The 121,896-nt window shown below is 41.8% G+C and overlaps 2 protein-coding genes across 3 annotated transcripts; one reads left to right on the top strand and one right to left on the bottom strand.

The window, feature by feature from the left end:
• Positions 1–55,559: 55,559 nt before the first annotated feature.
• Positions 55,560–88,035, bottom strand: LOC124795066. The gene is made up of 4 exons (XM_047258877.1): positions 87,893–88,035; positions 78,993–79,112; positions 59,267–59,445; positions 55,560–59,178 (listed from the first exon to the last, which is right to left on the bottom strand). The coding sequence occupies exons 1-4, from the start codon at positions 87,951–87,953 to the stop codon at positions 59,092–59,094; spliced, it is 447 nt and encodes a 148-aa protein (XP_047114833.1). The 5' UTR covers positions 87,954–88,035; the 3' UTR covers positions 55,560–59,091.
• Positions 88,036–88,197: 162 nt separating this feature from the next.
• On the top strand, positions 88,198–117,530 carry LOC124795055 (pleckstrin homology domain-containing family A member 3-like). 2 transcript variants are annotated; one of them, XM_047258864.1, is made up of 8 exons: positions 88,198–88,407; positions 88,456–88,519; positions 88,591–88,707; positions 88,782–88,934; positions 91,848–91,972; positions 115,828–115,992; positions 117,163–117,209; positions 117,289–117,530. In XM_047258864.1, the coding sequence occupies exons 2-8, from the start codon at positions 88,480–88,482 to the stop codon at positions 117,296–117,298; spliced, it is 657 nt and encodes a 218-aa protein (XP_047114820.1). In that variant the 5' UTR covers positions 88,198–88,407; positions 88,456–88,479; the 3' UTR covers positions 117,299–117,530. The 2 variants fall into 2 exon arrangements, with proteins under 2 accessions (XP_047114820.1, XP_047114811.1); XM_047258855.1 differs by having other exon boundaries at positions 88,217–88,519; positions 117,289–117,529.
• The last annotated feature ends 4,366 nt before the right edge of the window (positions 117,531–121,896 follow it).

The raw sequence follows: 121,896 nt of genomic DNA on the forward strand, positions 1-121,896 counted from the left end.
ACTGTGAGAATTTCACTTTGCCACACCTACAGAGCGCGTTTCCCTGGAAATGTAATTTATGGATGAACAGTTAGCAAGTTATGTATGCGACCACAACCATCCACCACTAACAACTCTACACACGTACAACTGTGCATGCATATTACCTATCGCGAAATCTCGGTTTCAACCACTTGAATGTTATTTTCCATAGTGTTACAGCACCACAAAGAACGAAAAAATCTTCGCAAAACGCTTCTGTTGGAGATGTAAGCACATTTAAATTCATCTTGCTAAAGAGCATGACATTTTTGATGCAAGCTATATTACCAATATTTTGTAGCAATATTGTCTAGATTCTACAGTAATAATTACAAACCATGGCATCCTGCTGCGTCTATCATGTCTCCTTTTATATGGAAATCGGCAGATGACTGTAATGTACAATGTCATTCTAAAGGCGCTCTTTGTTGGGAGTCAACTATGAGCAATAGATTCGTTTTGAAAAGCTAACGTTTTCCCCCACGTCTGTGTCCTAACGAAAACAATAACATATATTTCGAAGGATGCAGCTGGCATTGGGCGTGCCAGACTATCTGTCTGCCACATAATGAACAAAGGGTGTTTTGCTAAAGTTATTAGATACATCCAGTTTTCCAGCTACTTGCAACCAAACAAAGGGTGTTTGTCTCAATTTTTTTTTCTCCGCCACAGCTGCGATCTGGCTTTCAAACACCTGCACCAAGCCTGATTAATGTGTTGTTCTGTAGCATACGTAAGAATAATGCTCATGAAGGACTGTCTCCATCCTTCTGACGGACATCTAGCACACGAAATAGCGGTATTCGGGTGAGTATGTGCTGTCACCATGGGTCTTTGAGAGTATAAAAGGTGGCGTGATAGGTGCAGCAGGACGCCATGGTTTGTTGTAGTTACTGGAGAATCTAGACAATATTGTTACGAAACTTCGGTAATATAACTTACGCTCTTTAGCAGAATGAATTCAAATATGCTTACATCCCACGCAGAAGCGTTTTGCGAAAAGTTTTTCGCTCTTTACTGGGCTGGAGCACTATCGAAAGTAACGTACAAGCGATTGAAATGAAGACTGCGATGGGTGATATGCATGCATAGTTGTATATGTGTAGAGCTGTCTGCAGCGGACGATTGCAGTTCGCATGCTTAACTTTCCTATTGTTCGTTTATAAATTACGTTGCCGGTGCTCACTTCCTAGGAATGGCGAGGGGAAACTCTCATATAGATTCGAAAAGAGACTTTCAACTACCTAGTTTCAACTACTTCGCAAGATCACCCGACTACCTACTTTCCAAATCCGAAATACATTCACATAGTTCATTGTATATAGGAATTGTCTTAGGATTTTTGGTAGATTAGCGAATAAGACAAGCAAATATTCTAGTACCAAATCTTTATTAACTTTTGCATGTACATTTACATACAGAAAACAGTTCTTTCCTTATTCTTGTTAGGTGTAGTTTTAATAACGTGCATTTTAAGTTTTAACTTATATCCACATCTGAATCACCCGTTTCTTTCTCCAGCCAGTAATCTGACAAATACAGAGAAGGTATGTTCTCGAATTCCAGTATATATCTAATTGTTTTCCTGTAAACTACCTCTTTTATGCCTTAAACAATTAGTTCAGTTCCTTCTGGTAGTTTTTCTAGATGAATGCATTGGGGGATGCAAATTTTTCCTCTTATTTCCTGCACCACTCTGTTGTTATAACACTCCACATCTTCCTGGGTGTACGCTAACAGTTCTTCTGCCGCACATACTTGTCGAATTTCGGTACAGAACTTTAAGTTTACAACTTTTGCAAAGGAATTGCCGTTAAAGATTGTTCTGTTGCTAAGTGTACGACTTCAAGCCCATACAACGAGGAATGGAGCTTGATAAACAGATTTTTCGTGTGTCCTTTAACATAATAAACATGCTCCAGTCCGCCGTTTTCGGCCAGGAATCCAACTTATGGCCACTTACCACTGCTCTTTACAGTAAATGCTATTACCTTCTATTCCTCAGTCGTAGCCAGATTTCTCCATACACTGTGTTTAAAGTCACATGTAAACCTGGCCTGCACATCCGCAATAGCCTCTTCCTTTTCCATTTGCAGCTTATATTCTTCCTTCATATCAGTTGTTTTCTCAGTATACTCCAATTTTCTTTTCTTTACTTCGATGTCCTCCATTTCCAGTTTCCTTTTCCATGCACATAACACATTAACTGTACTTAAAGGTGTAATTTCTTTAGTGGGGAACTGTTTAAGTCTGCGTGATATACTTACTCTTTTTCTTAGATCTTGTGGAATAACGTTGATAGTGTCAACCAATCCTTCTACAATATTTATATTGGACGGTATTGTGGAGGACAATGTTCTAGACTGAGAAAAACATGTTTCTTCTGCTTTAACGTAACACTTCTCCATAATACTTGCATTGTTTTTATTGGGGTAAGAGTTAAGAATATCCGCGTAGTTTACAGGTAGATAATTAAAACTGTATGCAGACAGAACGTAGCTGATAATCTTTTCTCATTTTGTAGTATCTGGTGGATTTGTACACCTGTCAATGTTCGAGGGTTCTTATTACCCCATTACACAAACTGCGGAGCGTTATTAAACACACACACACCAGTTGTTCTGTACGTTAGCCGTTAACTGACGCCACACGGAAGCAAGTAGCACAGAGTAAAGTGGACCACATTGTAAATACTGTTTGTTGGTGTCTAATACACGTAAACACTCGTGCAGAGGTTCGAATAAACGATCCATTCTGTAGTTGTATATTGTAGCCTCCAAGATGGTAATGCCATGATGCTTAGCCAGCCAAGGAAGTCCAAAAGTTTCTCGCACTCGCATGTCTGGACGCTTTAAAAGATTTATAATGTGGCTATCAATATATTTGTTCACACCCGGATTTGTGATTCCACATATAAATTTCTTATGTATGTTTACTCTACAGCTGGAGCTTAACCACGTTAGACAGTCTATTCCAATTGTCCTACCGTTGTCCACTATCACACTGCTGTTTCCCTGGGGGTCTCCTTCCAGACAGAAGTCGTGGGTTGGTATTAAGTAGTTGCACATTTCATTTTGTTAAAAATTCCGAGAAAGTCTTGCGTCATGTCCAAATCCGAAAGGTAATAGCCGTAAATACGAAGCTGTTGCAATATTCCAAGCAGCTCTTTCATTAGTACACCCATTTTACCGTCAGCTAATTCCACTTTATATGGTATAACCACAGAATTTTTATATTTTCTCGAAATAGTTTGCAGTGCTTCCCTGCCGAGTTTTTTTCATATCCCTCTTGCTGTCACATTCTCGTTCCCGTTTAGGAGAAAAGGCAACTTCGCCTTGACGCCATGCCTCGCAGTAACGAAATTGGAGAATTTACTACGTAGATAATAGTTACATGAGCTACACATCTCCTTCTTTAAAATTACAAGCCGTACTCTTTCTAATTGTTCTTGACAGTCCATTTGAAAAAAGATTTTAACCACCACAATGTTCTTTAATAGGTGTAAGCACATTTACATTCTTCTCGCTAAGTAGCGTACCATTGTCGGTGCCGCGCGGGGTATGCGTGTGGTTTGAGGCGTCCTGCACGGTTCGCGCAGCTCCCTCCGTCGGAGGTTCGAGTCCTCCCTCGGGGATGGGTGTGTGTGTGTTGTCCTTAGCGTAAGTTAGTTTAAGTTAGATTAAGTAATGTGTAAGCTTATGGACCGATGACCTCAGCAGTCTGGTCCCGTAAGATCTTACCACAAATTTCCATTTTCGGTATAATTTATGTTGCCAATATCAGTAGCTAGATTATCTAAGGCTCTGCTGTAATAACCACAAAGCGAAGTGTCCTTCTGTTGCTCTTGCCTCCCTCTTTAATAGCTGACGCATGCTTAGCACTTTGGAGTAATTTACATTGACACTTCCACCTGTCACGCAAGACTGATGAGTTGCGGCTCTCAGGCCTCCTTTTATACTCTAAAGATCAAAGATGGTAGTATTTTCGGTAACGTGATTTCCAGTCAGGTACTCTACATAACTCCTTGCCCAGTTGCTCTATTTTGTGTACTAGTAGTCCGTGACAGGGACGGAGACTGCCCCTCGCGTGTACCATCTTTATGTATGGTATAGAGCCGGCATATTAACCGGAATGTGTAGTACAGCCCTTGCTTGGACGCCTTTGTTCGGACGGGGTGCTACACCGCAATACTCGTACAGTCCCTTCCAGATACTACAGACCGAGAAAAGCGTATCAGCTATGTTCTGTCTGCATACAGTTTTAATTATGTACCTATAAACTATACCTAGATTCTTAACTCTGACTCCAATAAAGACGATATAAGTATTATACAGAAGTGTTATGTTAAAGCAGGAGAAACTTATTTTTCTCAGTCTAGAACACTGTTCTCCACAATACCGTCCTATAATAGATATTGTAGAAGGCTTGGTTGACACGATCAACGTTATTCCACAAGATCTAAGAAAAAGAGTAAGTATATCACAGAGACTTAAACAATTCCCCATTAAAGAAATTACACATTTAAGTACAGTTAATGTGTTATGTGCATGGAAAAGGAAACTGGAAATGGAGGACATCGAAATAAAGAAAAGAAAATTGGAGTATACTGAGAAAACAACTGATATGAAGGAAGAATATAAGCTGCAAATGGAAAAGGAAGAGGCTATTGCGGATGTGCAGGCCAGGTTTACATGTGGCTTTAAACACAGTGTATGGAGAAATCTGGCTACGACTGAGGAATAGAAGATAATAGCATCTGCTTTAAAGAGCAGTGGTAAGTGGCCATATGTTGGAGCCCTGGCCGAAAACGGCGGACTGGAGCCCGTTTACTATGTTAAAGGACACACGAAAAATCTGTTTATCAAGCTCCATTCCTTCTTGGATGTGCTTGAAGTCGTACACTTAGCAACAGAACAATCATTAACGGCAATTCGTTTGCAAAAGTTGTAAACTTAAAGTTCTATAACGAAATTCGACAAGAATGCGCGGCAGGGGAACTGTCAGCCTACACCCAGGAAGATGTGGAGTGTTATAACAACAGAGCCATGCAGGAAATAAGAGGAAAAATTAACCTCAAATGCTTTCGTCTAGAAGAACTGCCGTAAGGAACTGCACTAATTGTTAAAGGCATAAAAGAGGCAGTTTACAGGAAAACAATTAGATATATACTGGAATTCGAGAACATATCTTTTCTGTATTTGTCAAATTAGTGGCTGGAGAAGTAGATGATTCAGATGTGTATTTAAGTTATAAGTTAAAACTTAAATTGGACATTATTAAAACTACACCTAACAGAAATAAGGAAAATGCTGCTTTCTGTATGTAAATGTATATGCAAAATTTAATAAAGATTTGTTATTAGAATATTTCCTTGTCTTATTCGCTAATCTACCAGTCTACCAATCTTCTACTTTCTGTATGTAAATGTATATGCAAAATCTAATAAAGATTTGTTATTAGAATGTTTCCTTGTCTTATTCGCTAATCTACCAGTCTACGAATCTTCTGTTTTCTGTATATGCAAAAGTTAATGAAGATTTGTTATAAGAATATTTCCTTGTCTTATTCGCTAATCTACCAAAAATCCTAAGAAATTTACTATACAGGTTGGAGATAAATTATGGCACGAAATTTTAACCATGGATAGCTGATGCCGGTAGGTACGAAAATTACTGATGTTGTGTAGGTCGACAACGCACCATTTTTAAACTAGGGAAACTTGGGGCCACGCCGTCCAATTGGCCGTGGGATTACCCTGTTGCCGTTCTTCGGTTGACGTGCAGCGCTATGGTTGTCGGTTCACTCATATAAACGTCCTTCGCCCCATCACTGCCCCAACGTGAAACGCACACGTGTCGAGTAGGTCTTGCTGTTTATCTCCATCTCACGTAAGAGGCATTCACATGTAAGTATGGCGGCACAGTATTCGTTTGAAGAACAACGAGATATGGTTTTTGTTTATGAACTAGCCGACAGTGATGGACATGAAGCTTGACGGTTGTATGAGGAATGGTACCCAGCAATGCACCCACACCCACACCCGTAAACGTTTACAGCAATGCACCGGACACTTGGCGAAAAAGGCTCGTTAGCGGGATATGTGGTAATGCTGGAAGACCTCGAACACGACGGGATGCTGCATTTGAAGAGACTGTTCTCGATCGCTTCGAGCTGTCTATAGCGAAGTCTCTCTGCGTTTTCCTCCTCGTCCTTGAATAACTCTGCCATCTTTAAGTGGGCTTCTGTTCTTCTTACTCATTTGTGTCTTGTTTTCGCTTCATCGTGGATGAAGCATATTGTGGGCCAACAACGACCAGATATCGAAACACTTCGCGCATGCTTTTGGTTTGATCACACTGTAGAGGGTTTGTGAAGTGGCGTGTGCGTCTTGTAGCGATATTACATTTGTCCGCCAGGATTCGCCGATAAATATTGCTGCAATTCATTATTCCATTTTATTTTCAGTGTTTCCATAGAACGAATCGACTACGTTGCTGTCCTGTACGTAATAGCATAGTCAGCAGATAGTCTGGTTATACTGCTCACGAAGATGGCAGTACAGATTAAGTCAAATGAAACATTCTGTGTAACATATGTCCAAGTTGTATTGGTTACGGAGCTACACCTATTAGAACGCAACAGAAACAAATACTTACAGAAGGTATTAAGCAAATGCAAACGGTTGAGTTCAAAGTTGAAGCAACCCAAACAGATAATTACAGAAAGTGTTAAGCAAAGCCAAATTCTTACGTTCAAAGTTGATTTTCTAAAATCCGCCTCGGACATCAATTCGCTTTAGGATTATCGTGATATCACGTGTAGCTCTTCTTTGTAGACTTCACCTTTGAACCATCCTCACAAGTAAAAATCTAAAGGGATGGGGTCTGGGAAGCCTGACGGCGAAGAAACATGACCATTTGTGCCTAGTCGTCTTCCAGGGAATATTGGGTTTAGATTACGTGCCATCTGACGACTAGACTCTGCAGGGGCTCCGTCATGAAAGAAAAAATTATCCACTCTTGTAATCAAGTGAACCCCTTCCAATAATCCTGGAAGAAAGTCTAGATAAAAAGGCCCTGTAAGACGATGAGGTAACTTTTACATCTACATCTGCGTCTGCGTGGATACCCTGCAAATCACATTTAAGTGCCTGGCAGAGGGTTCATTGAACCACCTTCACAATAATTCTCTATTATTCCGCTTCTAAAGAGCGAACAGGAAAAAGCAAAGGCCTAAATCCTTCCGTGGGAGCTCCGATTTCCCTTATTTTATTCTGATGATTGTTTCTTCCTATGTAGGTTGGCGTTAACAATATATTTTTGCATTCGGAGGAGAAAGTTGTTGACTGAAATTTCGTGAGGAGATCCTGCGTCTTTGTCTTAATGATGTCCACCTCAGATCCTGTATCATGTCCGTAACACTCTCTCCCCTATTTCTCGACAAGATAAAAAGTGTTGCCTTTCTTTGAACTTTCTCGATGCACTCCGTTAATCCTATCTCGCGCCGGCCGCTGGTGGCCGAGTGGTTCTGGCGCTACAGTCTGGAACCGCGCGACCGCCACGGTCGCAGGTTCGAATCCTGCCTCGGGCATGGATGTGTGTGTTGTCCTTAGGTTAGTTAGGTTTAAGTAGTTCTAAGTTCTAGGGGACTTATGACCTCAGCAGTTGAGACCCATAGTGCTCAGAGCCATTTGAACCATTTGAAATGCTATCTCGTAAGAATCCCAAACCGCGCAGCAGCACTGCAAAAGAGGACGGACAAACGTCGTGCAGGCAGTTTCTTTAGTACATCTGCTGCATCTACTAAGCGTTCTGCCAAAAAGACGCAGTCTTTGACTCGTCTTCCCCACAACATTTTCTATGTGTTCTTTCCAATTGAAGTTGTTCGTAATTGCAATTCCTACGTATTTAGCACAACTTACGACCTTTATATTAGACTGAATTATCGCGCAACGTAAGTTTAAGGATTCCTTTCATGACTCATGTGGATGTCCTTACACTTTTCATGAATTAGGGTCAATTGCCTATTTTCGTACCATAAGGAATCTCATCTAAATAGCTTTGCAAATGGTTTTGATCTTCTAATGACTTTAGTAGATGATAAACGACAGCATCGTTTGCAACAGCCCTGCTCAGATTGTCTCCTAATTCGTTTATAGAGATAAGAAACAGCAGAGGGCCTATAACACTAAGTTGGGGAACGCCAGAAATCACTTCTATTTTACTCGATGACTTTCCGCTAGTTACTGCGAACTGTGTCAGGAATCAGTTTGAAATCCCTTGTCAATAGCACCCAACACTTCGTGTGAGTAAAGAGCTACTGTGTTTCTTGAGAACGCTGTTTTCTAAATCTGTGTTGACTGTGTGTCAATAGACAGGTCTATTCGAGGCAATTCGTAATCCTTGAAGAAAATGTATGTTCCAAAATATTTATTAAACGATTTAAGTTGCTTCACTACTCCACCCACCAGGTACAGGCCGCTGGTTATCTGTTGTGCATTTATGTAAACGAGCACAAGCTGACAACGTCAGCTTCAAAACGAAAATGACAGTCGATAAATAAACACACAGCAACAGGAGTATCAACACGTGAAATGCAAACTTATCTTTGGAAGCAGCTTTAAAAACAACAAAAATTGGGCACGTCATATGGAATGTTTTATTCGAATTTATCTGTACCATCACCTCCTAATTTCGCCTCCGTATCCGAGTGATCAGCTCGCAGATCCTCCTGCGAAGGGAACCGGGTTCGATTCCTGGTACTACAAGGTATTCTTTCTGCATGTGAGGACTGGGCTGTGGTGCACTCTGCCTCACGATGTCAACTGAAGACCTGTCATATTGAGAGGTAGCGGCTCCAACACCGAAACGTTGACAACGGCTGGAAGGGCTATATGCTGACCCTGTGCCCATCCATAGCGCGTCCGATGATGAATAGCTGAGGATGACACGCCGGCCGATCGACTATCGCTTGGTCTTCAGGACCTGATCGCGGGGTTTTCATTTTTTCCCTTTTTACGGCTCCTAAAACGCTTACTATTCCTCCTCAAACACCTTGTCTAAAGAGAAGCAACGGCTTAATCACACTCCCTAAGTTTATGAAGAGCACTCGTCCCCCAGCATGATGTCCTGGGATATATTAGTTAGTGCTTCTTGGATCCAGCGAAATATTTGTGAACTTACCACTTCTATTATACCATGCATTAATTTGTCTCCCCATGCTGTCTTCACGATGTTGCAATTTCTGCGCTCAGCATTGTTTTTGAAGGCAACATTTGAACGTGACCGTTGGTTAAAATTAAGACCGAGATCGCCTTTGCCAAGAGTAGCCTTCTTTTTCTAGAGACGTCACTGATTTTACAGTTTAGTTTTCTTCTTATCTTTTTCAGAACGAGAAAAGATGAAGCATAGAAGAGAATGATGTGCCGTCTGTCGCGAAACAATGAAGAACCAACGTGGCTTTTTTCGGAGGAAGCGTCCGTTGTACCCCGGAAACTCCACGCAGCCTCTTTTGGTATAACAGAGAACGGTCTCTACTTTTTTTAAAAAAAAAAATTCTTTATTATCAAAACCATTATAATTATACAAATTAACCCACTACCTTACTAGATTAGTGGGTCCTAACATTTATACATTTGTATTGAAATGTTGCAGCTAGTTTAGTATTAGTTGGTGAGCTACAGTTAATATTAATATTAATAACAATGGGCATCTAATATCTACATATACTATTTATTTCCTATTCCTATGACTAATTTAATTTGTATGTGTATTCTGCAGCGTCACATGTGTGCCAGTAAAGATATAAACCTACTTGCATTTGCCTTGCTCTTCGAGCTAACCCCGAAGAGCATGCCCCTGGCACTGGGCAGGCCTCGATGTTAATTCGCTGCAGTCCCTATCTTAATTTCCTATAACTAAGTCTTACAAACTAACTTATCCTACGTCAAATCCGGTGTGTGTCACGATCGGTGGTTGTTCCCTACTCCCCCTTAGTCCTGCACGTGGCGGATTCCAACTTAGATGTAGTCGGCCAGTCCACGCACAGGCGGCATGGGAATAGGGCTTTTGGACGCAATTGGTGGTTATTGTATCTCGCCTAAATAGTCAATGAGAACTTTTCGAGATACCTCGTTAGCCAAGGTGTTTAAGGTCTGAAATGTTCCCTCTTGTCTGAGTAGTTGGTATGTGTCGCGGTTGGGTAGTCTGTCTCGTAGTGTGTTGGCAACATCATTGCAGAGGGGACATTCGTAAACTACATGCTCGGGTGTACCCTCCGGATCACCACAGTCACACGCTGGTGTTGCCCTCTTCCCAAATCGACATAAATAAGTCGGGTAGGGTCCATGGCCAGTGAGAAAGTGGATCAACCCTCGCGTAGGCTCGAAGTACTTCAGTCCAAGTCGTTCCCTGACATCAGGTAGGAACTGGAAGGTTCTTCGTCCCGTCTCTTCTGCCTCCCAAGTCTCCTGCCAGAGCTCCTCCCCTCTTTTCCTTATCTCTCTCTTATCCCCCACTCTAATACCCATAATATCAGCAATCTTTTCATAATTTCCCTTCTTGGCCCAATACCATGCCGCCTGCTCTCTTTATGTCTAGGGGGCAGAGCCCCATTATGGCTAATAGGCTCCCCCCCCCCCCCCGGAGACGTTCTATAGGCGCCTACTGCTCTTAGCACCATGCTTCTCTGGACCCTTCTCACGGCCACGGCGGACACAACCCTCGTGAGCCTGTGCGCCCAGACTCCCGAGCCATAGCCCACAACTGAGGTTAAAATACTATTGTGATAGAGTCTGATTAAGTGTGGAGGAAGATGAAATCTTTTGTGACCTATTGAAATGAGATTATTTAATATCTGAAGGGCTCTTTGGGTGACAGTATCAATGTGTTTTCCGAAGTTCCACCTCTCATCAATGATAACTCCCAGGTAGCGTTTCTCTCGTCATCGGAGAACTGGTGAACCGTCTATTCTTACTGTCGGGTTTCTGATGAGTTGTCCTTTTAGTAGTAAGTAGGTGGATTTACTGGGTGAAATCGTCATTTTAGTCGTGTGGCACCACTGTTGGAGTTTGTCTAATGCTGTCTCTATTTTCGGTTCAATGTCTTCACGGCTACGGCCACCGACCAACCGAAGGAGGTCATCCGCGTAGGCTATCACCTCTAGCACCTCATTACTTTGTTGCAATCTATCTAGTAAAGGCTCCATATGGATGTCCCAAGAAAGGGGTCCTAAGACAGAAACTTGGGGACATCCTTTGGTAATTACCTTCCCAACTCTTTCGCTAGACGATGATAACCAGACCTCCCGATCCTTACAATAGCTCCTCAGGCAACCATATAGCGGTCCTGGACACTCTTTCTCCAGCAAGCAGGAGAAGAGCGAAGGCCACCACAGGTTGTCAAAGGCGCCGCTGATATCCACCATGATGCCAACCACGTATTTGTGCGGGGTCGAGTCACAGACCTCGGCCGCCAGGGCAATTGCATCAGATGCCGATCGCCCCGGCCTGAACCCGAACTGCCTGTCACTCATCCCACACAACACTCGGTGTGCTGTCAATCTGTCAGCCAATAATTTCTCTAATATTTTACCAAATACGTCCAACAGGCAAATCGGCCTGTAGGATTTTACTTCTGCAGGGTCCTTGTCTAGTCCTTTCTTTAAAATAACTACGTTCGCCATTTTCCATTTCTTCGGGAATCTTCTCTGTCTGAGGCATTCGTTATATAGATGTGTTAGTGGCGCAATTAGCTGAGGCGCCAGAAACTGCACCACCTCCACCACAACGCCGTCTGGCCCAGGTGCTTTTCCTTTTTTCAGTGGTCTTATATGGGTTGCCACCTCCTCCTCTGAGAAGGGGTAGACAGCCGTTTCATTGACATATTCTTCGTGATCTTCGTCTCTTAGTTGCTTCTGCCCCTCTGTCTCCCCATCCGCATTATCGTCAGGCAACAGGGACCGGAGGATGACCCCTGCAGTCTCCTGCCAGGACTCCGTCATCCCGTCCCCGTGCCTGACTGTTGATAGTTCCAGAGGAAAGCGGATTTTTTCCCTTACCAATTTGTACGGAAGCCCCCATGGGTCAGTGACTAGCTGGTTAAGCACAAAGTTTTCCCAGCTTCTCATCCTGACTTCGCGCAGTTCCTTTTGGAACTTCCGCTTTTCCTCTCTATATAGCATCTGCCACCTTTGTCGTTCCTGCCAGACGACACTGCGCTGGTAGTGCTTCCTCAGCCTTCTGACAGATTGACGCAGTTCTCCCAGTTCAGCAGTCCATGGTGACGGAGAGGCCGCTCTGGCCCTCCTCCTTGTCGGTACAGCTGCCTTCACCGCTCTTGTCACTGCATTCACCAGTTCCTCTGCTCTCTGATCTACGTCTATGTCCAGTTGCATGTCACCTTCTGGTAATGGAGGAATGTCACACTCCCTCGCTAGACGTTCCCAATTTGCTCTCCTGTAGTCCAGTTGCACCTCCCACCCCGTAGCCCAGCGGCAGTCTCTTTCTCCCAAGATGAAACATATTAGATTGTGGTCACTTGTGGTGGCGTTCTCTATGACTTTCCAATTTTGGATAATGTTTGCCATATTTGGAGTTACAAGGGTGACATCAATATTTGTGCCCTGTCCTCCCCCTGCAGCGTAGGTAGGAGGATTGCCGGCCCTATTTGCTACCACAAGTTGTGATGCCATTATGAATTCTTCAACTTTTTCGCCGTTAGCGTCTGTTGTGCCACTGTACCACAGGGGGATTTGGCATTGATATCAGCTGTTATCACGATCTTTCTTCCCTGTAACGCCGTGGTAACTCTCGCTAGGTGGTCTATGTGATGTTCTATGCTATCCCCGTACTGGAAGTACATATTTATGAGAGATATGGTCCCTATAGGGGTTTGAAGCTCCACGACGTTACAGTGGCTCGTTGTGAATTGTGAGAGCGTGGTGACTCTCAAGAGTCTATTTGCAATTATAATTGCTGCCTTCGGGTCGTCCCCTCTGCTGACTATTTGCCAGCTCGCAGCAGCAAAAGCTATTTTTCCGGCCAGGGAGTATGGCTCCTGTAGACAGAGTACATCTAGTCTCCTCTCCTCCACCTCCCTTCGGAGCTCTTGCATAACAAGTCTGCTGTTGTGAGTGTTAAGCTGTCCAATAGTTATTTTCGTCATTAGGGGAAGTACGTATGTATTCGGTCATGTGGCCAAGTCTTACTCCAGTCGAATGCAATCCGTCCGTGTGCTATTACTGATTGTTCGTAAATGTCGTTAAGATCAAATTTCTCACCTCGTCTTTCAAAAACTTTCTCGAGCAGATCTCGCAAGGCTCCGAAGTCGGTGGGAAGATTCACTGATTTTAACTGGATTCTGTCAACAGCCTCCATAACTGAGAAGGTTATCTTTCTGCCGTCTTCATGTCCTACGCGGACCACATGTCGTAAGGCAGTGGTCAGGGTAGCCGACTGCTCCAATCTGGATAGTTGCATGGTGTACTCCAAGTTGGGGTACACCCTGACTGGATCAACTGGTGGCAGTCTGACTATTGGTGAACTTTGTACAGTGGGGCTCGTACTTGAGCTTGTTACTGTATTTTCTTGTATGGGTTGTTGATTTGTTTGGTTGATATGATTGTCTTTAAGCGTTGCCACAGCCACAGGATGCCCTTGCCGTTGCTGGTGTAATTCTGGCTTTGTTCCCCGGCTTCCAGAGGAGAGAGTTTCGGCCATGAGGGGGAGATCGGTTTGTGTGCCAATGTCCATAGTTGGAAATTCAGTCTGTATAGCTTTATCTTTTGTTTCAGTTTTAGTGGCGCCCGAGAGCGACCTCAAGAAATCCTTGAATCTGTTTGCCCTCATGGCGTCCCTCCTCCTTTTGCTCGGGGACTTTCGCTTTGGCATCCTGTTCGATGCCGGGCTCAGCCATAGTCGGTTCTAGAAATTAACCTTTGCTCCAACATTTTGTATGTCGGGCAATTCCTGCCTGTGGCTCCGCAAGACTTCTTCCCGCGATTCTTGCATGGTATGCAGACTGCTGCCGCCTTGCAGTCTTTGTGGCCGTGACCGTGCTCCCCACACCTGGTGCATGCCGGCTCCCTGGTGCACAGCCTTAAGACGTGATCCAAGTCACCACAGTTGTGGCAACGAGGTACCACGACATAATCTCTTGTGTTTATGGCGTGAAAGCCAACATATATTCTGCCCATTGTTATTATTTTTCTCCACATCTGCGCTGATACCTCGGCGACGTGATGTACAACATCACGACCCGTTGGCCCAGTCTTGAATTTTAATTTGAAACAGTTCTTGAATTCCTCTTCGTCTATTTCGTCAAAGTTTTGCATTCTAATTGTATTTAAGAGTTCGTCATTGGTCATTATTGTTGGAACGTCATATAGTATGACGAGAAGATTTCTTTTCCTCGGTGGTTCGCATTTGACCACCGAGTTCAGTTTTTGGTTGTTCAGCAATTTATTTTTATCTTCCTCAGAGGCTACTTCTACGATAACAGAGTTTCTGCTCGGTTTTACTTTTTTGATTCTGATTTTGTCTTTTACAGGGTCTATGCTTTTTGTAAATAATTCTTGAATCTCTTTCACACTTGTGTCTTGCCCAGACAGTGTCCTGAGGAAGACTGCTGTGTCTGTTCTCTTTGTCATTCTTTCAATAGTGTCTTTTGTCGTGTTTTGTGGGCGCTTAGTGGGCGCTTGCGCGGTCACGGCCGCCCACGTCTTTGTCGGTTGACTCCTTAATCTATTGTTCTCCTTTTCAAGTTCCTCTACCCTACCTTCTAGTTTAGCGTGGGCAATAGCCCAAGCTGCCAGCTCGTTCTTGATAATGGCAAGTCCTGCTTGGCTTATCTTTCCGTTTTTGATTTGCTGCTCCATGAGCGACATGATTCTCGTATACCTTTCCATGATTGTTTCATTCTCTGCCTGTCCCTGCTCGTCCTGGGGACAGGGATCAGGCGCAAAGGAAGCTCGTTGAGGCGCACACGAATCACTCGTTTTGTTTGTAGCCATGATTTAACGAGTGATAAAAAGGGGGTGGGAGCCCGTCTCTTGCCCCGGACCGGCTCCTCTGGCATGGGGGGGAGGGGGGGGGGGGACTTCTGCAGCTCGCCCACCGACCTCGCCCCTAGGTCAAGGGCACTTCCGAGCTGCCAGGTTCAGCGCACTGTCACCAGTGCACTGGTCCTCCTCGGTGTCCCCGTCATCGACGATTTCACGCGACGCTCCTCGGCAACTGCACCCCGCACTCCGGAGAGGCGGATGCACCTCTCGTCCTCCGCCGCCTACTTGCCCGAGTTTCCACCTCCTGGCCAAGGACCCACTCCTACTCAGGTGGCGGGCCGGTCCCCCAGACGTTCGGCGGTCTGGACCCATCTAACCTGGCCCAGGCGATGTCACCACCACCTGGGTTTGGCAGAACACGCCCCGGTTACCCAGGGGCGCGGGGAAGCGCCCTTGCCGACTCGCGCCGCGATCCCACGCCGACAAACGAGATCGCCGGCATGCAGGGCACGTGATGGTCTGTACCCTGCGAACAAACAAACGGTCTCTACTTTACCTTGGTTTACTATAACGAGCCGGGCCAGCGTCCAGCACAGCTGGCGCTCAGAAACTCCGAAATTATGTAAAATCTGGCACACGCGGACCGTGCGCATGTCGTTGCTTCTGTAGCGAACGTCGAGAAAAAATCTTTGGGTAACATCGATACGGCTGAAAATATTAGAGGCTTTATTGGTTTGATCGCCATTATTCCAACAGCTAAGACTGAAGTGCATAATTAGAATGCAATGTTATCTTTGGTTCAATTTGCCGAAGGAACAGTACCAAATGAATATCAAATGTCTCGTAATGATTTTCATTTGTCCTACATGAAAAAGTAAGGACAAAAGCTACATTATTTTTCTTCTGAATATACTTCGCATTTGAAATAAATCTAGATTTCCTGTTTTATTTATTTTTTCTTGTATATCTGTTTCCATAAGTTGTATTACTTGCAGACTGGATAACAATTCTTTAGCGTGCTCATCTACCGATATCATCTTCATATTTAGCATTCCTTTTTCGACTATTTTGCAGTGCAGTGGAATCTACTAAACGGAATCAAGTCTGAGGTTTCCTCCCAAAGGAAACAGAAACAATCTTGTTTACTTACGTTTTGGCATCCTGTTGACATCGAGGTGATTGGAAACGAAACTAGAAGGTGGTTGGAGAATGATGGAGAAAGGATCTAGTCGTTTTCTTCCAGGAACCATCCCAATATTCATTTAAAATAATTACGAAAACGTAACAAACTTAAGTAATAGTAAACTTCGCTCGTTGTTAGTTCCGTTTAGTTACTTGTCCACTCCGTCAGAACTAAAGAGAGTGGACTATTCCGCCTGCGGTAAGAATGGTCAAGTTAAAATACTGAAATTTTATCTCTTTTAAGAGCGTTAAGATGTAGTACTATGATCCGAGCGAATAATAATGTAATGACTCTTAAAGTCTTTTCTAGCAAATGGCTAACATCCTTCATCGAACGTAAAAACTCCAATACGTGCCCGTGAGTTTTTATGCTGCATTGATACTCTGTTTCTCCGAAATCTTTCATGTAAGATGAATGACATCTTTAATGAAGAGAAAAAGGGCTTTGCATTTAGTGTTAAGCTGTATATTTCTGTGACCTCTCGGTGATGATCACAATACCTCTCGGATGTCCGAGTACGGGCAGGCACTCTTTAACAAGCCGCACGGGGTAGCAGTACGGTCTCAGGCGCCTTGCCACGATTCGTGCGGCTCTTCACGGCGAGGTTCGAGTCCTCCCTCGGACATGGGTGTGTGTGTTGTCGTTAGTTTAAGTTACCGGGTGATCAAAAAGTCAGTATAAATTTGGGAACTTAATAAACCACGGAATAATGTAGATAGAGAGGTAAAAATTGACACACATGCTTGGAATGACATGGGGTTTTATTAGTACAAAAAAAACGAAGTTCACAAAATGTCCGACAGACGGCGCCGGACAGCAAAACGTCAGTGACTGCGCATGACAATCGTGTATAAAAGGAGCTGTAATGAGAGAGAGAATCAGATGAGCCAGCAGTCGCAGCATGTTGACGTTACCTGAAAAGGCGCTTTTAGTGAAGCTGTATTATCAGAATGGGGTAAGTGCTAGTTCAGCGTTACGATCCTATCGCCATAGGAAGGGGATTCGAACGGGTAAAGGTCCATTGACAAATGCAGCTGTGGCGAGAATGATTTCGAAGTTCGAAGCCACGGGTTGTTTAGACGATAGACCTCGTAGTGGCCGACCGAGCACAAGGCGTAATGCTGCTGAGACAGTTCAGGAAGGAATGGAGACTGTAGCGGGTTCGTCTATGCACGGGGAAGTCAGCGCTCGTGCAGTCGCACGTCGCACCGGCATTCCATACACTACTGTTTGGTTGGCACTTAGGCGTACCCTCCGATGCTATCAGTACAAAATCCATCGGCATCATGAACTGTTACCTGGCGATTTAGTGAAGCGGAGGGCATTTGCGGTGTGGGCTTTTCAAAAGATGGCGGAAGATGACGATTGGTTGAGTAACGTGTTGTGGACAGACGAAGCTCATTTCACGCTCCGAGGGTCTGTCTACGCCCACAACTGCAGAATTTGGGCTTCCGAAAATCCTAGAACTGTCGTGGAAACTCCATTGCACGACGAGAAAGTCACGGTATGGGTTGGGTTTACCACATCTACCGTTATCGGGCCTTTTTTCTTCGAGGAAATGCGTGATTCTGGTTTTGTAACTGCTACCGTGACGGGTGAGAGGTACGCCGATATGTTACAGAATCGCATCATCCCCAGCCTGGCTGATAAACACCTGCTGAAACGTACAATGTTTATGCAGGATGGCGCTCCACACCATATTGCTAGATGCGTGAAAGATGTCTTGCACGCATCGTTTGGTGATGATCGTGTGCTCAGCCGCCACTTTCGTCATGCTTGGCCTCCCAGGTGCCCAGACCTCACTCCGTGCGACTATTGGCTTTGGGGTTTCCTGAAGTTCCAAGTGTATCGTGATCGACCGACATCTCTAGGGGTGCTGAAAGACAACATCCGACGCCAATGCCTCACCATAACTCTGGACATGCTTTACAGTGCTGTTCATAACATTATTCCTCGACTACAGCTATCGTTGAGGAATGATGGTGGACAGATCGAGCATTTCCTGTTAAGAACTTCATCTTTGCTTTGTCTTACTTTGTTATGCTAATTATTGCTATTCTGGTCAGATGAAGCGCCATCTGTTGGACATTTTTTGAACTTTTGTATTTTTTTGGTTCTAGTAAAACCCCATGTCATTCCAAGCACGTGTGTGAATTTGTACCTATCTATCTACATTATTCCGTGATTTATTTAGTTTTCAAATTTATACTGACTTTTTGATCACCCGGTAGATTAAGTAGTGTGTTAGCCTAGGGAGCGATGACCTCAGCAGTTTGGTCCCACAGGAGCTTACCACAAATTTCCAAATTTTCCAAATTCTTTAACAAAGCTTTGATGAAATATTCAGTTTCTTTTTCGTGCTACTGTAGGTTCAGATTTTTCTCTGTCCGTTAAAGCTTTTATAATCTCGCGCTTCTGTCGCGGATGGTAATTTGAATTCCGATATAAGGAAAGATCTCTGTGTTTTTGAAATTTTTCGATACACTTTGTGCCCAAAGCTACGAAGCTTTTCTTAGGAACTCAGATCCAAAAAATGTACTTTTGCGTTTACCTTCCTCTCTGTGGTGAACTGAATATTCAGGTTAGCTTCGTCGGCGAAAAAGGCTTCATTCCTGTCTTTTCCATTGTGCAAACGTATTCTCCATATTAAGGAAATAGATATGCAGCTTTTCAATGATGCTTCCGTTTCATGTCTTTCATATTTTCCTACGAAGAAATTTCCCACCATAGGTCTCAAGAGGCTCTGCGTCATAACGCCATCGTCTGTTCATATAAATGGAAGCTGCATTGAAAACATGTAGTAGTGAGATAACAGTTAAACAACTCCACCATGTTGCAAGCGAAAATGCGATATACAGGGTGTTACAAAAAGGTACGGCCAAACTTTCAGGAAACATTCCTCACACACAAATAAAGAAAAGATGTTATGTGGACATGTGTCCGGAAACGCTTAATTTCCATGTTAGAGCTCATTTTAGTTTCGTCAGTATGTACTGTACTTCCTCGATTCACCGCCAGTTGGCCCAATTGAAGGAAAGTAATGTTGACTTCGGTGCTTGTGTTGACATGCGACTCATTGCTCCACAGTACTAGCATCAAGCACATAAGTACGTAGCATCAACAGGTTAGTGTTCATCACGAACTTGGTTTTGCAGTGAGTGCAATGTTTACAAATGCGGAGTTGGCAGATGCCCATTTGATGTATGGATTAGCACGGGGCAATAGCCGTGGCGCGGTACGTTGGTATCGAGACAGATTTCCAGAACGAAGGTGTCCCGACAGGAAGACGTTCGAAGCAATTGATCGGCGTCTTAGGGAGCACGGAACATTCCAGCCTATGACTCGCGACTGGGGAAGACCTAGAACGACGAGGACACCTGCAATGGACGGGGCAATTCTTCGTGCAGTTGACGATAGCCCTAATGTCAGCGTCAGAGAAGTTGCTGCTGTACAAGGTAACGTTGACCACGTCATTGTATGGAGAGTGCTACGGGAGAACCAGTTGTTTCCGTACCATGTACAGCGTGTGCAGGCACTATCAGCAGCTGATTGACCTCCACGGGTACACTTCTGCGAGTGGTTCATCCAACAATGTGTCAATCCTCATTTCAGTGCAAATGTTCTCTTTACGGATGAGGGTTCATTCCAACGTGATCAAATTGTAAATTTTCACAATCAACATGTGTGGGTTGACGAGAATCCGCACGCAATTGTGCAATCACGTCATCAACACAGATTTTCTGTGAATGTTTGGGCAGGCATTGTTGGTGATGTCTTGATTGGGCCCCATGTTCTTCCACCTACGCTCAATGGAGCACGTTATCGTGATTTCATACGGGATACTCTACCTGTGCTGCTAGAACATGTGCCTTTACAAGTACGACACAACATGTGGTTCATGCACGATGGAGCTCCTGCACATTTCAGTCGAAGTGTTCGTACGTTTCTCAACAACAGATTCGGTGACCAATGGATTGGTAGAGGCGGACCAATTCCATGGCCTCCACGCTCTCCTGACGTCAACCCTCTTGACTTTCATTTATGGGGGCATTTGAAAGCTCTTGTCTACGCAACCCCGGTACCAAATGTAGAGACTCTTCGTGCTCGTATTGTGGATGGCTGTGATACGATACGCCATTCTCCAGGGCTGCATCAGCGCATCAGGGATTCCATGCGACGGAGGGTGGATGCATGTATCCTCGCTAACGGAGGACATTTTGAACATTTCCTGTAACAAAGTGTTTGAAGTCACGCTGGTACGTTCTGTTGCTGTGTGTTTCCATTCCATGATTAATGTGATTTGAAGAGAAGTAATAAAATGAGCTCTAACATGGAAAGTAAGCGTTTCCAGACACATGTCCACATAACATATTTTCTTTCTTTGTGTGTGAGGAATGTTTCCTGAAAGTTTGGCCGTACCTTTTTGTAACACCCTGTAGATTTCTGTGAGCGGAACCACTGTAAAAAGTGACAGCGAAGAATTATTAAGCATTTATAGACTAAATTATTAAGTATTAACCTCAGTAAGTGCTATTATTAGGAGGAGATGATCATTTAAAGCTCAAAAATCTGTTGAAAAATCGTGGTTGCACACAGCCTTGTGACACGACAGTTGATAATTTGGTTTTCAGAAAGGCTTTGCAACAGAAAATGCTATATACGCTTTCACTGATCAAATATTAAATGCACTGAATAACCGAACATCACCCACTGGAATATTTTGTGATTTATCAAAGGCTTTTATTGAATGACTCATGAAATTCTTCTATGAGTAGATAATATTAAGGATTGTGATATGAGTCGGACAGTGGAAAAATGGATTAATTCATATTTAACTGGAAGAATGCAGAGGGTTGAAATTATTACTACAAATAGTCTGCAAAAATCAGCAGAGTCCTCTAACTGGGGAGGTATCAAGAATGGTGTCCCACAGGGTTCAGTCTTGGGTCCCTTATTCTTCTTAATACACATGCATCAAAAAAGTTTTGCATCACCTCAGTTCCGGGAGTTCCGGAACCTGTACAGAAAATTACATCATTTCCAATCTTTTTACTGCTCATGGAAATCACACATTCCATGTTGTACCACCATACAGTGAGACGTTCGGAGGAGGTGGTCCTGTTTGCTGTACACACCGGTACCTCTAACACCCAGTAGTACTTCCTCTTGCACTGATGCATGCCTATGTTCGTCGTGGCATACTATCTACAACTTCATCAAGGCACTGTTGGTCCAGATTGTCCCACTCCTCAATGGAGATTCGGCTTAGATCCCTCAGAGTAGTTGGTGGATCACGTCGACCATAAACAGCCATTTTCAATCCATCCCAGGCATGTTCGATAGGGTTCATGTCTGGAGAACATGCTGGCCACTCTAATCGAACGTCGTTGTTATTCTGAACGAAGTTATCCTCAAGATGTGCACGATGAGGGCGCGAATTGTCGTCCATGAACACGAATGCTTCGCCAATATGTTGCCGATAAGGTTGCACTATCAGTCGGAGGATGGCATTCAGATATCGTACAGTTGTTATGGCGCCTTCCATGACCACCAGCGGCGTACGTCGGCCCCACATAATGCCACCCGAAAGCAACAGTGAACCTCCACCTTGATGCACTCGCTGGACCGTATGTGTAAGGCGTTCAGCCTGATCGGGTTGCCTCCAAACACGTCTCCGACGTTTGTATGGTTGAAGGCATATGCGACACTCGTCGGTGAAAAGAACGTTATGCCAATCCTGAGAGGTCCATTCGGCATGTTGATGGGCCCACTGCATTATGTCGTGGTTGCAAAGATGGACCACACCATGGACGTCGGGGGTGAAGTTGCGCATCATGGAGCCTATTCTGCACAGTTTGAATCGTAACACGACGTCCTGTCGCTGCACGAAAAATATTATTCAACATGGTAGCGATGCTGTCTGGATTACTTCGAGCCATAATCCGTAGATAGCGGTCATCCACTGCAGTAGTATCCCTTGGGCGGCCTGAGCAAGGCATGTCATCGACAGTTCCTGTCTCTCTGTATCTTCTCGATGTCCGAACAACATCACTTTGGGTCACTTCGAGACACCTGGCCACTTCCCTTGTGAGGTCCCTTCGTGGCACAAAATAAGAATGTGGACGCTATCTAACCGTGGTACTGACCGTCTAGGCATGGTTGAACTAGAGACAACACGAGCCGTGTACCTCCTTCCTGGTGGAATGACTGGAACTGAGCGGCTGTCTGTCTCCCTCCGTCTAATAGGCGCTGCTCATGCGTGGTTGTTTACATCTTTGGGCGGGTTTAGTGACATCTCTGAACAGTCAAAGGGACTGTGTCTATGATACAATATCCACAGTCAACGTCTATCTTCAGGATTTCTGGGAACCGGGGTGATGCAAAACTTTATTTTATGTGTGTATATTAATGACTTGCCACTCTATATTCCTGAAGATTCAGATCTAGTTCTTTTGCTGATGTTACATGTATAGTAATCACACCCAACAAACAAGAATCAGATGAGGAAATTGTAAATAACGTCTTTCACTAAATCATTAAGTGGTTCTCTGCAAATGGACTCTCACTAAATTTTGAGAAACCACAATACAATTCTGTACAGCAAGTGGCATAACACCACTGATAAATATAGACTATAATCAGAAGTCTGTTGCTAAGGCAGAATATTCAAAATTTCTGGGTGTGTGCATTGATGAGAAATTGAATTGGAAGAAACATATCGATAATCTGCTGAAACGGTTATTTTCAGCTACTTATGGTATTAGAGTTTTTGCAGAGTTTGGTGATAAAATATATTTATCAGGAAATTAGCATACTATGCCCATATTCATTCACTTCTTTCATATGGCATCATATCTTGGGGCAATTCGTCATTAAGAGAGAAAGTATTCATTGCACAACAGCGTGTAACCAGAATAATAGCTGGAGACCACCCAAGATCATCTTGCAGACATTTATTTAAGGAGCTCAGGATATTCACAGTACCTTCACAAAACGTATTTGTTATTAATAACCCATCCCAACTCAGAAATAACTGTGAAGTGCATAGCTACAACACTAGAAGAAAGGATGACCTTCACTGTTCTGGATTAAATCGACCTTTGGCACAGAAAGGGGTGAATCATGTTGCAAAAAAAATTTTTGGTCATTTGCCAACATTTAAAAGCGAATTAAAAGAATGTCTCAATGACAACTCCTTCTCAATTACTGAATTTTTAGATGTGAAGTAGTTACTGAAAAAATTAAGTGGTTTGTGTAAAGAAAATTTATGTTAAAGTGACATGTTCCACATCATTACGAAATGTCGCATCCATGCTCTATGGAACAAGTATTAATGTACGTATGTATGTATGCATGTATAATGGTTACACATCTGATTCGATGTCACAACACACCTGAAGATGGTCTGTTTATGATTGAAAATGGTTATGTAATAAACTGATTAATACAGATGTGTGCACCTGTCATCTGTAAGTGCTGTAGCTGTGCTGCTAAAGGTTCAAAATTCTCATTTAAAAATACATGTAGAGGTATTTGTGCAATACATTTTAAGCGTTACATATTCGCTACAGTTGCAATTTAGGATAAGAATGAATTACTTGTTAGTTCGTGAATAGTTTGACATGTGCTTTCCTTACATGTGAAAATACATAAGAATGTGACTTTTGACCTCTGCAGTTCTTATTCATTGTGGAAGTCCAGAAAAGCGTTTCTTTTTCCTTCGAAGCACAAATTAATATTACACTTCTCGGCTGATGGATTTGACATGCATTTCGACATTTTTCACCTGTCTCTTATCTCACACACTATTGGCTGAAGTCTCACCATTCTCCTAGTGAACAACTTGGCACTGAAAGTTACAGAAGTCTACAGATTAATGTCTTTTGAGAACTACTAATGCGCCACCAGTTCCAACCAGCGCTACAGCACAGACCAAGACGTAAACGCTAACACTGCCATCTTCAGAACCGCATGCTGTATTTGTCGGTATATCATCATCACCATCACAACCAGAATTACTGGGAGAGACATTCAGGGAACCGCAATGAACCACTTTATCTGCTCCACCTGCCACAGGAAGGATTACACTCCCAATCTTTCCATAAAATACTGCAGGACAAATTTCTATAAAAATAACAGTTTTATTATGAATGCCTAATTTTAAAAAAAGCGTTTTACAAATTTTTGGAATAATGACTACCCATAAAATTTTCTATACGGATATATCTCATAATTACCTATATCATAGCATTTTTGAAATGTTCGTAACAGCCTTTCTAAGATAAGTCATAATAAATATGAATGCTTGAATGAAATGCATCCACAATATGCAGTACTCCCACCATGCAGCTGTTCAGGTGGTTCAATAAATTGTCTCAGCATGCTGCCACGTCCTGTATTTGTTATCTGAAGTGTGACAATTTTGAGGCATGTGGCAACTGCGAGAATACTTTTCTCGTTGTACAGATACAACAATGTGCTGGAAGCGTTACAAATGTGTTGAGGTCGTCCATAGAGGGTTAATAAAATCTCTGGACCTTGATATAAGACTCTGATGGACGAATAATGAGGTCGAAATCTTTATAATCGAGTAGATTCGAAGCGATAACAGTTATTGTGGGACCTAGCGGAAGTGTAATAAGCGACTTTCGAGTAAGATGCCACTTTCCCATTACAACAAAGTAGCTTATTAGAACTGCCATAAAATTCGGATTTGCTAAACATGTCCTCTTTTGGCCATCCGCGATCTCTTCGTTCTCAAAACGTATTTCTACAACATTTTAGCACAATCATGTAAGCAACAGCGTACGCAAAGCTTAAGCGCCGATGATTCTATTGTGACTCTCTACTGCAGTAGTACCTCTAAATTTTGCACAACATGGGAACGAACCTTCTCCAATTGGCTGCTTCTAGTGATGGCCATCGACAATTGTTCTCATATAACTAAGAAAATACTCTAACTGACAGCACATAACTTTAAAATGGAAGTTATGTTTTTAGCCAAAATATTATTTCCAAAATGCGAAATGAGCTTCGAATATCAATATGGTGTTCACTCATTTATGAATTGGTGTAACTATATTGATTCTCCTATATAACTACAGACTGTTGTCAAATTTTTCGTTTCACTCAGTGTATGGGACTCCTACTGTTGCATAACGTTATTTCACACGCTCAGACATTCTTAATTGCTCACAAATTCAAGATTCGTTCTTCATTTAATAATATGCAAGCTGTAATTTGTTTCTACCTATTGAAAATTTTGTGTTTTAAGCAAATTTTTATACTTCTATGACTATGGAAGCTCCTGACTCCATGGAAGCTCACAGACAACTAAATGGACTGATGGAAGACTGACTAGGTCCCTCATCCAGGCTGGTTGGCTGTAGACTAAGGCACTTCTACTGGAGCCGAACAATATTTATTCAAGGCTGTCCCGCGCTCGTTATCTGCCATGAGGCAAAGGCGACATCGTGTAGCGTGCTTTTCTCTACCTGCAGCCCACCTTGAAGCCATGTGATGTACCAACTGTACACTTCAGGCACTCCGACTACTGCATTTTGCAGCGCCAGTGTACTGAATAATTTCTAGCAGCCGACTTATGCTTTCTCCGTTAATCATGTGTGGTCACCATAATGACGATACCTCTCTCCGTATGACATAGATTTGCTGTGGTGCTGTCTCAGACCGCCCAGCTCATAAGGTGCGTATTAATCGGCATGGTAGTGTGACTAATATTTCTGCAATATCTGCGAAATCTTCTTGTTGATACTCCACCTGGTTGTTATGCTTTCACTGACTTTCCTCCATTTCTTGCGTTCCCTGGGAAGGTGTCCGAATTTTTACTTCGCTCCACCAGTACATACTCTAAAAAAAAAAAAAAACGACGCACCACGAAGGAATTAACAGAACGTGACGGAAATCGATAGATGGGATGTACGATGTACATGTAACACGAACAAATGAAGACAATTTCAGAAAAATTGGATGATTTATTTGAGGGAAAGAACTTCCAACTGAACGTGTCAATAACACTTTTGTTAGTCTCTGGCCCGAACACGCAGTTATTCGGCTAGGCACAGATTGATAGAATCGTTGAATGTCGTGCCAAATTCTGCCGAACTGACGCGTTAGATCATCAAAATTCGGAGCGGATTGGAGAGCCCTGCCTGTAATGCTCCAAAAGCCCTCAATGGAAGAGGGATCTGTCGACCTTACTGCCCAAGGCAGAGTTTGACAAGCATGGGGACAAGAAGTAGAAACTGTCGCCATGTGTGGGCGGGCATTACCTTACTGCACTGCAGGCCCAGGATGGCTTGCCATGAAGGGAAACAAAACGGAGTGTAGAATATCGCCGACTTACCGCTGCGTTATAAAGATGCCGTGGATGAGAAAGAAAGTGATCCTGCTATGAAATGGAATGGCACCACAGACCGTCACTCCTGGTCGGCGGACCGTATGATTACAGTATTACAAGGACAGACACGAATTAAACAGGTAGAGAAGACGGAAGGAAAAATACTCAGGAAAATATTCGGGGCGACGCAAAAAGACGGGGTATGGATTAAGAGGCCAGCTGAAGAACTATACGAACACACAGAGAAAATAACAGACCAAATCAGGAAATGAGGACTACAGTTTTACGGACACCTCAGCAGAATGGCACCACATAGGATAACGAGACAGATCTTGGACTGGGTTAGCACAAGGGAAAAAAAAATGGATGAACGAAGTAAGAAATGACATGGAACCACTCAACATCACACAGGAAACAATACAAAAGAAAACATTCCTTAGGGACCTGATCAGAAGAAACAAACTACAAGATATACCATACTACAAACGAACACAATGGACCGAACAGAGACGACAAGAACACAGCTAGAGGATGAAGGAACACTGGGCGAACAGGAAAAAAGAGAAGCCGAAGAGAACACAGGACCTAAAGTGGACCGAAGAACGGAAGCAGACACACAGGACACGAATGAGGGAAGTTTGGGCAGAACGTGTATGTATGCGTGTGTGTTTGTGTGTGTGTGCGTGTGCGTGTAGGATGATCGGAAACATTGATTGGGCCATTGCGTGCACAAATTCAAACGGCCCGCTGGGGGTGGTGTCACCAAACGTGTTCTTCGTTTGGTTTTCTAAAACCGAAGATATCACAGACTCATGTGAGTACAGCGTTATCAACACCTGACAGAGTTTGAATAAACCCTCCTTGCAGGTATTCTTTTGGCCAGTTGGTCGAAATATCAAGATCTAGATTAGTGGGGCATTCGGATGTGATAGTGACCCGATGCTGGACTGCATGGGAACTTGAGAGTAGGTATACATTGAAACATCCCCTTAGGAAAATTTGTGAATTACTGTGCTGGTAACCCCCTTACGTTATTTGATTTTCAAACAGCTGGGCAGAACTGAAGGTACTCAGACATTTCGCTCTTTACTTATTCTGATCAACACTAAACTGACACTCAATATTTTTAGCGCAACGCAACCTGACTTTCAATAATCCCTACAAAAGAATGGCCCTGACTAACAATAACCTATACCTTTCATGAATCACTTACCTCACAAAAATCTTCGTTATTCGAACTACTGCAATACAGCGAGCGCCAATACTGCCAGCTAAATAAAAGATTCTAACTACTGAAGGCACTAGTTAGCAAATGAAAGATTTTGGTAGAGAACAAACAATGTATTTACTTTAATAATGTTCAAAAGTCAACATACATATATATATATATATATATATATATATATATATATATATATATCAGTTCATGATATCCACTATTACAAATTTACTCTTTCTGACGGACACACGTCAAGATCATCCGCTCTCAAAATTCTGCCATCTCTCTCCCCACATCCAACACTGCTGGCGGCTCACCTCCAGCTGCACAACGCTACGCGCTGTTCACATCCAACTGCCCAATACTACAATAGCAAATATTCCAACAATGCAAACCAGCCACAGACTTCACACAGCACAGTCAGTGATTTTCATATAGAGCGCTACGTGGCGTTACGAACATAAAAACCTAAACAGCCTACTTGCAACATTTCGTCAAGGTTCTGGTCGACCACGTGTGGCCACAACAAGGGATGATAGCTGTATTATGCACAAATCACATCGCAGACCCTTCGCACCTGCGTCTTGTAATGGAAAAGTTTAGGGGCAGCGTACCAGGCCACCAGTATCTTCAAGCCAAATGCAGGGCGAAGTCATGTGATAGAGGATCTAGGGTACTTACGTAACGAGTTTACAAAAGAGGACCATGTAGTGGGTGGGGCAGGAAACAGTTTGGACAGGGATGGGACACATGACATAGGTGGTGACCTGGACAAGATGGCTTCCCTGACTCATGGCACCAACGTACACTTTGTTGAGCTGTTCCAGCGTCATGATCGACCACACCTTGATGGAGCTGTGAGACGAATCAGTGTGGGGTTAGGGATGGCTCTGAGGACAGCCAATTTAGCTTGTGTTTCTCTGGTGCCCGTCGGGATTATCAACAGATGGGGTTTCACTAGGCATGGCCTACACCTAAACAGGACTGGGAAGGGAAGATTGGTACATCTGTTTCATGAGAGTGTAGGGGGTGGATCTCGGACCACCCATGGTCAGATACCTGTCGTCATAGATAGGAAAAGTAGGTCTTTTTTAGGATACATCCAGACAACAGGTTCCCCTGCCGAAAGAGTATCTCCAGCAGTTTAAGAAATACTGAAACAAACACTCACAAAACAGATTTTAACGCTTCAAATATCACATATACCAGATGTCACAAAGAAAAACAAACCATTGGAAATAGTAACATGGGGCATTTCACAGACTTAACAATCCTCCATCAACAGATGCAATCAATAAAAAAATAGGCCTAAAATACAACTATTAGAAGTTGAGCTCCAATCTTTGAACTGCACAGTAGTTTGTATTATTGAGGACTGGTGTAGCGACACAGAAATCCAGCATGTAGTACTATCATTGTATGAAAAGGCAAACTCTTAGTGCAGAACTACTTCAAGGGGTGGAGGATCATGCATTTATATCAGAAAAGGAACACAGTTCAAATCAAGACCATGACCTCAGTGGTAGTGTGCACACTTTTTTCAATAAATTAACAGAAGTTCTAGATAACGTCTCAAGTACAAAGGTCAACATACTTCTGTGTGGGGACATTAACATCAACACTAATATCATAAATGAATCCAGCAACACCTTCATAAACTTCATTCAAAGTTTTGGCATATCCCTATTGGTCAATAGTGAAACAAGGGTTACTATAATGACTGCATCAGTAATTGACCATGTGGCCACAAATATGGACAGGGAAAAATGTGATGTAGCTGTAAAAAATCTCGTACTATCAGACCATCTCTGTCAAATAACAACAATAAAATCAGGCATCGAATCATTCTCTAAACTACAAGCCTACAAATGACATCTATCAGAAATCAAAATACAAGACTTTTCAAAAGAACTAGAAAAACAAAGCTGGGATAAAGTATATAAGGAAACCAATGTAAATATGAAATTCTCTAAATTCTCTACATTGTTTAAATTGAACTTTGAAAAGGCATTTCCAGAAATATGCATGTCTGTATCAACATCTCACAAAAACAAGTATTAAGAAGTACTCCCAAACACTTGAACACTGTAGCACCTAGAACCACTTGGCCACCCCGGCCGGCAAAGCAGTCTGGGATGTTATAAAAAAGGAAATGGGGAGAGGCAAACAAACGCAGAATAACATACTGCTAAGGGAGGGGGCTAAGGTAATAAATGATCCACAACATTAGAAAACTATGTAAATGAGCATTTTTCAAGTATTGCAGAGAAGTTACAGCAAAAATTCCCCAAAACAAATATAACACTTGTACATAATGTTGCACTAAATGCAATGATGTTACTTCCAACCACAGAGAAAGAAGTCAATAAAACTGTTCAAAAACTAAAAAATAAAAAGTCAGTAGGCTTAGATGAAGTACCAATGTGTGCACTTCAGCAATGCATAGGGATTATACAGGGCCCTTTAACAAATATAATAAATGAATCCTTCACATCGGGGAAATTTGCAGAGCAGTTACAACAGGCAAGAGTTGTACCTTTGCTTAAGAAAGCTAATGCAGAAGACATAGAAAATTACCAGCCCATTTGCCTGCTGTCAGCATTCTCACAAATAATAGAAGCAATTACGAAAGACAGATTAATGAATTAGCTGAATAAATACAATCTTTTAAGCGAATCACAGTTTGATTTCCGAAGTGGCAAAAATACAGAGTCAGCCATAGTAGAATTCACAAAAGTTGTACTTGATGCTCTTGAAAAGATGAGTGCGTCACAGGCATCTTTTTGGATCTTTCTAAGGAGTCTGATACTGTTGACCAGAAGATGCTATTAAATAAATTAGAAGCATTAGGAATAAGAGGGGTAGCTAATGACTGGTTTCGATCATACCTAACAGGTAGGGTACAAAGAGTAGAGATAACATATACTTCAAATAGACCTAAACATATAGTAAAACACTTATCAGAGTCAAAATACGTTAACATAGGGGTTCCGCAAGGTAGTATATTAGGACCAATACTGTTTGTAATATATGTCAATGACTTTCCCAGTAGTGTTGCACATGGTGAAAAAATTATCTTCGCTGTTGACAGCAATATTATAGTCACTAAGAAAACGAGAGAACTCCTTGCGAAGAAAGCAAATGAAACTCTCAAGGAAGTTTATGATTGGTCAATAAGCAATAAAGTGACATTGAACATAAAAAACTAGTGCCATGAATTTTCAATTTGAAAAGGAAATATGACAATGTTAAATTAAATATAGATGACACATCTATAGACTGTGTAACAGAACGCGAAATTTTTAGGTATGAATATTGATTCTCAGTTGAAGTGGTGTGAACACACAAAGGTTCTTGCAGACAGAATATCATCAGCGTGTTATGCCCTTAGAATCCTGTCATCAGTGTATAACATGCAGTGTCTTTTACTTACATATTATTCATATGTACACTCAATTCTTAGCTATGGCATTCTTTCTTGGGGAACAAGCACACAAAATATGAACACAATTTTCAAACTCCAGAAAAGAGTCATAAGAATAATAACCAAAAATACTAGTTTATCTCATTGTAAAGATGTGTTCAAAACATTTGGGATTTTAACTGCGCCATGTGAATACATTTACCAGTCAGTTGTACAAATCAAAAATAACATTGGTAATTACTGCACAAACAGCTCTGTCCATGACCATGCAACAAGAGATAGACTCAACTTACATTTACCAAGAAAAAATAAACATAAAACTCAAAACAATATTTTGTACCAAGGAATAAAACTGTACAATAAATTACCAAAAGAGATTAAAGAAACTGCAAAAATACGCTTATTTTAAAAAAAAGCAACTAAAAAGTACCTGTTATGCAATACATTTTATACATTGGAGGATTACTTAGATAAAGCAGAGTAGGGGCTTGATAAAAAATGTTATACAAATAAATAACAATAATAATGATTATAAACATTCAACATTCCACATAACACCTTCACTTTCTGTTTTTCCCTCCTTTTTTCCTTTCTAGAAATACTTAGATAGCACAATACTAACACCTCTTCCTCTTTCTGAGCTCAACATCTCACTCATTATGGAGGGATGCTGACTCAGTTTTTCAGGGTAGCAAATGGGAAGTTGCAGTACAGAAAATAGTCCAGAGATCGCCAGTGTGTGTGTGTGTGTGTGTGTGTGTGTGTGTGTTTGTGTGTGTGTGTGTAGTGAGTGAAGTGTTATGAAACAACGTGTGTATAGTGCGTGCAGTGACTGATAGTGAGACATGAGTGAACAGTGTGGCATTACATTATTTAATAAGTTATTTGTGATAAAAGTATTGTATACCAGGAGTAAATCTAATGATTGTCTCTAACTAGAAGTCTGTAAATATATGTGTATATGAATTAGCTCATTTTAAATTGATCTAAACTTGTAAATACTTTGACATGTCCTACATCCTTGCAAAAAGAGATCTACGGATGAATAAAGCTACTACTACTAGAGCGAGCTTGTTTGCTAAAATCGCGAATTACGGAATCCATGTCGATTACTACAGAAGCGATTCTCGTTCTGCTAACCATCTTAATGTATACCAAGCATGAAACATGTTCCATAATTCTACAGCAAATTGGGCTCAGCACCACAGGTCTATAATTAAATGCGTCTTTTCAACGAATCTTTTCGAAAACGGAAGTGATCTGTGCTTCTTTGCAATCGCTTAGTATCTTGCGTTACTCCATTCCTGCTAGTGACAGGTGACATGGTTCTGCAAACAGCCATTATGTCACTTGGGTTCCACCACCGATGAGCCTACTGTTGGTTCTCAGTCCTCTCCCGTGGACTTGATGGGTTCCAGCTGGTGGGCAACCTCCTAGTTCACTTCGGCCACAGCCAGCCTTCTCTCCTGAAGAGCAGTCGTTCATGACTAAGGCGGTGCAGCCTGCACTTGTGCAGGCAAACTCACACTGTACACATCTGCTTGCAAAGGTGGACGCCACCACTGGGGGCTGGCTTCCTCTAGAAGAATCACAGCAGGCACCCACTTCTGCCGGCATGCTGTGGCCTGATTTACAGATTCACACCAAGGTGGCTCATGTGCCGCAATGGAAGTCATGTGTCAGTATTCCGCTGCTGGCTACCTGTTTCATCAGTATCGTCAGGCGTACTGCTCTCAGCACACGCCAAGGGGGCGCTGCCACTGTAATATGATGCTATGAGTGCTGTAGCTCGTTTTCTAATTAATGTTAATGATGTTTTCTTGAGCCATCATCGGTCATTATCCTGAAGACGACACACACCCTCAGCTCATCACTGCACCACTGTAGAGGCCACACACCCCAGGTCTCTACAGACATCCGCAAGTGGACCCAGCATCAAGTCGTAGCCACAGCGATTAGCTTCGAGAGTTACAGTGGGGTGACTGAACGAAATGTTTTTGAGTTCAAGGCGATGACAACTTGTGAGTAGCATTTGCAAAGCCAGAGGAACCAGCTGCTTTGTAGCAATTCTGCGCCAGTGCCACGGAACGGTATTTGCAACCAGTAAGGTGCTCGCAGTGCAACCTATTAGGGCACAATGCGCTACGTGCTGAGTCAGTATCAGTGGAGTGTTCTACATGCCACTGTAATATCCATACTACTAACCAATGTACTGAGTCAAAGTAGATCATGATTAGATGTAAGAAGGAAGTAGTATTCTATGATTCTGTTTATTGTCCCGATATTGTTGTTTTAGTGTACTTGATTGTGCATTGGGGATAAAGGTTCTACAGTGACTGAGTCTGGGGTCCATGGTGTTTCCAGAGAGGAGGAGATTCAGTCATTAATCAATCAGGTAGTGCAGTTATCGGCGGGTAAGGCAGAGATGCAAGGCAAATGTTTGCTATGTACGAGGGTAGGGAATTACCCAGCAGGGTGAAGATCTGCAGATGGTACCGATGCCTTGACCAACGACAGAAGAAGCAAGGGCGATTGGTGTCCTCTCTCTCCTTTCTGTCGTGGTGCCGGAATGAAGAAGCCACACCAAAGTTCTTGAACTGTACGCTACTGGCCACCACTGCACAAATACACAGTATCTACAATAGAATGGAATGTGCTTTCCTTCATATGCAAATACATGCAACACGGAGATACTGGGAAAGATCGGATGAGGAACTTTTGGACAGGGACAAGGTTGGCAGCATAGCTCACATGTGCAAGCAGAACGAACTCGACTGCTGCACTGAACGACAGAAGAAAAAGTTTGCAAGCTGCGGGAAGCAGATTGATAAGACGATTCCTGGTATGTCACGCATAGTGGTTGCTAGTACCGAAGCGGCCATTTGAACCCTTCCTTGTGAAAGAACTGAGGAAATACGCACTGAAATAGCTAGAATACTGTGTCGAGCAAAACCACCAATTTGCAAGCTGAAGAAAGATGAGTTACAAATTATCAAGAGTCTCAGCACCGACAAGGGTAAATTGGTACTGCCTGCCGATAAGGGAAATCCGACCTTCGAAATGATACCGAAATTGATGAGCAGAAAATCCGGAACCTATAAGATTCAACAACGCACCGAAAACTACGCGCTGATCCGACGCAGCGGATCACACAGAATTCAAATCCGTTAATCAAGGCGTCACGCACTTGCTCAGTTGAGATGCATAAAGTTGCAGCAATGTCGTAAATTTTTATTCGACGGTTTTGCATTACTATATCATTGTCAGTAGTTTCATTTGTGGTGACCTGAATTGGGCGTCGGAGTGCGCTTCGCCCTTGGTGGTTGTCCACCCACATTTCAGTTTATTAACCCAAAGAAAATGGTGTTCAGTGATCGTGCACAATCTACATGACTTTCATCCAGTTCTCTTTTGATTTGTGTGGCAGTCCGAGTCTTCAAACGAAAATGTTTAATAACAGCACGAAACTCAGTTTTCTCCATTTTCGATCGCAGTGGACACACTGACCAATTCAGAGGGCTATCTACAATGAACTGCACGCTTTATATTGTTGAAATTCTTTATAAGATACTTGGAATAATCAAGCTTACCAATCATGGAGACGCAACAAAAATGTTCCATTCTTTCATGGACATTTACCGGACTTACCAAACAACCCTCACGTATTACTATATTAGCAAAAATCTTCTGTAAAAATTAATTATATACAACGCTTGTAACTTACTTCAACTGAATGTGAGGCACTGTTATAACCAATCAATGGAAAATAATGTACTGTTCTTTACTAAATGAAAATTGTGTGCCTACCCTACCCAGTCGTAACCTTCGAAACGTAAAAGTTACACAAAATGCTTTATCTTTGGTATTAATGATTGTAATTGAAAAAATAGGAAATTCGTACGCAAAGGGTATCAGGATCAATAAATAGCACAAATGAGCCACACTTCAGGTATTTATGAAACACTGCTTCAAAATAAGTGGAAGCACCATTATTTTGTAATTGGTGATGACGTTCATTTTGAAGAGTTATGAAAGACTGTCATCTGAAGATGGAACGTAGACCCCTAAAACTGGTCGTGAGTAATATATCGAAATCTTAAATGATTAGCCACAAAGTATTTTGTAGTTTCCATGAATTATCATATAACAGGAGCTTTACAAATTATGTAGGTGTGTAAAAAAGAATTAAGGTCTATTCACATTTTAAACTCGTCAAATATGAGAAAGCAGCAGTAATGTATTACTGGACAAAGTTTGTATGTTAACAGTAGATTGTTACATCTACCTGAAAAAGAGAAAATATCTAAACACGGAGCTCCACAGCAATAGTTACTTAAATAACTTTTATGACATATGAGACATCGTGGTTTATTACAGTTTACTAATGAATGAAAACAGAAATATAATCATATCTTGCAATACTAAAAGAAGTCAGAACAAAAGCAATATCAGAACAATTAGTCATTTGTACAGTGATGTCAAATATACTGCCTGACAAAAAAGTATAGTGCTTAGAAGGGGAAGGGGGAACAAAACAAAACTTCACTGATTGAGAGGGTATGTGAAACTATTGCAGTTATTAAAAATCTAGTTAGATTCATAAAGAACTTGGCAGTTTGAGCCCACTTATCAGTATGGAGTTGCATCCACTCTGGCTTGGGTACATGCATTGATTCATTTAGGATTGGTGTCCACTCCTGAGGTAAACTGGTCTATAACTGTTGTAATTCGTTCTTGATATCATAGATATTGGCATTGTGACAGAGCAGATCTAGGAATCTTGCCGGCCACAGGAGTACCTCAACGTCGCACAGAAGTTCGTAGAGACATGTGTCACGTGTGCACGATCACCAGCTTCCTGAAATTTGGTACCATGATAATGTCGCATGAGAAGTAACACACGGGGACACAGGACGTCCGTGATATACGTTATATCGTCAGAGTTCCCTCATTCACTACCAACTATGACCTTAAGTCATACCCAGCGGCTCCCCACACGATGACGCCAGGAGTATCTATGCGGTGCCTCTCCAAGAGAATGAGACCTCTCTCTAGGTCATTGCCATATTCATCGACGATGATCATTTCAGGTAGTACAGAAACACGATTCGACGCTGAACGCAATGTGACACTGTTCAACAACGATCCGCATTTTCCAGTCGTAGGACCACTCCAAACACGACCAACTGTGTTGTGGTGTTAATGGAAACCTACACAGTGGACGGTAATTTCCTAGCCCAGCTACTGTTTGTATCCAGCCAATGGTGTTTAATGATTCAGAACGACATTGGGAGTCCATTACTTGTTCTCAGATGGCAGGCATGGATATGAAGGGGTTACGATGTGAGTGGTGCACACTATGGTGATCCACCCTTGTGGTGGCCAAACTGGTCGGTCGGAACCTGCCCTCACATTCCAATGGAGTCCACCATCAGGCCATTGCCACATCCAAATGGTCCACAAATCTGGATCTTGTATAACAAGACCAGTTGGCCTGCTGGAGACCCGCAATGATGCCCCTTTTAGATTATGCCAGGTGCAGATAACACCATCTTATACAAGTACACGGCATCTCTGCGTCCTTCACAGTGATAGCTCAACATCTGGTGCTGTTCACGCCCCACTATACCCTACCAGGTCTGGTAACATCGTTAAACACGAATGACGCTAATACAGTCTGGTGGTCATTCTACCTATCACAGACAGTTCAATCCTAATCATTTGGATATCTGCCGATGGTGTGTATGTGTACAAAGTTACATTGACACATAACCATGGCTTCTGGGTGCTTCCCTTTTTTGTCAGGCAGTGCATAATCACCCACAAATTGTTCTGATAGGTACTTCTCGACATTCATTTGATTTAGAGGTGCTGTATAACACCTAACTCATGATGGCAGGAAGGAGATTTCAAATCACTTCCTCCTGACTACAGATACAGTATCTTAACAACTCTGTAACCTTCAGCTCAGCCCAGCCCCGTGTGCTGGCACATAAGGTGTCGAGTCCTTCGGATCTCTCAAGTGATATCCGCTGGCCTGCTCTCCTACTACAGATTTATCATCACTTATAAAATTTCCTCTTCTTAAATTCATTTCTTCTATACTATGCGAAATCTTCAATTCCTGTTACGATCTTCATTAATCTGTTTCCAGAAAACTACTTTATTCTTTGTAGCGTAGTCGTTGGGGTTAAGTCTGCAACAAAATAAATGTGAACTCTATCCACAGATCCTGACGGGTCCATTGGTACCGACCGACGGCCGTACCATTCTCCTCCAATGACATTATTGGATACGGTATGGAGGGGCGTGAGGCCAACACACGGTGTCAGTTTTTGTTTACCTGGAGCCGCTACGAACTGGTCAAGTAGTTTCTCTATTGGGATCATGAGCTTAGGTTCACTCTATTCCAGTCCTCCCACCAAGGAAAAGTTCTTGACAGCTCAAAGAATTGAACCTGAGACCTCCACACAGCAACCAGCAGCTCTGACCACTCAGATATGTAGGCTGATCTATAACAGAAGTGTTGTGTAGGTATTTAAAGAGAGTTATTTTGAAATATAATTGGATCTTCCCCCAAAATGTAAACAGTTAATCTCACCCAATGTTTAGTCTATAGCCTGGTCATTAGAAGCTCACTGTAGAAACATTTGCATGTGAACATGAGAGGAATTATGTAGTGTTTCCCACAACTTCATTACATTACAAGTAGACCAGTTAAAAAGAAAAGTTGATCCACTGCATGTGCAAGATAGGCTGTCCACAGAAAATTGAACCCTAGCCACGAGACTAGATGCTTCGTCACCTGAAGTACACTCCGGATTTGCCAACCTGCCCATGAGTTCATCTTTTCTGCTTGCTGTTTACGCAGATGGCACCCATTAAAAGTGCGTTCGTATGTGGATATGCCTCGCATTATATCCAGAGCGATGGCTCTGAGCACTATGGGACGTAACATCTGAGGTCATCAGTCCCCTAGAACTTAGAACTACTTAAACCTAATTAACCTAAGGACATCACACACATCCATGCCCGAGGCGGGATTCGAACTTGCGACCGTAGCAATCGCGCGGTTGCGGACTGAAGCGCCTAGAACCGCTCGGCCACCGCGGCCGGCTCCCAGAGCGATGTTCAGAGAAGGATCCACCACGAATCACATCTGGGATAGTTCTCGAAGGTGGACCAACCACGCGTTACGTCCGAAGATGTGTTCTATGATGGAAGTTTGGTCCACCAGCGAGAGGACCAGGTCCTGGGAGCCATCTGCGACACATGCATACATACAGAAAACAGAGCAAACGCACTGCAAATGTAGGATATGTGGGTGGAGGGGACTGCATGCAATCGACTACAGTGCTATATGCCGCCCGACCAGAAAAAATAGTGCATTTATGCTAAGTGTTGGCTGCTGTACTACATTTACAAGCAATTTTAGAACACGGAACGGCTACTGATGTCATGATCGCATGGGTAGACGTGACATAAAATCGACAGAATTACGAAAAATGACGGAAAATACGTATAAATTGAGGGAAAATACGCCGAAATGCGGGGAAATTGAGGAAGTACTTGTGTGTCTTCTGTTTGGCGCAAACAATACTTGTACATGGGAATGAGTATACGACAGCAAGAGGAATCCGAGAAAACATTGGTATGGAAGTGCCGGGAACCAGGGAAACAGTCACTTTTTTTAACCGTCGAGGCAGCATTCTACTATATATCTATTGAGGTAACAATGATACATGCGAGTCGACTACTGTATTTGACGCTTTCCACGGAAACAGAAAACCATCTGCCTCTAAACTTACATGCATCTGCATTAAAGGATGACAGAGAGTGGTTGGAGTGATCAGTTGAGATGGAGCTGTAACGAGGTATGATTTAATGGCAGACTGATGATGCGTTATAGAGAGGGAGGGAGATGTTGCTGCAGGTCAAATGGTTCAAATGGCTCTGAGCACTATGGGACTTAACATCTATGGTCATCAGTCCCCTATAACTTAGAACTACTTAAACCTAACTAACCTAAGGACATCACACAACACCCAGTCATCACGAGGCAGAGAAAATCCCTGACCCCGCCGGGAATCGAACCCGGGAACCCGGGCGCGGGAAGCGCGAACGCTACCGCACAACCACGAGCTGCGGACGCTGCAGGTCATTTGACCATTTTTTCCGTTGTTCTGTCAGGATGCATCAGCTGTGAGACTCATATACAACCACGTGTTCTGTGTGTGACTTAGAGAACTGTCTACTTGCGATCTTTAGCAGCAAACCTCTCGGTAATCAGGGGACTTCCATCTCATGTGTGATGAAACATGACTATCCTGTTTCGACACATTCATCTACACAAATGAAGATTTATGTGACGTAATCCATTCCAGTGCCGCATCTTGGATATACAATCGAGACTTCAGTTTCATAACTAAGGTAATTCTAAGTTAGTAACAAGTGTTTGTAAGGCACTGCAATCCCCGTGTATATATCTGCTTGAGTTAGTGGCGATATGACGTGTAATTTCACATATCAAACGCCACTGCCATGCGTTTATCCGTTTCCTTGTAAGACGTATTCTCCATTACAAATGATCATTTTATAAAGGACTGATGCAGGCATAGTATAATATCTTAACAGTGATTGGAAGTGAAAAGTGGACGCTATACATCTCTAGAAAGCTATATTGTGCATGTATCACAAGGAATCGATGTTTTAAGGAAATAGTTTATCACAGTTTGCAGTTTGTTACCATAGATTAAAGCAAAGAAACCTGCAAGAAGGATGTATGTCATGCGCTGGAGATATATTTCTTACACTGGAACATTGACAGCGTTGCATTACACACGACTAATAGGTCAGGAACTGCAGCGACCTAACAATATAGCCCATTTTAAATGCAGAACCATGTAGCCTTTGGAATGCGTGTGTTTATGATCTCTCTTACAGATACCTTCCTGGTACTGATCTCCGGCACTAGAACAATACTTTAGAATTGCTAGCGTATTTGATTTACGTAAAATGCTTCGAACCCCATCCGTCTGGAGCTCCATCATGCATAAAACCCACCCGTTTCTTTTTCTTCTTAACTGTCTCCTATTACATCACAACACTTTCAAATCTACTGCTATACACCGATAAGGGGTGCTAACCTCCTCGACATGCGGGTTGGTCAAAGACAGTGCAAGGGGATCTTTCAGTCTCTAACTATGTACTACACTACTGGCCATTAAAATTGCTACACCATGAAGATGACGTGCTACAGACGCGAAATTTAGCCGACAGGAAGAAGATGCTGAGATATGCAAATGATTAGCTTTTCAGAGCATTCACACAAGGTTGGCTCTGGTGGCGACACCTACAACGTTCTGACATGAAGAACGTTTCCAACCGATTTCTCATACACAAACAGCAGTTGACCGGCGTTGCCTGGTGAACTGTTGTTGTGATGCCTCGTGTAAGGAGGAGAAATGCGTACCATCACGTTTCCGACTTTGATAAAGGTCGGATTGTAGCCTATCGCGATTGCGGTTTATCTTATACCGACATTGCTGCTCGCGTTGGTCGAGATCCAATGACTGTTAGCAGAATATGGAATCGGTGGGTTCAGGTCGCTAATACGGAACGCCGTGCTGGATCCCAACGGCCTCGTATCACTACCAGTCGAGATGACAGGCATCTTATCCGCATGGCTGTAACGGATCGTGCAGCCACGTCTCGATCCCTGAGTCAACAGATGGGGATGTTTGCAAGACAACAACCATCTGCACGAACAGTTCGACGACGTTTGCAGCAGCATGGACTATCAGCTCGGAGACCATGGCTGCGGTTACCCTTGACGCTGCATCACAGACAAGAGCGCCTGCGATGGTGTACTCAACGATGAATCTGGGTGCACGAATGGCAAAACGTCATTTTTTCGGATGAATTCAGGTTCTGTTTACAGCATCATGATGGTCGCATCCCTGTTTGGCGACATCGCGGTGAGCGCACATTGGAAGCATGTATTCGTCATCGCCATACTGGCGTATCACCCGGCGAGATGGTATGGGGTGCCATTGGTTACACGTCTCGGTCAGCTCTTGTTCGCATTGACGGCACTTTGAACAGTGGACGTTCCATTTCAGATGTGTTACAACCCGTGGCTCTACCCTTCATTCGATCCCTGCGAAACCCTACATTTCAGCAGGATAATGCACGACCGCATGCTGCAGGTCCTGTACGGGCCTTTCTGGATACAGAAAATGTTCGACTGCTGCCCCGGCCAGCACATTCTCCAGATCTCTCACCAATTGAAAACGTCTGGTCAATGGTGGCCGAGCAACTGGCTCGTCACAATACACCAGTCACTACTCTTGTTGAACTGTGGTATCGTGTTGAAGCGGCATGGGCAGCTGTACCTGTACACGCTATCCAAGCTCTGTTTGACTCAATGCCCAGGTGTATCAAGGCCGTTATTATGGCCAGAGGTGGTTGTTCTGGGTACTGATTTCTCAGGATCTATGCACCCAAATTGCGTGAAAATGTAATCACTTGTCAGTTCAAGTATAATATAGTTGTCCAATGAATACCGGTTTATCGTCTTCATTTCTTCTTGGTGTAGCAATTTTAATGGCCAGTAGTGTAAGAGAATGCCCTGTGACTCCCATCCACATAGAGAAAGATCGTAAATTACGCACTTTGCTCGAGGTGCCAGAAATATGTAGATTGCTGTCTGGTATACTTTGTTGATGTATATTTTCGAGAATTAACAACGAATAAACTTACTGCATAGTCATCCATCCACATTCGCGATGGTACTCGCAAAGTAGAGGATGGGCGGTTTAGCGATGATACTGAAATTGGAAAGCATACTGTAGCATCCCTCCCCCCATGAACCATGGGCCTTGCCGTTGGTGAGGAGGCTTGCGTGCCTCAGCAATACAGATGGCCGTACCGTAGGTGCAACCACAACGGAGAGGTATCTGTTGAGAGGCCAGACAAACGTGTGGTTCCAGAAGAGGGGCAGCAGCCTTTTCAGTAGTTGCAGGGGCAACAGTATGGATGATTGACTGATCTGGCCTTGCAACACTAACCAAAACGGCCTTGCTGTGCTGGTACTGCGAACGGCTGAAAGCAAGGGGAAACTACAGCCGTAATTTTTCTCGACGGCATACAGCTTTACTGTATGATTAAATGATGGTGGCATCCTCTTGGGTAAAATATTCCGGAGGTAAAATAGTCCCTCATTCGGATCTCCAGGCGGGGACTACTCAAGACGACGTCGTTACCAGGAGAAAGAAAACTGGCGTTCTACGGATTGGGGTGTGGAAAGTCCGATCCCTTAATCGGCCAGGTAGGTTGGAAAATTTAAAAAGGGAAATGCATGGGTTAAAGTTATATATAGTGGGAATTAGTGAAGTTCGGTGGCAGGAGGAACAAGACGTTTGGTACAAGTGGACTTTTAGTACAAGTTTATATGCCAACTAGCTCTGCAGATGATGAAGAAATTGAAGAAATGTGTGATGAGATAAAAGAAATTATTCAAATAGTGAAGGGAGACGAAAATTTAATAGTCATGGGTGACTGAAATTCGGTAGTAGGAAAAGGAAGAGAAGGAAACGTAGTAGGTGATTATGGATTGGGGCGGAAGAAATGAAAGAGCAAGCCGTTTGGTAGATCTTTGCACAAAGCATAACTTAATCATAGCTAACACCTGGTTCAAGAATCACAAAAGAAGGTTGTATACATGGAAGAAGCCTGGAGATACTGACAGGTTTCAGCTAGATTATATAATGGTAAGACAGAGATTTAGGAACCAGGTTTTAAATTGTAAGACATGTCCAGGGGCAGATGTGGACTCTGACCACAATCTATTGCTTATGACCTGCAGATTAAAACTGAAGAAACTGCAAAAATGTGGGAATTTAAGGAGATGGGACTTGGATGAACTGACTAAACCAGAGGTTGTACAGAGATTCAGGGAGAGTATAATGGAAAAATTGACAGGAATGGGGGAAAGAAATACAGTAGAAGAAGAATGGGTAGGTTTGAGGGATGAAGTAGTGAAGGCAGCAGAGGATCAAGTAGGTAAAAAGACAAGGACTAGTAGAAAACCTGGGGTAACAGAAGAAATATTGAATTTAATTATTGAAAGGAGAAAATATAAACATGCAGTAAATGAAGCAGGCGAAAGTAAATACAGACGCCTCAAAAATGAGAGCGACAGGAAGTGCAAAATGGCTAAGCAGGGTTGGCTAGAGGACAAATGTAAGGATGTAGAGGCTTATCTCACTAGGGGTAAGATAGATACTGCCTACAGGAAAATTAAAGAGACCTTTGGAGAAAAGAGAACCACCTGTATGAATATCAAGAGCTCAGATGGAAATCCAGTTCTAAGCAAAGACGGGAAAGCAGAAAGGTGGAAGTAGTATATAGAGGGTCTATACAAGGGTGATGTACTTGAGGACAGTATTATGGAAATGGAAGAGGATGTAGATGAAAATGAAATGGGAGATACGATACTGCGTGAAGAGTTTAACAGAGCACTGAAAGACCTGAGTCGAAACAAGGCTCCAGGAGTAGACAATATTCCATTAGAACTACTGACAGCCTTGGGAGAGCCAGTCCTGACAAAACTCTACCATCTGGTGAGCAAGATGTATGAGACCAGCGAAATACCCTCGGACTTCAAGAAGAATATAATAATTCCAATCCCAAAGAAATCAGATGTTGACAGATGCGAAAATTACCGAACTGTCAGCTTAATGAGTCACAGCTGCAAAATACTAACGCGAATTCTTTACAGACAAATGGAAAAACTGGTAGAAGCGGACCTCGGGGAAGATCAGTTTGGATTCCGCAGAAATATTGGAACAAGCGAGGCAATACTGACCTTACGACTCACCTTAGAAGAAAGATTAAGGAAAGACAAACCTACGTTCCTAGCATTTGTAGGCTTAGAGAAAGCTTTTGACAATGTTGACTGGAATACTCTAAAATTCTAAAGGTGGCAGGGGTAAAATACAGGGAGCGAAAGGCTATTTACAATTTGTACAGAAACCAGATGGCAGTTATAAGAGTCGAGGGACATGAAAGGGAAGCTGTGGTTGGGAAGGGAGTAAGACAGGGTTGTAGCCTCTCCCCGATGTTATTCAATCTGTATATTGAGCAAGCAGTAAAGGAAACAAAAGAAAATTTCGGAGTAGGTATTAAAATCCATGGAGAAGAAATAAAAACTTTGAGGTTCGCCGATGACATTGTAATTCTGTCAGAGACAGCAAAGGACTTGGAAGAGCAGTTGAACGGAATGTACAGTGTCTTGAAAGGAGGATATAAGATGAACATCAACAAAAACAAAACGAGGATAATTGAATGTAGTCAAGTTAACTCGGATGATGCTGAGGGAATTAGATTAGGAAGTGAGACACTTAAAGTAGTAAAGGAGTTTTGCTATTTGGGGAGCAAAATAACTGATGATGGTCGAAGTAGAGAGGATATAAAATGTAGACTGGCAATGGCAAGGAAAGCGTTTCTGAAGAAGATAAATTTTTTAACCTCGAGTACAGATTTAAGTGTCAGGAAGTCGTTTCTGAAATGGATGTAGCCATGTATGGAAGTGAAACGTGGACGATAAATAGTTTGGGCAAGAAGAGAATAGAAGCTTTTGAAATGTGGTGCTGTAGAAGAATGCTGAAGATTAGATGGGTAGATCACATAACTAATGAGGAGGTATTGAATAGGATTGGGGAGAAGAGGAGTTTGTGGCACAACTTGACTAGAAGAAGGGATCGGTTGGTAGAACACGTTCGAAGGCATCAAGGTATCACCAATTTAGTATTGGAGGGCAGTGTGGAGGGTAAAAATCATAGAAGGAGGCCAAGAGATGAATACACTAAGCAGATTCAGAAGGATGTAGGTTGCCGTAGGTACTGGGAGATGAAGAAGCTTGCACAGGATAGAGTGCATGGAGAGCTGCATCAAACCAGTCTCGGGACTGGAGACCAGAACAACTGTAGCTGGTCGGTGTTGAAATTACTCTAAAATTCCTAAAATTGTTCGCACTATCAACTGTGATGCTTATTATTACAGTACATCGATGGTGTCTTTTCCATAAAATCCATTCACTGGCACACTGTTGATCCTCACATAATGATTGAGTGACATCGCTTGTTTTGAGATGGAGAAAGAGTTTTGGTGGAGGGGTAACACCTTTTGGGGATGGCTAGCACTGAAATAGTGATCATTTACATGACTGCAATATGAGGAATCGAAACAAAACACTGAGCCATCAGCTACAGCGTCCTGTGACAGATGAGTTTAAGTGAAGAGGCCATCAATCACCTTCGGACAGCAGTTTGGAAACGCTTCACAATACCGCAAAACTCTTCCAGTTTGCTTATGTTGTGACTCTCTTTTATTTAAAAGCATCCAGTGTGTGTGTGTGTGTGTGTGTGTGTGTGTGTGTGTGTGTGTGTGTGCGTGTGTGTCTTTGTGTGTGTGTTATGGTAGCAGCAGCAACAACATGATTTACACTGTGCGACCTCTAGTTTTCTGTGAGAGGCAATGGATCAGAATGTGTTAATGTCATTGTAGAACCTGACACAGACCTCAAAGTCATGGCAGAAAAAACAAAATGTACGGCAATGTACAGACTGTCTTGCGACCGATAGTATCGTCTGTGGGGTACAGTCATCCTCCTACAGTACAGGCGATGAAACTTTACACTGGTCTGTGGACTGGAGCAATATCTATAAATTTAATAGGATTGTCACATGTGCACGATGATGGCATGCAGACGGTATTTGTTTTCGATATATGGGAAGAGGGAGATGCGGTAAAACTCTTATCGCGTCCTCTATCAGATGAAATTAGCGGAGCTTTTATAGCTCATAATTTTTTTTCTGTTGGATGGTACAGAGTAACGATGATAGAATGTTGGAGTGATAGGCGTGAATGAACCCTGAGGGATGCAGATCTGCTTCGAACTGCAGTACCTGTGTGATGTTGAGTCTTCCAGATTTTCCTGATAAGAAACACCATCATAATTGTTCGTACTGTCATTATACTACTTTGTGTTGCAAGAGCGGACTTCGTTTGCCGCCAACCTTACACACTGTGCGTGGTTCGCAGAGCTACAACATGTTCCCATTTCCACCAAATGGTCAAACCACTAACTCAGCTTAGCCTGTTTCTATACAGACTGCAGAATGTGGTAGATGTAGCTTTCTCCGACTTTTACTCAGTGTAATGATCACATGCGTAAAGCTGCAGAGATGGTAGAGCAGCGTCTGAGGAGCAGTTGCAAGATGCATAAGGACTATCTAAAACCACGTTGGAATTTTACTATATCAGATAGGTTCGAAAACGGTGACCCGTTTCGAGATATGAGAATGACAGAAATATGATTCACTAGTGACTTCTCTATAGGATCCAACGCAGATATGTGGCTGAAAGGAAAGACTTGATTCCAAATCGCAGATAGCATTTCTACCGGAAAGTGTAGCACTAGTGATCCGAAAAGCCGTTGTACATTCCTATTCCTTACAACCTCAATCAGCACGCCATCAGCTGTTTGTGATCATTCTCAATCAACCATTGCCTGTAACCCAGAGGATATATCGCAGAACCTCGGACATGGCATAGAGACAGAATGCATTACAAATACTGGAGGAGTATCTGGTGGCGGTATGAGGGAACTGCAAATACTGGCTTCAAACTGTGTCCTTTAGCTGAATCACTTTCTGAATTCAGTGATTTTATTACGAGCTTACACCATCAGCGACGTGTTACCGCACTTTCATTCTGTTAATAAACACTCCGGCGATCACCATCTTTATTCAGTATCATAGTATTCGTGTAGAAAAACCACTTCATTTGGACGTAATGCCATACCACGATTTTTAAGACTGTATGGTTCTTAACATGGTTATCGTTAGTAATGCTTGTGAGCACCTGTAGAAACAAGACCGCTTGTGACAGTAACATAGTCGTTGTGATCGTGTTTTTAACATCTGACGGATTGTAAGACGACTACGTCTCTCTTTCTAAGACACTGTGGTACCACTCGCAAGAAAAACTTATGGGACATGTCCACCCATCGCTGATTTTTGCTCAGTATTTTTTCGTATCGCCAGCAATCAGTTATTGTTAAAGTATTATACTTAGTAGTAGGGGATGCATGATAGGTTCGCCTTGAGCATTAGGCTCATAAAGTATGTACGTGTGTTCTGTCATGTGCAAAGAAAATGATTATGTCCTCCTGTCAATGAGGGAAGGCAGGCTATGGATTTGAAGTGGAATACTGCCATAGCTGCAAAGGGAATGAAGGTTTTTTTTTTTTTTTTTTTTACTTAGATGAGTATGTCAAGTCATAAGAATGGTACAGATATTTCCATTTCCTGAGCCACAGCTGTCAGCAGGGGTTATTTCCCATACTTTGCTCACTGTCGAATGTTGTCCAATTGAGACCACAATCGTAATATTTAATTGTAAGCATATCGATCAGATATTTATGTCGCCGGTTTCCTAGGACGATTGTGTCTGGGGGCATGTGGCACGCAGCAGTAGTGGCCTGTGGCAAGAATGATACACGTTACCGGCTAATGGCAGGAGCTGTCTGAATGGAAAGGCCTGTTGGGGTATAGGAATATACCTGACCTAACCGTGTCGTCCTCTAGACAGCTGAATACCGAACTAATACACTCCTGGAAATGGAAAAAAGAACACATTGACACCGGTGTGTCAGACCCACCATACTTGCTCCGGACACTGCGAGAGGGCTGTACAAGCAATGATCACACGCACGGCACAGCGGACACACCAGGAACCGCGGTGTTGGCCGTCGAATGGCGCTAGCTGCGCAGCATTTGTGCACCGCCACCGTCAGTGTCAGCCAGTTTGCCGTGGCATACGGAGCTCCATCGCAGTCTTTAACACTGGTAGCATGCCGCGACAGCGTGGACGTGAACCGTATGTGCAGTTGATGGACTTTGAGCGAGGGCATATAGTGGGCATGCGGGAGGCCGGGTGGACGTACCGCCGAATTGCTCAACACGTGGGGCGTGAGGTCTCCACAGTACATCATTGTTGTCGCCAGTGGTCGGCGGAAGGTGCACGTGCCCGTCGACCTGGGACCGGACCGCAGCGACGCACGGATGCACGCCAAGACCGTAGGATCCTACGCAGTGCCGTAGGGGACCGCACCGCCACTTCCCAGCAAATTAGGGACACTGTTGCTCCCGGGGTATCGGCGAGGACCATTCGCAACCGTCTCCATGAAGCTGGGCTACGGTCCCGCACACCGTTAGGCCGTCTTCCGCTCACGCCCCAACATCGTGCAGCTCGCCTCCAGTGGTGTCGCGACAGGCGTGAATGGAGGGACGAATGGAGACGTTTCGTCTTCAGCGATGAGAGTCGCTTCTGTCTTGGTGCCAATGATGGTCGTATGCGTGTTTGGCGCCGTGCAGGTGAGCGCCACAATCAGGACTGCATACGACCGAGGCACACAGGGCCAACACCCCGCACCATGGTGTGGGGAGCGATCTCCTACACTGGCCGTACACCACTGGTGATCGTCGAGGGGACACTGAATAGTGCACGGTACACCCAAACCGTCATCGAACCCATCGTTCTACCATTCCTAGACCGGGAAGGGAACTTGCTGTTCCAACAGGACAATGCACGTCCGCATGTATCCCGTGCCACCCAACGTGCTCTAGAATGTGTAAGTCAACTACCCTGGCCAGCAAGATCTCCGGATCTGTCCCCCATTGAGCATGTTTGGGACTGGATGAAGCGTCGTCTCACGCGGTCTGCACGTCCAGCACGAACGCTGGTCCAACTGAGGCGCCAGATGGAAATGGCATGGCAAGCCGTTCCACAGGACTACATCCAGCATCTCTACGATAGTCTCCATGGGAGAATAGCAGCCTGCATTGCTGCGAAAGGTGGATATACACTGTACTAGTGCCGACATTGTGCATGCTCTGTTGCCTGTGTCTATGTGCCTGTGGTTCTGTCAGTGTGATCATGTGATGTATCTGACCCCAGGAATGTGTCAATAAAGTTTCCTCTTCCTGGGACAATGAATTCACGGTGTTCTTATTTCAATTTCCAGGAGTGTAGTATGTTTTGGGCAGCCTTCATGATTACATGCGTTCTCTGTGAAAATTTGAGAAAATTCAATATGGACGTGTGTTTGTGCTGGACCATTATTCCCTCCCATGTAAATTGTCCGGTTGACTGCTTCTGCATATTTCCCGTCTTTATTTGGTTGAGAGAACATCGATTGTGGTGTGTGTTGTGTACATCTAGCAGGTGAAAGACGGGTGAAAGACACATTTGCTGGCTCCCTAGACATGAGAAACACCTTAGTTGAGTTTGTAAACTATAAGGATTATTTGGAATCTGTTATATCACCAGCACTGGTATCCGTGAGTGAAAATATCAATTTCCTCTGATTTTTTTTTTTTTTTTTTTTTTTTTTTTTTGAGTTTTCACGTACAGGTCTTTGCAGACAAGATAAGTTTCTAGTTACTCAGTGACGGCCGCTGTGGCCGAGCGGTTGCAGGCACTTTGGTCTGGAACCGAACGACCGCTATGGTCGCAGGTTCGAATCCTGCCACGGGCATGGATGTGTGTGATGTCCTTAGGTTAGTTAGGTTTAAGTAGTTCTAAGTTCTAGGGGACTGATGACCTCAGATGTTAAGACGCATAGTGCTCAGAGCCATTTGAACCATGTAGTTACTCAGTGGTTTACAGGACACTCCATACTGCTTAAAGTTTCGGGTTTCTAGAGAAATAATTTCCAGTCTATATCTTCGGAATTATAGTGTGCAAGCATACTGCTAAGTGCTTGATATCGAGAAGTATTGCGAAAATGGTATGATATTCCGGTAAACCATGTGAGAATACATATGTTCTTGTAATCCCAGAGTCTGGAGATGGGTGTAGAAAGCAAGCAAGCATGCAGGTGGGGCCAGAAACAGTGACGCCTTTGTGCCTTTGTACAACAGTTTGGAGAGTGACCTCGGTCTGCTGAGGGCACTCAGGTCACGCTTCGGGCCAGTTTGTGTGTGGAGCGAATGACTTGTGTGATCATCGGCTCCTTTGGATGACCGCCCGACCTCGCGGGAAATATCTAGTACTGCGAGGAATATAGATGGTGCAGGTGCTTATGCTGTCTGTCTTTGCGGTATATGTTCGAGTGTCTGGTGCTCGATAGTTATATGCAGGATGCAGAAGTGGCGATTTTGTATGGCGCAGGATATGAATTGTGTGTTTATTACATCGATATGGTATGTGGAGACCAGTTTCACACTGACAGAGTCAGTGACAGAGCAGTGTAATTGAGGAAGTATCTTTCCGTATTTGACGATCTGTAGACCACTTTGGCAGGGTTCAACTGTCAGTGCAGTATGGCGATCTGTACAAAATAGTTTTGCTGCTGGAAGTCTCATCTGCAGAAAAAAAATGGACAGTGCTCCCACACTAGCAGCAACAGCAGTTTCGCAGGTAAATTCAGTAAGAGCCAATCAGAATGCTCCATTCATTCACAAGAAATCATTTGTGCTGTAACATAGGAGCCTCTTCAGACTGGTTCGAACAAGATGGGGGCAAGGTATCTATGGAAAGTTCAGAGAGTAAGGTGATGTATTCTTTGTTCAAGTGACCAAAGACAAGTTGAAGCAGACCATCCACCTCTGGCGTGATGCTGTCCCTTATCCAACATTGTGGCATTAGGACATCTCCAGACCAGTAGCTGTAGGACACTGAAAATTCCAGCCACGTTACGCAAACATCTCGCGTCTATGTGTCAGCCACACTGGGCAGGTAAACACTTGCACATGGCTGATGTGTCTCACATGTTTATGACTTATGAATGATTCACTACTTGATCCAGTCGTTTTCCTATACCACTAAAAACAATTTTTGTGAATATCCTTATATTATGAAGCTTTTTGTATCATGTTTGTCTCCGTTCTTGTGAAGAATAACAGTTACAGTACTATTCCAATTTGGAGTGAGTGGATACTTTAGCTGAATTTTCTGAAAAAAATTATTGAAGTTCCCTTTCTGTTATCTTTTGTTTGAGGTATTTTTCCTATTGATGCATCAGTATCTCAAGAAGACATTCCTCTCATTGTATCTTGATTAGTTTTACACAAACTTGTCATGATGTTCATTGTTAATGTATCTGTAATTCAGATTCATTTGTTGCACTTTACAATAATTTTCTTTAATGAAGGACATTCTACCATGTGTATACTCCTCTTTGCTTGAAACATGCCACCATTTTGCAACCTCCCCCCCCCCCTCTCTCTCTCTCTCTCTCTCTCTCTCTCTCTCTCTCTCTCTCTCTCTCTTACCCTATACATATTTTGCCATTTGGCTGAGTATCTTTGTTAAATGTTGATCCTTTCATCTGTTGTTGTTGTTGTTGTTGTTGTTGTTGAAGTGTTCAGTCCCTGCTAGCCTATCCTGTGCAAGACTCTTCTACTCTCTATAAGTACTGCACCCCAAATTCATTTGAATCTGATTATAGCCTTGGTCTCCCCTTACACTTCCCTCCATTTCCAAACTGACAGTTTCTTGAGGCCCGAGCATGTCCCCCATCAAATTGATCTGTCTTTTAGTGAAGTTGTGCCAGAAATTTCTTTTATTCCCAGTTCAAACCAGTAACTTACCATTAGTTACCGATCCTACTTTCAGTGAAGTTATGCCATAAATTTATTTTGCCTCAATTAGAATCAGTACTTTACCATTAGCTATCCAATCTACCAGTTTGATCTTCAGCATGCTCCTGTAGCATCCTTTCATCAATCAGTGTATTATTTCTGTTTTCTTAGATTCTCTACTTTTCATAGAGTAAACCTGAAAATTTAAGATGAACTGGAAATCTCTGCATGCATGGCAGTCTATTATAGTCCTTTCCATGGGACGTATTTACATATTTTACATGAATATAAATAAGAACTGAATCCAGTCAGTCTCTTGAGGTGTCAAAAATTTGTGATCAGAGATTTCTACTCACTAAATGGAATCCCTAACACTTGCTCATTGTCCTACAGCCAGGCATGATACAAAATTTATTTAATCAAAATGTAAATGGATACAAACAACACATCACAGTGACAAGTGAACAATCCTCTGTTGTAGCAGTAAGTAATGGTAGTGTGGTATAAACCCACTGTTTTCTATTGGCGGGCTCTTTTTTTATCAGAAAATTCACCGCTGTAAATTCCATATGCTTCCTGACTGTTATATAACACTTTTAAGTCAAAGCAGTTATAGCATTGTTCCCTCTTTCCAAGAGAACCAAACTCCCTTTGTACAACATTATTCATGCCAGATGGGGTACCTCCATAGGTCAAGCTTCCTTTTTTGTAAATGTAACAATCAATACTTGACGATAATTGTAATTTCTGTCATTCATCCTCCTATGTATAGCCTCAAAGGTCTCAAACCCTTACACAATCAGAATTTTTGTTATGGCTTTCTGATGTTGTAGATGTAATAAAACTTGCCAAAATAATTATCTAAAAATAATATATTCTTCATCATGTTATGGTGTTTCAAGGTATAGCAAATCCCCTTCAATACTTTACACCATTGCCTAACTAATTAATTCATCAGAGTGAGATAAAAAGTGTTCCTACCATGATAAATTACTGTGTTGGACATGCTAACAACACAAGTTGTTCCTCACGAATTGACCAACTCGTAAATGGTCCAGCATACCTGCAAGTTCCCTACTCCACCGTTAAGATGTCTGGTAACCTCGTGTCTTGTAAAGCTGTCTGCCAGTCATGTGTCCAAACATGTATCCAATCAACTATGAATGATGGACAGGCAAGTGGAAAATTAACAGAACTACTTCGATATAAATCTATAAATAAAAGGATGCCACCATGTTTTTAATAAGAAGTAAGGAAAAACCAGTTTTTATAATCAATCTAACACTAATATTTGAACTTAAGTTTGTGGATTCTAACCTTCACTCACCGAGCACCATTTCAAGTTCATAAATTACTTCCACATGACTTTAATGTCAGTGTAAACTTACAAATTTGCATGAGCTACCTTCAGTGTTTCACATCTGCCAGCACAGGGCATGTTACTGATTTGTTAGTTTACTCATTCAATGACTGACAATATTAAATAAATTCTAATTAAAATGTGAGGTTGACTTTGGAGTTACTGCAATCATGACGTTCTAGTTAATCATATATAAACATTTAAACAGTTAATATTAATAAACAAGGTTATGTTGTTGCCAAGACACACAAGACGGATCAGTGTATTCTCTGTTTACTCCAGTACAACACAGTTCATACACGCATCTCCATTCTCATGCTCAGTGACCATCTATTGGTCTATAGGATGAGGATTCCTTCCTGTCATAACTGCTTGTTGGCAGATAGCAGCATAAGCTTTTCTACTCTGTATCATGAAATCTAATGAGATATGTGTTGGCATGGGACATATATGTCATATCCCCTCCCCCTCCCACCACCAACTAAAATGTTTAAGATTTTCTATTTTTATTTAACAAAAGGAAAATTTAAAAATATAAAGAAAACTCTAACCCTCTTGGGGATTTACCCATTATGACATCTGTGTCTGACATTAATTCTTCTGAATCTCATCTTTCCCCATTTCATAATATTGATGTACTTGAGTTTCATTACCAATAACCTCTCCTAACATCTCCTTTCTGGTACTTATTTTGTCATTTTCAGTATCTGCATTCTTAGCAATTAACAGTTTTCATACCTGTTAATTCATCTTCACTACTTTGAGTCTTCAAAAACTTTATTTAAATGAACAAGTTGTTCAGTAGTTGCAATTTATTTCATTCAGTCTCTTCACTCGAATCCTCATAACCCTGTTTCATCTGCCTGTCCAAACTCTTCAATTCTCGTAATAATAAAATGTATACAGCCTGCATCAATCCATATTCTTTTTATCATCGACTATACCTGTTTTACTTAAGCCATTATTTTCATTTTGTTTCCTGGCCATCTTCACTGTGATATCAACCTTCAACCCCTGAGACTGTATTAGCTTCAGAAATCACAGTACATTTATTATTAGTTAACATATTAACATTTCCCTTCATGGGTGTCTCATTACCCATATTCTCCCTAACAGTGCTCATTTTGCCTTAGTTATTCTATAGCAACAGCCCACAAATCGTAAGTCCTAAAACAGCACAGTAAATTACCACAAAAATCTCATTCAAAGTCCTTATCTTGAATAAAATGCCACTTACCTTCGTAAACAAAGTTGTCATACTCTACAACCTGATAGTAACTTAATGAAATAAATACCAGTCTCACTGCTAGTTAACTTACGAATATTGTTCACATTATTAACATTACTTCCTTGGATCGTAAACTCCTTCCCATATCTTCACTAACATTCATCTTGCCTGCTTTAAAATAGGATTTAAAAACTCATTACTATTATCGTTATTATTAACACTTCCTTGGAGGAGAATCTCATTACCTTTTCATTAACTGAAATCATCTTGCCTGAATTGCAACAGCAATTATTTACAAAACACAAAATTTGTAGGACCTAAAGTTGCAAGATTAAATCTCATATAACTTAAAAACTTCCCCTCTTTAATGATTTTGTAAAAGCAACATACATTAATTACTGAGAAGTTAGGTGCCACCTCCATTTGTCACATAGCTGAAGCAGTGTGTATCAAGCCGATAACACAGGCAGGTCACCATCAATTGCCTGAAGTCTGCAGGTACTGCCTGCCGCACTTGAATTCTCACACACCGTTTGGTAATTACCACTGATTCCACCACGTTGATGTAGCACAGCCAATTTGATTTTTTGGCAGGCTCACTGTCAGTTGCAGGTAACATGCATTTGCAATTGCCACACTCTTAGTCGTGCACACCATCCAATGATTACATCATCTTCATTCACCCAAATTCACAGGCAATTGACATGCCATTGCCAGATTAATAATGTGGCAATAAACATCCACTCATAGTTCTCGATACCCACAATGTTCCATAACAGACGAATCAATGGCTTCTACTGTCATTTATTATCTGTCACTGCTACACATAGTATACAGCAACATTCAATATCACTGTTCATAACAACATAACCCTCAATACCAGTTTTGTGTGTCTATCAACATGCTAACACTTTCGTTTGGTAAGTTATATCATCTTTGTTTTCTGATATATAACTAATTAATTAGGGCGAGAAAACGAGTGTTCCTACGATGACACGTTACTGCAGCAGATATGCTTGATTAATAATTAACAATATCTCATAGAATAAAATACTAATTTCAACACAATATTCCTTAGTTAACAAAATTAGGAGACTTTTTTTCTTTCAAAGGGTTTTATTTACAAAAAGTATCACAAAATGTGCTTATATTTTCAGTGTTAACACAACCATGTCAGGACGGAATTACAAGGACGGCATATTTTATAATAATTTGATAGTAATACAAAATGAAAATGTGGTTGAAATGATGTTCTTCAGTGTACTATAACTGTCAGTACTGTATATGTAATATAATCTTTTACACTGGTATAAGCTCCTTATTTGTGCAAACAATTTGGAAATTCAACTGTGAATGATCATCATTACAGTGGAAGATATCAAGAGTCCCAACGGATGTTTTAATTATAACAGCTATGACATGCATGAATTATTTTTTATTTATTTATTTAAGATGTGGTGTTAGTTCGTATAGTTTTGCTCTGAACTAGTATAAACATATTTTACAAGGAATCATTGAACTTAACAACTAATACTTCCATTAATCACAGATACTTATGCACTATATAACAAAATTCTTGTAAGTATTACATGTCCAGTTGATTGTTAGATGTTATGAGTTAACACTATGATATGCCCTCCACATAAGAGTAGTCTGGTATTACACTTAAATAAAAAAAGATACTATAATTAACAAAAGGGACTTTCAAACAAAATTTCACATTTATAAAGTATTAACAAATAATTAAAAACTACCTGAATCTCATGAGACCAAGCACAGGAATAAAGACTGAAAACAAGGTTTGACGTTTAAAAATGATTGTTATGAGTAGCATGCATGTACTACATTTTTCATTTTTTTTATTTAAAATCAGGCAGTATGTTAGCTAATGTTGTTTCTGACCACAGCCTCATAATTTAATTTGTTGTTGTTATGTCCATGTTATACACAAAAAATTCTTGAGCAGATACATTATGAGATCTTAGCTTTGTGCCTATGCAATACAACAGCATCCATTTCTGCTATGTCTGTTAAAATACGATTTTATAAATTGAGATTATCCTTTCATCCATCTGAAATGAAAGTAGACCACAACTGCACTCACAAGCTGTGTGAATAACAGAATGCTATAAGAGCTTTGTTTATAATATTCTCATTAATCATTTCACTTCACACAACTTCTCTGGCACACAATGCCATGCTCACTGCTGTTTTATCAATTCTCTCACTACCATAAATGCATATTCCCTTTAAGTGATTTCAGTACCGGTATCGTGATTTCAACATCACCGGTCGTTGAACTATTATAACACGGCCTACAGCATTAGAGCATCTCCTACAGATAACACTATCCGACAGGTTATTTTCATTTGAAGCTGCCACACAACATTAGTCACTTTCTCATACAGTGATGTGAGGCATCAATGATGCAAAGAACTTTGCAGAAGAGGGTACATATACACTTGTGTAACTGTAAAGAGAGAATACACTAACTTTCACACTTCAAATTTGGGATTACTCTACAGCACTTCACTGAAGTACATACTGATATCTCAATATGTCACACTTAAGTAGTGTACTTAGAAGCAGAATTAAACTGATATCGCAATATGACACTTTAGTAGTTTAAATAGAAGCAGACATAGAAGTGGTGGTGGTGGTGGTAACAGTGGGGTTGGATTGATTTGAGGGAGCAGGCCAAACAGTGAGGTCATCGGTCTCATCAGATTAGGGAAGGATGGGGATGGAAGCCGGCCACGCCCTTTCAAAGAAACCATCCCAGCACTTGCCTGAAGCAATTTAAGGAAATCACAGAAAACCTAAATCAGGATGACCGCATGCGGGATTGAACTGCTGTCCTCCTGAATGCAAGTCCAGTGTGCTAACCAATGCACCATCTCGCTCGGTGTGGTAGTCGTAGTTGTTGTAGTAGTAGTAGTGGCGGTGATAGTAGTAAATAAGACACCTAACATGTGGGTCATTAAAAAAGAGTACACCAATCGAAATGCAAACATTATTCTCATTAGATCACTCAATCAATATGAACCAGCCCTGGAATAAATGTAAATCAAGGTATTAGCTTCACTGAAGGTTGTCACCAAAAGAAGAGTCAAGAACAATATCAGAAATACAAATAATGTTCAAGATAAAGCAGTTATAACATGGATCTGAAATGCAAACTGAAAAGCTACCTTAGACTGTGATTAAATTACAACTGTTGTCCATCTCCAGAATTCCCCTATAGAGTATTTTGTTCAACATAATTTGATCTTATTCATTCTTCAAAAAGTTTTTCCACCTCCTCTTTTCATTGTGGTTCCCAAGAAAGTGAATTTTGAAATCCAGCACTCACTCTATAGTTTTACTATTTATCATACAACAGCTACTACCAAAGGCAAGTATGCTGCTTTTAATATTATAACCTTCTTCAATGAAATCTTATACAAAATGTGCATGTTGTACAATTAATAACATGAGTGTCCAGGAATGAACCACAGTGAGTCATAGTCATTTTCAGCACTTTTAAGTAGATTATTTAATTAATCTACACAATATCAAAGTAGAAGAAATTAAATACTCAATCAAAAATCATAACTTATAGCTACAACACTAGCAAGTTTAAACTGTACCAATTTGCAAATGATACTAGTCATATACCATAATAAAAGTATAGCCTGGGCAAACTATGAACTGGACTGAAATTTTGCTATTATGAACATATCTGAGATCTGGTACCCTGAGAGTATCTACCCCTTACTTTTCCAAATTCTTTCCCCAACAGTGAGCTTTTTATCACTTGTAAAAGCTACATTTACAGATTTGTTTTCCACTTTCCGTGAGAACATGATCAGCTTCAGCTGTTTCCTTCCTCCCACAATACAGTGCTACCCTCATTATTGGTACACTGTGTTTGGTCAGGTTATACATAATGTATTGGGCGACTCCATTAATATCTAACAAGTGCAGATAAACAAAGGTGAGTTTGTTTACCTGTATTTTCTTTTAAGTTATGTGTCACTGTTGAATGTAATTGTGTCTAAAATTACAGTTTTTATCTTCATAAATATAATACTGCATTTTATCTTATGTAAAAGGAGTTGTACAAAATGATATTTTGTGCCTATAAATTACAACAAGCAAAATTCAAACAGCAACATACAAATTCACAATCTACTTCACAATTTTTCCTCACATGTGACAATCTTTCTTTCTTTCTTTCATTCTTTCCTACCCCCCACCCCCGCCCTCCCTCCTTCTTCCAGTTTCAAGCAATACATTTTACTGTTCCACATTCTTTCGAAAAACTTCCATATTTGTAAAACTACAGTTATTTACTTAGCAGATCTGTAAAGTTATTAACAATGAAAAGTCTGTCATTGGTAAAAATATTTATCTTACAGTACCAAATAACTATAATATTCGACAGATTACATGTCAAAGGCAACAATAACATTTATAATCAAAATAGAATATTACTCCTCCAAAAATGTTTCCTAAAATGTAAAATGTGCATTCAAAGGTTTTCTTAGATACAATGTTTGCTGAACCTCGAATACTACTTTAAAATTAGCACAACTCCGGAGCTAAAAATGAGAGGCAAATTACTGCTGGACGGTATAATGAAGGAAATTTCATTTCCAAATCATTTCTACTGAAGAAATCTGCCAACAGCCAAAATGACAGAAACTGAAGCAAGCACCACAAACAAACTTGAACGAGCTGTGCTTCCACTCAGCTGGAACAGGTTACAAAGAAAAATTAAAATGTGTTGAAATATATTACATCATGATAAATGCATTTGAACGAGGCTTCAATCAACTTACAAACACATAGAAATTGCAACGGTCACCCTGACAACATTCAGCACACCTCCAATCCTGATACCAGATGTGAGTGCAATATGGCATATTCTTGCTTCTAATCTTTTCACATGCTGACTTCATTGAGCATCTCTTTGAAACATAATACTGCTTCTGTGCTCCCTGAGACCAGTAAGGAGTACCTAGAGAAAAAGCACATACAAATATCACTAATTCACCTTTATCATGCACAAAGAAGAAAAAAAACACTGAAATTAGTTTAGCAATTTGATACCTCCTTGACAGCTACTATGCATATCTATCCAACTAGCTTGTCATATGGCTTCATGAGGGTGAGCAGAATATGTCATAGACATTTTATCACAGGAAAATCTGATATGAACCATGGGAACTGAAGCTGACAACTCTACGTCAATAGTAATGCTGACCACTAGACTATAGACACACTCATTAGAATTAATGAAAATCAATCTTTTGCTTCTGTATGAGTCCAGTGATTGAAAAAAGTATCGTTCTGAAGTCATAAATTATCATTTGGAGGGTGGTGGAACTTAGGCTTCATGCATTTTAATACTACGAGTCAACAAATTAATAAAAAGTACAGTTTTATTTTCAAGTTTTATGCTTAGAAGTGGTCGGAATGAAGGAAGACACTGAAGTAATTCAGAGGCAGGCTTCTACATTTGTTACCAGAAGGTTTGAACAACACATAAGTTTACTGAGATACTTTGGAAACTCAAATAGCAATCCCTGGAGGGAAGACAACGTTATTTTCAAGAAACACTATTTAAAAAATGTGAAGCTGACTGCGAAACAGTTCTACTGCCACCAACATATATTGTGTGTAAGTACCATGAAGATAAGATACAAGAAATTAAGGCTCATACGGAGGCATCCAGGCAGTTGTTTTTCCCTTGCTCTGTTTGCAAGTGGAACAGGCAAGGAAGTAACAAGTAGTGGTACAGGATACCCCCCGCTACATACCATGTGGTGGCTTGCGGAGTAGCTGTGTAGTTGCAGATATAGATATAGATGTTGATCTCTCAGTTTATAATTATAACAGTCTTCTGAATTTCAGTTCTGAAAATACCAGTGCTACCTGAAGTTCCTGGAATGTATGTGCAGCTGTTGAAGCCTAGGTAGTATGAAAAAAAGCTGCCAGGTGGTACCTCATACAGCCTTTGAGAGTTAGTGGCTCAAGCAGCTTTGCATAAGGTGGTCTCATTTAGTTTTTATGCACATTCTCATGTGTTGCATGTTTTTGTGAAAATGACAATGGCGGGTGTCTGGAAACAATGTACGTACATAAATTTTAGTTTCAGAGCTGCAAAAACTGCTACATAAACACGATATGTAGAAGCAATCAGTTGTGGAAGACACACAAATAATTCAAAAACTGAGAAGAAAGATTTAATGATGATATGAAACAATTCTTCTGTAGATAAGGACAAACTAGACAGTGACAACTGGTGCACTGCCTTTGTGCAACACAGCATATAACAAATCGATGTGGATGGAACAGTACATATCAGTTATTTGAAAATCTAAGAAAGATAGATAGTACCAAAAATGGAATACAAATTGAAGTATTTGATAAAGGTCAAATACATGTGCAGGTGTTGAATGGACAGAAATGGAGACTCGCTATTTCAAAGATGTTTAGTTTTCTCTAGATGGATCTTGTACATATTTTCTGTTAAGAACGTTCCACAAAAAGGAATATATCAAATAACGATGACAATTTGTATTTTTCCACGAATAAAATTGTGACTGCTGCAGCTGCATCCAGAGGTAAAAATGAGCTCCATCTTTTGGCTGTGAAGTTGTTTGTCAGGGAAAATCTTGTCTTGTTGCCGAAACTGGCAGTCCAGCTACAGCGGCCAGAGACAGTGGTCAAGTGTGTGCGAGTTGTGATTGTGTGAATGTGTGTCTGTTTTCTACTCAGAAGAAGGCCCTTCGGCCAAAAACTTAAATGTATAGCAGTCTCTCCACTGAGCCTGTCTACAACTCAGTGACTCGTCTATATGGTGAGTATCAATCTAACCTTTTCATAGTATTGTTGTTATTCCATCCTGGACTTTCCTTTGTTTGTTTTTACTAGCATTCTTGAATATTCAATGCACATATAAATAGGTGCACTCTCCGTCCAGGAGATCAGTCTTTTTCTGGCTGTACGTTGGGGTCAGTAATAAAAGTGCTTTCAATTCTAAGCTATGTACTACACTGACAACCCTGGCTTTGGCTTGAGACTTGATTGTGGTTTCAATGCGGTGCTGTTTGGTGGAGATACCAGATACTCCACAATGTTTACATCTCCGGGCTCCAATTACGCAACATAAAAACCATCACCTGTGTCGACAGTAACCAGTACACAAGCAGTAAATTGTTCCCAAGATTTATATATTAACATGAAACAGATGAATTCCAATGCAACAGTAACTCAACTGCACATCAAGCATTCATCAGTGTTTTCTGGAGATGCTGGTCAGGGCCTGTTGAACTGATTGAAAGAATTTCAAGAGACTCCCAGTTCATTTTCTTCAGTATCTCTGTGACACTCATCCGTGGGTCAAACAAACCTGTGATCATCTGTGTTGCCCTTCTCTGTATACATCCCATATTCCCTGTTAGTCCTATTTGGTACAAATCCAACACACATGAGCAATATTCTAGAATGGGTTGCAAGACAGATTTGTAAGCAATCTACTTCGTAGTCCAGTTGCAATTCCGCAGTATTCTACCAATAAAACCAAAGTCCACCACCTGCTTTGCCAATGACTGGGCCTATGTGATCATTCCATTTCATATACCTACAAAATGTTATACTCATATATTTGTAGCCAATTCCAACTATGACTCATTCATGTTATAGTCCTATGATATTACAATTTTTTGTTTTGGGAAATGCACAGTTTTACATTCTGAACATTTAAAGCACGCTGTCAATCTCTACACCACTCTTAAATCCTGTCAAGATCCGACTGAACATTTACGCAACTTTGCTCAGACTGAACTTCATTACAGATAAATGCATCATTTACAAAAGTCTGAGGTTACTATTAATATTGTCTACATGGTCATTAATATACAACATGAACAGCATAGGTCCCAACAAACTTCCCTTGGGCACCACTTCTAAAACTGACAATGACTATCCATCCAAGATAACATGCTTTCCTACCAAAAAATCATCAATCCATTCATAAATTTCACGTAATACCCCATACGATCAAACTAGACAATAAGCTCAAGTGTGATACTGAGTCAAATGTTTTTCAGAGATGAAGAAATACTGCATCTACATAACTGCCTTGATTAAAATCTTTCAGAACATCATGAGATAAGTGTGAAGAGTGGGTCTTCACATGATCAATGTTTTTGGAATCCATGCTGGCTGGCATAAAGAAGGTCATTCTGTTCGAGATACCTCATTGTGTTTGAGCTCAGAATACGTTATAAGATTCTACACCAAACTGATGTCCAGGATGTGGGACAGCAGTTTTGTGGATCATCACTTCTATTACTCTTCTTGTAGATGGGTGTGACCTGTGCTTCCTTCCAACTACTAGGCTCGGTTTTTTGTTTATGGGATTTATGACAGACTACAGTCAAAAGAGTAGCTAACTCAGCTGCAAATTCGATGTAGAATCTAATAGGGATCCACTGGATCCTGGAGCTTAATTCAGTTTTAGCAATTTTGATTGCTTCTTAACACCACTGACACTAGCACTTATTGCACTCATCTTTTCAGTGGTTGTTGTTGTTGTGGTCTTCAGTCCTGAGACTGGTTTGATGCAGCTCTCCATGCTACTCTATCCTGTGCAAGCTTTTTCATCTCCCAGTACCTACTGCAACCTACATCCTTCTGAATCTGCTTAGTGTATTCATCTCTTGGTCTCCCTCTACGATTTTTACCCTCCACGCTGCCCTCCAATACTAAATTGGTGATCCCTTGATGCCTCAGAACATGTCCTACCAACCGATCCCTTCTTCTGGTCAAGTTGTGCCACAAACTTCTCTTCTCCCCAATCCTATTCAATACTTCCTCATTAGTTATGTGATCTACCCATCTAATCTTCAGCATTCTTCTGTAGCACCACATTTCGAAAGCTTCTATTCTCTTCTTGTCCAAACGATTTATCGTCCATGTTTCACTTCCATACATGGCTACACTCCATACGAATACTTTCAGAAATGACTTCCTGACACTTAAATCTATACTCGATGTTAACAAATTTCTCTTCTTCAGAAACGCTTTCCTTGCCATTGCCAGCCTACATTTTATATCCTCTCTACTTCGACCATCATCAGTTATTTTGCTCCCCAAATAGCAAAACTCCTTTACTACTTTAAGTGCCTCATTTCCTAATCTAATTCCCTCAGCATCACCCGACTTAATTAGACTACATTCCATTATCCTTTTCAGTGGTATGGGGATTAATATGTGGCCATTCGCCTGAGTTTTCTTTTGGAAAGAAACATTTGCTACCTTCAGTTTCAGTTCCTGTCTCATTTGCTAGGGATTGCACACTAAATTTGGTGCAACTTACAGCCTTTACATATGATCAGAATTCCTCTGGGTTTTGTGAAAGCTAATTTGACAATATTCTGCTACAGTAGTCACTGGAGGCTTCATGCATTGCTTTCTTGACAGCAAAATGCCTTTCATTTAACATATATATATATATATATATATATATATATATATATATATATATATATATATATATATATATATATATATATATATATATATATATATATATATATTTCTATGCTTTGTTTTCCATCTATTATCTATGCTCTCATTTTACATCTATTATCTATGATCTCAGTTTCTCTGGAAATTTGTTTATAGTGACAATATACCATGGAGGGTCCCTCCAGTTATGAGCTTTTCTACTTGGTACTTATCAAACCAATGCAAGGCCAATTATTCTTTTGGACTTGAGTAACAATTCCTCTACATGCTCCTACCCTGTACTGAAAGTTTCAAGGTCCTCATTGAGATATGACACTCTCTCCACATCACATCGTGGTCACTGACACTAGTTTCAATATGCATATCCTCAATGAGGTCAGGTCAATTTGTTGCCATTCCAGCCAACATATTTCTATCATAAGCTGGTTTCCAAACTATCTGCTCTAGGTAATTTTCAGAGAAGACTTTTAGTTATGTCTCACAATATGTCTTGTCATGCCCACCACTAACAAAATTGCAAGTTTTCCAATCGATTATCAGATGATTACATTCTCCACCAATGATTACATTATGACTGGCGAACTTACATACACGAAAGCTGAGACTCTCTCTAAAGTTTTTGGTTACACCAGGAGATGAGTCTAGTGGGCAATAACAAGATCCAATTACCATTTTATGCCCAACCCCGATACCAAATCTTGCCCAAACAATCTTGCATGTGGCTTCAGTTTCTATCTCAGAGGATTTGACTTTCTTGTCTACTGTGACAAATAGACCATCTACATTTCCCATAATCTGTCCTTTTGAGAACACTTAAATTTCCCGAAAAATCTCACTGGTATCTATTTCAGGTTTCGACCAGCTTTCTGTACCTCAGATAAGTCCACGTAGCAGAATAATAATTGAAGAATGGGACCCAACATCATGGAGAAATGACAGGTATAAATGTACATTATGTTTTGCCCCTTAGCAACACTATGGACATGAATGTGACAGAAGCTGACAAAATTTCACACTGATGAAAGAAGTCACGGAAGACATGTAGCAAACTCTCCTGGTAAATGATGTCAAGGCAACAGAAGAATTCATCAAGTGGTGCCAGCACATCGAGAATATGCAACAGAAAATGTCAGACAAAACAGGTATGAATGGCTCCCGAATGTGGTCCCTATGTCAGTTGTGGAAGATAACCAAACCTCGTTTCTCTCATATCCCAGATCGTAAGAAGAGAGATACAGCAGTGTATGCTAGCCAGAAATGTCACACTGATTGCACAAGAGATAGCAGCCATGTATGTCAACCCATTACGCCAAGAGGTAATACACAATGTTGCAGAAGATGTGTATCAATCTTTGGCATCTATCTCCACCACCAGTTAAGCACACCATGAGGAATGACTTGGACTTACACCACTGCCAACAAATGACAACCCAGCTTCTGACCAATTTAGGTACAACCAACTCCTCCAACAAGTAAAACGCCCACAGAGAAACAGATATTTGGAGGGCGGAGGACAACACAACTGTCTGTTTTCAGTGTGAAGGGCCTGGATACATTGTGCGCTATTCTAGAGAAAGATGCCACAAACCTCATCCAACACAACAGTCCTATTCATGTCAGTCAACTGTGGACAATTATAGTTGATCTGTGATGTGAGGCTCATCATCATATTCTGGATTAAGTTGCTCCACAATGTGCCATAGCCATCGCCCTCTGCCACACAGTGGTGCAAGCAGCTTGCCTTGCCACCAAATTCAGGAAACCTAAGCGAAGAGACCATATATGGAGGTGAGGCCACCACAGATGAAAATCCTCCATGGGCGACAGTTACCAAAATGACAGAAAATCTCATTGACACCATCATCGGTGGCCAATCAGTCCGGGCACTAGTTGATTCAAGGTCTTCTTTCTCTGTAATGCTGAAAGCTTAATGTCACCAGAAGAAGAAGATTTTTCCATTATATGAAAGCAACTGTGCTGACGGTCGCAAATGGGAGATACATGCAGCCAATAGAGACATGTATTGCAAGAATAACTATCAGTGACTGAACACAGTCCTTCAAACTTGTCATATTAACAGAATGCAGTCATGATGTTATTCTTGGATGTGACTTCTTGCAGGCATCACAAGCAATCACAAACTGGGGAAGGTCAGAGCCCCAAAATGACAAAACTATTCCAACAAACACATACAACAAAGCTTGTTCCAAGCAGTTGTTTGCCTTTGAAGAATCTGTTATCCCATCATCATCAATCAAGCAAGTTCCAGTCATCCACTGAGATGTACATTTCAACTGTGAAGCTTCTGATGCCTGCAAAAAACTACTCAGCTCACAAAAGAAACCTATATGCCAGCAATGATTGTAAGTGTTGCGCATGACGAAGGAGAACTTTGGACCACTAATCGTCATGAGCAGCCACAACTCATCCCTAAAGTTGTATGTGTAAAGACATCCAAGCCAGTCCAGGAAGGACATCACACAAGGAAATGGTCCAATAAGACAGGTCGAAACCTACCCCGAAATTTTTTACACAGGAAGAAGACAACGAAAGAAACGTACTGTCAAAACTTTAGCTGCTAAAAGGCACTGCAAGTATATTGTGAAAAATGTTGAAGTTACACACTTTTGCCGCACGAAGAACAGCTTATAACAGTGATTTGTACAGCCTGCCCACCTAGCATGCAACTCGGTGAATCACTCACGCTGCGCCACATAGCGGAATTATCCAGAGCTCACAGACACCAGTTTTAAGCACCTAAAGCCTGGTTTCCAATGGAGCGAATGGAAGCAAACACAAGCAAATGAGCATTCACACAGAATTCACTACCATTCACTTGTATATGGGTAGAACTGTTTATAGTAGAGGGAACAGAAAAGCACAAGAGGTAGCAAACATGCCTATGAATGCTGTGTTGTTAGTTTCTGGAACTAATATTCGGTAGGATACAACTCTACTGTCAGAGCCATAACGTGAAACTTTGCTATTCAGGGAGGGTTATTTTGCATCGCGAGTGCACTGTTCTTGATGAAGTATGCAAAATGGCACAGGGAAGGAAGAATTTAAATGTCTCAGTTTGTATGGAAGCATGATACGCGTGCAGATCATGCGCTTTACACAGAATTGCACCTCCATCTCTCCTTAGCATCGGTCCAAACTTTTCCTTGTATGTCGGCTGCCATTTTTCCATGGCTTCTCATTACCATTCAGGGAAATTTTTAAGCAGAACACTAATTACCAATGTTGAGCATCATCTCAAGCTGTTGTGACACAGCCACTGTTTCCACTACACATGTAAGGTCTAATGGTCATATTATTATTATTATTATTATTATTATTATTATTATTATTATTATTATTATTCTCCTCTCACTCTCTCCTCCCCCCCCCCCCCCCCCCTCTCTCCTAAAACAAAAATGGTCCGGTGGCAAAGTGTGCGCTTCATGATCCAGAGAGCACGTGATCAAATCCCGATCAGACCACAACTTTTTCATTATGATTTTTAACCGAGCATTCACTTCTCACAGATGTTGGAGTGGCCACGAAATACATGTGGTTCGGATTCCATGTTAAACTACAGGTCTCCATTTTCCAATTAGGTAACTGGGGAAGGTTAGGGACACGTAAGTAACTGCAGTGGCATCCAGTTGAAAGACCTGCAAGAGGCCTACCGTGTACACCAGACAGAATTCTCTTTTGCTCGTGCTTGTTAGCTTGTTTGCTCCAGTGAAAATCTGGTTTAAACTATACAAACATTATTTTTGAATAACTTCATATTGACAGTTCAATTCTTGCACATGTAATTCTGATAAAAGTGGCTAGCAGAGGAAATAAAATCATAACAGTGTTTGATGTCCCAGATGGCTTCCGTCAATAAGGACTTATAATTTGTTGAAATGAAATGTCTTGCAGTACAACATTTTATAACAATTCCTGTAGGCCATTCCTTATAATAATGTTGTACATTTGACTATCAGTGAAACAGATCTTTGTTTATTCCCTGTAGTCATCCTAAAAATACAAAGTGTCTACTGAATGACAGAAACAACACATTTTTCTTGCACCAGGCACACTGGACAAAGGAAAAATTAATGCAGTCACACACTTCACAGTAACCACTAGTTTCATTTAGACAGAACTGAAAGGGAGTCAGAAATGGTCCCGGCCATTGTTCTGCATATTCCACTGCTTACCAGGCATACTTGGACCAAATTTGTAAAACATGGCGAAGAAAACTGGTAATGCACTAATGACTGGAGCTTAAGAATACTGTTGCGCTGATAAATCTGAAATGAGAGAGAGGTATCGGAAATGTTGTTGTCTGATAATTTCCTGAAAAATGCTCTCCACTGTCAAAAAAATTCTTTGTCAAGAGATTGAACTGCACTAGTAGTTCCAGGCAGAATCCACATTACATCTATAGATTTTTCGTCGTCGTCCACAGTAAGAGAGGCGTCGTTATGTCCAGACCATGAATCCAACAAAAGCAACTAATTAATTTCCACAGCTGGTAGGAATATGTTTTGAATGAAATGTTGAAAATTATTCTTTCCCATTTTTCCAGATCTCGATACGTTGATTACAAGATTTTTGCAACTAAACAGTCCATTTTTAATTTTTGGGTCTAATTTGCCTTGCGGTTCTTGAAGACAAATATTCAGCTGTGTAAACAGTAAATCACTCATACTTATCACTGGCATTAACATATATGAATGTGTCACTGCATTCATTGATTGGACAACCAACTCCGTCTTTTTTTCATCCTGAAATGACAAAGTGTGGTGTGCAAGCAGCTCTTTCATGGAAACTGACTGATCAGCATTATAAACAGCACCCAGTGATAACAGCAAGATTCACCTTTACGTCAGCTGTGAATTTCTCTATAGCACTGTCTATCATGGCAGCTGCTGTACACGTTTGCGTGACATTAACTTGGTAATTTTGTGACTTCCTACTCTGTACAATTTCTTGAACTCGCATAGCCAGGTCGATGATTCTGGAAATTAGCAATGCTCATGTCAGATGCAGTTTGGAGGGCCCAGTCTCATATATCCCCATCGATAATGGTGCATAGCCTCTAACGAGCAGTTCTAAATCTTCTGAACAGTTTTTCATTCAGATGGTTTCGGGTTTCCATTTGGCGCATATTTCTTACTTCATGCAATTCATTCTTCCATTTGTACAGTTCACACTCTGATTTTACGAAACAAAAACACCTTTGCACACCGCGTAACTTCAAGTGTTTTTTTCCTCCTTTGTTTAACCAATATTTCACTGCCTTTTCTTTGTCGCTGAAAGCTGTTGCAGTACATGCTTTTTTAGGCTTGGAAGGTATTCTTCTTCAGAAGTGTTACTGGCACAACTGACATCGTCCGAACCACAATTCATGGAATCATCAGAGTTATTTCCTATTTCTTCTAACATATCCACAAGTTTCAAATGAAATGTTAATATGATTTGAATGAATATGAAGGAAATCAAGTAACAAATGACACATATGTATGTCTTCAGGAGAAGTAGGTGATTTTGGCTGGAAACGATGTTCTTCATATTTCATCATTGTTAAATTGAGAATGTTAATTGGATTCCACATTACTGTAAAACTGGAAGATAAAAAAAGGTACTATTAGCAGGCATGCTTTGTGGAAGCACAATAAATATTAATTCAGGTTTATCTGTAGTGACAATGCTTACCAATACTGCAAAAAGCAACTGATAATTTATAACAGATGTTACTTAAGAGGCTAATTCGAGAGAATAGTAACAATGTACTGCAGTGTCAGAGAAACTGTCAACCAACCGTAACCTGAGACATCCTTTACAAATTACGATCGGGTTGTGTTGTGTTTCCTGTTTACAAATGTACCATCGACCTCGGCTGAGTGTGTGCCTAGTTGCACATGCACAATTGCCACAGCGCCATCAGGGCTGTACATTTCTACCGCCACCTGGCGCACTATGAATGTGGCAATTTTCACTTTTTTTTTTTTTTTAATACTTGCAGTGCCTCTTAGCAGCTAAAATTTTGACAGTGCATTTCTTTCATTGTATTCTTCCTGTGTAAAAATTTCAGGGTAGGTTTTGATATGTCTTATTGGACCATTCCTTGTTAGTGTCATTGATGAAAAATCATGCTCTGCTACCAATACAGACAACGCCAGGGAGAAAGGTATTATCAGATTGCTAATAGGATATGGATTGACTGAGGAACAATGCCAGTGAAGTGATTATGTGTCAATTTTCAAATGCTTTCAAATTTGGAGTAGAGAAAAGACAGACCAAGTGATCCATGATAAAACACTGGGACCATCCACCAATTAGCCAGCATTTGTAGTGTGCGTCACCAGCTGAACAACAGATAATCCAGGAGGAAGTGGAGATGATGCTGTATGTGACATCAGTGAACCCTCAGAAAGTTCTTGGTCCTCTACGGAGATCCTTGTGAAAAAGAAAAACAGTGTGTGGCATTACTGTGTCAACTACCACTGACTGAACAAAATCAGAAAGATATCAATCCAGTGCTGTGGATTGATGACACAATGGACTGTTAAAAGGAGCAAAGTATTTCCCAACTATGGGCATGCAATCAGGCTGCCAGCAAATTGAAGCTGATGAGGATGATAGAGAAAACAACTGTAATCATAACTATTGACAATTACAAGTTCAGTGTTATGCTGTTTGGACTATGTAAGGCTCCAGGCACCTTTGAATGTATGACGGACAACGTGCTTTGACACTATAAATGGACAATATGTCTTTGCTATTGCATGACGTTGTTTTCTTACAGACATCCTAAGAACATCTAAGCCTCCTGACAACAGTTGTGAAGTGTGTTCATACTGTGAGTCTCTGCCTGAATCCAAAAAGTACCTCTTCGTCAGCCAAGAAATAAAAATCTTGAGGCACCTAGTGAGGGGTGATGGAATCCATCCATATCCAGAGAAAATAAGAGCAATTACAATTTTCCAATGCCTCAGCACATTCATGATGTGAGGAGTTTTCTTGGATGTACTCATACTACCAGTGGTTCATAAACAACTTCTGTAGCAAGATATGTTTCTTGTAAGAACTATTGCAGGGAGATGCCAAATTTTCCTGGAATGAGGTGCAAGAAAGATCTTTCCTTGTCCTTATGGATAGTTCTAACATTGTACGATGAGAATGCCAAGACAAAACATCACACCAAAGCTAGCAGCTTTGGGATAGGGGCAGTTCTAAAACAAATTTAGGAAGTCCTGAAAAGGCAATAGCTCAAACTTCCAGCGTATTCTCCAAGTACAATTAAGAAACACTGCCTTGTGGTTGTCTATCATCACCAAGTTGCAACCATATTTAATTGGCAAACCATTCATCATTGTGACACATCACCATTCTCTACACTGGCTGACTACCCTGAAGGACCCGTCAGGTCGACTAGCAAGATGAGCACTGAAGCTCCAGGTAAATGACATCGCAATGGAATACAAAAACGGTTGCAAACACAAGGAAACTGGGTGTCCTTCAGGCAATCCTTTGGCAGATCACAGTAGTGTGGATGATATTTCTGTCAAGCTACATTAAATGACATTGCTGCTGAACTGAGGGAAGATCCAGCATTACTGAAAACCATATAAATCTTTAAGAATGAGGAACTGACCAAAAGGAGGATTCCAGTTAATAAATGGAACATTATATAAGAGAAACTATGATCTGCTGGTGTGGAAATGTTTGCTTGTTACAGCTCATCTGCACCCAGCTATCCTGAAGTATATCCATGACATTCCAATATCTAGTCACCTGGGATTCTTGAAGATTCCAGATCGAATCAGACACAGGTATCACTGGCCTGGTCTCCAGTGATCCATTAAAACACTATGTGAGCCACTGCAAGGAACGTCAATGACAGGGCACATGCTCTGAGGCACCTAGCACCAATCCCGCCCTTGGCAGCACCATTCTGCTGAATTAGAATTGACTTCTTGGGGACTTTCCTGAAGCGGACAAATGGGAATCGATGGATAGCAGCCTACACTGTCTACCTCAGTTGTTATGCTGTCACCAAAGCTGTATTGACTCCTGAAGCTACAGAAAGTCCTAAGTTCCTTGTACAAGACATCATTTTTTGAAACATGGAGCATTCCATGTGATGATCTCTGATAGTGAAAATGTTTTCCATTCATGACAAATATCGGAGATAATTTCAGATTGCAACATCACCCACAAGATGACAACTGCCTCCCAGCCACAGATGAATGGCCTCACAGAATGCTTTAATAAGATATTGGCAGACATACTCTCAATGTACGTTAAACATAAAGACTGGGATGCAATACTGTCAGTCCTGACATTCACTTATAAACGCGATGAAGAAAGACCCTACAGACTTCACTCTGTCCTTCCTGCTCCACAATCATGAAGCTGAGGCAACAATGGATACACTGTTCCTGTTTCATCCAGATGATACTCAGAATGACAACATTAAAGCCTCATCACCAGGACCAAAGAAGCAAGGCAACTGGCTTGTGTACAGACCTTGGATGCCCAGGACAAAGACTGAGAACACTATGAAGTCTATCACTTGCCAGTGAGATACTGTTGGAGTCTCGGTATGGATTTTTTAGCCTGTATGGAAAGTAGGACTATCAGAAACATTATTAAAGTGCTACTCTGAACTACATCGCATCCTTTGTCACTCGTCAGAATTCACTTACGAAGTCTAAGATTACAAGCCTTCATCAAGATGACAAAGTAATGAGACATTGTCCATGTCCTCCATATGACGACCTACTACAGTCCAAATGCAGACTGACAATGGTAAGTTCAAGGAAACTCAAGGCCCACAGTACTGACAGAGGCTCCAACAGGAGGGGCTACCATTGATGATCATTCTACTGGAGAGGATGTACCAACATGACCAGAACACGAGGATCCACCAGGGCTGCCATAGAGAGGACCATCAACAAGATCCAGATCTAAGGTGCTACTATTGGTTCCAATGAGGGCATCTGAAACAGCAGGTCACTGGTCCTGGACAGGAAGCTATGCTGCAAGCTCTGGTGCCATTAGTGCGGAGTAGCGGTCAGCGTCACTGGATGGTGTACTGTGTGTCTGGTTCGAAGTCGACTGCACGTAATTATTTATTATTTCATATTTATCATTTCTGGAAGGTGTCTGAAACTTTTACACTTGTTATGTTTGTATATTTGGAAGGTTCAGTAGTTGTAGAAATTAGGCATACATATATAAGTGCACTCTCCTTCCAGAGATCTGATCGGTTCTGTTCTGGCTGGACACCGGTGTCAGTAATAAATATGTTTTCATCGTTAAGTGTTGTATTTCACTGACGACCCTGCCTTCAGATATAGACTTGATTGTTGTTTCAATGGGACAATATTAACTCCTCTTTCATCTACACCACCTTACTTGGTCATTCCGTGTCAGTTCAACCAGGCGCTCCAGCTCATAGTCTCAGATTTGACTGAAATTCAGTACACAAATTCTACCATGTGTGGAACACTCGTGTACAAAGTATTAGTTTCCCCTGCCAATTAGTTCCAGAATTATGACTTGTGAAAGAAGGTGGCGTGACCCGGAAATTGCAACCCGCATCTGGCAATCTATCTTCAGACCCAACTTCAGGTCTTAATAACTTTGGAACTATTCCACACAGTCCAGTGAAATTTTTACAACCCAGTAACATCAATTTAGAGAACACACTCTGTAAATCAAAACACCAACAACATATTTCTGAGGGAAAATAAAAAATTCCAAAATGTGATTAAAAAAATGTAATATGTTAAAAGGTACATATTGCAGGTGCCCTCTATGCCAAATATAATTCACTCAAAAAGGGTATAAATTTTTTTGTGGTAAGCTTAATGTGGCCTAAACACACACAGAACTCATCATGCCCATATCACTCACAAAAACTGAGTTACATGCACACAAAAATACAAAAATTCGAAAAATTACCTGAAAAACATGGATTTTTGAAGCGTGGTAGCACAAAAGGGACAAGTGGTATCCAAGCCAAATTTCACACACTGCATAAGTAGACCATAATGATATATATTTCAAAATTTCAGCATGTTGTTGCAGGACATTTGTGTACAATGGAAGTTGACAGATGTATTTGGTGATGTGGCCATTGTTCCACAACACAATTTTGTAAAAACATATCGTAAACTGTTCTGCCTCTTCTTATCCTCTCCCACAACTGTTTAATCACTAAGCAACAACATATAGATGGATTAACACAACCTATCATTAATGTTTACTGCACCTTAACTGCTAAAAACTAGTCGATTGTGCTTTGAACAGAAGTTCTCCCACACTTTAGCTACTGTACTCTCTACATTGAGTGGCAAATTGTACTGTCTTCCTGACCCTGTGGTAGGCACTGGAACAGTCATAAGAATATGTTCAAAAGGAATCCAGCACCTGTCTGCCAAATGTGGCCAATGAAATGATCTTGCTGGTCCTGCCGGTGCCATGAAGTTCACAAATACATCACCTTCTGCTTCACAGCACTCTGCAAGACATCCTAAGTACCATTTTTCATCATAAACAGCAATAACATAGCAACCTGGTTGAATGTTGCTGCTTTTGCTTCTGAATCCTGAGTCACACACACTGTGAAGACACGTGTTGTGCATGAACCATTAGTTATAACCAGACAGTCTGCTCATCTGCACATTGTCAGAGTCCACTGGAGAGAAGTGATGATGGCTCCTTGTGCCCGCAACAGTTTTAACGTGTTCTAGTCTGCTTTTTAGCAACTCTTTGACAGATTTCACCTCATCTTTCGAAACATAGAATGACTGTACGCCAGAGATATTTTTCTGTATCCAGGTAAATAATTGAAGAGGTGTTAGAATGTGACCTTCTGTAGGTTGCTGCAGACTAGCTCGTGATGCCATGAGCTTAATGGTAGCACCAGTACCATCACATACATTTTTACCATGACTTGTTGCGAAAAAATTCCATTCTGAATGAATCTGAAAATCATGGTAATGCATGCATAAATTTTTGAGATTTTTACAGTTTTTGTACTGACTAGCTGCCCCATCACTGAAGTGTTTCGCAAAACGTATGTGAGGCAGCTTGTTTTTCACATATGCCATGACAGTGCGAATGTGGGCATGAACTGTAATGGCATCATGAATTAAACAGTCACTAAAAACGCACGGGTTCATGACAGACACATCACATGATTCACCTCTATAGTAAATCGCAAATGCCTGGAGAGTTGCTTGACTGTTGTCCCAATGCCGGCCGAAGTGGCCGTGCAGTTAAAGACGTTGCAGTCTGGAACCGCAAGACCACTACGGTCACAGGTTCGAATCCTGCTTCGGGCATGGATGTTTGTGATGTCCTTAGGTTAGTTAGGTTTAACTAGTTCTAAGTTCTAGGGGACTAATGACCTCAGCAGTTGAGTCCCATAGTGCTCAGAGCCATTTGTTGTCCCAATGACATCCTTGGATGGCATCTTGAACTATAAATACATAATTTTCAGAAAAGTTTAGTGTTACTATAATTTCATCTTGTTTCAAATTATCCTTAAAAAACTGGAGATAAGCCGATTGTGCTGTTGCTGTGAAGCTGTGTGTGGTCAGTTTGTCCGTTTTTTGACAACACATTTCAACAAAATCTTCCACTGTACTTTGCTTTGTTTCAAGACTTGTGCAATCCATGTGTGTCCATTGTTTGTAAAAAACAAGTTCATCATCCATAAGGAGTTCACCATACAGTTTGTTATACATGTGTTCTGCAAGATTTGCCTTGCCAGGACACTTTTCACACCTGTGTATCACGCACTGGTAGGAACTGATGTCACACACTAGCAGCTTCATTGCACCTTTGTAATCCAGACCAGAATCCTTTATAGCAGCAAACATCAGCTTAGCATTTTGATGGGTCTCACATACACAAACATTGTGTCTGCTCCTTGCACTTACAGGCACAACCCATTTTGGCTGAAGATTGAAAAAAGATGATAAACCTACTTTGGTATTGGGATACTTTTCCTTGAATTCTACATATAGTTCTGATATGTTGCGTAGCAACAGTCTTTTTTGCATCTGTACACGTACATTTCGCATTTTCACCGTTATGTAGTCTTTTTTTTCCAGGCATTATTCGGCTGTAGTCATTATTCTCACAAAACTCCAACACTAGCACCTTTATTTCTGAACTCAATTGCTTACCCTGAGCCTGCTGAAGTTGTGGAAGCACTCCTTGGGTTGCTTTTATTTTACTAGCCTGCTTTACCATATATGTAGAAACATTGAATTCCTTTGCCGTTTAGTCAATAGACCAGCTGGAAGGTGCAAGGGTAAGAATAGCTATTTCTGGCATGTGGATATGGCATATTTTTCTTTCAAATCATGCACAGTTTTGTCCAAATCAGAGCATTTCTGGCATGATTTCTGTTCCTTTGGAGCAGATAGTTCTTCCTCTTCCACAATTAGTTTGTCAGCTATTTTGTGTTTTAATTCCATTTGAGCTTCTTGTAGTTTTCTTCTACCGTAGCTGGGCCGTCTCTTTTCCCAACTTTGTGTGTCTTCATTGGAGACAAACCAAGAGCAGTCACTGAAGTATTTAATTGCTCATCCGCTGTGGTTGTAGGTAGCTGATACTCTTTGTCATTGTCATGTAAATTATCAGAATATTCTTCATTTTTTAGCAGTGTAACACACCTGGAACATAACTTTTGTCCTGGTTTCATGTTAAGTCCCATGCACTGATTCACTTTCAATACTGATTTTATATCAATTTCTCTGAGGGTACACTTCACTGTCTTCTCATGAATCCGAAATGGATCAAAACAACTTCTTTGTAGGAAAGAATACTTATCCAGAAACACTTTCATATGATGATAACAAACACTAAAGTTTCCTGGAACTGTACTTCTTGTGCCCACATTGTGTATCCCAGATCTCCATAGCAACAAATCTTGGTCCGATTCATCCAGATCATACAGTACAAAGCGAATGCCACATTTTGTTCCATATGTTGTTTTATGACATTCAGATATTTGTGCTCTACCAACAATGCGCCAGCGTGGCCGAGCGGTTCTAGGCGCTACAGCCTGGAACCGCGCGACTGCTGCGGTTGCGGGTTCGAATCGTGCCTCGGGCATGGATGTGTGTGATGTCCTTAGGTTAGTTAGGTTTAAGTAGTTCTAAGTTCTAGGGGACTGATGTCCTCAGAAGTTAAGTCCCATAGTGCTCAGAGCCAATACTGCAACTTGTTTGAACAAGAGCAACACTAGTACACTCTTCTGCCTCCATACTGACTTTCCACAACAGTATTGGCCAGTCTGAACTAGAAACTTAAAAACATGAGTAACCTGTAATTGTTGCTTGTTTTCTTTGTTGTTCCTGCCTAACAATGACTCATTCTGTGCCTGAAAACTACCATTGTTTAACTTTCTGTTGCCTAACGGTTTCCAACAATTGCTGCAGCTTTATCTGAAACAAGCTGTCTGCATCATCACTATTACTTCCTAAATCATGTTAAAAGAAACGTAACCAAATACATCTCTGTCAACTTTTATTGTACACAAATGCCTTGCAATAACAAGTTGAAATTTTGCCACATATTATATTATGGTCTAATTATGCAATGTTTGAAATTTGGCTAGGATATCACTTCTCCCTTTTGTGCTACCACACCTAGAAAATCCATGTTTTTCAGGTAATTTTTCAAATTTTTGTATTTTCGTGTGCATGTAACTCTGTTTGTGTGACTGATATGGGTAAGATGAGTTATGTGTGTGTTTAGACCACATTAAGCTTACCACAAAAAAATTTACAATCTTTTTGAGTGAATTATATTTGGCATAGAGGGCACCTACAATATGTACCTTTTAACGTATTACATTTTTTAATCACATTTTGGAATTTTTTATTTTCCCTCAGAAATATGTTGTTGGTGTTTGATTCATAGAGTGTGTTCTCTAAGTGGATGTTACTGGGTTGTAAAAATTTCACTGGACTGTGTGGAATAGTTCCAAAGCTATTAAGACCTGAAGCTGGGTCTGAAGATAGATTGCCAGATGTGGGTTGCAATTTCCGGGTCACGCCACCTTCTTTCACAAGCCATAATTCTGGAACTAATTGGCAGGGGAACTTAAAATTTTGTACATGGGTGTGCTAAATTTCAGCCAAATCTGAGACTGTCAGCTGGAACATTTTCTCAAATTGGTTGAATTGACATGGAATGACTCTACTGTCAGATCCTAAGGCTCTGAAAATATTGCCCCAAAGTAGTTAAGTTTCTATAACCCTTATTATTTGGTCAAGCTGAAGTTTACTCAGTCCACTACTCCCAACATTCTTTCAGCAGCACCAGTACACAATCATCCCTGAAACTTGTAAATGTCAGTATCGCTTCCAATTCGTTAGCCACAGTACTCAAGGCTGCAAGGGTCCAAAGATTTTGGTAACACATCAGCAGTGCTAAAGCTCGGCAGAGATAGGGCCATGGCAGTCCCAGGTCCAATTTCTGAGCCTAGAATCACCACCATCGCTACCACTACTAGTTTGCATGGCAGCAGTCCTCAAGTAAATACTGTCCTTTAGCAGTCAGTCTGTCTTTGCTTGATTCGTAATATATCCAAGTCATGCCTAGAGTGCTGCAGACACTGAATCCCCATGCTGTCTACAGTGTGGGATGTAGAGTAGCCCAACACTATTTGTCCCCACAAACTGCCCTATCAAGAAAGTTGCCTTATGGATACCAAGTGTTGCAAAACATGAATGTCTGGTTTGGACACTTGGATATCCCAACATTAGTCTACTTAATCCTTCTAAAATGTAATTAAGAACCTACCAGCCAATTCATGGAAGCCCTGTCTCAAGTTATGTGCACAGAAAGAGCAATCGCAAAAAGCAAAAGTATGGTCACAAGAAGTGAATACATTTTATTTGAGAACAAAATTATCAGTTACATAAAAACAAAATATGGAGAAAACAGTTTTTTAAAATTGGTTTATGTCAATCTGAACAGGACAGATCCAAAAATATGTAAGCTTCCGTTACTTACTTCCCCACTTTATCTCTGTCAGACACACATCCTCTCCTTGTTCACAAGTCTTTATGGTGTTGAGGCACTTCTCTCCATTTGTCTCCTGTGATGTGCACACATAACATTCAAGACTTTCACCTGTGAGGGAATAAAAAAACAAATAAAATAAATAACTAAAATATGTCACAAAGTTTCCTAATCCAATCAGTATGATGCGACTAAAGATAAGATTGATTTAAAACAGAAAAATCATAATTATCAGCTGAAAAACCTATTCTAATAAGTGTTGCAGACCAACACCAATAGAGAAATAACGAGTTACGAATGAAGAATTAAATTTATAAGATCATTATTCTAAATAATTTCTTTGTATTCGCAACTATACATTACAGAAAATAAAATTGCATAAACTGTAAATACTTAATAGAGAACTTTATTATCACTTATCAAATGACGTTTACTTCATAGCCCACTTGAAAATGAACAGATAATTTACACCAATGTTATGAACACATTCTTCATACCTAAACACAAATCTTATGAACAATCAACCCATTCAGTCCATCATTACACAGGCTGAACCTGAACTCACCAAAACAATTTTGGACGTTGTTCAAGGATATCTCCTGAGTACTTTAATGTAAGGGACCCATGGTCTCTGTGGCTCGTTACAGAGTAAACACATTTAGTTTGATTTTGTACTTCCACTTACCATTACATCTCTGCTGCATAAAAATATCTGCACAACACTGCAAATGTTGACAGTATAAGCTGTGTGTCTTGTTTTGGAAGAAACAAAAAATTGTTTGTTTCATTCATGGTAATTGCTGCTGACTATAGTACTTCCTGCTTTATTCTTCATCTTTAATTTTGCATTCAAAAATGTTCAAATGTGTGTGAAATCTTATGAGCCTTAACTGCTAAGGTCATGAGTCCCTAAGCTTACACACTACTTAACCTAAATTATGCTAAGGACAGACACACACACACCCATGCCCGAGGGAGGACTCGAACCTCCGTCGGGACCAGCCGCACAGTCCACGACTGCAGCACATGAGACTCTTCGGCTAATCCCACGTGGCAATTTTGCATTCAGTATTGCTCAGTCCTGCTTGTCTTGGTTTAATTTTTCCAGCAGTGTTAGTTGCACATTAAAAGTTATTCACTGCAGTATGAACAGGTTTACTAGGAAGAGTTGATCAATATACACCTCATGTATAGATCCATTGAATGCAATAGAAGAGCAACACTACGATGCTTTGCTCAGCTCTTCTTGCAGCAACAGCAATCAAATTACATTCTAAATTTTTGTTACAAATGGAGGGAGAATTTCTTCAGGTTCTGGGCTAAGATGCCATGGCATTATATTGTGAATGAGATCTCGACACCGACCAGCATGATGAGCTACTACAAATACTGTTCTCATGAGGAGAAGCTGATGAGACTAATGTTAATTCCTCTGCTTTCGATATACTCTTGCAAGCATGAAAAAACCTGGAACTACATTTACCAGATGCAATATTAGTAGAATAGTGCACCACGTACGCGAATATTTTTGTGAAGCTCTGACACACAGTTTCATACAGCAACTAGCAAGCATATTTTATTTTTCCAAAATGTTCCTCATAAGACCCATACTATCATGGTTTCTTACTTTCCTTCAATGAACCACAAGGTTTAGGACAAGGTAGTGCCAAAAGCTTTAGTTTTTCAATGTGAGATCTGAATTAATTTATTGTACACTGGCAAGGACTCCACGACAGCTGGGGGAGGACAGGCAGGTCTTTTTAAGGTTACAATAACTTAATTTCTGATCCTTGTGGTCCGAAATCAACAGTAATGTTTCCCTTTTTTTTATCGTATTTTTCAATCAATTACCCTTCCCTCCCATTTACAGGGTGACACTTATTGAACTACGTGAAATAAAATTGTTATAACTTCCGAACAGTTTTTGTTAGGACGTTCACACAGCGTGGTTGGCCACGGGGCATGATAAGAATTAGTATGCGCATTGTAGTTTGGTTTAACGACGAAGCCCACTTTCATTTGGATGGGTTTGTCAATAACAAAAATTGTCGCATTTGGGGGACTGAGAATCTGCAATTCGCGATCAAGAAGTCTCTTCACCCTCAACAGGTGTCTGTGTGGAGTGCAATGTCCAGTTACGGAATAATTGGTGCGATATTTCTAGATGGCACAGAGACTACCGAATGGTACGTGAAGGTTTTGGAAGATTGATTTCATCCTCATCATCCAAAGTGACCCTGATTTTGACAAGATGTGGTTCATACAAGACAGAGCTCAACCCCATCGAAGCAGGAGAATGTGTGACGTCCTGGAGGAGCACTTTAAGGACCGCCATTGGCATCGGCATCGACTGGCTGCCATACTCTCCAAATCTGAACACGTGTCACTCCTTTTTGTGGGGCTACATTAAAGACAAAGTGTACAGTGATAACCCCAAAACCATTGCTGAGCTGAAAACAGCCATTCAGGAGGTCATCAACAGCACTGATGTTCCAACACTTCAGAATTTCACTATTTCTCTGCACCACATCATTGCCAAAGATGGCAGGCATATCGAACATGTCATAACCTAAATCTGAGTATCTGTAGTGACATTTACATGTTGAATACAATGTGTACACACCGTAGTTTGTAACTAATTTACATTTTATTCAAATAGTTCAATAATTGTCACCCTGTACTAAGTTCTTTTGGTGAGAAGATGGCAACAAAGCTTGGTGGCATGTTTGTTGGTGGTATTTAATCTGCAAGATGGATGGGAGAAGAGACCACAACATTCACAAAGGGTACATATTTATGAACAGAGGAAACAGCAGACTCAATTTTGTTGACTGTGACATCTTATTTTTGTTGTAAGCATTTTCAGTGGTAAAGTGAAAAATGTAATTAACAGAAACTACAAGGATTTGAACATTGTTTTTGTCTCAGCAAACAGTACACATTTAATCACCTTTATTCCCTGGACCTTTTTCTACTTTCAACAAATCAAAAAGTCCACAGTGGATATTTGTCCAAATATTTTAGGTAAATGTCTGGGGTTGCATCTGCCACACTTAACATACATGCTGCTTACCCATAGTTCCTAAATTAGTATGACCTTTACAAGTTAAGGTCGGCCACATTCTTGGCTTTTGAAACAACATGGTTACTTACATAAAAATGAATTTTAGGATGATGAATGCTCTCCTAAGACAATATTTATCCAGATAGTAAGCTTCTCTAAGGAGTTAAAGAGAAAGAAAATTCATGTGGAAATCATTTATTAGCTCACCAATTATTAACTCTTTTTTTTCAGAGATGTGCAACAATAAAGAATCAGTGTCATAAAAGTCTGACATTTGTGATTATAACCCACAGGTTACTTTTGTCTGTGCATCTCAGTCGCAACTAAACTGTTAATCAAACAAGAAAGTCTTTAGGTATAAGATGAGAAGGAAACTGCTGTGAAAAAAATCAGGACTGTAGAATAGCGGGTCAAACATCATTCAGCCAAACTCTTGCAGAAAACATGTTTTGTACTGAGCAGTATGTGGACTAGTACTGCCGTGTATCAATGCTACAAATTTAACTTAGCATCCCACTCCTTTTTTTCTGACTGGCACAAAATTTTAGTATTTCACAAAAACAGTCCAGTGTTTAATGTTTCACTTCCAAGCAGGAAGTCTATCAGCAAAATGCCCTTCATGTTTTTGAAACACCATTAACACCCTTTCCATGCTGACACCACTTCCTAGAACTCATTTCTTACACAGAGATCCTTACTGGGGTGCCAACAGAATGAGCTATGTTTGGTACTTGACATAAAATGAGCAATCCAGTGTTCTTGCCAACATTTTGATTTGTAGAAAATTGCCTGCACTACACCTCACTACGTAGCTGCTCAATACGCCTGTGCCATACAACAGACAGAACTAACAAATTTCAATCAACACTACATTCTTTACAATGAAAATTTTACCACTCATTTAATATCGTTGTAACCCTATATACCCATACATCAATCAATACACATCAAGTTATTGTAGACAAATTTCTGTGGAAGGTGAAAAGGTAAGAAAGAAGTACTAAAAAAAACTAAATTCCATCCAAACAGGCCCCGGAACCCCAACAGTACCAAGTGCCCAGAGGTGTCAGCAGGTGTGTATATCACCTGATGGAACATCAGTCACGAGAGTCAGTTGAAGTGCATATCAATTCCAATCTAAAAGCCCATTCTACACAGCAAGCATGGGGCATTTCACAGTACTTTCAGTAGACACTTGACATCTGAAAGTTAGACTTACCATTCCTCCTGTTGTTTAATAGCTGCCACAGAGCTTTTAATTTCCAGTTATGCCTACTCATGTGAGACAGTATTATCAGCACCTGACAAGTACTTAAAAAGGGGCCTCATTGTGTGTCTCGAACAGTCTGGCTGGTTGAATCCTGCAATATCCAGATTTGATGAGCATTCAAATGTGACAGTGGCCTGATGGTGGACTGCATGAGTGTGTGAGGGCAGGTATATGCATCATGAAAGTTCTGGCCAACTACATATGACTGCCACAAGGGATGACAATTGTATTGCACACCAAGCACATTGTAACCCCATCACATCTGCACCTACCATTCGAGAATAAGTAGTAGACTTCCTGCAACATTCTGGGCTGTCCCACACCATGGGTTGGAGACCAGCAGCATACAGACAAGGGAATTACCAGCCTATGCATATGCTTCCATAACACTGCTAGACTGTCAACCATTCATTTGGAGTTGTGCCGTGTCTGTGAAGCTTGGGCTGCTGATGAATGGAATCACATTTGATTCTGCATTATTCTGGATGACCATCGTGGACAAGTATAGTGGTGACTTTGGGAGGGGTTCCATTATTTTGGAAAGGCACAGCGTTGTTAGTCATGGTGTCACAATCCGGAAAGCCATCAGGTAGGACTTTAGATCATTGCTCGTAGTGACTGAGGGAATCCTGATGGCGCAACAACACATCCTCAACCTCCTGAATCCTCATGTATTCTCTCTCTTGTGACAGTATTGTGATGCAATTTTTCAACAGGATAATGGTTGTCCAAAAACAGCATGTCTCTCCATGAACTATTGACATGTTGTTGAGGTGCCTCCATAGCCAAAAATAACTCCAGATCTGTCCCTGGCAGTACGCTTGTGAAACCAGGTTGGATGTCAACTGTGCCCCAGTGCCAGATTTTAGGATACCAAGGACGAGTTAGAACAGTTGTGGGCCAACTTGCCAAAGAAGAGGATACAATGGCTTTACAACACCTTTCCTATGTGAATCATTTTGGGCTTCCAGGTCAGAGAAGGTGCAACATCTTAGCTCATACTGTCAAGTTATTTCTAAATTTCACTCAAATTTGTAATCACTGAAATAATATCACATTCCCTCTCAATCTGGGAAATTTCATTTCATTTCTCTCTCCCCTTCTGAGTGTTTCACTATATTTTCTTTCTTTGGCAGACAGTGCATTTATTCCATAATAAGCTTCACTGCTGACAATCATGTGCACTATGAAGTCAATGAAATGCATAAGGATCACAATACATGAAGAAGGACTGACCTCCATTGTGATTTCAAACATCTAACTCGGGTATACAAAGGTGCACAGCACTTCAGTATTAACATATTAACTGTTCACACAAATCAATTTGACATTGGACATGGCAGCCGAATAGAGCGACCGTAAAGGCATCAAATGTCTATGTAGTAACAGCACATTATTTAAAAATAAAATAAAGCTGTATACACCTGATAAACCTTTCATTTATTAGGTGAATTTTTTCATACAGAGTTTTTACACATTTTACGTGTACATTTCTAGTGCTCGTTATGAACCGTACTGTTGTGCAATATGTGTTAATCCTTGTGTGACAGCCCTATCTTTTTTCTCCACTGTGATTCTGTCTGTTACACGTTCTGTGTAATTTACATTTTAGATATTCTTTAACTTACTCCACATCCCAGCATTACACAAGCATAAAAGGATATACCAAATTAAATAAATAGTTCAGCAGACATATATTTTTACAGTGCATATTTTATATTCTGATAAGACGTATCTGTTAGTTTAAATATTCTTCCATCCATCTTAGATAATAATCAGATAAGTGTGGTAACTATTTTGAATGTATGTGTGTGTGTGGTGTGTGTGTGTGTGTGTGTGTGTGTGGAAAGACAGAGAGAGAGAGAGAGAGAGAGAGAGAGAGAGAGAGAGAGACTGACTGCAATGTCAGCTGCATCAGAATAGAGTTTATCACTGTCAAAGTAATTGGTTGTTTGTTCACTGTATTACCACACCAAGCACTGGTGTACTACAGAGAAGTACAGAATGAAAGATGCTTTAATGGACTGCTGGATTTGTTTCAAATTTTGATGTTAAGAAACATCCTAGTATTGCTCCATTTTGGGGAAAAGAGTGAGAAAACCACCTTTAATGGCTTGAGCATGTTCTTAGTATAGATGACAATACAGTGGTGAAGCCAGGCTACATAATGGTGTCCATGAAAAGAGGCACAAGGGCCCCTGAAACAGAGGTACATACATCGTTTTTGTTTCAATGCTCTTGCAGTGACCCTGTTTGCATATAAAATTACTGAAAATAAGGCCCACCGATTATCCAAATGACCATTTCTTTCATCTCAAGCCAAGGATGTTTCAGCACTTTTCTGCCATCATCAAGGGATAATCTTTATTCTAATCTTTAAGGACCATCTGCACATTATTAAATATATTGGTATGACAAGCTCCCAGCACCTGATAATGTGCAGAGGGTCCTACACCAAGAAAAAAATTAAGATTTGAATAAACAAGAAGACGAAAGCTCTGTGTAGCACACTGGATGATGCACGGTGAGGAGCAATTTAAGTACTCCATCACCCTCACATTGTGCTGCCATGACAAAAGTATTTTGAATTTTAAATCAACCAATTACAGAAATAAAAGTCAGACATGCTTCCCAATGCATTTCACCTTCCTTCTCCGAGGAGTCATAGGTAGTGCCCACGATGACAATGAATTACCAAATTACTCATTTCAAAACAAATTACAAAATTAAAAAACAAGCTACTCTATAAGTAATAAAGCATCGTCAGACTGCTTAAGTTGGCAGTGGTCACACAAAAAACACTAGTAGGCTAATGTATTCCAACTTGAGTCATTCCAGACTCAAAGATTCAACAATAAGGAAAAGTTTTACACACAGTGCACAGTGATCTTCACACCAGCAAAGAACAAAACTGTGTAAAATAGAAACAACAGATCCATATGAGAAATTTTGCACCATGACAGTTTAAATGATAAGTGTGGAGAAAAAAACTCACTAGAAATTAATGGAATCTAGGCTTGAAATCAGCCACTTTGTGTGCTACATGCTTGGTTTCTTCAAGTTACATTTAACATAGCAAAACTCTGAAAAAGCTACTCTTCCATCAGATATATTAAATAGCTGCTGTTTGCATACAGTTGCTAGCTTAGTATTCCACATGGCCACAGCCAATAATTATTGGCCGACCACCTGTCCTACCCTCTCAAAGCATGTTATGTATGCCGTGTCTTGCGTATCTTGAGCCATTAATTTGCATTGTATTGCAGTTAAAAATCATTTATCAATGTGAGATTATTTGTGGATAAATAAATATAAATAAGAAATTAAAATCATATACCACTAACTGGATTCCTGAATCCTTGAATTCAGACAAATTGTACATGTATATCATTCATCTGGGATTTTCACTGATTAAAATATAACATCCCCGAGGAGTTATGCTTTCATTTTGTTTTTGAATGTATTTTACTCGTTTGTTCCAAAAATATATATGTATTCATTTTCAAAATATATATACTCATCTGTGCTTTGGTTTTATACTGATTCCAAAAACATTACAGAGAAGAACTTTCTACACATCATGATGAATTAATAGGTAATATTACAAAGGCCTTAAGAGTCATCTCAGACATTAAAAGCATCAATACATATTAATGTAACTTATGGTATCGAAAAGTACTGAACACAAAGTATATAGTCATAACTGTATTATTACAAGTTCAGACACACATGCTTTTGGTTTTGTTTATATACACTGCGCTGCAACATTGTTGTGATCTTCAGTCCAAAGATTGGTTTGGTGCAACCCACATCCATTTCAACTCACTTTCCCTTATACCTCCCTCTAAAGTCCCCACCATACTTCCTTCCATTATTAAATTTACAATTCCTTAGTGCCTCTGGATGTATACTACCAACCAATCCCCTATTTTAGTCAAGTTGTGTAACAAATTTATTTTTTCTTAAAATTCAAATCAGCACTGTACCTCATTATGTGTTATTCAATATACCCATATAATTTTCGGTATTCTTTTATAGTTCCACATTTCAAAAGCTTCTATTTTCTTCTTGTCTGGACTGCTTATTGCTGAAGTTTCACTTCCAGACAAGGATGCACTCCACACAAATACCTTCAAAAATGAATTCATAAAAATTAAATTGATATTAGATATTAAACACTCTGCGTTTTACACTCTGTCTACTTCGGCCATGATCTGTTACTTTGTTGCCAAAATAGCAAAACTCATCTAGTACTTTTACTATCTCATTTCCTAAACCAATTCTCCACGCATCACCTGATTGAATTTCTCAACATTCCATTAGGCCCTACCCTTCCTTTAATTTTGTTGGGGCTTATTTTATGATTTCTTTTCAAGGCCCTATCTATTCCAATCGGCTGCTCGTCCAACTCCTTTACTGCCTCTAACAGATTTACAATGGTATCGGTAAACCTTACACTTTTTATTTCTTCTACCTGTCTCAATAACATATATTAATTAAACGTTTACTTCGATATCTATTAACATCTTACGACTGTCAGAACTGAATGATGCTCACCGTAAACGACAAATAACAATATGATGCCAAGACCTATGGGAAGTCTTTCCAAAATCCACATATTGATACCTTACTTCCACTTCAACAACTCATACCACACCCTACAATGTTTGTAAACTCTAATTCTTTGTCAAAGATGTTGCACGTCGTCGCAGACACACCATACCGCATGCCGATAATTTTGATGAGAAGTCGAGAGTTTCGTTGAGAACAACGTAAAGGTTTTAAGTAATTCGTGTCAGTGATTGAAAATAGTTTCAACAACAGTCTTTCTCAAGATGTTTACTCATTATTGACACTAGATAATGTAGGAGGTCTACAAAGCAAGTAGCAGCTGCTGTTGTCACAACATACATACTTTGATCCGAGCTGTTGGTGATGCCGCCGTGTGAATGTCAAAGAAATACTTCGTTTGTTGACGTTGACGTTGTGGAAGACGCGAGCGGTGGAAGTGCGTGATAGTACATAATCGATGTGTGGAAGGTATTTTGACAGTAGGAGAACAAGACAGTCAGTTTGATGGTCTGATGAAAGGACGTATACTGAAACCTGAAAATTGTCAGTTATGACATCCTGCTGGATTTAATATGGAAGGAGTTCTTTGGAAGTGGACAAACTATTGGAGCGGTATGTTAGCTTTCAAAGATTGCTTTGTACAGCAGAAATATTAGGAAACTTTGATATATTAATTGTTACAGGATGGCAGACACGGTGGTTTATCTTGGATGATGGCGTGCTTGCATATTATAAATCTCAAGACGAAGTTAATCAAGGATGTAAGGGGTCAATGAAGGTGTCAGCGTGCGAAATAATAGGTAAGTTTAGTCTGTAAACATACACGACAGAAGTATTATGTACATAAGTTTAGAGATTACTGGTATTGTTTTAGTGAACCCCGTGGATAACACTCGCATGGATCTCGTCATACCAGGAGAACAGCATATCTACTTGAGAGCACCATCATCTCAAGAACGTCAACAGTGGCTTGTAGCATTAGGCAGCGCTAAGGCATGTGTCACAACTAGAAGCCGGAAGGATTCAGGTACTGGTTACAGCTCCCTCTCTCGTTGTTGCCAGAGGACAGCTTAATTGTTACGTTGCATTATTTATTTAAATTGAACACAAGAGAAAAGGAGATACATCTACCATTCTTACACTATGAATTTGATTGATTGATCTAGAGCATTTGAAGAAAAAGTTACAATTTTACGTGTTTAAAAATTCTGGTGCACGATAAAAGCAGTTCTTTGTAGTAATGTTTGCTCGTAAATGCTGTGTCTCAAGCATTTTTTATTTATTTACTTATTTTTTAGTGTATTGTAAAAATGTAACAACACAGTAAATTACACTTTTCTGGCCTAGCGATGCTCTCAAAAACATTAGATGGCTATTTGAGTGTCCTCTGCCACTATAACTGTATTCCTTGTTCTGTATTAGATTACCAGGTAAATGAAATAATTGCTATTTAAGGATATTGTTTTAAGGATAGACAAACGCTGAACACTTATTGCTGCAAGATCACCAGGCAAATGCCAGACTAGTGTCTTCAACAAGACTACAGCCAACCACTTGTCCTACCTTCACCTAAATGAATTTAATTTTCTATGTATTAAGCTGTTAGATGCTATATCATTTGGGATCAAGGGAAGCATCTTATTCCATCCATTTGGTTTGACATGTGTTATAGGTGTGTTGAGTTGTGTGAACCAATATTTTTGAGTTGGGTCTTGTTTGTAGATGGTGTGTTATAGTATTTGCTGAAACACACTTGTGTTAGACAGTCATGTTTGAAGATGTTTGTGTTGTGGGCCATTTCCTTCTATCAACCATATTCTAATTTACAGTCTGACAATTGTAGCCTTATTGTATCAGGTGTTCATAAATGATCCCTACAACGTTGACAAGGGATGTCTCAGAAATGGGGCTGGAGAAAGGTATAGTTTGCAGCATAATGTTCACACATGAACACACACATGCACCTAAAGTTTTAGTAGCTGTTTAACAGATCTCAGAGTGTGCACAATGTGTAGGAGACAAGATATCCAGGGTATTAGAGTTCCTCCCATGTCTGGCCAAGCAAGTTCTCAAGCAATTGCTCCTCTGATGTGAGCTTGCAGTTCCTGCGCTGAGATATGGTAGAAAGTGTTCTTCACAAACACTCAAACAAACAAAAAATCTAGTGGGGTTATGACTGCAGTCCTTCAAGGCCAGGAAATGGTTCCTCCTCTGCCAATCCAGCGACCTGAAAATGATGTCCAAAGTTTTGATACAGTTAGATGTCCAATGAGAAGGGGTACCATGCTGTTGTAGCATGTCAAATTGCAGTTCTTCAAACTGTGAAAATGCAGATTATTCCAACAGGTCCAGATAAACACTCAAAAGTTGTCGACACCTCTGTAGAGAAAAACCATCTAACCTCAGTCGTGTAGCAGACCATTCGACACATTTACCTTTGGACTGTCACTCACAGTTTCCATGCTAAAACTGGGGTTCACAGGGCATCAGCTCCTCACATTGTTTTGGTTTACTTTCCCAGAAAGAAGAAACTAAGCTTCATCTGTGAAATCATCATTTTGTATAGTCCGGGTCATTGTTGATGTAACTCAGAAACTCCTTTGCAAATGATCTGCACTTTGGCCTGTCATCAGGTTGAAGCACATTCAGTAGCTGCTGCTCGTAGTATAAAGCTTCAGTCTCTTGTGTAGCACCCAGTGCACTGTGGTTGGAAGTAGCTGCAACAGTAAATACTCTTGATGGATTGAATTGGTTGGGCTCTGGATAAAAGCCTGTTGCACCCATTCTGCATTTGCATGTCATGCTGACACCCAGAACTTGTGCTGTTCATGATACTTCCTGATTCATTGAATCTCATGTACCACTGTCAGATGGGCAGACTTGAAGGTGGGGTGCTTCTTTAATGTATCCAGAAGTGCTGCTAGAACTGGATGTCAAATTTGGTCTCTGTCAACCATTCTACAACCCATGCCTTCTCTTGAGTAGTGGCCATTTTTGTCAGTAACTAAGCTGATAAACAAAAAGTGAAGATCATTTGGAACACACTGCAGTTATCATTCATTTGACAATTTCATTAGCACAGTTGTAGTTTCAAGCATATATGTTCAGGTCATATTAAAGTTTGTAACAACTTTCTACTGTCACATACAAGCCTGTTGCACTTATTCCACATTTGCATCAGTATGTTCAGACACCCCGAACTTGGATGTTTCACTGTTCAACTCGTTACCATTGAATTATAAAATAGCATATGAACATTAGTACTTCAAACTTTACCGCTAAATATCCAAGACATTAAAATTTGCAGTTAGCAAGTAATATTAAAGTATTTAATGACAAAAGTAATTTGACTGCCTTTTCAATAATTAGTATTTCGGCAGCACATTGTGTGGGTGAAGCATAACTTTTTTGTAATTGTTTGATTTGTCATTGTTGTTTCTGATGATATTTAATTATTACAGATGTTATTTTGTGCACTTGTTACTGAATTTTAATTAGAAGTATTGCCGTATAGCCTCTGACTTGTTTGTTTGCTTTACAAATTTATCTTTCACTTATTGTGCTCTGTAGTGGCCCAGTTTTGAGACATTCCTGTTTTTATATGAAACTCTCTTAGTACTCATACGTTTACTGTGTAGCTTCACTATAAACAGTGGAGTGTGGTAACTTGTCACCATTCAAGGAATCTTTTTTGATCAACTCTGGTCGATATTTCTGACTACTTAAATTTGCAAAAAATTACGAAAGCATATAAACAATCAATGCCTGAAGACCATATGGCATGTTATAAGAAAATTTTTTCAGTAGAACTATATATTTTCATTTCATTAGCACTGCGGGTTGATTAAATTATGTATACTTTCTTGTTCCATAGCTTGGTCATTAATAGTTAAGGCCTTTTTGTTCATTCCACTGGCTTTATACAGTTTTAAAATTTCAGCTGATTCTAACCCTGATACCCTTAAGACAAAGAAGTCTGAGTTAAGATTGTACTGTGACCTGTTGATGCAGCAAGTCCATATGGTTAAAACAGCAGCCATGAAAGAGGGTGGACCAGAGGTGGAAGTAAGTACTAGATATTTTGACTGCAGTAGTTTGTTCAAAAGAAACATCTCTTCTAATGAGGGTAAAATTTGCAACCATATGGTAATAAGTAGTCAGTTTTAACATGTGCCTCAACCATTACTTGGACAATAATTTAAACACCCATCAGTACAGCACACTACCTGCAAACTTCATGAATGATAACTGAATAGTAGCTACAGTTTCTGTTGGTTTGACTCCATGTCCACTGAACAAAATTTCTGAGAAACCGGGTTATAGCACTTGCTGTGTTCTTGTCTGTGCATGAAAACGTATACCCCAGATTATGTACTTACCACCCTGTTTTCTTCAATTTTAAGTACATTATTTTCTTCAATTTTAAGTGCATTGGCTATCAAAATTTCTTTATTGTTCATGTGGATGGTTTCAGCAAGGGGACGCCCTTGGTGATTCAGCTATTTTCCTTGATAGGGGCTTTCAAAGTGCGCCTTCCAGAACAATTTATAAATTATGATGTGGAGTTATATGGCATTGTTACAGCACTGGAATAGATTCACAGGCATCACAATACAAGGTTTCTCATCTGTTCTGACTTGCTCAGTGCACTATAAGTGGTCCACCAAATGTATTTGGTAGATCCGTTGATCCAGCTCATCCATGACTCTTTAGAGGCTCCACCACTGGGGCACAGAGGTGAACTTTTGCTGGTACCTGAACATGTTGGATTCAGGAAAAGGACATAGCCAACAAAGCAGCCAAGGAAGCATGTGGGGTTGGTGTTTCTACATTGATCTGGCAGCCTCTTGCACACTGTCATTTATTATCTGACAAATGAATCGTCATGTCAGTGGTAAACTGAGTGGTTGGAGATGGGAGAAAACAAACTCCAGTCACTCAAATTGACCACTCAGTCATGGTGGACTTCTTGCCAACCTCACCAATGGAAAGAACTTCCTGCTAATGAGACAGCACATAGAACATAATCTTTAACACACAGCTTCGTCCTCCAGCGGGAGGATTCACCACCCTGTCAAGTTTGTGATGTAACACTTTTCGTTCAGCGTATTTTGGCATATGTCCATCTTATGTACTGATATTGAGGCAGACCTCGGTTTGGCTGGAGACCTGCCCACCATCCTTCCTGATACTGGCACCAGCGGGATGTGGAATCTGAAATTTTATGAACTGTCAGGTCTCATCCCTTAAGTGCTGAGGAAGGGATGTAGTATTAAAAGCATTTTAAACTACTCCGTTCGTGGGGACAGTCTGAATCGCAGAATAAAAAAGTACACTTTAACAGAATTGTGGATAGAAATAAACCCAACATAGCTGAGGAAATACTAAATGAAATGTGTGTCTTTTGAAGAAAGAGATCTATACACACTAACAGTGGAGGTAATTTGCAACAATATATACGAGGGGTGTTCAATATATAATGTAACACTTTTTTATGAAAGCAGGTTGGTTTTTATTCAAGATTCCAGTACACCATATTATTCTCCATTCTTTTGGCTACAAAGCCCAATTTTTCAACGTAATCTCCATTCAATGCGACAGCATTACACCACCTTGCTGAGAGGGTCTGTATGCCCATTGGTACCATGTCTTGCTGCATCAATAACCTCCTCCTCATCATCATCATCATCGTCCACATACTGCTTCTTGAAAAGTGTATCCTTCATTGGACCAAACATTTGGAAGTCGGAATGTGTGAGACCTGAGCTGTTGGTTGGATGGGAGAAAACAGTCCAGTGAAGTTTTGTAAACTGCTCTCAGGTGTCCAGACTCTTGTCATGGGGAAGGAGGTGTTCATTTGTATTTTGTTGTGGCAAATGTGCTGAGGTCATTTCTTCAAATTTCTGAGGTAGCACAATACACTTCAGAGTTGATCATTGCACCATGAAGGAGAACATCAAACAGAATAATGCCTTAAGAGTCCCAGAAGATCACCACCACGCGTTTACCAGCTGAGGATGTAGCATTGAACTACTACTTCGGAGGAGAGGTAGTGTGGCGCCACTCTATAGATGCTGTTTTGTTTCCAGTTTGAAGTGATGAACTCATTTGTCATCACCTGTAATGATGTTAGACAAAAAAATTGTCAGACTCGTAAAACATACAGGTGATCCTTTGTTATTTTTCAGTCTTTTATGAATCAGCTAGGAACCCAGCAGGCACACACTTCTGTGTACCCCAGCTGGTGGACTAGTGTCAGCACTACCAACAGAGATGATCAGTTGTGCAATGAGGTGTTTGACTGTGATCTGTTGAGATTGCACACAGGATATCAGAGGTTTGCGTGATCTTGTTGCTATGATGACGGATGCCTCACCCAATGACACATCATGGTTTCGTTTACTGCAGGTCTCCTTAGATGTTCTGCAAGTGCCTACCAAAATCTCAATGCTTGGGTTGTCCTTCAAAAGAAACTAAGTGACAGCTCTCTGTTTAGAATGCATCTGCATTACAAACACCATTTTGAAGGGTACATATAGGAACTTCACGAAACTAAAGGGTCCTGAAGCGGGAATATTCCACAATATGTGTCAAAAAATTCTGCATTTTTTCAACCTAAATTAGCAGAGAAAAAAAATGGGTTGCATTACTTACTGAAATGCCATTCTCTATAATCACATGCAGCGCTCCTCACAAGGGAACCTCCCCATCATACCCCCCTCAGATTTAGCTATAAATTGACACAGTGGATAGGCCTTGAAAAACTGAACACAGATCAGTCGAGAAAACAGGAAGAAGTTGTGTGAAACTATGAAAAAATAAGCAAAATATACAAACTGAGTAGTCCATGTGCAAGATAGGCAATATCAAGGACAATGTGAGCTGAGGAGCGCCGTGGTCTCGTGGTTAGAGTGAGCAGCTGCAGAACGAGAAGCCCTTGGTTTGAGTCTTCTCTCGACTGAAAATTTTACTTTCTTTATTTTCGCAAAGTTACGATCTGTCCGTTCATTCATTGACGTCTCTGTTCACTGTAATAAGTTTAGTGTCTGTGTTTTGCGACCGCACCGCAAAACCGTGTGATTAGTAGACGAAAGGACGTGCCTCTCCAATAGGAACCGAAAACATTTGATCGCAAGGTCATAGGTCAACCGATTCCTCCACAGGAAAATGCGTCTGATATATTCTATACGACACTGATGACGGCATGTGCGTCACATGACAGGGATATGTTGTCGACCCACCTAACTGGCACACTTGGTGAATGGGTAAAAAGATTCTTCTACCTTGCCCGATTTAGGTTTTCTTGTGGATGTGATAATCACTCTCAAAAATGTGATGAAAACATAAGAGTTTGTCAGATAAACTGCAACAAATGAATGCAACAGTTTCACAGTCGCACAGTTTTCCCTGTGCTCTGTCAAATCATGTTTTTTTACGTTTTCAAATGTTTCTGTGTGTAGACCGTCAAATCCTGCATATGTCCAAGCAAATCTGAACATGGCCTGGAATTTTGGAGAGCGAAGTTGATTATGTGTGAGTGCCTGAACTTTGATAATTGTCTGAAGATAAAAAATTAAACTTTTCACTAGAGAGAAGACTTGAACCAAGGACCTCTCGTTCCGCAGCTTCTCACGCTAACCACGGGACCACGGTGCTCGTAAGCTCACACTTTCCTTGATGTTGCTTACCTTGCGCATAGACTACTCAGTTTGTATATTTTGCTTATTTTTTTCATAGTTCCACACAACTTCTTCCTGTTTTCTCGATTGCTCTGTGTTCAGTTTTTCAAGGCCTGTCCCTGTGCCAACTTATAACTAAATCTAAGGGGGGTGCGACGGGGAGGTTCCCTTGTCAGAAACGGTACGGTACAAGCTAACTTAAAAAAGTTTGTATTTTCAAGCAAAGTCCAGTCCAAGTCATGTCAGAGTCCTGTATATCAGAAAGTATGTGCACCAGAACAGCACTGTAGCCAATGAGATAGCACTTGGTAGCACGCACTCCACTACTCTCATCTTGTATGCATAGGCTGGTTTTTGTGTGTGTGTGTGTGTGTGTGTGTGTGTGTGTGTGTGTGTGTGTGTGTGTGTGTGTGTGTGTCTTTTCTGAAGAAGGCTTTAGCCAAGAGCTAAATGTGTAAAGTTGTGATCTTTATGCTGAGGAGGAGTCTGTCATCTATCCTTTTCCTGATGTTGTTGATATTCCACTATTTGAACCAATCCCTTGCGTTCCCAAAACTCACACACACGACTGCAGTCTCAGGCAGCTGAAACCATACTGTGAGCAGCAGCACCAGTGCATGATGACTGGGTGGGGGTGAGGGGGAGGCAGGGGCAGGGAGGGGGACAGATAGTAGGGTAAGGGTGGTGGACAGTGAAGTACCTTATCTTTCTAGTCTCCCACCATCTCCCAAAGTCCCACCGTCCGGCCACAGCGGAGCGTTCCCCTCATAACTCAGTACCACCCAGGACAGGAACAGCTGAATTACATTTTCTGTCAGGGTTTCGACAACCTCTCGTCATGCTCTGAAATGAGAAATGTCCTGCCCACTATCCTTCCCACCCCTCCCACAGTGGCATTCTACCATCCACCGAACCTACACATCCCCTGCTCCCAACCCTTTACCTCATGGCTCATATCCCTGTAATAGACATAGATACAAGACCTGTCCCATGCATCCTCCCACCACCACCACCACCACCACCTATTCCAGTCTGGTCACAAACATCACCTATCCCATCAGCGGCAGGACTACCTGTGAAACCAGTCACGTGATCTAAAAGCTAACCTGCAACCACTGCGCTGCATTCTGTGTGGATGTGAGAACCCACAAGTTGTATGTCCGCATGAATGGCAACTGACAAACTGTGACCAAGAAACAAGTGGACCACCTTGTTGCTGAGCATGCTGCCAAACATGACCTCCTTCATTTCAATGCCTGCTTCACAACCCGTGCCATAAGGATCCTTCCCACCAACACCAACTTTTCTGAATTGTGCATGTGGGAACTTTCCCTGCAATACATCCTACGTTCCCATAACCCTCCTGGCCTCAACCTTCGTTAGTCACTGGTCTCATCCATCCAGCCCCTTCCCTGTTCCCATTTCAGCACTACACAGCCCTCATTACACAATCGTATCAACTCTTTTTACTTCTCTCCTTTTCCGAAATGCCCCCTCCCTACCTCTCCCCTGCCCTTCCCTTCTCTAACCTGCAGCACGTCAATGTCCGCTACCTCTACCCTACTACTCCTTCCCCTCCCTGCCCCAGCCTCCTCCTTATCCCCACCCAGTTGCCACTCCCATCATGCATTGGTGCTGTCACTCACAGTGTGGTGCCCCCAGGGGCTCAGCATTCATTTGCTGGGTACGGGCTTGGCGACCCCAGGGTTCCTGAGCTGGGGACTGGTAAGCGCCGCCAGTCCCTTGTCACCGTTAAGCTCTGAGCATACTTCAGCGACCACCGTGCGGTGTGGCAGTGGAACGTTGTGTGTCTCAGGAATGGGATCTTGGCTTGACCGCCTCGATTACGAGGATGGAATAAACCTCTATAAACAACCCCTCAATCTCAAGGTGTGCTGCATGCTGATGAGATGCATGGCTGTTGAGGTGGAACAGTTGTTAGCGGGCAACCTCTGGGGAACCTGCCGCACCTCAGTTGTATAAGGCTTACCTAGGCACGCGGGGCTCTGTCTAGGTGGACTTCTAGTTCCCTAACTGCTCGTGGGACCGAGATGGAACCCTCGAACTTTTATTCTTCTCCTGCCAGCGGAAAGGGTGGACCGCTGGTGGGTTCTAACACCCAATTCAACAAGAGGGCACATGTAGCCAGTCCTCCGGATTCAGTTACTAGTAACAGAATGCAAACTGCTTCGCAGAATGTGTTTCTCATAATTAAAACAAAGGAGGGGAGTTTTGATAAAGTTTCACCATTTGATATACAGAAAGGCTTAGAAGGCATTGCTGGCACCTTAAAATCTGTCAAGCGCTTGCGAAATGGAACCTTGTTGGTTGAAACCTCTAGTTTCCAGCAAGTCCAGAACCTTCAGAAAGCACAATTTCTTGGGGAGTTTGCGATAGAGACTGAATTTCACAACACCTTGAACTACAGCAAGGGTGTTGTGACTTGCAGAGATCTCGTTGACATTCCCCAAGACTAATTGAAGGCTGAATGGTCCCGGGAAGGAATTATCGACATGCAACACGTTATGAAACGGGTGGATGGTACTCTCATAAAGACTGACTCATTTATCCTTACATTTAACACTACCAAATTGCCAGAGCATGTGAAGGCAGGTTTCCTACATCTCAGTGTGCAGCCTTATTACCCCAACCCCATGCGGTGTTTTAAATGCCAACACTTTGGACACACTACTCTCGGCTGTAGAGGGGAAGCCACTTGTGGGAATTGTGGTAAAGCCGCCCATGAGGGAGTTGGTTGCTCCTCTACTCCCAAGTGTGTCAACTGCTCTGGGGATCACCCTGTGTGGAGTAGGGAATGCAGAGTTTTCCTTGAGGAACGGAAGATCCAGGAACTTAAAACCACAAAACGCATCCCATATGGTGAGGCAAAGAAAATCTAAAAGTCCATGCAGCCGCCCACGTTCGCTGCCTCCTTTTCATCCGTTTCGAAACAGCCAGTCTTGAAAACTGATGCCGCTACACAAACGGAGGTTGCTACTGTCAGCACTAGCACCTGCATTTGTCAATGCACGTGTGCTGCTGCAGTTCCTGTGAAGGTTGCTGCTCCTCCCCGGCCTTCTGACCAGGCCATGGTAGCTGACATCTTGGACCTTCCTGCTCCTTCCCGGGTCCAGTCTTGTGTACTGCCCAGCGCTGCTACACCTCCTACTGCTCCCCCCAGGGGGTCCACAACTCTTTTGTGGATACGTGCGTGGCGAGCACGGGGCCCCGAGTCATTGCAGCCTTCTTTCTCTCCCGGGCTGCATTTCCTTTCCCTTCCCCTCCTTTCCCCTCCATGCTCCTTTTCCCTCGCCCTCTCCTCTCCCTCTATTGGTGTCCTTGCTTATGTTGGCCCCCACTATCCTCATGGTTCTGTTGGTTTTACACTCCAGCTTTGTTGCGTAATCGTCTCCTCCTTTTGGCATTCCTTGGTCCCCCTCTGGGGTTTGACCTCCATTACAAAATTTCTCCTCCGTAGTGTGAGCCATTTGGGGAAGAGCACCTTACCTAGTGTCTCCGGCGTGCGCCCTCCTAGTACATTCCACCTTTTCTTTCATGTCGTTGTTTGATGCTAGGGTGCATAGCCAGCACGGTAGCCAGCCCGTGTGGTGGGGTCGCTATGTACCCTTTTGGTTGAGCCCCCTGAACACACAGGGATCACACTTCTGATACCTGAGCTGTGACCTCCTCATGCATGCCTTGGAGTGGTTGCTCGTCATCCTGGAGCATCGGAACTCCCGGCAATGGCCGCCGTGCCAGACGGCCCTTGCTGTGGCTGGGTGGCGCCCGTGAGGAGAGCCCCTGATCGGAGTGGGTGGTATCAGGGCGGACGCTATACAGATGAAACGCATACAGGTCCAAAACTCTGGCCGTTCTTCTGCGGCCGTCTCTCTGCGTGGTACTGATTCCTCAAGTGCTGCTTCTCTTGCCCCTTCGGCCTTCCCTTCCATGGCTACCCCCTGGGAAGAGGGTCAGGCCCGTCGTCTAGGGGCAAAACCTTTCCCCCGTTATCTAGTTTGCACCAGGACTGATGGAGATACTTTCACCAGTGTCAAACCTTTATTCTTTGTGGAACACATTGAAGACAAGTTCGGCGAAGTGGACTCCCTGAGCAAGATGCGGTCGGGTTCGTTGCTGATAAAAACCGCTTCAGCTGCCCAATCTGCGGCCCTTCGTGCCTGTACCCATCTTGGCACAATTCCTGTGTCCATTACCCCTCACCAGTCTCTAAATATGGTACAAGGTGTGATTTTTCACAGGGACCTCATCCTTCAAACTGATGAGGAACTTCGGGACAATCTCGGACGGCGGGGTGTTCACTTTGTTCGGCGTGTTCAGAAGGGTCCTAAAGATAATCGTATTGATACTGGTGCCTTTATCCTGACCTTTGAAGGGGATACCCTTCCTGAGAAAGTTAAGATTATGGTCTATCACTGTGATGTGAAGCCGTACATCCCACCTCCTATGCGGTGTTTTAAGTGCTTGCGTTTTGGCCACATGTCTTCTCGCTGTTCTCAGGGCCCTCTCTGTGGTGACTGTGGACGTCTACTCCATGAGGGGAGTCCCTGTGTTCCCCCTCCTGTATGTGTAAATTGTCATGGTAGTCATTCTCCACGTTCACCAGATTGCCCAGTATATAAGAAAGAAAAAAAGATACAGGAGTATAAGTCCCTCGATCGTTTAAGCTACACAGAGGCCCGTAAGAAATATGCACGACTGCACCCTGTGTCCGTGACATCTAGTTACGCCTTGGTTACATCTTCACCCCTTCCTCCCCCTTCCTTACCCCCATCCCGGACCCCTCTCCTTCCTCCCTCCCCTGCGGCTCCCACACCTTCTCCTCTGGGCGCTGCTCCCCCTCCCCAGTCGGAGAAGTGTCTCACTCCTTCGGCGTCTGCCGGTCAAGGGCGCCTCTCCCGGGATGCCCCTTCCCGGCACCTTCCAGGTCAAAGGTCTGCTGCCGCACGGCGACCGCGAGAGCCGCGGGCTGTCGGCCCCCAGGTCACCCGGTCTCTTTCTGTTCCTGATCTTGCTGCAGCTGGCTCCTTTATGCCACACAGCCCTCCTCGATCTCAGCCTGAAAAGAAGAAGAAACATAAGTCCCGGGACAAAGAGCCTCTGGTGTCACCGGAGGTCCCTTCCCCGACTTCACAACCGGATTCTGACCTGTCGTTCATGGATGTCGCCCCCTCCTTGTCGGTGACGGGTGGGGACCCGGCGGTATGACTGGATTTAGCGTGTTCAGCCCTCATTTAAACCATCATTCTGTGGTTCTCCAATGGAATTGTAATGGCTACTATCGTCACCTTCCGGAATTGAAATCCCTTCTTTCGTCCTACTATGCAGCTTGTGTGGTTCTCCAGGAATCTCATTTTACTGATGCTCACTCACCGACCCTCCGTGGGTTCCGTGTTTTCTGTCGAAATCGGGTCGGACCCTTGCGGGCTTCTGGTGGCATTTGTACGTTGGTCCATACAGACATTGCTAGCACGTGGATTCCTCTCCAAACTACATTGGAAGCGGTTGCTGTTAGGGTCCACTTAGACTCTGCAGTCACAGTTTGCAATCTTTATCTCCCTCCTGACAGGACTCTTACACCTGCTGCCTTAACCACCCTTCTTCAGCAACTTCCTCCTCCCTTCCTCCTCCTTGGGGATTTTAATGCTCATCATCCTTTGTGGGGCAGTGCTTTTCCATCTCGACAAGGTCTTCTTATAGACCAATTTATTGCAGACCACGACCTGTGCCTTCTTAATGATGGCTCCCCTACTCATTTCAGTGCCGGTCATGGTACCTTTTCTGCCATTGATCTTTCTCTTTCTTCTCCCTCTCTCCTCCCTTCATTACACTGGTCGCCACACGACGACCTTTGTGATAATGACCATTTCCCGTTGGTTATCACGCTCCCTTCCCGCTCCCCGATGGACAGGTTACCTCGTTGGTCTTTCCACTGCGCCGATTGGCCTCTATACACTGCACAGGTCGAGTTTTCTCCCTCTTTGTCGGGTTGTATTGATGACGTCCTACATAACGTGTCTGACGCGATTGTTCGCGCTGCTAACCTTGCTGTCCCGCGCTCATCTGGACCATTTCGTCACCGGCAAGTCCCATGGTGGAGTACGGCCATTGCCATTGCCATCCGTGATCGCCGTCGAGCTTTGCAACATTTCAAGAGGCACCCATCCATAGCCAGCCTTACTACCTTTAAACGCCTTCGCGCTAAAGCCCGTTATTTAATCAAACAGAGCAAGCGGATATGTTGGGAACGATTCATTTCTTCCCTTGGTTCCACTGTCCCTCTGTCACGGGTATGGGCTACACTTCGCTCTCTTCAAGGTTGCCATCGGCAGTCCACCCTCCCAGGCCTTCACCTCCCAGATGGCATTTGTACGGACCCATTAGTTCTCGCAGAACATCTTGCGACCCATTTTGCAGTGGCATCAGCGTCAGCCTCCTATCCAGCTGCTTTCCTTCATCAAAAACAGCAGGCTGAAGCTCTCACCTTATGTTTCACCACTTGTGAGCCAGAATCTTACAACGAACCTTTTACTGGATGGGAATTTCTTTCTGCTCTATCTTCTTCTCATGATACGGCCCCTGGCCCAGATTCCATTCATAACCAACTGCTTCAACATCTCCGTGCTCCACAACGGCAACATCTTCTTCGGGTGTTTAACCGTATCTGGCTCCAGGGTGACTTCCCTTCTCAGTGGAGGGATAGCATTGTGGTTCCTGTCCTTAAGCCTGGTAAGAACCCCCTATCTGTTGACAGCTATCGGCCAATTAGTTTGACCAATGTTGTTTGTAAGTTACTTGAACGGATGGTAGCCCGTCGGCTCACTTGGGTCCTCGAATCTCGGGATCTATTGTCCCCTTACCAGTGTGGCTTTCGCGAGGGACGATCTCCAATCGATCATTTACTTCGCTTGGAATCCGCAGTTCGGCAGGCTTTTTCCCAGCGCCGCCATTTGGTTGCAGTGTTTTTTGACCTTCGCATGGCCTATGACACGGCCTGGCGCCATCACATCTTACTAACCCTTAATCAGTGGGGTCTTCGGGGCCCACTCCCGATTTTTATCCGCCAGTTCCTGATCCATCGGTCATTCAGAGTTCGAGTTGGTACTGCTTTTAGTTCTCCACGGACCCAGGAGACGGGCATCCCACAGGGTTCTGTCTTGAGTGTCCTTCTTTTCCTCATTGCTATCGATGGACTTGTGGCCTCTGTCGGTCCCTTGGTCGCTCCTGCCCTGTATGTGGATGATTTCTGCATTTGGGTTAGTTCCTCCTCGATGGCATCTGCAGAACGGCAGCTCCAGGTGGCTATACGGCGTGCCTCTGCATGGACCCACTCACACGGGTTTCAATTCTCTCCTTTAAAATCGCGGGTGGTCCACTTCTGTCGCCGTACTACGGTCCACCCTGATCCAGAGCTCTATCTCACTGCACAACGATTGCCTGTGGTTCCACAGTTTCGTTTCCTGGGTCTTCTTTTCGACAACAATCTCACTTGGCTGCCCCATATCAGACTCCTGAAGGTAGGATGTTTCCGTAAACTAAATGTCCTTCGCTTCCTTGCCCACTCCTCTTGGGGTGCGGACCGTTCCCTCCTCCTCCGTCTTTATCGTGCTCTAGTTCTGTCTCGTTTGGACTATGGTTGTCAAGTTTATGGTTCAGCTGCTCCTTCCACACTGCACGTGCTGGATCCAGTCCACCATCGTGGTACCTGTTTGGCCACCGGTGCCTTCCCTACTAGCCCTGTTGATAGTCTCCTGTTTGAAGCTGGGATCCCCCCCCTTTCTGTTTGGCGGTTCCAGCTTCTGGTGTCTTATGCCCTCACTATCCGTTCTTCTCCCACTTATCCTTCCTATTCTATCCTGTTCCCAGACCATGGACGTCGTCCACCCGACTCCCACCCTCGGGCGGGTTTACCGGTTGGGCTGCACCTTGCGTCTCTTTGCCGTGATTTTCAGCTTCCTTCTTTGTCCTGTCTTCCTCGCTCCCTCCCCTCCACCCCTCCTTGGTTAGTTCCTCGGCCTCGAATTCGGATGGATCTCCGCCGCGGTCCGAAAGATTCCATCCCCCCCGGTGGTGTTCCGTTCCTTTTTCCGCCAAATTTTATGGGAGTTTCGGGATGCTGTTGTTTTTTACACTGATGGCTCTAAATCTGCTGATCATGTTGGGTATGCCTTCACGTCCTCTGTTGGAACGGAAAATCATCTGCTGCCACCTACATGTGGGGTGTTTACTGCAGAATTGATGGCAATTTCCCGGGCCATTACCTTTATTAAACAATCCCAACACAACCGCGTTTTGTTATGTACGGACTCGATGAGTGGCCTTCTTACTATTGACTGGTGTTTTTCGCGCCATCCCTTGGTCTCTGCCATCCATGACCATCTTGCTGATATTCACCGTGCTGCTTGTTCCATTGACTTCCTTTGGGTCCCTGGCCATGTGGGTATCCCGGGTAATGAGCTCGCTGATCGTTTGGCTGGGGGAGCAGTTACTTACCCCCCGTTTTCTGTAACCCCTCCTGCAGCGGATTTACGGCTTCACATCAAATCCCACTTCGCATAGTCATGGGCCAATTCTTGGGAGGCTACTCCACTGTCTAATAAACTTCGTGCAATTAAGGTGACACCAGGCCCATGGCGTTCTTCCTTTCGCCTCTCCCGAAAGGACTCGACCACACTGTGTCGTCGCCGCATTGGCCATACCAGGCTGACCCATGGTTTTCTTTTGCGTGATGAACCACCCCCGCTATGTGGTTGTGGAGCCTTCCAGTCAGTGGCCCACATTTTGGTTGAATGCCCCCTTCTTTTGGCTCTGCGTGTTAAGTACAGACACCCCCACACTTAACCTTTGATGTTGGCTGACGATTCCCGGATGGTCTCTCTGGTTCTCGGTTTCCTCCGGTTTTTAATCTCTCTCTGGTGTTGGGGCAGGGCGGTGAGTGTTTAGGTGTCTCCCACTGTAGGCAGTGTTCAGAGATTCCCGATTCACCTCCCTGACCGGAATTTATTTTTTCTTCCCCTTTTACTCTGTTTTTACCCCCCCTTTTTTTAAAGGCTTGGTTAGTCTTTCTATTCCCATACGTACTTTGTGCATTATAGCAGTTGTACCTTTTAAGTCACAGGTGGTCTTGCCTATGCTACTTCAGCATAGTGTTGGGTTCGTTTCTCTTGCCAACTTCCCTCATTTGTTTTTTACCAATGACAACGTGACTGCCCTTTTACGTTTTTCCCTTTTTCCGTTTTATTATTCTGACTTTTCTGAGATGTCCCGTTAGCAGAATGGAGTATATTTGAAACAAGGGACTGATGACCTTGCTGTTTGGTCCCTTACACCTCAAACAACCAACCAACCAACTTCCTACTGCTTCTGAGGTTTTGGCTCCAGTGCCACCTCAGACCAAAAAACCTAAGCCAAAGCCAAAGGTAAAGACTCGCCTGCTGAAGGAGACTGAGGTTATACAGTCTGCTGATGTCGATCTTATTCTCTCTGACGTCTCTCTCGACTCCTCTTCAGAGGCGATGGAGGTTGATGTCAGACTGAGGCAATCTTCTCGCCCCAAAACTGAGCCTCCACCTGTTGTGGGCTCTCCTCCCCAACAGAAAGTGAGAATGAAGGTACTCGCACTCTGATAGATGGCTCCCATTATACAGTGGAATATGAATGGATTCCGGGCACATGTGGAGGAACTGAACCTCCTAGCACAGCAACGCCCCCTGTGCTTGTGTTTACAGGAAACGCATTTCAAACCATCTGATGCTCCTGTACTAAAGGGCTATACGTTATATCGCAAAGATGACCTGACTGGAGAAAGGGCCAAAGGCGGAGTTGCCGTGTTTGTCAATAATGACGACCACCACCCCTCTGCTCTCCCCCTGGATACTGATCTGCAAGCAGTTGCAGTTGAAATTCATTCACGTCAGCGACTTACCATTTGCTCCCTTTATTTACCTCCTCTGGATGCAGTGAACTTAGAGGCTCTCACAGATCTTATCGCACAACTCCCCCGTCCATTTCTCCTCCTGGGCGACTTCAATGCCCATCATGTCCTGTGGGGCTCCATTTCTCTTTGCGCTCGAGGTCGAGTTTTGGAGAGCCTCCTAACGTCTCAAGTGTTGTGCATCCTCAACACTGGTACTCCGACTCATTTCTCTGCTGCTACTGGGTCATTCTCAGCCATTGACCTATCTTTCTGCTCTCCAACCCTCACCGACTCTGTTCACTGGGAGGTCATTGACGACCTTCATTCCAGCGATCACTTCCCCATCCGCATTCATCTCATGGATGGTGTATTGCTGGAGCAGAGGCCGCCATCTTGGACGATTGGTAGGGCTAACTGGCCACTGTTCAGTCAGTTGGCTGTGTTTGAATGCCACAACAGCGTACAGGAATGGGTGGATCACATCACACTTGTGATCCATCATGCTGCTGTCCTGTCCATGCCACAGTCTTCTGGCCCTCTTAAGCGGCGCCTTGTGCCTTGGTGGACAGAAGAGTGCCATTCAGCCATCTGGGACAGGCGTGCGGCTCTTCGACGATTTAAATGCCGCCCAAAAGCAGTCAATCTTACCGCCTTTCGAATCGCGAGAGCCAGGGCACGCCGTGTCATTAAGGAGAGCAAGAAAAGGTCATGGCAGGAGTTCCTGGACTCCATCAACCGTTCCACTTGTTCCACAAAAGTATGGGAAGCCATCCGGAGGATTTCCGGTCAACGCAGTCGTTTACCAATAGCTGCAGTCCTGAACCAGGGATGCCTCCAAACGACACCCAGAGCCATTGCTCAGATGCTGGCAGAGCATTTTGCACAAAGTACTGCCACTGCAAATCAGGATCCAGCGTTTCGTCGCTACCGTGCGACTGTCGAGAGATTAAACTTGGACTTTCGGTCGAACAGTTCTGAGGCCTACAACTCCCCTTTTCCCCTGTGGGAACTTGAATCGGCTGTTACTGAGACTTCTGATACTGCACCAGGTCACGACCACATCCGGTACTCCATGCTTTGTCATCTGCCAGCGGCGTCAAAGGAAATCCTCCTTGAATGTTTTAATCTCATATGACAGACAGGAGTGTTCCCCACCTCATGGAGGGAGGCAATCCTCATCCGTCTCCTCAAACCAAGAAAGGACCGCACATGTCCCAGTAGTTATCGTGGTATCGCCTTGACGAGCTGTGTCGGAAAGACCCTGGAACGGATGGTTAACCAACGTCTGGTCTGGCTGTTAGAAACCAGGCAACTCCTTAGCCGCTCTCAGTTTGGATTCCGAAAATTTCGGTCCACGGTCGACAACCTGACCCTCCTAGAGGCGGCTATTCAGCAGGCTTTCCTCCGTCAGCATCACTGTACCGGTATCTTCTTTGATATCAGTAAGGCATATGATACTGCTTGGAGACACTGTATTCTTGCACAACTGCATCAGTGGGGCTTTCGTGGCCGCCTCCCCATTTTCATTCGGTCTTTACTGTCTCAGCGTTTTTTTGGGACCTGACTGTCTGATCGCTTTGAGCAAGAGAACGGTGTCCCCCAGGGCAGTGTTTTAAGCATTACCCTCTTTGCCATAGCCATCAACACCATAACGTCTACAGTGAGGAGTCCAGTACAGTGCTCCTTATTTGTGGACGACTTTGCTGTTTTCTGTTCCTCCTCCAGTGTTGCAACCGTGAGCTGTCAGTTGCAGCTAACAGTGCGGCGGTTATCGGAGTGGGCTGCAAAGACGGGTTTTCAGTTTTCTGCCGATAAGTGTGTTTGTGTTCATTTTAATCGTTCTCGTCGTCTTTTTACTTTGCCTGCTTTGCATATGGGGGATACTGTCCTACATTTTAGAGACACAGTGCGGTTTCTGGGCCTAATTTTTGACTCCAGGTTGTCATGGCTGCCACACCTACGCGACTTGAAAGCCAGAACCCTGAAGGCACTGAACATCCTCAAGTGCCTCAGCCACAGGTCTTGGGGAGCGGACAGGGTGCGTCTCCTTCAGTTTTATCGAGCTTTTGTACGTTCACGCCTGGACTATGGGTGCACAGTGTATGGGTCAGCGAGGCCGTCTTATTTGCAGATCCTTGACACTGTCCACCATGCTGGGATTCGACTGGCCACGGGTGCTTTTCGGACGAGCCCCATACCCAGCCTCTGTGCTGAGGCTGGGGAACTGCCACTTACCATCCGGCGGCAGCTCCTGTTGGTGCGCCAGGCTTGTAAGTTTCTTGCAGCTCCCACCTCGCCTGCTCACCATCTTGTTGCTCATCCACCCCTGGACCGCCTTTTTTCCCACCGTTCCCAGGCTACGTTGCCGTTTGGGATCCGAGTGCAACGTGTGCTAAAGTCCCTTGGTGTGGAGTCTGTTCAACCCCAAATCCTGGGTTTTAACTGCCTGCCACCCTGGTTACTGAAGAGGCCCGGAGTGATTTTAAATTTATTGCAGTACAAGAGAGATTGCACTCTGCCATCGTTTTTAATGCAGCATTTTTTGCCATTTTATCTGAGCACCACGACTATGTAGCCGTTTTTACGGATGGGTCGAAACAAGGGGATTCCGTTGGTTGCTCTGTTGTTTTTCCGGAGCGTGTCCTCAAGGTCCGACTGCCTAAGACTTTTACTGTCTTTGATGCAGAATTGTCTGCGATCTTGCGGGCACTGGAGCAGATGAGACATTCTTCCTGCCTTAAATCTCTTGTCTGTTCTGATTCACTAAGTGCCCTTCACTCATTGCAACGTTTGTATCCAGCAGATAAAATAGTCCAGACCATCCAGGATGCCCTCCTCCAACTACAGCGATTGGGGAAAGTGGTAGCTTTCTGCTGGGTTCCGGAGTATGTCGGCATTGCTGGGAATGAAAGGGCAGATCTCGCAGCCATGGAGGCGTGTCTCGATCCACAAGTATCTCAGTGTGCAATACCCCTGCACGCACTTACCTCGCTGTTGAGCTCACGAGTCATGCGTGAGTGGGAGGATGAGTGGCTGGAAGTGACTGACAATAAGCTCCGTATAGTCAAGCCCACAACCTGTGTGTGGTGTACTTCCTATCAGCTCCGTTGACGGGACGAGGTTTTCCTCACTCGGCTTCGGATAGGCCACAGCCCTAAGAGGCATGGCTTCCTGCTCCGGCGGGAGGACCCTCCAATGTGTGGTGCTTGTGGCGTTCAGGTCACTGTGCGCCACGTTTTATTGGATTGCGTTTTATTTTCTGACCAGCGGGCCACGGCTGACTTGCCAGCAGACCTGCCATCTCTTTTAGGCAACACTCAGATGAATGTGGTTAAAGTTTTCAAGTTCTGTGCCATGTCAAATGTTTTTACAAAGATTTTAGGGAGAGGATCTTAATTTGCTGTGTGACAAGCCCGCCCATATTTTATGTAAGTGGCCAGCCAATGACAATTTCCTGTGGCATTCTTGTTGCTATGTTTTCCCTTTCCTTACGTTTTACTTTCTTATGTAGCATTTACCTTCTTTTCCTGCTTTCTTTGCGTGTGTGCTTCAGTTTTATTAGGTCTGTCCACATTCGTTCCTTTTAATGTGTGTCAGGGCACTGATGACCTCGACGTTGAATGCCCATAAGCCCCAACACACACACACACACACACACACACACACACACACACACACACACAGTGGTGTGTGTGTGTGCCATCTATTTTTTTTGACAAAGGCCTTACTGGCCAAAAGCTTTATTTGTGACAGTCTTTTGTTGTGCCTATCTGCAACTCAGCATCTCCGCTATATGGTGAGTAGCAACTTTCCTTTTCATAATATTGTTACATTCCATCCCGGATTTTCCATTTTTTTTATTTAAGGATTATGATGAGGTACTCAATAAAATATAGCCCATCCCCCACACCACGAATGCGAATGACATACAAATGTTTCTGGGTAAGGTCAAACCTAGTAGAACTTTCTTACTCTCTGAACCAGTTGCAGCACCTAGGTGCACATTTTGAATGGTCACTTGGATGTCAACATGCTTTCAAGGCTTTAAAAGATTGCCTTAAGTGGGCACCATGTTTAATTATGTATACACCTGGCTTAAAAGACTGCCTTAAGTGGGCACCATGTTTAATTACGTATACCCCTGGTTTGCCTCTGGTAGTAGCAACCGAAGTATCCACCCCTGATGCTAGTGCAGTACTATCCCATTATTATTATTATTATTTCTTTCCTTTCTCAGACGTTATGTCTGGTTAAAAATGGAAAGTGACGCGGACCTTGATCAAGCGTGACTTCATTTTAACTGTACGGTATATGTTACATTGCATTTAGGAACTTTCGGGTAATTGAACATGTATCAATAATTACAGATTTCTGTAGTTGTATATATGAGTTTGGATGTAGCTGTATTGCACTGATGTACTAGTGGATATTGTGTGGTATGTCTCCTGTAGTTGATAGTACAATTGGTATATTGTCAACTTTATCCTCATGCCACATGTCCTTGACTTCCTCAGCCAGTTGGATGTATTTTTCAACTTTTTCTCCTGTTTTCTTCTGTATATTTGTTGTATTGGGTATGGATATTTCGATTAGTTGTGTTAATTTCTTCTTTTTGTTGGTGAGTATGATGTCAGGTTTGTTATGTAGTGGTGTTTTATCTGTTATAATGGTTCTGTTCCAATATAATTTGTATTCATCATTCTCCAGTACATTTTGTGGTGCATACTTGTATGTGGGAACATGTTGTTTTATTAGTTTATGTTGTATGGCAAGTTGTTGATGTATTATTTTTGCTACATTGTCATGTCTTCTGGTGTATTCTGTATTTGCTAGTATTGTACATACGCTTTTGATGTGGTCTACAGTTTCTATTTGTTGTTTGCAAAGTCTGCATTTATCTGTTGTGGTGTTGGGATCTTTAATAATATGCTTCCTGTAATATCTGGTGTTTATTGTTTGATCCTGTATTGCAATCATGAATCCTTCCGTCTCACTGTATATATTGCCTTTTCTTAGCCATGTGTTGGATGCGTCTTGATCGATGTGTGGCCGTGTTAGATGATACGGGTACTTGCCATGTAGCGTTTTCTTTTTCCAATTTACTTTCTTCATATCTGTTGATGTTATGTGATCTAAAGGGTTGCAGAAGTGGTTATGAAATTGCAATGGTGTAGCCGGTGTATTTATATGAGTGATTGCTTTGTGTATTTTGCTAGTTTTTGCTCGTTCTATAAGGAATTTTCTTAAATTGTCTACCTGCCCTTAATGTAGGTTTTTTTATGTCGATAAATCCCCTTCCTCCTTCCTTTCTGCTTAATGTGAATCTTTCTGTTGCTGAATGTATGTGATGTATTCTATATTTGTGGCATTGTGATCGTGTAAGTGTATTGAGTGCTTCTAGGTCTGTGTTACTCCATTTCACTACTCCAAATGAGTAGGTCAATATTGGTATAGCATAAGTATTTATATCTTTTGTCTTGTTTCTTGCTGTCAATTCTGTTTTCAGTATTTTTGTTAGTCTTTGTCCATATTTTTCTTTTAGTTCTTCCTTAATATTTGTATTATCTATTCCTATTTTTTGTCTGTATCCTAGATATTTATAGGCATCTGTTTTTCACATCGCTTCTATGTAGTCGCTGTGGTTATCCAATATGTAATCTTCTTGTTTAGTGTGTTTTCCCTTGACTATGCTATTTTTCTTACATTTGTCTGTTCCAAAAGCCATATTTATATCATTGCTTAATACTTCTGTTATCTTTAGTAATTGGTTGAGTTGTTGATTTGTTGCTGCCAGTAGTTTTAGATCATCCATGTATAGCAAATGTGTGATTTTGTGTTGGTATGTTCCAGTAATATTGTATCCATAATTTGTATTATTTAGCATGTTGGATAGTGGGTTCAGAGCAAGGCAGAACCAGAAAGGACTTAATGAGTCTCCTTGGTATATTCCACGCTTAATGTGTACTGGCTGTGGTGTGATATTATTTGAATTTGTTTGGATATTAAGTGTGGTTTTCCAATTTTCCATTACTATGTTTAGGAACTGTATCAATTTAGGATCTACTTTGTATATTTCCAATATTTGTAGTTACCATGAGTGGGGTACACTATCAAAAGTTTTTTGGTAATCATTGTATGCGTAGTGCAGCAACCTTTGTTTAGTTTTAGCTTGATATGTCACCTCTGCATCTATTATCAGTTGCTCTTTACATCCTCGTGCTCCTTTGCGACAGCCTTTTTGTTCTTCATTTATAATTTTGTTCTGTATTGTATGTGTCATTAATTTCTGTGTAATGACTGAAGTTAATATTTTGTATATTGTTGGTAGGCATGTTATGGGGTGAGATTATTATTATTGTTGTTGTTGTTGTTGTTGTTGTTGTTACCATTACCATTATTATTATTATTATTATTATTATTATTACATCCATTGTAGAGCAGCAATATAACATGCAAACACAGACTTGCTGTCCCGATTCCCCATGGACTCTGACCTGGCCTTCGACCAACATGAATCAGTGTGCTTCCAGCTAGAATTAGATCTGTATTTGGACACTTCTACTTTCCCTTAACATCACACCATGTAGTGGCTGCCACTTATTCACTTTATACAAAGCAGGTGGTCTGACTCGCCTCCCGGGTGCAAATTTTGTCTCTATTGGCTACAACGGCATTAACCATACCTAAATCAATTGCTTCAGCAGTGAGTGCTGCACCTCCTGCACGTTCCCCATTAGAGCATGTTCTGCATGATAAGTTTGATACGACATAATGTGTTCTGGCCAAATACTGGCTCTGACATCATGACCTGGGCCACCAATGTTCCGCCTGTTAGGTACATCAACACTGCATCTCTCCAGCAGTACTCTCCCTGGCGAGATGATGCAGAACCATTCAAGCATATCCACTTAGATTTCACTGGCTCAGTTTTGATCTCCATGTGGTTGGTCATGATTTATTACTTTCCTTACTCCCTCCTTATGGTTCGCATGTCCAGGTCACTACTGCCACTATCACTGTGGTCTTGGAACAAGTGTTTGCCCTTGAAGACAATCCATGCACTTTGGATTCTCATAATGGGGCAGTGTTTATCTACATCTACATACGTAATCCACAAGCCATGGTATGGTATATGGCAAAGGGTATCTTGTACTACTAATAGTCATTTCCTTTCCTGTTCCACTCGCAAATGGAGTGAGGGGAAAATGATTGCCTAAGTGCCTCTGAACAAGTACTAACTTCTCTTATCTTCGTAGTACCTTAAAAAAATTTGTGTTCTGCCGTACGGCAGGTCTTGTCATGGGTGAAGCCTCATCAGAGAGGTCCACTGCATGAGCGTCTTGGGAAGTGATTCCAGTGGTGGTTTCCCGTTGCCTTCCATTGATGATGAAATGATAATGAGAACAACACAACATCCAGTCCCTGGGTGGAGAAATCTCTGACCCAGCTGGGAATCGAACCCGGGACCCTTGGCGTGACAGACTACCACGCTGACCACTCACTTATCGGGGACTTGTACAAAAAGTATGTTGTCAGCAATAGACTCTTTCTGCAGTCTTATCTTCATGGTACTTATATGAAAACTGTTTGCACCAGCAGAATCTTTGTGCAGTCAGCTTCAAATGCTGGTCCTCTAAATTTTCCCAGTAGTGTTTCAAGGAAAAAATATTGCCTTCCCTCCAGGGATTCCTGTGTGATTTCATGAAGAATATTTGCATGTCTCTGAATTGCTTTGATGTCTTTCTTTAACCCAATGTGGTGGGGATGCCAAACATTTGAGCAGTACTCATGAATGGGTTGCACTAGTGATCTGTATGTGGTCTCATTTGTAAATGATCTTAACTTTCATAAAATACTCACAATAAACTGAAGTCAAGCTTTTGACTTCCTTACTTTTGTCCTTAGGTGCTCATTCCTTTTCATATCACTTCGCAATGTTATGTCAACATATTTGATCCAAGCGACTGTGTCAAGTAGCAAACTAATAACGCGGTATTTGTATATTATAGAATTGCTTTTCTTTTCATCTGCATTCATTAACACTTTTCTACATTTAGATTAAGCTGTCATTCATCACACCAAATAGAAATTTAGTCCAAGTCATCCTGCATCCTCCTACATTCACTAAACAATGGCACCTTGCCGTGCACCACAAACAAGAAAAAAACCCTGGATATTGCTGCCCAGTGTTTGTCAAATCATTTAAATAGGTAGAGAACAAGAAAGATCCTATCACACTTCCTTTGTCTCAGATAAACACTTGTTATCAAGTGCAAAGCATTGGGTTCCATTATATAAGAAGTCTTCGAGCAACTCATACCTGGGAACCTAATCTGTACACTCACACCTTTGTTAACTGTCTGCAGCAGGGCACTGTGTTTCCCCAAGTCTATAAATATGTAATCTGTCTGTTGCCCTTCATTCATGGCTCACATGATTTTGTGTGAGAAAATGGGAAGGTGAATTTCACATGAGTGATGCTTTCTAAATCTGCGCTGATTTGTGAACAGAAGTGCAGCTGAACTGAACAGATTTTACTAAGTGCTCTGTTCAGGAAAGAACTTATTCATTCGCATAAAAATTCTAAGAACTTTGTCGGTGGGATCTTTACTCCATTTCCTATGTGTCTGCAGATCTAGTAAGTCATTAATCTACTACGATAATCGGTTGCATTCAGAACTACCATTGCATTTTCCTTGTCAGCGGGAAGAATGATAGTAATATTGTCATCATTCAAGTGTTTTATGGCATTCCTCTCATCGACAGTTAAATAACTTTTCATGAACAGTTAAACAACTTTTTGGAGGCTTTGTTCAAGCTGATACTCTTACAGCTTCTACACAGGATTCTTTGGCTTTAACCCTGTCCGCACTGGATGTCTGCTTCTACACTGGCTACTTTTCCACCCCTGGCAAGCACAAATCTCTTGCCATCAGATGGTGAAGTTTGAATAATTTGATAACCATGCTGGAAGTGGCTAAGTGGTAGTTCATCAGATTGGGTTGCAACTTATCAAATTTAAGAAGCAGGCATTTGTAGTATGGACACAGTTACAGCTAAAGAAATCCATGTAGAAGCTATAAGAATATTGTTGCATGCAAAGCGTCCAGAAATTAATTTAACTATGAGTAAGAGGAATGCCATATAACATCTGTATGGTGGTGATGGTATTGTCGTACTCCCCGCTAACAAGGGAAATGCAGTAGTGGTTTGAATCTTACCAATTATAATAGTAATATTAACAACTTATTAGATCTGCAGACATGTAGGAAACAGAGTAGAGACCCAGCTGACAAAATTCTTAGAACTGTTACATGATTGATAAAAAATCTGACTTTCACTAAGGATGTTACTGACTGCATACGAAAAAATCTTGAAAAAATGAAACAGCAGATGATAGCAGCCAACAACAGCCACTTGCACTCGGGTATTCAAAGCATGTGATTTCATATCACTGCAGGGGAACATGCATGTACGGAATTTTGCTGCAGTCAGTAGCACGCCAGGGTGTGAATCAGACACTCAAAGTTGTGATATCCCCTGAAAATGTTCTTCGCAGGTGGCGACGAAATTTGGGTTTTTAATGTGAAACCCATTCAACCATGACATAATAGTGTGGGATATTTTATTAATTGTTACATTTCCAGACCATGAAAGTTTACATTTATCCATACACACTGTATGCACCTGAAGTTCCTCCCCATCCTTTGCTGCCATTTCACTGTAGGGTAAATTTATTCACTGTACGTTTGACCTGCCAATGATTAATAGACCCCTACCCTTTTCCGTTTCCCTCCCATTGACACAGGACATGTATGTTTCCCAGCAGATGAAGTGAGACTCACTGACTCAGCTTCAGTGGAAGCCACCGCCTCAAACTTATTGTGCACAGAGGCATTTAAGCAGTCATTCTTTCCACTCCCTGCACATAAAAGAAATGGGAAGAAACTGTAAGGCGCAGCGTGATGGGACATACCTACTGACATACACCTCATAGTGGTTTTCCGGTGTAATGTAACACATGTTGTTCATTTTTAGAAATGGATTTTGCAGAAACTTCATCAGTTGAAGTGATTATTGACTGACTAAACATTACTCTGGTAATGTTGGCTTGTGTGTTAATCAATATTCAACAAGGTGAAAGATACTTAACTTTTAAGAACTGAGAACTAAAATTCATCCTACGTGCCAGTGCAAACCATTATTGTGTGTACAATAATTATCTGGTTATGTGCATATAGTATTGCTTTATTTCTGTGTACAGGGTGGTATTCTACGTATTTATTGTTTTTCTTTACTGCTTATAGAAATTAGATGAAGCAACGAGTTTACTGGGAGCAACTTGTGATACGTTCATCAGAACGCTAGAAGACTGCATGAAACTCTCGAATGCAAATTTTACATATGAGCTTCCACATCAGCATTTGACTGACACTGCTCTTCCTCCTGTCTCCAACCAGACAAAAAGCAAGGTGTGTATGCTGTACTACTGTGTTTTAGAGCATTGTTTTTTTCTTCCATTTCTGAAACTGGGTAACTCCACTATATTCAAAATTGATCAGCATATTATCAGTGTGTGGACAAGGATTTTGGTAGTCTGATATAGATAAAGTATGTTCTGCATCAGAAAAGAAAAGCTTCTCTCCAGAAACTTCCATAGACTCAGGATGCTTCCTTCATGTTAACCACAGCACCATCAATATATCATAGTTTACATCATAGGTGCAAGTGATCAGATCAACTCAAATCGCTCCCTCTCTGAATTTACATTGAAGAATTCTCAACAGATTGACACTAATAACTTATCTTGGATGGTGAGTCGTCATTAGAAAAAAATGTTATGTCAGCTATCTCCCAACCTCCTCCCCAACAACACTAATTATGATGCAGTTCCTTAGGTATGTGCATAAGTAGGAGAACAAAAGTGTTGAAATCGAACAATGGAAATTGTTTTTGAAAATATAGGGATGTTACTGACCACATAGGAAAAAATCTGAATCGCAGTAATCTACAAATCCCTCTGAAGATAGAGGATCACCTTATATTTATTGAATAAAGTAAATTGTTTGGCTTTTATTAAAACATTAATCGCAGACCTGGCCAGTGGACTCAGAATAAACTAAATGCATAATTGGAATAGTTCTGGAAAGGTACTGCCTTTCATGTAGTAAGTACCATGTAACTTTATTGTGACCTGTTAGTGACAGTGTCATTTGGTATCCTATCAATTAACACAAAGAAATTAGGCACGGTAGTAATGAATGAATCCAGATACATAATATTAGTATTTTTAATCTGTTTTGAAATGTATAATTGAAGACATTGCATCTTTGGGAAACCACGGCCACTGTTAGTATAATGAAACGAAGAATGTCTAGGTTACACACCCGTTTTTGATATTGTGCACACATCATCTTCAGATCTAAAACTAGTGCTGCAACATGCAGTTTCTCTGGCAGGGTGAGGATGTCACAGTAGACCATTCACCATAATGTCCTTGCTCTGTTGGACAGCTTTTTACTGTAGGGTTTTGAAACTGCTAACTGAGGAAAGAGTTACTTACTTAAAAGTACATGCAAAGTAGCTTATTTTCGTTGTATAATGCCTTTCTTGGAATATACAGAAGCATTAACCTGTTCCAGATCATAAAACCAGCCATGCCTGTCATTCGATCAAACTCCAGTGACAAGTAAGTCACCATTGCTTTGATCATATATTGTTTCAACCATTTACATTCACGCAGAAACTAACATATTTTTTTGTTGCAGAAAAGTGTAGCTGTTTGTCTACCAATATTTAGAGAATACTGTGGCTTTGAAAAAGACGTCCTAATCTTTTGAATGTATTTACTCAGGACTTTAAAAAATTTAAATATCAATTTATATGAAAATGTGTAACTGAAATGTCTTTCAGTGATGTAAATAAAGTTATGTTGTTATGTATAAGTTAGTTAAGGAACAATTTATATATTTTCATGTTGACAAATAGTTTACTGCAGCCTGTGTTTTCTTCAGTTCATGCAGTTTACATATTTTAATATATATAAAAAAATAATTTATTTTCACATTGTAAGAAAGTGTTTTCCAAACTGAGATGCCAAAGTAGTCTACATTTTGGAATCTATTTACTGAATGGATCGCACTTATGTTTTTAATAAGAAATTTTACAATAAAGGCATTAAATTTGATTAGTGTGTGTGTTTAGATTCATGTACCCTATTTATACTCCTTAGTTTTGGTGTTTTTGTATATTCATAACCAGAAAAAGTAAATTTGACAACCATAAATTTCTACAGACTTATCATTAATTGGTAATAATTCAGTACTTTTCTTCTTTTAAACTGGCACTTATATTGGAAGCATCACTATTCACGTATTTGGTAAGTAAAGGGGAGTGTTTAGCAGTTGTGGCAATTGTGTATTAGCAGAATCCTTTTATACAGTTTTCATAATATGCTTTGAAATTCCATTAACTTCTGTGTCGGTGGGACATTAAAGTGAACTGTAAAGAAATGTATGGAAAGTTCTGGTTGAAAATTAATTTATTTAAGGATAAAGGAGACGACTCACTGAAATGCAGAAGCGTTGCCTCGACAATAGACACACAAACATGAGATATGGAGCTTGCCTAGGTTTTGGAATGCACTCTTTTTTTTTAAAAAAAAAAAAAAAGGAAAAATATGCACACACACGCTTGCCTCCCTACATTGTGCTCAGTCGACTGCCAGGTCTTTATTCAAAGAGTAAAGAGCAGGCATTTGACTGAGCACAATGTAGGGAGACAGGCATGTGGATGTGAGTGAGGGTGTGTGCATATTTTTGCTACAGCTAGCCGAAAGCTAGCCAAGCTCCATACCTTTTGTTTCTGTGCCTATCAACAATGCAATGCTTCTGACTTTCAGTGAGTCGTCTCCTTTATTCCTACACAATTAATAAAGAAATACCATTGTTTTGTGCTAATGTGAAATGAAAAATAAATGCCTCTAAATGATTGTTAGAAGTACACCAACAGTTCTAGGAACAATTATAGTATTAGATGACACCATTGCTTCTGCGGTTTTTCTCTAAGTTTAAAGCTTAATCGTGAAAAACATATAAAAACTCTACATCACTGGCCAATAATTTCTATTGTCTTTTGGGCAGCATATGAATCCTCCAGCTGAAGAACTGAGCATATTTTGAAGAGACCCCTGAATCACTTCACTTATAGCGCTTGTTCATATGACTGGAGGCGCTGGTCAGCCAGGACATGTGCCATTGATAAAAAAAGGTGGTAGTCAGACAGAGCAATGTCTCGAAGATGGCAGGTGGGGTAGAACTTCCCAATTCAACATTTCCAATTATCTTTTGACGGGTTTTGTGATATGGATTGATGACTGTCATGCTGCAAAATAATCTTTTCTTGTCTATCGCTGTACTGTGGCTGCTTCTCCTGTGACTGTTTCCGTCAGTTTTAGTAGCTTCAAAAATCTTCTCTTCCTCCACCATAATGTTCTTCGACATCAAAATCACCATTCTTGGAGCACTGAAGTTATTCTCTCCACATTCTGTCCTCACTGTTGGTCTTACACAGAATTTTATGAGCCTCAGGTGCAGATTTCTTGATATTAAAATGGAAAATTAAAACTCCCACAACTGACGAGAAATGGGCTTGTAAGTTGACATATTCATTCAAGAATAACTTTATGATGCAATCACAAATTGACTAATACTTTGATGGTATTATGTTTACAGATGCTTAAGTTTCTAGTAAGACGCTAACAACCATCCACCCGCATCACCAATTGCCATATATTGCAAAATGGTGGAAACAAAGTTTTAGACATAATAATGTTTATGATTCATACATCTAACAGAATTATAATGAGGTTGTGTTATGAATTGCTGCATTGGATGTGGGGTGTCAACTACCGGTATGTGTTATTACCAGCAGTTCAGGAATGATGTATATGTTCAGTATTTTGGTTGCGAGCAGCAGTGGCATATAGATTCATGCCTGTACTGCAGTATCGCAGAAGTAGTCGGTGTTGGTTAGCTGGCAACCACAGCACAAATTAGATCAAACATTGTACCCAGTATAATGACAACCTAATTCTGTTGTATGTTGAACAGTACTGTATGCATTCAGTCCACTCTGCTATTGAGCCTACTATGTCAGGGAGATGTGCTCCTTCAGTAGGACAATTCTTGTGTACACACAGTTCACACTAGCTAACATACTGTTCAACATATTCAATTTAGTCGATGTTGTAACATCGCATAAGGGTGTTCATTGTGTTCTTGCACCAAGTGTACTAACAAAATTATCCTCAAATGAAAACTATGAGATACTGAAAAACAAAATTTTAAAGTGTTAGTTGCTTAAATTGTCAATTGTAATTCTTTATTAGTATTATTTAAGGGGAGAGTTTATGACTGCCTGCATACAATGCATAGATGGCATTTGATAAACTTAGAGGTTTTCTACTCAGAAATTTGAGAAATGGTAATGACATGGTTTCTAATTATATTTTGTTTTCGGTTTACATGCTACAAGAACAAGGCAGAAAGATTGATTTGTGGGATATAACTGACTTTCTTAGGCATACTTTATGATTTTTGAAAATCAGTTTTGAACACATTGCAAAAGTTCTCTCTCTGCCAAGTTGTTCCTCAGTAACTACTGACGTTTCACACAAGAGGTATTTTATTATGTCAACAATGTAGGAAATGACACAGAAGCAAGCACATCTTGTGCACACACGGCCGCCAACTTCAGCATCTCGACCCGAGGTGCTGGAGTTGACTGTTGTGTGCATGAGATGTGCTTGCTTGTGTGTATGAATGGTGTGTGTTTCTGTTTTCCTAATGTAGGTTGTGGAATCCAGGAGAGAACTCTATAAGTTTTTGTAAGGAGAAATGAGTCAAAATCACACTAATCACTATATCCCTTGGAATAGTTGTTGGAGCATGTTTTGGTAAACTGCATTTGTTCACATTAATACCACATGCACATTGTTTCAAACAATGGAAAATCCAGGATGGAGTGTAACAATATTATGAAAAGGAAAGTTGCTACCCACTATACAGGGTGCCCATGAAATAAGTATCCATTTTGTGGAAAATGTACACATGGATTATTTCTGTTACAGGTACCGTGAAGAGACATCACAGTGTTAACAATTGCCGAAAGAATCACAATTCTGCAACATTGTTTACATGGCAAAACTTATGCTGAGAAAGTATCGGAAGGATGCCCCTAGAAGACTTTCCATTCGGAAGCTTGTCAACAAATTCCCGTGTACAGGATCTGTAACTGAATAGAGACGCACTGGGCGACCACCGGTCAGCCCACAATCTGTACAATTTGTGAGGGAAGCTATCAAAAGAAGTCCAAAGGCATCTACCCACCGGCTGAGTCATGAACTATCTATGCCAAAATCGAGTGTGGAAAGTGCTTCACTATACCCTTAAGAAGGAGGCATATCATATCCAGGTGCTTCACCAGGTAGAGGATGAAGACCATGCGGCACGAGCAGCTATGTGTCGTGGCCTGTTGGAGGCTGTAGCCAAGGAGGACCTGATGAATTATGTTATATTCAGCAATGAGGTGACATTTTGTGTCTGCTGCATTGTCAACAAACACAATTGCCAGATCTGGGCAGAGGAGGAACCCCATGAATGCACTGGGTGGCAAAGGGACTCTCCCAAAGTCAGTGTTTGGCTCCCAAACTCAGTGTGTGGCTTGGTCTCATGAACGATGTTTACTGAAAAGACAATTGCTGGAGCAACCTACTTGGACTTGCTGCAGTTGTTCTTGGAGCCACAGTTGCAACAGGGTGATATCCTGTTGCCACATTTGAATGAACTGAAACGGCGAATACGAGAGGCATGCTTGTTAATAACCCCTCATATGTTTAAGCGTGTGTTCCACGCAACCACAGGGCGATGGGAACAGTGTGTAGCCAATGAAGGTGGACATGTTGAACAGTATTAGCAACTCTCTCTAAATATAATATTTATTTTGCTGTAGCACATCTGGAAAATGAAAATGGATACTTACTTTATGAGCACTCTGTATGTCTGAGATGCTGAGTCACAGATAGGCATAACAAAAAACTGTCACAATATAAGCTTTCAGCCAACAAGGCCTTTGTCGAAAATAGATTACAGATACCCAGACACAGACGCACGCACGCACACACACACACACACACACACACACACACACACACACACACACACACAAATGTTCCGCACACACAGGACTGCAGCCGCTGAAGCCAAAATCTGTACATTTTTTGTTGTATATCACATTAAAAGTGTACAGTATTAGCATGTTTTGCTGCAGCATGGAACAGATTTTACCTCTAAAAGTGCAAAATAAAAACCTTTTTT

This window comes from Schistocerca piceifrons, chromosome 1 (genome assembly GCF_021461385.2).
Source record: "Schistocerca piceifrons isolate TAMUIC-IGC-003096 chromosome 1, iqSchPice1.1, whole genome shotgun sequence".
Lineage (NCBI taxonomy): Eukaryota > Metazoa > Arthropoda > Insecta > Orthoptera > Acrididae > Schistocerca > Schistocerca piceifrons.

What these genes read in the sequence shown, in the direction of transcription:
- LOC124795066 (XM_047258877.1), bottom strand. Translation starts at nt 87,953, where the DNA reads ATGTGGATTTTGGAAAGACTTCCCATAGGTCTTGGCATCATATTGTTA. An exon ending in ATTGTTATTTGTCGTTTACG is followed by an intron (nt 79,113 to 87,892) that starts GTGAGCATCATT and finishes ATTCCCTCACAG; the next exon opens with GTGAAAGTCTTGAATGTTAT. An exon ending in GACAGAGATAAAGTGGGGAA is followed by an intron (nt 59,446 to 78,992) that starts GTAAGTAACGGA and finishes CTTTTTCTCTAG; the next exon opens with GTACTCCTTACTGGTCTCAG.
- LOC124795055 (XM_047258864.1), top strand. Translation starts at nt 88,480, where the DNA reads ATGGAAGGAGTTCTTTGGAAGTGGACAAACTATTGGAGCG. An exon ending in TAGAAGCCGGAAGGATTCAG is followed by an intron (nt 88,935 to 91,847) that starts GTACTGGTTACA and finishes TTAAAATTTCAG; the next exon opens with CTGATTCTAACCCTGATACC. An exon ending in CCAACCAGACAAAAAGCAAG is followed by an intron (nt 115,993 to 117,162) that starts GTGTGTATGCTG and finishes AACCTGTTCCAG; the next exon opens with ATCATAAAACCAGCCATGCC.